At 47.7% G+C, this 111,675-nt stretch overlaps 1 protein-coding gene across 2 annotated transcripts; it reads right to left on the reverse strand.

The window, feature by feature from the left end:
- Positions 1-19,462: 19,462 nt before the first annotated feature.
- On the reverse strand, positions 19,463-100,207 carry pcgf3 (polycomb group ring finger 3). 2 transcript variants are annotated; one of them, XR_013547814.1, is made up of 10 exons: positions 100,124-100,207; positions 97,737-97,854; positions 84,135-84,231; positions 69,580-69,635; positions 59,839-59,949; positions 50,588-50,676; positions 37,546-37,683; positions 29,300-29,380; positions 26,587-26,764; positions 19,463-21,379 (listed from the first exon to the last, which is right to left on the reverse strand). XR_013547814.1 is itself a non-coding variant. In XM_078407890.1 (9 exons), exons 2-9 carry the CDS (start codon positions 97,843-97,845, stop codon positions 26,717-26,719), a joined length of 729 nt encoding a protein of 242 aa, XP_078264016.1. In that variant the 5' UTR covers positions 97,846-97,854; positions 100,124-100,207; the 3' UTR covers positions 24,673-26,716. The 2 variants fall into 2 exon arrangements, 1 of the variants encoding a protein (XP_078264016.1); XM_078407890.1 differs by lacking the exon at positions 19,463-21,379 and having other exon boundaries at positions 24,673-26,764.
- Positions 100,208-111,675: the final 11,468 nt, after the last annotated feature.

The following is a 111,675-nucleotide window of genomic DNA, read 5'->3' on the forward strand; positions in this document are numbered from 1 at the left end:
TGTGTGGCCATTCTCTACAGCAGTCAGACATTCCTGCTTTAGCCCAGGCAATGAATTATGGCCAAACAAAAGACTCTACTAAGAGCCTGGGCTAAAGCAGGAATGTGTGACTGCTGTAGTGAGGACTGGCAGAAATGTCCTGTCCCAGACTTTACTGAATGCACATGAACAAGAAACCAGACGCAATGCACTCAAATATCAGCTTGTGATTCCCCCACAGGCAAAATAAAATCACCTCAACACCAACTGAATGTTCCTGTTACTTGTCCTTCTGTGGTTGTACCTGGCACCTCATGGGTAACAACCTGGAGCCACCGGTATTGGTAACGTGTTACTGAACAGAGGGCTGGGTGAGCAGCAGTGGGCAACATGTGTACAGAGGTCAGAGCCAGAGGGGCAGTGCAGGCAGGGCCACAGTAGTGACATCCCCACACTCACCCAGAGCACAGAGCACAGAGCACACACAGTGCAGGCAGGCAGGGCCACAGTGGTGACATCCCCACACTCACCCAGAGCACAGAGCACACACAGTGCAGGCAGGCAGGGCCAGTGGTGACATCTCCACACTCACCCAGAGCACAGAGCACAGAGCACACACAGTGCAGGCAGGCAGGGCCAGTGGTGACATCCCCACACTCACCCAGAGCACAGAGCACAGAGCACACACAGTGCAGGCAGGCAGGGCCACAGTGGTGACATCCCCACACTCACCCAGAGCACAGAGCACACACAGTGCAGGCAGGCAGGGCCAGTGGTGACATCCCCACACTCACCCAGAGCACAGAGCACAGAGCACACACAGTGCAGGCAGGCAGGGCCACAGTGGTGACATCTCCACACTCACCCAGAGCACAGAGCACAGAGCACACACAGTGCAGGCAGGCAGGGCCACAGTGGTGACATCTCCACACTCACCCAGAGCACACACACACAGTGCAGGCAGGCAGGGTGACATCCCCACACTCACCCAGAGCACAGAGCACACACAGTGCAGGCAGGCAGGGCCACAGTGGTGACATCTCCACACTCACCCAGAGCACACACACACAGTGCAGGCAGGCAGGGTGACATCCCCACACTCACCCAGAGCACAGAGCACACACAGTGCAGGCAGGCAGGGCCACAGTGGTGACATCCCCACACACACCCAGAGCACACACAGTGCAGGCAGGCAGGGCCACAGTGGTGACATCCCCACACACACCCAGAGCACAGAGCACAGAGCACACACAGTGCAGGCAGGCAGGGCCACAGTGGTGACACCCCCACACACACACCCAGAGCACAGAGCACACACAGTGCAGGCAGGCAGGGCCACAGTGGTGACATCCCCACACACACCCAGAGCACAGAGCACACACAGTGCAGGCAGGCAGGGTGACACCCCCACACACACCCAGAGCACAGAGCACACACAGTGCAGGCAGGCAGGGCCACAGTGGTGACACCCCCACACACACACCCAGAGCACAGAGCACACACAGTGCAGGCAGGCAGGGCCACAGTGGTGACACCCCCACACACACCCAGAGCACAGAGCACACACAGTGCAGGCAGGCAGGGCCACAGTGGTCACACACCCAGAGCACACATTCACCGCCCCACTTCATTACATTGAACTGCTTGCAGATTGGAATTGATTCAGTTGAGCTGTTGTGAAAATCGAACAACTGTAGATGCTGGAAAGTTAAACTAAAAGCAGAAAATGTTGTAAACACTCAGCAAATCAGGCAGCATCTGAGGGGGAAGGTGGTTAACTTTAGAGCTCCAACGTGCAGATTCAGGCAGTGCCTTGACCAGCGATCACCGCGTGCACTAGCACTATCCCACACACTCGGGACAATTTTACTGAAGCCAATTAACCTGCAAACCTGTGCATCTATGCAGCATGGGACAGAACCCACGCAGGTCACGGGAAGAACGTGCAAACTCCACACAGACAGCACCCGTAGTCAGGATGGAACCCGGGTCTCTGGTGCTGGAAGGCAGCAACTCTCCCGCTGCGCCACCGTGCTGCCCTAACGTTTTAGATTAAACTCAGTGCATCAGCAGAATGAGAGAATGGACCTGGGGCTGAGATGTGAACCCTGCTTGTTGTTCTGCAGGTGCTGCCTGACCTGCTGTTTCCAGCACCTGGTTTATTTGGGTAAAGCTGAAGCAACATGTCTGCAGGTCAGGGCCACAGTTAAAGCAGCTCACAATGCCCGGCAAACACAATAAACAGCATTTTCACCGGCACTTTGGGCCAGTGCTCTGTTAGGATGTTCTGTCTTAGTCCTGGGAAATCATTCCAGTGAAGTTGGTGAAGCGAAGGGTTACTCACAGGGTGCACTTTGACTAGGGTTGCCAAATGTCCCGTATTAGCTGAGACATCCCGTATTTTGGGCTAAATTGGTTTGTCCCATATGGGACCGCCCTTGTCCCGTATTAGGCCCGGGGAGCGCTGTAGGCCCGGGCGCTGTAGGCCCGGACGCTGTAGGGCCGGACGCTGTAGGTCCGGACAGTGTAGGCCCGGACGCTGTAGGCCTGGACGCTGTAGGCCCGGATGCTGTAGGTCCTGACAGTGTAGGCCCGGACACTGTAAGCTCGGACAGTATAGGTCCGGACAGTGTAGGCCCGGACAGCGTAGGCCCGGACGCTGTAGGCCTGGACACTGTAGGTCCGGACAGTGTAGGCCCGGACAGTGCAGGCCCGGACAGTGTAGGCCCGGTGGCCCGGGCGCCGCCTAACGGAGGTTGCGTTGCAACCCGCCTCCCTGCCCGGGCGGCCGCCATTGGTGGAGCGGGAGCACGTGGCAGCTGGCCGGGTGAGGTCACATGGGGCGCGGGGCACCTTGTCCCGTATTTGGTTGTGAGATAGTTAGCATCCCTAGCTGTGAATCAGGGAAGTCCCACAAGGCAGGGTTGAGAACCGAGGGCCACGTTCCCACCAGGCTATTGAACACTGCACAACACTAACCTCAGCAACTGTGATTCCCCCACGGACCGAGCCTTTGCTTGCACTTATGGGCGGCACTAGAGTTGTTGATTTACAGCGAATGCAGCGCCGGAGACCCGGGATCGATCCCCACTGCGGGTGTTGTCTGTACAGAGTTTGTACGTTCTCCCCGTGACCTGCATGGGTTTTCTCCGAGATCTTCAGTTTCTTCCCACACCCCAAAGACGTGTAAATTGTCCCTAGTGTGTGTAGGATAGGGTTAGTTAGGACAGCGCGGACCTGGTGGGCCGAAAAGCCTGTTTCCACGCTGTATCTGTAAATTAAAAATAAACTAAACTACGGACTTTAGGTTTGAACTATTCTCATCGTCATAGAGTGATACAGTGTGGAAACAGGCCCTTCGGCCCAACCTGCCCACACCAACCAACATGTCCCAGCTACACTAGAGTCATAGAGTGATACAGTGTGGAAACAGGCCCTTCAGTCCAACTTGCCCACACTGGCCAACATGTCCTAGCTACACTAGTCCCATCTGCCTACGTTTGGTTCATATCCGTCCAAACCAATCCTGTCCATGTACCTGTCTAACTGTTTCTTAAATGTTGGGATAGTACCTGCCTCAACTACCTCCTCTGGCAGCTTGTTCCATACACCCACCACCCTTTGTGTGAAAAAGTTACCCCTCAGATTCCTATTAAATCTTTTCCCCTACCTTGAACCTATGTCATCTGGTCCTCGATTCCCCTACTCTGGGCAAAAGACTGTGCATCTACCCGATCTATTCCTCTCATGATTTTGTACACCTATATCAGATCACCCCTCATCCTCCTGCGCTCCATGGAATAGAGACCCAGCCTACTCAACCTCACCCTATAGCTCACACCCTCTAGTCTTGGCAACATCCTCATAAATCTTCCCTGTACTCTTTCCAGCTTGACAACATCTTTCCTTTTACATGGTGCCCAGAACTGAACACAATATTCTAAATGCGGTCTCACCAACATCTTATACAACTGCAACATGACCTCCCAACTTCAATACAATACTCTGACTGATGAAGGCCAAAGTGCCAAAAGCCTTTTTGACCACCTTATCTACCAGCGACCCGACCTTCAAGGAACCATGCACCTGCACTCCTAGATCCCTCTGCTCTACAACACTCCCATTTACTACCACATTTGCAATTTACAACACTACCATTTACTGTGTAGGTCCTGCCCTTGTTCGACATCCCAAAATGCAACATCTCACATGTCTCTGCATTAAATTCCATCAACCATTCCTCCGCCCACCTGGCCAATTGATCCAGATCCTGCTGCAATCGTTCACAACTATTTTCACTGTCTGCTAAACCACTCACTTGTGTAACATCAGCAAACTTGCTTATCTTGCTCTGTATGTTCTCATCCAAATCATTGATAAAGATACCAGGTTACCTGGTATTACAGTCCAGTACAGAAATGGGCCATTCGGCCCACAATGTGTTGATTAAGTTCATCAATTTATTGTATTACTGATTTTTATATATTTATCTGTGTGTTATTGTTTTTATGTGCCTGTTAAACTGCCACAGTTAAGAATTTCATTGTTCCGTTCCATTGGATTAGATGGAGCTCTAGGGGCTAGCGGAATCAAGGGATATGGGGAGAAGGCAGGCACGGGTTACTGATTGTGGATGATCAGCGGGCTCGATGGGCCGAATGACCTCCTCCTGCACCTATTTACTATGTTTTTGTGTTTCATTGTCGCCGGTACTTTTGACAATCAAACACTCTTCACTCTTTTTTTTTTTAAATCAAAAATATTTATTCAAATATTAAAATAATATATACAATTCAATAAAACCAAAACAGAACCCACCACCAGAATACTATACAAACAAATATACCAATTGAAACTATTATACAATTATATTACAATCCCCATCCAGGATACATCCAATCCCCCGCGGTGCCCAGCGGTCCTGGAAATCCTCCAGGGTGCCCGTGGACAGCACGTAATCCCTCCCCAACACCACACGGGCGCGGATGTAACCCCGGAAAAGGGGCAGGCAGCCGGCTCGGGCAGAGCCCTCTTCCGCCTGGCGCCGTGAGTCGCGGATGGCCAGTTTAGCCACACTCTTCACTCTTGGCATGTCAAGGAAGTGTCAGAGATAAAGATTAAAAACATTAGGCTTTAGAGATACAGCGTGGAAACAGGCCCTTCAGCCCACCGAGTCCACGCCAACCAGCAGTCACCCCGTATACCAGCCCTATCCTACACATTGGGGACAATTTACAATCTACTGGAGCCAATTAACCTACAACCCGCACGTCTTTGGAGTGTGGAAAGAAACTGGAGCACCCGGAGGAAACCTACATGGTCACAGGGAGAACGTACAAACTCCGCGAGACAACACCCGTAGTCAGGATGGAACCCGGGTCTCTGGCGCTGTGAGGCAGCAACTCTACCGCTGCCCCACCGGCCTGTTCAGCTGCACCACCAGCAGCACACATGATTTATTTTCATAAGCTAATTATCAGAGACAGGCTCTATGAGTGCTACAGGGCACGTGGCAGCTGGAGCAGACCTCCGCTTGACACCATAGGCGTACGGAATGCTTGCCTTCATGGGTCGGGACATTGAATGTCTCCAGAGATGCTGCCTGAGCCGCTGAGTTACTCCAGCACTCTGTGTCCATGTTCTCCAGAGATGCTGCCTGACCCGCTGAGTTACTCCAGCACTCTGTGTCCATGTTCTCCAGAGATGCTGCCTGACCCGCTGAGTTACTCCAGCACTCTGTCCATGTTCTCCAGAGGACACAGAGTTCTCCACTTTGGTCAGGCTGCATCTGGAGTATTGTGTGTGGTTCTGGTGACCCATCATGGGAAGGACGTGGAGGCTTTGGGGAGGGTGGGGGTTTACCAGAATGCTGCAGGGATTAGGGGGCATCAACTACAGGGAGAGGTTGGACAGTCTTGATTAGTTTTCTGTGGAATGTCGGAGGTTGAGGGGAGATCTGTTTGAAATTATGAGAGGCACAGATACAGACAGTACCTTTTTCTCAGAATGGAAACATCAAATACGAGAGGGAACAGCTTTAAGGTGAGGGGGCAGAGTTTGAGGGAGATGTGCATGTATTTTGTGCACAGGGTGGTGTGGGCCTGGAACTCGCTGCCAGGTGTGGTGGTGGAGGCAGACGAGAGTGGCATTTATGAGACGTTTGGATCGTCACATGGATGTGGGGGAATGGAGGGATGTGGATCATGTGCGGGGAGATACGTGGTGGTCTTGGCATCATGTGTAGCACAGACATTATGGGCTGAAGGTCCTGTTCTTGTGCCGGACCACATTCATCCTCTAAATACCTCAGCGGCAGAGATCTGTTGCCTCAAGGTCAGACTGGTGCATGAAACCTAAACCAGTGGTGGCTCAGCGGTAGAGTTGCCGCCTTACAGCAAATGCAGTGCCGGAGACTCACTCGGGTTCCATCCCGACTACGGGTGCTGTCTGTACGGGAGTTTGTACGTGGGTTTTCACCGAGATCTTCGGTTTCCTACCGCAGTCCAAAGACGTGCAGGTTTGTAGGTTTATTGGCTTGGTAAATGTAAAAATTGTCCCTAATGGGTGTACGATGGTGTTAATGTGCGGGGATCGCTGGTCGACGCGGACCCGGTGGGCCGAAGGGCCTGTTTCCGCGCTGTATCTCTAAACTGAACCTCTCTCAGTGACCCTGTATCACTGACCCTCACACACACACACACACAGTGACCCTCACACACACACACACACAGTGACCCTCACACACACACACAGTGACCCTCACACACACACACACACAGTGACCCTCACACACACACACAGTGACCCTCACACACACACACACACACAGTGACCCTCACACACACACACAGTGACCCTCACACACACACACACACACACAGTGACCCTCACACACACACACAGTGACCCTCACTCACACACACACACACAGTGACCCTGTATCACAGACCCTCACACACACACACAGTGACCCTGTATCACAGACCATCACACACACACAGTGACCCTCACACTCAGTGACCCTCACACACACACACACACAGTGACCCTGTATCACAGACCCTCACACACACACACACACACAGTGACCCTGTATCACAGACCCTCACACACACAGTGACCCTGTATCACAGACCATCACACACACACACACACTCACACACAGTGACCCTGTATCACAGACCCTCACACACACACAGTGACCCTGTAACACTGACCCTCACACACAGTGACCCTGTAACACTGACCCTCACACACACACACACAGTGACCCTGTATCACAGACCCTCACACACACACACACACAGTGACCCTGTAACACTGACACTCACGCACACACAGTGACCCTGTATCACAGACCCTCACACACACAGTAACCCTGTATCACAGACCCTCACACACACACAGTGACCCTGTAACACTGACCCTCACACACACACAGTGACCCTGTAACACTGACCCTCACACACACACACACACACACAGTGACCCTGTAACACTGACCCTCACACACACACACACACACAGTGACCCTGTATCACTGACCACGTCTGGCTACTGGTGAGCCAGGAGTGTAGGGCTTGTCTGAGACAACAATCTCAACAGCCACACTGTCCGCTGCAGGGGGTACGGTTGTTTGCTGTATGTTGAAACAGTCTATCATCGCGGTTGACAAGGTATTCTATGGCAGTCTAATGTCAGCCACATTGCGGTCCAAAACACTGGCAACTTGCAGCCAAGGCACTAGATTTACCATTGGTGGTGAGAGGACAGATAACGTTTCAGGCCGATCACTTGATTAGTTTTTAGTTCAGAGATACAGCGCGGAAACAGGCCCTTCGGCCCACCGGGTCCGCGCCGACCAGTGATCCCCGCACATTAACATTATCCCACATCCACTAGGGACATTTACCAAACCAATTCACCTACAAACCTGCACGTCTTTGGAGTGTGGGAGGAAACCGAAGATCTCGGAGAAAACCCACGCAGGTCACGGGGAGAACGTACAAACTCCGTACAGACAGCACCCGTAGTCGGGATGGAACCCGGGTCTCCGGCGCTGCATTCGCTGTAAAGGCAATAATTCTACCGCTGCGCCACCTTGACCGCCCTTTAAGAAGGAATGTTGAAATAATTTTTATAATGTACAGCAGTGGATGTAGTGCCAATGCCTGTGGTACAGCACGTTACAGACCCCGTATGAAAAACACTCTCTACCACACCCTCTGTCTTCAAACTTACAGCCAAGGGTTTCAAGAAGACCCTGTCTGAAGAAGGGTCTCAACCCGAAATGTCACCAATCCATGTTCTCCAGAGTTGCTGCCTGACCATGGACACAGTTCAGTTACTGTGTCCATGTTCTCCACAGATGCCGCCTGACCCGCTGAGTTACTCCAGCACTCTGTGTATTAACCAACACCTGCACTACCTTGTTTCTACTCTTTGTCCAGATGGCTACATAACCCGGATCCCATGCGATCTAACCTTCCCGGGCAGCCTAGCAGAGGGGGAAGGGGGGGTTGTCCAAGGAAGGTTCCCTGATCATGCATGTGCAGGGAAGAAGAATTTAGCAGGTCAAAGGAAATGTAAGTGGATGCGAGAGCATTGAACTACCATACAAATATATTTTCAAACTTAATGAATATACTGTGATTCCAAATAATAGATGTTTCAGTTGTTACAAAGAATGAATCATCATGCCAGTAGCCAGGGGATGGAACTGCTGGGGGTTCCCTTGCCAGTCAACGCATCACGGCCCAAGTGCCACCTTGTGCTGACCTTTTATCACCCACGGTGGCGCAGCTGTAGAGTTGCTGCCTCGCAGCGCCAGAGACCCGGGTTCCATCCCCACTACAGGCGCTGTCTGTACGGAGTTTGTACGTTCTCCGCGTGGGTTTTCTCTGAGATCTCCAGTTTCCTCTCACACTCCAAAGAAGTGCAGGTTTGTAGGTCAATTAGCATGGTTTAATTGTAAATTGTCCCCAGTATATGTAGGATACTTGTTAATGTACAGGGATCGCTGGTCGGCGTGGACTCGGTGGGCTGAAGGGCATCTTAACTCTAAGCAAAACTAAAGTTCCCTTGTTAATGAAAGTCCGTTATGGGCCGCTGTGTAAATACACTCAGCAACTGAATGCCCATGACCATGGTGGAGAAGGACAAAGGTTAAGCACAGGGTGAGTGAAGACATCCCTTCCCATCTGTTTCACTGGCTGGTTGTGTCTAGGGTTGCCAACTGTCCCGTATTAGCCGGGACATCCCCTATTTTGGGCTAAATTGGTTTGTCCCATACGGGACCGCCCTTGTCCCGTATTAGGCCCGGGGGGGGGGGGGATGCTGTAGGCCCGGACACTGTAGGCCCAGACAGTGTAGGCCCAGACAGTGTAGGCCCAGGCAGTGTAGGTCCGGACAGCGTAGCCCCGGACAGTGTAGGTCCGGACAGCGTAGGCCCTGGACTGTGTAGGCCCGGACAGTGTAGCCCCGGACAGTGTAGTCCCGGACAGTGTAGGCCCGGACAGTGTAGGCCCGGACACTGTAGGTCCGGAGGCCCAGGCGCCGCCTAACGGAGGTTGCATAGCAACCCGCCTCCCGGCTCGGGCAGCCACATTTGGTGGAGCGGGAGCACGTGGCCGCTGGCTGGGCGACGTCACGTGGGGCGCGGGGTGGTGACATCACCTTGTCCCTTATTTGGGAGTGAGATAGTTGGCAACCCTACTCCTGGGATACCATGAGATCACCTCTCGTCCTTCCGAACATAAAGAGCATAGGGTTGATTGAAGAATATACTGCTTTTACCAAAATCAAAACATTAGCAGCCTCACACAGGAGGCTGAAGTGGGACTGAAAGATAAAAAACAGGGGCAGTCATGCTTTTTGGTAAAGTAAGGAAATGGATGTAGTTAAAAAAGATCCCTTAGATGCTGAATTTGTTTTTTTAACGTTGAACAAAGGGGACTATGAAGGCATGAGAGAGGAGCTGGCCAAGGTTGACTGGAAAGGGATCCTAGCAGGATTGACGGTGGAACAGCAATGGCAGGAATTTCTGGGCATAATCCGGAAGACGCAGGATCATTTCATTCCAAAGAGGAAGAAAGATTCTAAGGGGAGTAGGAGGCAACCGTGGCTGACAAGAGAAGTTAGGGATGGAATAAAACTAAAAGAAAAGATGTATAACACAGCAAAGAGTAGCCAGAGGATTGGGAAACGTTCATAGGACAACAGAAGGTATCAAAACGGGCAATACGGGCTGAAAAGATGAAGTACGAGGGGAAGCTGGCCAAGAATATAAAGAAGGACAGTCAAAGCTTCTTTAGATATGTTAAGAAAAAAAGAGTAGCAAAGTCGAATGTGGGTCCCTTGAAGGCACACGGGTGAAATTATTATGGGTAACAAGGAAATGGCAGAAGAGTTCAACAGGTATGTCGGATCTGTCTTCACAAAGGAAGACACAAACAATCTCCCAGATGTACTGGAGGACAGAGGGGTAGCGGAACTGAAAGAAATTTGCATTGGGCGAGAAATAGTATTGGGTAGACTGATGCGACTGAAGGATGATAAATCCCCTGGGCCTGATGGTCTGCATCCCAGGGTCCTCAGGAAGGTGGCTCTAGAAATAGTGGACACATTGGTGATCATTTTCCAATGTTCAATAGATTCAGGATCAGTTCCTGTGGATTGGAGGATAGCTAATGTTATCCCACTTTTCAAGAAAGGAGCGAGAGAGAAAACGGGGAATTACAGACCAGTTAGCCTGACATCGGTGGTGGGGAAGATGCTGGAGTCAATTATTAAAGAGGTAATAACGGTGCATTTAGATAGCAGTAAAAGGATAAGTCCAAGTCAGCATGGATTTATGAAAGGGAAATCATGCTTGAGTAATCTTCTGGAATTTTTTGAGGATGTGACAAGTAAAATGGATGAAGGGGAGCCAGTGGATGTAGTGTATCTAGACTTTCAGAAAGCCTTTGATAAGGTCCCACACAGGGGATTGGTGACTAAAATTAGAGCACATGGTATTGGGGGTAGGGTGTTGACATGGATAGAGAATTGGTTGGCAGACAGGAAGCAAAGAGTAGGAGTAAACGGGTCCTTTTCAGAAAGGCAGGCAGTGGCGAGTGGAGTGCCGCAAGGCTCGGTGTTGGGGCTGCAACTGTTTACCATATATATTAATGATTTGGAAGAGGGAATTAGAAGCAACAATAGCAAGTTTGTGGATGACACAAAGCTGGGTGGCAGTCTGAACTGTGAAGAGGATGTTAGGAGGTTGCAGGGTGACCTGGACAGGTTGAGTGAGTGGCAGATGCATGGCAGTTGCAGTATAATATAGATAAATGTGAGGTTATCCACTTTGGCGGCAAAAACAAGGAGGCAGTTTATTATCTCGATGGTGTTAGGTTAGGTAAGGAGGAAGTGCAGCGAGACCCGGGTGTCCTTGTACATCAGTCACTGAAAGTTGGTGTGCAGGTACAGCAGGCAGTGAAGAAAGCTAACAAGAGGATTTCAGTATAGGAGTAAAGAAGTTCTTTTGCAGTTGTATAGGGCCCTGGTAAGACCACATCTGGAGTATTGTGTACAGTTTTGGTCTCCTAATTTGAGGAAGGACATCCTTGTATCATATCATATCATATCATCATATATATACAGCCGGAAACAGGCCTTTTCGGCCCACCAAGTCCGTGCCGCCCAACGATCCCCGTACATTAACACTATCCTACACCCACTAGGGACAATTTTTAGATTTACCCAGCCAATTAACCTACATACCTGTACGTCTTTGGAGTGTGGGAGGAAACCGAAGATCTCGGAGAAAACCCACGCAGGTCACGGGGAGAACGTACAAACTCCTTACAGTGCAGCACCCGTAGTCAGGATCGAACCTGAGTCTCCGGCGCTGCATTCGCTGTAAAGCAGCAACTCTACCGCTGCGCTACCGTGCCGCCAATTGAGGCAGTGCCCGTGTAATTGAGGCAGTGCTGTGTAGGTTCACGAGATTGATCCCTGGCATGGCGGGACTGTCATATGAGGAAAGATTGAAAAGACTAGGCTTGGATTCACTGGAGTTTAGAAGGATGAGAGGGGATCTTATAGAAACACATAAAATTATAAAAGGACTGGACAAGATAGATGCAGGAAAAATGTTCCCAATGTTGGGCGAGTCCAGAACCAGGGGCCACAGTCTTAGAATAAAGGGGAGGCCATTTAAAACTGATGTGAGAAGGAACTTTTTCACCCAGAGAGTTGTGAATTTGTGGAATTCTCTGCCACAGTAGGCAGTGGAGGCCAATTCACTCGATGGATTTAAGAGAGCGTTAGGTAAAGCTCTAGGGGCTAGTGGAATCAAGGGATATGGGGAGAAAGCAGGCATGGGTTACTGATTGTGGACGATCAGCCATGATCACAATGAATGGCGGTGCTGGCTCGAAGGGCCGAATGGCCTCCTCCTGCACCTATTTTCTATGTTTCTATGTTAATATGTAACGTGTCCCATCTTTTTCTGAACAGTGATGACCGTTCCGTTATTTAGCACCAATACAATCACTGACCACAATAAATAGGGTAACAAGTGAAACACGCTCACAAATATAATAATTTATTTAATTGACAGAACAAAAGAATTCTGCACATTATAGGGCTAAAAAGTGGTTTAATTTACACGAAGCAATACAAAACATTCTCGTTACAGAAGACAGTTTAAGTAGCGGAATAGTAGAAAGTTGAAGCTCATCACAACAGTTTATTATAAACCGACCGGATGGTGCTGTTTGTGGGAATGAAGCGAGCAGTTTGTCCACAAGTCATGGTGGAAACCTGAGTGGCTGTTTTTACCTGTGACGAGAGTTCAGTCCAGGTGACCTTCCCCATTCACAGTAGGTCACAAACCTAGAGTACGCAAGCTGTGTTAATGCACACCTGCATGTCAGCTGGTTATTAATCGGAATAGCAACAGAAAATGGTGAGGAACCAGGTGATCCAGTCTCACCTTGTGTGTTGACCAGTGAGCTGGTGACATCCTGCTGCGACACTGTGCTCTGTTATCCTCTGAGCAGCAGCTCAGGCACGGTGCAGTCTGTCGCTGCTCCTTCCTGATGCACAAGCTGCAGGGACACAGGTGGAGCCATGCAACACCATCAGTGCAGCTCACCACCTGTGCAGCTCACCGCATGTGCAGAGCACCCACCTGTGCAGCCCACCGCATGTGTCGTATTAGACACTCACATAAACACATCCTAACCCAGCACTAACCCAGCTGCAGTCTGTGTATCACCAGACTGCAGTTCCCCCTCTCTGTCTCTCTGTGTGCAGTCTGTGTATCATTAGATGGCACATATCTCTCTCTCTGCACAGTCTACCCATCATTAGTCTGTGCAGATCTCTCTCTCTCTCGATCGATCTACAGTCTGTATGTTTTCCCATCTGTGTAACATCCAAGATGCAAGAATAAGCGGGAATCTAAACTGCCCATTAATGTGAACACTGGGACTTTTCAATTCAGTCCTCAACAAACTCTAATTTGTTTCCCCCTGCACAGGTAAACAAACTTGATGAATTAAATACTCCTTCAATATGACTGTTTTTGGTGCTGGTTGTGTGAGGTTTTTGAAATAAATGCAGACAAGGCAGCAGAGCCAGAGTTCAGAGGCAGCTTGATGGGGAGTTGAGGTAGTGAGAGGGAGCCTCTCACACCCGGGATCTCCAAGCCACGCTGCTCCAATACTGAGGCACGTTCCTCACACCTTCCACGGTGCCTCCTGCCCACTGACATACACACCCTATAAGTAGGGTTGCCAACTGTCCCGTATTAGCCGGGACATCTCCTATTTTGGGCTAAATTGGTTTGTCCCGTACGGTGTAGGTCCGGAGGCCCGGGTGCCGCCTAACGGAGGTTGCGTAGCAACCCGCCTCCCAGCCCGGGTGGCCGCCATTGGTGGAGCGGAAGCACGTGGCCGCTGGCTGGGTGAGGTCACGTGGGGCGCGGGGCGATGACGTCACCTTGTCCCGTATTTGGGAGTGAGATAGTTGGCACCCCTACCTACAAGTCATACCTATTCTTTATCTGAAATAACTCCCCAGCAAGGCTGGGTGGATATGCGAGGGAGGCATGCAGAGAGCCCTGGTTGTGGGAGGCAGTGTGCATGGTACCTGGACCATCTCCACGCGGATCCAGGAGGTTTGTGGGGATAGGAACGGTGCTGCTGCTGGTTACAGGTGTGGCTGGGACTGACAGGGCACGTGAGCTGGCCTGTGCTCTGACCAATTGTGGTCGGCTAATTTGATTCCCAATTTCATCAGGAAAATAGAATACTTGTGGCATTACAACACAACACTAAAATACAAATAAATAAAACACACAAAGCCACAGCTAGTTAGCACCAAACACCCTGTGCTGAATGACAAGGTTTTAAGCAAAGCAGTTATCAAACTGACTGATCTTGGCACAGGTGAATGAAAGGCTGTGGAGCAAACAGCTGAGGTCAGTCATGAAGCAGGTAGTGATGAGAGTAATGTGCAGGGTGAGACTGTTGCCCAACCACAGCGGTGGTGTCAACATTCCCCTCACCCTGCCCTGGTCCTTGCCTCAGTGGGCTTGCTGTGACCCACACACCACAGCATGAGAATGCCTGCCTCTATCTCCACCTACTCAGTGGAAAATAGTTGCAGTTCCCAAAATAGAGTAAAGGCGCCGCTGGTTGAAACCCACATTAACCCAGCTGGCTGGTCAAGCAGAGGCTGTGGGGGCAGGAGAGAGAGAGAGAGAGAGAGAGAGACGGAGCAACCTCTCAGTGGTGGAAACGTGAGGAAAGAAATGAAACGCCCACTCCTCCATTCCCCATTGTCTTGCTCCTGATGAAACTTCTTTCCTCTCCACGGACGCTGCCCGACCTGCTGAGTGTTTCCAGCACGTTCTACTTGTATTATACACAGGAGAATCCGTTCACTGTCTCTGTCCCCCCACATGCTGCCTGGTCTCCTGGATATTTGGCACAGGTTGGGTGTGCTATTTCTAGTTGGCCAGGGAGTGTGTAACGTGTGTGGGGTTTATGTAATCATTTTGATTAAAGCTGGCGAAGGCCCGTTGAACTTCACATTAACGCTCCACACACACAAGCTTCCAGCCACACAACCTGACACCAGGAGGTGAGCACAGAAACGTCAAACTTTGACTTACCCAGAGTAGGGGAACAAGCACCAGAGGACATCTGTTTAAGGTGAGAGGGGAGAGGTTTAATAGAAGCCTGAGGAGCACCTTTTTCACACAGAGGGTGAATGGAATGAGCTGCCCGAGGAGGTCGTTGAGACAGGTACTATAACAACATTTAAAAGACAGCTACATGGATAGGATAGATTTAGAAGGATATGGGGCAAACGTGGGCAGGTGGGACTAGTGTAGATGGGGCATGTTGGCCGAACAGCCTGTTTCCGTATGGCCCTATCATGCCAGATACCTGAAATGTTCCATTTTATAAACTAAACATTTTAACATCATAGGATGCAAAATCATATCCATGTATTTTCCAACTTTTGCCATGATCAACAGCAGCAAACGGTAGATAAACTAAACATATTAATTTCCAGCCACTGCTACAGTGTAGCACAGGATAGTGTACAATGTTCACTTAGGGTTGCCAACTGTCCCGTATTAGCTGGGACATCCCGTATTTTGGGCTAAATTGGCTTGTCCCGTATGGGACCGCACCTGTCCCGTATAATATCATATCATATATATACAGCCGGAAACAGGCCTTTTCGGCCCACCAAGTCCGTGCCGCCCAGCGATCCCCGTACATTAACACTATCCTACACCCACTAGGGACAATTTTTTACATTTACCCAGCCAATTAACCTACATACCTGTACGTCTTTGGAGTGTGGGAGGAAACCGAAGATCTCGGAGAAAACCCACGCAGGTCACGGGGAGAACGTACAAACTCCTTACAGTGCAGCACCCGTAGTCAGGATCGAACCTGAGTCTCCGGCGCTGCATTCGCTGTAAAGCAGCAACTCTACCGCTGCGCTACCCGGGGGGCGCTGTAGATCGCTGTAGGGCACTGTAGGCCCGGACAGTGTAGGCCCGGACAGTGTAGGCCCGGACAGTGTAGGCCCTGACACTGTAGGCCCTGACACTGTAGGCCCGCGTGCCGCCTAACGGAGGATGCGTAGCAACCGCCTCCTGGCCCAGACGGCCGCCATTGGTGGAGCGGGAGCAAGCGGCCGCTGGCTGGGTGAGGTCACGCAGGGCGTGGGGAGGTGACGTCACATTGTCCCTTATTTGGGAGTGAGATAGTTGGCAACCCAACCTATACTTACAGTAAACTCTACACTCATATTTACTTATGGGGTTGCCCCAACAATGTTCAGCACCTGGTGAATCGGTTCCCTGAATTACTTACAAGGGAGGGGTAGGAACAACTGAAGGTAAAAGGCGAGCTTGGCAAAACTACACAGCAAGCAAGCAGCTTAGACTCAAAGGAGGTGCCAGTGGGCTGGGACATGTGGGATGTATTCAAAGGGTCAGGGGGGGTCCTGGGCAGCCTGCTGGACCTGGCGTTACTTCAACTCTGGGAGTGGACAATGTTTTTAAAGAACAATCAAGGATTTAAAAAAAATTGATGGACACAAGGAACTGCAGATGCTGGTTTACAAAAAAAGCATAGTGCTGGAGTAACTCGAGCGGTTTGACAGGCAGATGGTTGGACAAAGGCCAGAGATGAAAAGACGACAAGTGAGAGATGAGAAGAGGTGTGAAATATGAACTCAGGGGAGGGAGGGGGTTGGGAGGTGGGGGAACAAAGGGGAAAGGGGGAGATAGAGAATTTAAACTCAATTGGTATTTGGAGAACTGTGTGTCATGTCACACAGTCAAGAGTGGTATAGCATAGAAGCTGGCCATTCAGCCCACCATGTTCATAGTGGCCACCCACGCATATTAAATCCCATAGAAATGATAAAAGACAGACAGCAGAGATTTGCTAAAGACAAATTGTTCTTAACTGACAGAATTGTTGATGAAGTAATAGAGAAGGATAATCAAAGGATTGTAGTAAATGTCAGCAACAGGGATTTTCAGACAGATATAAAATACCAGTCTTTTAAAAAGGTTTTTAGAGATACCGAGTGGGAACAGACCCATCATCCGAGTCCACGCTGACCAGTACACTGGTTCAATGTTATCCCAATTTTGCATCCAATACATTAGGGCAGGGGTTCCCAACCTTTTTCGTCCCATTTACTCCTGGCAACTTTTTTAAAGTAAATTTACCCCCACCCTGTTTTGTTCAGTAATTTGAGTTTACACTTCTACCATAATAAAGCAACTGACAAAGGGGAAATTTAAAAATACTGTTATTAATATTATTATTTTAAGTTCAAATAACAATAATGGTGTGCGAAATTTACCCCAAGTTGGGAACCCTTGCATTAGGGGCAATTTACAGAAGTCAGTTAACCTAATCTATTACATAGCGCTCCAGGGGCTAGTGGAATCAAGGGATATGGGGAGAAGTTGGGCACAGGTTACTGATTGTGGATGATCAGCCATGATCACAATGAATGGTGGTGCTGGCTTGAAGGGCCAAATGGCTTCCTCCTGCACCTATTTTCTATGTTTACAAACCTGCACGTCTTTGGGATGTGAGAAGAAATCAGAGGACCTGAAGAAAACCCACGTGGTTCACGGGGAGAACGTGCAAACCGCACACAGACAGCACCCGTAGTCGGGTTTGAACCTGGGTCTCTGGCGCTGAAAGGCCGCAGCTCTACCGCTGCACCACTTCTTCTTGCGTTTGAGGCAGCAGAAGTTATGTAACGCCCTCCAGGCGCTGTAGCCAGTGCAATGTGCTGCACCACTGTGGTGTCTGGGTAGGCTGTCACTGGTTTCCCTGTGAGAAAGAAATGTAAAAGTAGTGGGCGTAGGTATCAGAGGGAGGGGAAGGTTTAACGAGGATCTGAGAGGCGGGTTTCCACACAGAGTGGTGGGTATATGGAACGATGACATCCAGGACACTCTTGGGCAGGTATGGGATGTGGACATGGATAGGAAAAGTTTTGAAGGGTATGGGCCAAGCATTGGCAAATGCGACTGGCTCAGGAAGACATGGGCGGGATGGGCCAAAGGGCCTATTTCTTTCCTGTATGACTCTACGGTGTGAGGAGAATGATTGCAAAATGGCATCAGCACTTGAGAGTCATATGAGGAAAGATTGGAAAGACCAGGCTTGTATTCACTGGAGTTTAGAAGGATGAGAGGAGATCTTATAGAAACATAAAATTGTAAAAGGACTGGACAAGCTAGATGCAGGAAAAATGTTCCCAATGTTGGGGGAGTCCAGAACCAGGGACCACAGTCTAAGAATAATGGGGAGACCATTTAAACCTGAGGTGAGAAGGAACTTTTTCACCCAGAGAGTTGTGAATTTGTGGAATTCTCTGCCACAGAGGGCAGTGGAGGCCAATTCACTGGATGGATTTAAAAGAGAGTTAGATAGAGCTCTAAGGGCTAGCGGAATCAAGGGATTTGAGGAGAAGTTGGGCACATGTTACTGATTGTGGATGATCAGCCATGATCACAATGAATGGCAGTGCTGGCAGGAAGGGCCAAATGACCTCCTCCTGCCTCTATTTCCTATGTTTCTATCTGCTGCCAGGAGGTGATTGTGGTCTCGAGGCAATAAGCGAGCTTCCGCCTGAGAGTGAGAGTGTGGATGTGTAAAGGATGGTCACAACTGAGGCACGATCCAATTTATTGCTGACTGATAATGAACGGTAAATATCTACTGATGTGATCAAATCATCATCTAGTTGCTAACAAGTCTCACAGCTAAACGTGAAGCTTTTGGAAACAAAGGCAAAATATTGATCTGGTGGGGAAACTGGAAGGAGTCGGGTAACAGGCAAGTGTTCAGGCTGAAGATAGACACAAAAAGCTAGTCTTAGGTTTAAACCAGCATCTGCAGTTCCTTCCTACCTCTGACAGCTTGAATCAGCAGTGCCCTGTAAAAACAACCTTTCACTGCACTATTAATGGCTTAGGTGGAGGGCAGATAATCTCAGGTGCTGTAAACAGTGTCAATAGAAGCTTCAAGTTACCACGAGATGTTTACAGATGAATGGGTGATTCGGCGGGTCAAGCTCTCTGGACCAATGAACAATCAAACAGAGCAACGTCCAATGGGTACAAGGCCAGAAACAGTGGCTTTATAAAGTCACGTTGGTCAAACAGTGAAATGTCACAGAAAGTACAATAAATCATCAAACGGCTGATGGAAGGTGTTCCTATCCAGTGGAACAAAGTACAGGAAGACAAAGCAATGCCATGGCAGAGCTGGCCAGACCTGAGCAGCAGTGTTGGAGGCAGCTGTGGAGAGCAAATGTCAGTAGGGTTGCCAACTGTCCCGTATTAGCCGGGACATCCTGTATATTGGGTTAAATTGGTTTGTCCCTTACAGGGCCGTATTAGGCCCGGGGGGGGGGGGGGGGGGGGGGGCGCTGTAGGTCCGGACAGCGTAGGTTTGGACACCGTAGGCCCGGACAGCGTAGGTCCGGACAGCGTAGGTCCGGACAGCGTAGGTCCGACAGCGTAGGTCCGGACAGCGTAGGCCCGGACAGCGTAGGTCCGGACAGCGTAGGTCCGGACAGTGTAGGTCCGACAGTGTAAGTCCGACAAGTGTTAGTCCGGATAGTGTAGGTCCAGAGATTGTAGGTCCGGAGACCCGGGCGCCGCCTGACGGAGGTTGCATAGCAACCCGCTCCCGGGCCGGGCAGCTGCCATTGGTGGAACGGGAGCACGTGGCCGCTGGCTGGGTGACGTCACCTTGTCCCATATTTGGGAGTGAGAACGTTGGCAACCCTAAAGGTCAGGGAGGAAAGACACAGTGGAGGGACTGCAGTGTAGATTTGCCAGAATGACAGCTGGATGCCAAAAATTAAATTAAATGACAATTAATCACATTTAGGACAGATTATCTGGAATTTAGAAAATTGCAGGATGATTTGATGATTGAAGAGAATGCGGTGCACGGTTGTCTTAAGGGGGAAGACGCTATTTCTGCAGATTGCCAGTCTGTGACTGAAGAACAGGGTTCAAGACAGGTTTAGATTTAAGGGACAGTAAATGTTTGGAGCTCAACATTGACAATAATAATTGATGTTCGATTGTTAATTTCAGAAGAGACAGACAGATTTTTGTGAACTAAAACTCTGAAGTACTGTAAACAAAGGTTGTATTGTTTGGTCTCACATCGTCCATGACTGTTCAAGCAGATTCTTCTGGTTCACTCACAGCTCAGCTGTCTGCTCCCATGCTCTGTGATTGCCAAGAGTATGTACCATACCAGTATAACAGCAAAACAGGAGGAGACACAAGACACTGCTGATGATGCAATCTGGAGTAAAACACAAACTGCTGGAGGAACTCAGCTAGGGTTGCCAACTGTCCCGTATTAGCCAGGACATCCCGTTTATTGGGCAAAATTGGTTTGTCCCATACAGGACCGCCCTTTTCCCGTATTAGGCCCGAGGGGTGCTGTAGGCCCGGGGGCCGCTGTAGGTCCGGACACTGTAGGCCCGGAGGCCCGGGCACCGCCTAACGATGGTTGCATAGCAACCCGCCTCCCAGCCCGGGCGGCCGCCATTGGTGGAGTGGGAGCATGTAGCTGCTGGCTGGGTGAGGTCACTTGGGGCATGGGCCGTGACATCACCTTTTGTCCCTTATTTGGGAGTGAGAAAGTTGGCAACCCTAAACTCAGCAGATCAGGCAGTATCTGTGGAGGGAATGGACAGACAGTGTTTCAGCTTGGGACCATTCCTTAAGACTGATAAGCCTGACAAAGGGACAATCCCGAAACATTATCTGTCCACCAATCTAACACAGGGTCCAGACCCGAAACGTCACCTGTCCATTCCCTCCACAAGTGCTGCCTGACCCCGTTTGTTTTTGTTACACAAAAACAGAAAATGTTTTGAAAGAATCAAGTTATGAAATCTGGAAAATCCTGCTACGCAGGAGTGAATGACAAATCAACTTGATTCCATATGCACCTTGCCTTGCCTTGCCTTGCCTTGCCTTGCTGCCCAACCTCACAGATATACCTCACTGTACCAGCGTGCAGTGGGAACATGTAACTAGTAGTTCAGATTAAATTAGTAGCCAATGTACAGCAAAGCTTATTGTAACTTAATTTGCTCTGATGTTACTATGATAATGAAGCAGATCATAGCTGCAAAGCTTAATAGAAAATAAAGTTAGACAGTATATAATAATTCTCAGCCCCAGCCAACATTTTTTTATAAAAAGGCCCACTTACAATATTGTCTTCGAAAGGCTCCATTGTTCAATAAACAAGCACTGATTTGGATTTGTGTAAAAGGCTGTGTACATAATAACGAATCTTGTACCACACAGAAGCTGAAACCCACACAAACAGAGACATTAATGCTTTCTGTGTCAAAAATAATGCAAAGTTAAACATATAATCAGGATGAGCAAACAGTTCAGACTACCTTTGTAAGTCTAACATCACATGGTACTTTCATTTCAACCACAGATGAGGTGAAAACATCTTCATTGCAAACAGATCAGACATATCTAAATTGTTCTCTCATCCATTAACATGAACAAAACACAACTCAAAGTCAATACCTACCTTCACAGTTTTAAGGTTTGTAGTTTTGGACTGTTACACCAAACATTTCCCCCAGCAATCGAAAACAAACTGCAGATGCTGGATTCAGACTTCCTTAGCTTTATCAACTTCATCGAACTTTGGCTTTCTTACTTAAAACAGTTTGAAATGACACACTTCACAAAAGTCAAAATCTGCCATTGAAAGTGTTAGCGAGTGAACTGTCCCCACACGAAGCCTGCGCTGTTGTGACCACTGACTGGATGACTGTGTGAAAGCAGCAATAACTGCATGACTAAAGATGGACTGGATCTAGTTAAAGGCACTCATATCTCTTGTTTGAATTGTTCAAGGATTCCAGTTAAATTAATGCTAGAATTCATTAAACAATATGTCCACCTGCAGTTTTTTTTTATTATCTTGCTATTGGGATTTGTTGTTTAAAAAAAAGCTTAAGTCACAGTAGTGGATAAATAATGATGCAAACTCAATGTACTGAAATGCATTCTCTGAATCGTTCTTGCCTGTAGTGGAAGCCAGCATTACACCTTTTAGCACCCAATGGACAAAGTGCAAGTTGTATACATTCTGATGCTCAGAAGCTAAGGGTGGCTTTCAAACGCTGGCCTGCTGTCTCAGCAATTGGCCAGAAGCCATTCCTCCAAATGTCAACATAGATAACGTAAAACACCAAACAGCAAGAGAGCCTCCACAAACCACACTACAATTAGCTCTTACATATCTGGACGTGGAAAAACGATTTCTCTCTTTCAGGGAAGATGGTATAGTGTTTATGGTATTGGACTGACAATGCAGATATTCATCCTCGTTAAAACCTGTCACTCTGGGCTATAAGCTGAAGTTAATACCTCTAGTAAGTTATGGATCTAGTAAGTACATGGCCATCAGTTTGTAGACCACCAACCAACCACAGAATCTCTCCCTAGTTCGCCCTAGTCTGATTCAGTGTCCTCACAGTGGTCTAGCAAGCGGCAGATCAGGAAATAGTTGGCACAATACTGGCACTACCTGTGTAATTAAGATTTATCATTGCATGAAAACAATGTTAACAGGGAGAGGATTTGCCACTTAGTCTAGCTTATATGTGTAGGAAGGAACTGTAGATGCTGGCTTAAACTAAAGATAGACACAAAAAACTGGAGTAACTCAGCGGGATAGGCAGCATCTCTGGAGAGAAGAAATGGGTGACGATTCGGGTCGCGACCTGAAACGTCACCTATTCCTTCTCTCCAGAGATGCTGCCTGTCCCGCTGAGTTACTCCGGCTTTTTGTGTCTATCTTTAGTCTAGCATACTCAGTTGCAATTAACCAGCCTCGCACATTGAGGAAAGCAGTAAAAGAGACATCTGAATAGACATAAAGACAAAGACAAGAGAGGGCGACCATGGGAGTAAAGCCCTCGCGCTGCCACTTCCGATTCACAGTGGAAACTCTTGCTTTGTGGCTCTTGAGACACACTTCAAATAAACTCAAGGCTAGAAGTTGCACAAATTTTGCACAAAGTACAGGATGGACGTAGTTTTAATTAGCTCCAGACTACATTCCATTAGCACCAGGGAGCAACGCTGAACTATATTTAGATGAGGCAAACTTAATTCCATCAAAGCTGTTTCTCCAATGAATTATCTATTTGTTCTACTAATCCCTTTTCAGTTTCCGAATGCAATGTCTGTAAAATTTCCCAAGATATGGGTTGAAATACAAAGTGCTGGAGTAACTCTGTGGATCCAGCAACATCTCTGGAGAACATGGAGAGGTGATGTTTGTCAAGGAACCTTTCTTCAGACTGATTGTGGGGGAGGGGGTATGAGGGGGAAGGGTGGATACAGGTGAGAGGATGAAGAATTTATAGGCAGATGTTTGGACAGGGGGCAGAGATGAAAAGACAGATGTGAGACAAAAGGATTGAAGCTAGCGAAATGTGAAGCTAGAGGAAGGAAAGTAGGTGAAAGGGGATGGGGAGGGGAAGAAAATAGGTGTGAGCCCAGATGGGGCACAGGGGAGAGAGGGGAAGGGAAGGAAAAGGGGTGGGGGAAGAAGGGAGAGGGGGGAGGGTTATGTAGTTACTTAACATTGGAGAATTCAATGTTCATACTATTGAGTTGTAAGCTATGAGGTGTTGTTCCTCCAGTTTGCGCTGGGCCTCACTCTGGCCATGGAGGAGGCCCAGGACAAAAAGGTCAGTGTGGGAATGGGAAGGAGTTAAAATGGTTGGCAACCGGGAGATCCAGCAGGTCTTGGTGGACCGAGCGCAATAACCCAGCTAGGTCACCAGGTCCTGGCATGGTCTCGCCGATGTACAGGATGTACATTGGGCCACACTGGATGCCAGAGATGAGGTTAGAGGAGGTGCACATGAACCTTTCCCTCTCCTACCACAATCAGTTTGAAGAAGGGTCCCGACCAGAACGTCACCTATGCCTGTTCTCCAGAGATGTTGCCTGACCTGCTAAGTTACTCCAGTGCTTTGTGTCTTTTTTTTGTAAAACAGCATCTGTAGTTCCTTGTTTCTACAGCTGAAGGTTAAAGTTGCAGTGATGGCTGAGCAAAATCAGAAGAAAAGGTTAAACTAACTGAAGTTACTAAAAAAATGAACCAAAACTTTTCCAACAACGCAAATTTAAAAGTAAATAGGCAGCTTGTGAATATCCTGCTGTGCCAAAATGAACATCCATACAGCTTCAAAGTTCAACCTTCCACTATGAATACTGGAAACTGTGAAATTTATGAAAAGGAGAGTGATCGAGCATGAATGAATATTCATGCATTCTATTGAAGTGTTCATTGTCCTGCAGGTTCTGCTTTACAGGAATGCTGAAGCACGCAGTAATGGAGGAAGATAACATTGGAACATTTCATCTTCAGCCTCGTAACCAAACTTTTGTTTAGCTCCGACACACAAGGTACAGCTGATGCTGGGATGTCGAGCACAACACAGAGTGCTGGAGGAACTCATCAGCTCAGGCAGCATCTGTGGAGGAAATGGACAGATGACGTTTCAGATCTGAAGAAGGGTCACAACCCGGTACATTGTCTGTCCATTCATTCCCTCCGCAGATGCTGCCTGGCCGTCTCCTGGCCATCTGAGTTCCTCCAGCACTTTGCTTATTACATTTTTATCGATATCAATCAAAACTCGTCAGAAGTTAAGTTGGATACAGCTTTGAAATAATATTTCATTTAACCTGTCATAAAAATCATAGAGACTGTAATTTTGTTAACTTTCTTGCTACCCAGATTAAAAATGTCACTTATCCCTGCCAAAAATAGTATTTTATGAGTCACTTTACAGGCAGTTGCAATGGTCAGACATTCCTTATCAAAATCTTTGAAGACAATTATACACATTAAATTAGTTACAAGAACACCATAGAGGCATAATTCTCTCCTGGTATATTAATACACAACTCTAATGCTACACTATCTTCTGAAAAAGAGATTGTTTATCTTAGAAACCTGGTACCTAGTGCAAAAACACCACCAAATACCAAGAACTAAAACACATAATTTGCAATATATATATATATATATATATATATATATATATATATAGTCCTTCAGAACGTATCATGAACAATATGGATAAATATCAGTCCCCATTACTGCCATCATATATCCCCTCTCTCAGCCCAAGATTTTTATTATTAGGGCAAGGAATAGTGTTCTGATGAAAGTACTGGAAATTCCCAGCCTCATCTTTAACACAGGTTTCTGACAAAATGACGTTGATGTTTCTGTGATGTAACAGACATATACAGTGCCACCTCTCCTGGGTAAGTTGGAGATTTGTAGACATTCCAGTGAATGGTCACTGTAAAAGCAATGGTAATCATAACTAACTCAATCGCACCAAAGACATGAACTGAGAAATCCCACTAATTAGGATCTTGGTTAAACACTTTAAATGGACCACTTGATATTTGTTCAGCTCAGCGGACGTGCAAAAGCAAATTGCCGATGGGACCTGTCACATTGGGACATCACTAACTATACACATCTGCGGAGCTGGCTTGATCCACAAGATGCTGGAGTATGTTTCTAGACAGTGCTCAGACTCAACGATGGCAGGCACGGGTTACGGATTGTGGATGATCAGCCATGATCACAATGAATGGCGGTGCTGGCTCGATGGGCCAAAAGGCCTCCTTCTGCACCTATTTTCTATGTTTCTATGATGCAATTCTGTGGCTTCAAGGGCAGGAAACAGAATGTGAGTAGTGTAGTGTACAACCTTGTAACCCAGTTGTGTATGGAGGAACTGCTGGATGCTGGTTTAAACCAAAGACAGACACAAAAAGCTGGAGTAACTCAGCTGCTGTTGAGTACTAGTTACTGAGTTACTCCAGGCTCTTGTGTATGTCTTTGAAACTCGGTTGCTGAGGGCAGCAACTTTGGGATGTGTTACAGCGGATGCAAAAAGGGTTTCTTTTTGAAAGAAGAGTTAACAGATCAGATTAGAATATGACGAGAAGCTGAAATACCTGGACTATATATTTTATAAAGTCAAAAATTCGAGGGTAAATATCTGTTCAAGCAGCAAACAAAGGAATTTCATTTGATAAGATATTTTTTTAAATCTACCAATTTCTATCCATAATTTTTGATCTGAAACTATAAAAACGATTCCAAAGGTCCTTTAAATAAGAAAGCCAAAGTAACCCGCAGATTAATAAATGGCATCATTAAACATTTCCAAATCACACGCAGGTTCACAGAGCTGCTAAAGCAAAAATGTAAACTATAAAAGATATCTTGGTGCCCACAACAACAAAGCCGCCTAACACATCAAATTCATGACACTGCATTTGTCTTTAGAAACCAGGTATAAAAAGTGTCTTGGTGCAATTTCATTTGATCCTTTCATAATAATATTATGACTGTAAACCCACTTAAACATGAGCGATTCCACACGATGTGGGAGGGAGCACGGAAGCAGGCTTTTGTTGAGTCAGTCCCAGTTGAACAGTACCTCTGATCTGGTATGTGCATTTGCTGGTGTGTGCCACATGCTAGATCCAGGGATGCATTGTTTGAGTGCTAGGTGATCGTCTCTGCAAAAGTTGCACCTTATGAAGTTCTGCTGGCAATAAAACTTGATGTCATAGCAGGTCCATTTTTGGCCTGTAGTGTAGCAGGAGTGGCGATTTCTTCAAAGAGAGAAAGGTAGATAAATTTAGTTTACGTTAGATGCAGCACAGAAACAGGTTCTTCGGCCCACCTAGTCTCCGCCGACCAGCGATCCCCGCACATTAACACTATCCTACTAGGGTTGCCAACTGTCCTGTATTAGCTGAGACATCCCCGTACTTTGGGCTCGATTGGTTTGTCCCGTATTAGGCCGGGGGGGGGGACGACGACACTGTAAGCCCCCCCCCACTACACTGTAGGCCCGGACATTGTAGACCCGGGGGCCGCTGTAGTCCCAGACACTGTACAATCGGACAATGTAGGCCCGGAGGCCCAGGCGCCACCTAACGGAGGTTGCGTAGCAACCCGCCTCCCGGCCCAGGCAGCCGCCATTGGTGGAGCAGGAGCACGTGGCCGCTGGCTGGGTGAAGTCATGTGGGGCACGGGGCGGTGACATCACCTTTTGACCCTTATTTGGAGTGAGAAAGTTGGCAACCCTATATTCTACACACTAGAGACAATTTACAATTACACCAAACCAATTAACCTACAAACCTGAGTGTCTTTGGCATGTGGGTGGGGGGAAACTGGAGAAAACCCACGTGGTCACAGGCAGAAAGTACAAACTCCATGCAGACAAGCACCGTAGTCAGGATTGAACCCGGGTCTCTGGCGCTGTGAGGCAGCAACTCTACCGCTGCACCACCGTGCTATACTATATAGTGTATCGCACCATGTTACTCAATCAAAAGATTTTCTTCAAATAACTTCAAGTTGTCAGTGCCATTGCCCAAAGGAAATGAACAAGCTAATGGACCCATGGGTGATGCAGCTGATATGTCAAACAGAATATGAGGTGTCGAGCATTCAGATCACCCCGGTCCCAGTGGAATCACAATCCAATGTCCTTGCAACACACATCCTCATAAATCTTCTCTGTACCCATTCCAACTTGACAACATCTTTCCTGTAACATGGTGCCGAGTACTGAATACAATATTCTAAATGCGGCCTCACCGACGTCTTATATAACTGCAATATGACCTCCCAACTTTTATATTTAAAACTCTGACGAAGGGCAATGTGCCACCCTATCTACCTGTGACGCCACTTTGAAGGAACTATGTACTGCTAGATCCCTCTGCTCTACAACAGTCCCCAGAGCCACTCTACCATTCACTGTGCAGGTGCTGCCCATGTTAAACTTTCCAAAATGCAACTCCTCTGTATTAAATCGGTAGGAAGAAAGGAGAGAGCAGTATCATCATTAGGGTGAGAAGAAACCTGTGGCGTATCTATGTTTACAACAGGATTGAGATCAGTTGGGAAGGTGTGCCAAGGATTGGGTAGTGGAATTTTACCTGCAAATCCTCATTATTCCCGTAATCCTCTTTGCTTTCCTCATTTCAAATGATTAAAATGGTTAGTTTCAGTGACTCAATTACAATTTGGAGAATACACAATATTGCACAAGCCTTTTACGCGTGGAGTAGTTTGGGGAATACACAATATTGCACAAGCCTTTTACCCGTGGAGCAGGTTAAACACTTCCATATCTTGGGAAGTGGGCTTGCAAGGAGTACTTTTCAAATATCATGTGGACCTGAAGGGGAGGCCACAATGGTTGTTTGGCTTTCCTGTTCTCCCATCTCACTTCCTGCTGCCTTTCTTTAGGCATTGAGAAAAGAGCGGTGTGGACATCCTTCAAGTGTGAGGCAAGCCGTGTTACATACCTGCTCTGTGGTGACCCCACTCCACTGAGCTGTGTCCATAACCTGTTGTATAGTGACCCACTCCACTATGCGCTTGCCCCTAACCTGCTCTGTGGTGACCCCACTCCACTGAGCTGTGTCCATAACCTGCTGTATAGTGACCCCACTCCACTGAGCTGTGTCCATACCCTGCTGTATAGTGACCCCACTCCACTGAGCTGTGTCCATAACCTGCTGTATAGTGACCCCACTCCACTGAGCTGTGTCCATAACCTGCTGTATAGTGACCCATTCCACTGTGCGCTGCCCTAATCTGCTGTATAGTGACCCACTCCACTGTGCGCTGCCCCTAACCTGCTCTGTGGTCACCCCACTCCACTGAGCTGTGTCCATACCCTGCTCTGTGTTGACCCCACTCCTCTGAACTCTGCCCCTAACCTGCTCTGTGGTGACCCCACTCCACTGAGCTGTGCCCCTGAAGTTCCATCGTGGTTGGAAGACACCATCGAGGTCTGATTTGCATCCTCACTAACATTGCACACCCACCCACACAGCAACTGCAGTCCACCTTGCTTCCCTTCTCAATGCCTCCTCACAGTATTGACACTCCTTGAGCCGAGAGTGGTTGACCTGAGGCAGAGCAATGATGTCGAAGCATGCAATGCTCAGTTGAAGGGACGAGGCGTGGGAGCTTCCCCAGGGTAGGGGATTCTACAAGCAATGGGAGAACAGCTATAGTCAGAGTATCACACCCATGTGGAACAAGGAACTGACTGCAAACTTTCTACAATTTAAAATACAGTTGATTGACCGTTATACAAAGACAACGCAGTAACTGTTTACCTTAAATCTCCATCGAGTGACAACAACAAACTTCAAAGTGTGATCCTTTCCAAGTATTTCTTCATTGCATAGAATATCCAGCTGTGGAGAATCAGGAGAGCAAGGGTCACGCCAGCTCGAGACATAAAAAAACGCAACACGTGACATGACACTATACATGTCATGTGAAGGTACACGTGATGTGATGACACGTGATGCCACACGTGACCCTATACATGTATCACTACACTTGACATGATACATGATAAGACGCCACACTTATACATGTGACGTGAAGCTGCCCCTGACGTGAGATATCACGTGACACAGAACATCACGTGACATGATGTGACATCAGGTTACACAGAACACGTTAGGCGACACATGACCCCACGGAAGCTTTCTCTATGTTGGTCTCATCTATGTTGGTCTCATCATCCTGTCGGTCTGAGGAACCCCAGAGGTGGGTTGAGGTGAAGTGGCTCAAGAGGAGCGCATTAATGTGGGCAGCAGAGGGAAGATTTGCTTCCAGTACTTGTCTGTGGTTGAGGGTTCTGTTGTACTTCGTGGTCCGGTACCTGTTGTACCTTTAGTGACTCTGGAAGGACCACAAGTACACGTGTATAAAAGGTTACATTGCTGGAGCTCAACTCCAGGCTGTTTATTCCGTGGCCACCTGCATCCAGAGTGACCGCCTAATCACACCAATCACTTATATACACAGGCATACAAAGTAGTCCTTGCATACACAAAGTAGTCCCAGCAATATCACAACATCCCCCTTGTCTTATATATTACAACATCCCCCTTGTCTTATATAAAATTGTTTTCTTTACCATTCGAGGGCTAAAATATATTTAACAAACAAAACCAAAACACCATTGCTTTTTGCAAACAAAACCAATAACACAACTAAACACAATTGCTTTTTGTCGCCATCATGGTGGTCACTCCTCTGCGGAATTTCACTCATCGCCGGGTGGTCACTCATCGCCGGGTGGTCACTCATCTCCGGGTGGTCACTCATCGCCGGGTGGTCACTCATCTCCGGGTGGTCACTCACTCCATGTGGTCACTCCACAGATATATACATTTATACAAAAGCATCAAATATAATACATTAAGCTTTCATTACACAGATCACTACACAGGTCATTAAACACAAAATATTCATTTTGTTCCATATCTTCCCCTCAAGAAGACGTGCTGTGTAGATCAAACGTAGTGTAGGCTCTAGATGCTCCACCACCATGATTTGCCTGCCATTGCTGGCCTCCCACTGCTGGGCTGGCACTGCTGGGCTCCCACTGCTGGGTTGGCCCTGCTGGGCTCCCACTGCTGGGCTCCCACTGCTGGGTTGGCACTGCTGGGCTCCCACTGGTGGGTTGGCACTGCTGGGCTCTCACTGCTGGGCTCTCACTGCTGGGCTCTCACTGCTGGGCTGGCACTGCTGGGCTCCCACTGCTGGGCTGGCACTGCTGTAATCGCGGTGCGCTGGCCCCGCCCACAAGTGCTCCCCGGCAGCTGCCGTTCAACTTTTCGAACGCGCTGCCGCTGGCCCCGCCCACAGGTACTCCCCGGCCCCGCCCACAGGTACTCCCCGGCCCCGCCCACAGGTGCTCCCAGCAGCTGCCGCTCAAATTCGAACGCGCTGCCGCTGCCTCGGGCCCAGGGCCGTCCCGACTCTACGGTCGACGCGCCTGGGTAAGTACGCAGTGCCTCGGCCTTACCGGCCGCTGCACCTCCACGGGTGGTCGGTCCCTCCGGTCGCCGCACACCTCCGTGGGTGTCGGGTCTCCCGGTCGCCGCACACCTCCGTGGGTGTCAGCCTCCCCCGGGGCTCTCCCGGTCGCCGCACACCTCCATGGGTGTCGGTCTCCTCCGGGGCTCTCCCGGTCGCCGCACACCTCCGTGGGTGTCGGTCTTCCCCGGTCACCGCACATCTCCGTGTGTGTCGGGTCTCCCGGTCTTCCCCTGTTGCCGCACACCTCCATGGGTGTTGGTCTTCCCCGGTCACCGCACACCTCCGTGGGTGTCGGTCTTCCCCGGTCACCGCACATCTCTGTGTGTGTCGGGTCTCCCGGTCTTCCCCTGTTGCCGCACACCTCCATGGGTGTTGGTCTTCCCCGGTCACCGCACACCTCCGTGGGTGTCGGTCTTCCCCGGTCACCGCACATCTCTGTGTGTGTCGGGTCTCCCGGTCTTCCCCTGTTGCCGCACACCTCCATGGGTGTTGGTCTTCCCCGGTCACCGCACATCTCCGTGTGTGTCGGATCTCCCGGTCTTCCCCGGTCACCGCACATCTCCGTGTGTGTCGGCTCTCCCGGTCTTCCCCTGTCACCGCACATCTCCGTGTGTGTCGGATCTCCCGGTCTCTCCCCCGCGAAGCAGTCGCAGGCTTCTAATCTCGAGCCTACACAGGTGCTGGGGCGCGACGTGGGCCTACACGCACCGCCCCCAGCAGCTTGCAGCGTCACGTCGGCAACTCGGGCCGACTACTGAGCAGGTAACTATACCAACTCATACTGGCCCTGTCGGGATGCACTCCAAACGTCCCGTACCGAGCTGGAAACTTTTCTTTTGTTTTGTTTCCCACCAGGGCTTTTTTTTCTTCTTTTTAACCTTTTCTGCTCGGGCATGCTTCATTCCCTCCCTAGGCGAAACACCAAACCGCTGCCACCATGTTGTTCTTCGTGGTCCTTTGTTGTACCTTTGTTGTGACTCTGGACGGACCACGAGTGCACATGTTTAAGATGTTATCATGGTGCAGCTTGTACTCCAGGCTGTTTATTCCAAGGCCGCCTGGATCCAGAGTGACCGCCTAATCACACCAATCACTTATATACACAGGCATACAAAGTAGTCCTTGGATACACAAAGTAGTCCCAGCAATATCACAACAGGTTCGGGCAGTAAACATTTGAAATTTTGGCTGGTGTCTACTGTGCATGTGAACTGATGCAGTGCTCACAGTGCCATGTCCCAGGCCAGGGATAATTCACCTCCTCCAACAGCTGCAACCACTCTGTACAAATCACCCTAAACATTGCAATGCTGTGATTCCCAGTTTCCCTTTGATTCAATGTAACCAGAGCTCTGTGATGGTGCAATGCTTCCTTCATTCTACACGGGAGGTTCGTGGGTTGATATGTCGATAGGGGTGCTAACTATCTCACTCCCAAATAAGGGACAAAGGGTGACGTCACTGCCCCATGCCACCTCACCCAGCCAGCAGCCACGTGCCTACACTGTCCGCGATTACCCCCCCCCCCCACGGGCTACAGTGTCCGGGCCTACAGCGTCGGGGCCTACAGTGCCTGGGCCTACATCGTCGTGACCTACAGTGTCCGGGCCTACATTGTCCGGGCCTAATACGGGACAAGGGCGGTCCCGTAAGGGACAAACCAATTTAGCCCAAAATACAGGATGTCCCGGCTAATACAGGACAGTTGGCAACCCTGGTCATAAGTATGATTGTGCCTAGGCTTACGTGGATTTTTATGAACTGTGTGCAAAAAAAATGAATTTCACTGTACCTGGTTACATGTGACAATAATATCATTGAACCATACTCTTGCCTTTTCCCCATATCCCCTTATACCATTAAAAGCTTTTTTAGCGGACAGGTACTTGGGAAAGAAAAGGGAGTGGGACAAATACAGGCAAATGGGATTAGCATAGATAGGCATGGACACGATGGGCTGAAGGGCCTGTTTCTTCACTGTATAACTTTACGACCATTGTTAATACCGTCGCAGGATTTAAAATGTATAATTACTAGTCCACAAAGTGGTTTCTTGCACAAAAAAGTTAATAAAATCTATGTAGAGTCTGATTGCAATGAGTCATCATCCTTGGATGATTCTGGGAATGAGAATTGATGTTGTAACAGAGTGAAAAATCAATGAGGGAATTGGAAGGCGGAAGATAACATAAGAGATAAATTACTGGTCGACACAAAATGCTGGAGTAATTCAGCGGGTCAGGCAGCATCTCTGGAGAGAAGGAGTGGGTGACGTTTCGGGTCGAGACCCATCTTCAGACTGCAGACTGGTCTCTGGTCTTAACAGACGCTCACTAGACATGGGACTGATAAAATCCCATTCAGAATAATTCCAATGTTCCATGTGTGAAAGTACACTTTACAGTACTTTGAATATTGTTCATGCTAGTCACTTGTCAAATTAAAGGCGATTTTAAGGCGACTGTAGGCGACTAGGCCGTCGCTGCACGTTTGCCGGGGTGTCGCGGGCATGAGTCGTAGCAGATCTCAGCTCATCTCTGAAAAATCAAACTGTTTGAAATGTTTTGGTGACAGCTGGCTTGTTGCCAGGTTTCGTGGCTTATTGCGGGCGCTGTCGCCTGCTGTCCCCTGCTGTCCCCAGGTTTGGTAGGTTGTCTCCGGTACTGTGGACGGATGAATTTCATTGTCGACTACCAACACCAACCGGAGACAGGTACCGGGATCAGGAGAAGACAAGGTCCGACAGGAACTGTCAAAACCCATTTTGACAGCTGACAGAAGTGCAGCTGCAACAGCCGGCTGTGGAATGGGGGCGGAGATCGTAATGCTGTCAAAGGGGGGCGGACACCTGAACAAACCGACAGAAAGCACCGGCCAGTGAACTTTTTAGGTATATTTTGTAATCGTTTGAAGTTTCTGTTTTTAAAGATTTTTGCATGTAGTTATCCATCTTTCATAGGAATATAGTTTGTTTGAATAAGGTTGATTTTGGTTACTTTTTTAAAAATTGCAGTCTGAATGTATTGTATTTGTAAGTAATTTACCCAATGATGTGCAAGCGTGCAGCCTATAAAACCTGGTCCAGAGCCAATGCTCCCACCAGTGATCGGCTGGTGTGTGATCAGAGTGAGCAAGCAAGCGCACATACTCGGTGTGAACAATGCGATGTCGCAACCCTGGGGCTCCCGAGAAGACAACAGTGAGATGTGCTCTGCCCTAGTGTCTGGGGGCAGCGCAGACCAGTGAACCCCCTACACAGCGAGCTGGTTCAATCCCAGCTTCGGACCGACTGTGTGTGTGTGTGTGTGTGTGTGTGTGTGTGTGTGTGTGTGTGTGTGTGTAGGAAGGAACTGCAGATGCTGATAACCAAAGATAGACACAAAAAGCTGGAGCAACTCATCTTTCATTCATGTGTTCCTTACCAACGTCCAGGGATCTCTCATTTCCCCTCTCCCCTGACTCTCAGTCTGAAGAAAGGGTCTCGACCCCAAACGTCACCCATTCCTTCTCTCCAGAGATGCTGCCTGTCTCGCTGAGTTACTCCAGCTTTTTAGTGTCTATTTTCTTCGACCTGACTGCAACAGGTTACAAGGAAGCGCCGGACAGTGGAATAACCTCAAGAGACATTTTGAGACATCCTTTCCTGTCATTTTAAGAACCCAATTCCTCCACCGCTTAAATATCGAAAAGAAAAGGACGTTGCATATAATATCTCTATTCCAATGAATAGAGTGTGTGTGTGTGTGAGAGAGAGAGTATCAGGGCTAAATGGCTCTGTGGTTTAAGATTAACTAACATGGTAGGATAGTGCACTTTGATATTTGTTGCGAGGTTCAATTGCCTGATCAGTATCAGTCCTTGAGGAGGTTCACTGAAAAATCCTTGTCGCAGATGCATTTAGAAGCACATAATACTAAAATTAAGAAAAGGCATTTGAAGATACCAGAAGATAGTTTTGTTTAACCAATTTATTTACCGTCAGGACATTTAACAGGTAGATTGGAGACGACAGTTTGACGGTCAGGTAAGCGTGGGAATTTCGCGATGTTTCCGAAGACGGTGTAATCTCTTAAAAAAGTTACTTGTATCGACCTGACTCGGCATTGTCGTGGTCATTGTCATAGGGTAAAAAAAAATTTGGCAATCTGCTACGACTTTGACAGTCGCCAGCAGTCGCCTTACAAAATCGCATAACTGGGACAGGCCCTTAACTTGTTTACTTAGAGACAGGAGAGACTGGAGATGCTGGAATCTGGGGCAAAAAGCCAAGTGGTGTCGGAATGCAGCATGTAGGAAGCATCGTGGGGAGAGGACGTAGACGTTTCAGGCCGGGATTGAGTCCCAGTGCAGGGCTCAATCCAAAACACCTCCAGGTCCTTTACGCCACAGCCAGCATGGAATCACACAGCACGGAAACAGCCCCATCAGCCCAACTTGTCCATGCTGACCAAGATGCTCCATTTGCCCACGTTTGGCCAATATCTCTAAACTTATCCATGTACCAGTCCAAGTGTCTTTTAAATGCTGTTTTTGTACCTGCCTAAATGACCTTCTCTTGCAACTCATTCCATATACCCATCGCCACAGTTGCCCCACAGGTTCCTGTTAAATCTTTCCCCTCTCACCTTAAACCTATGCCCTCTGGTTCGTGATTTACTCTGAGTAAAAGACTTTGTGCATTCACCCTATTTATTTCCCTTATGATGTTAAACACATCACCCTGTGCTCCTGGAATAAAGCCCCAGCCTGCCCAACCTCTCCCTGTAGCTCAGGCCCTTGAGTCCTAGCAACATCCTCGTAAATCTTCTCTGCACCCTTTCCAGCCGAATAATATCCTTCCTATAAATTTGTGGAAGTCTCTGCCACAGAAGGCAGTGGAGGCCAATTCATTGGATGAATTTAAAAGAGTTAGATAGAGCTCCAGGGGCTAGTGGAATCAAGGGATATGGGGAGAAGGCAGGCACGGGTTACTGATTGTGGATGATCAGCCATGATCACAATGAATGGCGGTGCTGGCTCGAAGGACCAAATGGCCTCCTCCTATTTTCTATGTTTCTATGTTTCTCTGTATATCAGGGTGACTAAAACTGAACATAATACTCCAAGTGTGAGAGAGGGGAAGTGGAGAGGAAGAATATAAGATGAAACACACGGTAACAAGAAAGACGTCAGCAAATGGAAAGAAATGGAAAGAGGGAGGTTGAGAACAGAAACTAATAGAGTCTGGTGCGAAGTAGGTTATGGAAATAGCATAGATTGAAATGTCAGTAACTTGGACAAACACAAGTACTAGACATTCTGGAATTTTAATAAAAGAGGCAAGGATGAATGCTAACTAAAAGGGTGGGTGGAATGTAGCTGATTATATCAGTGGGTATGCTCTTCAGGAAGATAAACAAAATGCTAGTAAAAGGAAAGAAAAGGGTTTCATGCTATTCAGTAACTGTCTCCGTGCTGGCCTGGGGATTAGTTGGGACCAAGGCTGATTAAAGTTAATAAACTAAGCTGCTCTGACAGTGGGGCAGTCCACCTAGCATACGGTAGACACAAAATGGAGTATTGTGTGCAGTTTTGGTCTCCTAATTTGAGGAAGGACATCTTTGCTATTGAGGCGTAGGATCACGAGGTTAATCCCCGGGATGGCGGGACTGTCATATGAGGAAAGATTAGAAAGACTGGGCTTGTACTCACTGGAGTTTAGAAGGATGAGAGGGGATCTTATAGAAACATGTAAAATTATAAAAGCTAGATAATTAGTTCATTATAAAATGATTTTTTAAATTATAAAAGCTAAATACAAGCTAGATGCAGGTAAAATGTTCCCAATGTTGGGGGAGTCCAGAACCAGGGGTCACAGTCTACGAATAAAGGGGAGACCATTTAAAACTGAGGTGAGTGGTTTTATACATTAGGGCAGCGGTTCCCAACCTTTTTCGTCCCGTTTACCCCTTTGCAACTTTTCGAAAATAAATTTACCCCCACCGTTTTGTTCAGTAATTTGAGTTTACACTTCTACCATAATAAAGCAACCGACAAAGGGGAAATTTTAAAATACTGTTTTAAATAAGAATAATAATAGCGCGTAACAATGTTATTTCACTTATTTATGAACAACTAATGATGAACAGATACCGGTATACCAGAACCAAACACAGTCAGTCAATATGTACAAATCCAGATCAACAAATCTACCCCTGGGTAGGCGAACTACCCCCTGGGGGCAGATTAACCCCAGGTTGGGAACCCTCGGTCCAAGTGAATGGTCTCTCATGCATTGCAACTCAAACATTACAGTGAAGGGAAGGGCACAAAGATGTGGGAACTAAAAACAAAGGCAACCTGTGCTGGAAGCACCATGCACATGGAAGCACCATCATCGTGAACACAATGCAACTCACTAACGCTTGCAATTTACTAATTATATAATGGTCCAAAACATTTATTTACAATAGCAATAACTTTATTATATAGCTATTTTATTTCAAATAGAGTTGACAATAAAATATTTACTTTCAGAACTTACCTCATTAAATGATGTTAGGTTAAGTTTTTTGGCAATAAATTTCTTCAGGTGCAGAACGGTGGCCTGAGCAGAACAGCGGATCCACTTCCTCTTCAAGCCTCGCAACTTACTGCTGTTGCACTCCAAACAGATGCTTACCTTCAGGGGACACAGAGGGAACAGCGGTCATTGTAACAGCACTGCCCGCCAGGGCACTGCTTACCTTCAGGGGACACAGAGGGAACAGCGGTCATTGTAACAGCACTGCCCGCCAGGGCACTGCTTACCTTCAGGGGACACAGAGGGAACAGCGGTCATTGTAACAGCACTGCCCGCCAGGGCACTGCTTACCTTCAGCATCAAATAAAACCTACTCTGTGCATGACGTCTCTTTTGGTGGTGTAGTTTAGTTTGGTTTAGTTCATATCGTTACATGTTACGGGGTACAGTGAAAAGCTTTTGTTTGGATGCTTTCCAGTCAAAGAAAATTCGGGTGGTCGCGGTGGCGCAGCGGCAGAGTTGCTGCCTTACAGCGAATGCAGCGCCGGAGACCCGGGTTCCATCCCGACTACGGGTGCTGTCTGTACGGAGTTTGCACATTCTCCCTGTGACTGGGTAAATGTAAAAATTGTCCCTAGTGGGTGTAGGATAGTGTTAATGTGTGGGGATCGCTGGGCGGCGCGGACTTGGTGGGCCGAAAAGGCCTGTTTCCGCGCTGTATATATATGATATGATATGATGATATATCAGCTGGGAAGAAACTACCACTGAATCTGGAGCTGTACGTTTTCACACTCCTGCACCTTGATGGAGCCCTCTCTCGCCTTGCTCAGTTTCTCGCGCCTCTATTCTCACTCCACCTTTCCCCAGACAGGACCGAGCTCAATCCCCTGATCCTCCACCTTTCACGCATTGGCCGCCCCATCCATGCATCATCTACGGTCACATCTGCCTGCAGAGAGTCCACAGGTTCATGACAATGATCCCAGGAATGATTGGCTCAGGCAGCATCTCTGGGGAATATGGATCGGCAATGTTTTGGGTCAGGACCCTGCTTCAAACTGATCGTAGTGGGGGGGAGATGGAAGAGAGGAGGGGCACGACAAAGCCTGTAATCGACAGGGGTAATGGCAACTTTCCAAATTTTCCAGTGACCTCTTTTCCACTTGCCATTACTACACAGGAAGTAGGAGTGATCATACGCAGACCAAATGGAACAGATCTTTCAGCTGTTATTTCCAGTTCAATTGGTTGTTTATTGAAGTAGTTGTACAAACAAGGAGGTGAACATACCAGGCTTTCCTTATTCCTCATGCAAGTTGTAGCGGGCTGCTCTGTCCCTGGTCTGTTGAGAACTGTATGCCCCCCCCCCCTCCCCTGACATCAGTCTGAAGAAGGGTCTCGACCCGAAAAGTCACCCATTCCTTCTCTCCAGAAATGCTGCCTGACCCGCTGAGTTACTCGAGGAATTTTGTGTCTACCTTCGATTTAAACCAGCATTTGCAGGTGAAAGGGGACAGGGGAAAGAGAGATGTTGTTGTGATGACTACAATATCAGGAGCAAGATGCAAAGGGAAGCTACCAAAATTAGATCCAATCTTTAGGAGATGGTGTTCGAGGGATCACTCGACATGTCACTGAAGCACAGAAGTCCCACTACTGGCCACTAATCCAGCTCTAATCCAGGCAAGGAGACTCGACCGGGGAGACCGAAGTCAGGAAGAGCCATAGTAGTGGGTGACTCCATTGTTCGAGGTACAGACAGTAGATTCTGTGGCGGAAGGCGGGACTTGAGGATGGTCTGTTGCCTCTCTGGTGCCAGCGTCCAAGACATCACGGACTGGTTTCAGAACATCCTAGCGAGGGAAGGCGATCAACCGGAAGTAGTTGTGCACGTGGGCACAAACGACGTCGGGAGGAAGAGGAAGGAGATATTGCAATGTGAGTTTAGAGAGTTAGGAAGAAGACTGAGAAGTAGGACGTCGAGGGTGGTTATCTCTGGACTGTTACCTGTACCTCGTGCTGGTGAGGGCAGGAACAGAGAGATTTGGGATATGAATGTATGGCTGAGGGTCTGGTGCAGGGAGCAGGGATTTAGATTTCTAGACCACTGGGATCTCTTCTGGGGTAGGGGTGACCTGTACAAAAGGGACAGGTTGCACCTTAACAGCAGGGGGACCAACATTCTGGCAGGCAGGTTTGCTAGTGCTACAAGTGTGGCTTTAAACTAAGTAGTGGGGGGGAGGGGTTGACAAACTGGGAATATGGAGATGGAGTTAAAGGGGAAGCAAATACAGGAGAAATTGCAAAGGACTCTCGAATAAATGGGAAGTTCTAGATGGGATAAGAGAGTAAGGTCAGGGCCAATTGTGAGTGACCGGTGTGAGAGAGGAGGTGAAAGTGTTGTATTTAAATGCGCGAAGTATGAAAAATAAAGTGGATGAGCTTGAGGCTCAGTATGATGTTGTGGGAATCACTGAGACATGGCTACAAGAGGACCAAGGCTGGGAACTGAATATTCAGGGGTACACAAGGTATAGAAATGACAGACAGGTGGGCAGAGGGGGTGGGGTCACTCTGTTGGTAAGGAATGATATTCACTCCCTTGCAAGGGGTGACATGGAACCAGGAGATGTAGAATCAGTATGGATAGAAATGAGGAATTGTAAGGGTAAAAAGACCCTAATGGGAGTTATCTACAGGTCCCCAAACAGTAGCCTCGACATAAGGTGCAGGTTGAATCAAGAGCTAAAATTGGCATGTCGCAAATGTAATGCTACGGTGGTTATGGGAGATTTCAACATGCAGGTAGACTGGGAAAATCAGGTTGGTAATGGACCCCAGGAAAGGGAGTTTGTGGAGTGCCTTCGAGATGGATTCTTGGAACAGCTGGTACTGGAGCCTACCAGGGAGAAGGCAATTCTGGATTTAGTGTTGTGTAATGAACCTGATCTGATAAGGGGACTCGAGGTAAAAGAGCCATTAGGAGGCAGTGATCACAAATTGATCAATTTGTTTTACTCTACAAATTGAGAGGGAGAAGGGAAATTCGGAAGTGTCAGTATTACAGTATAGCAAAGGGGATTACAGAGGCATGAGGCAGGAGCTGGCCAGATTTGACTGGAAGGAGGCCCTAGCAGGGAAGACGGTGGAACAGCAATGACAGGTATTCCTGGGAATAATGCAGAAGCGGCAGGATCAATTTATCCCAAAGAGGAAGAAAGATTCTAAGGGGAGTAAGAGGCACCCTTGGCTGACAAGGGAAGTCAAGGACAGCATAAAAATAAAAGAGAAGAAGTATATCATGGCAAAGAAAAGTGGGAAGCCAGAGGATTCAGAATCTTTCAAAGAGCAACAGAAGATAACTAAAAAGGCAATACGGGGAGAAAAGATGAGGTACGACAGTAAGCTAGCCAATAATATAAAGGAGGATAGTAAAAGCTTTTTTAGGTATGTGAAGAGGAAAAAAATAGTCAAGGCAAATGTGGGTCCCTTGAAGTCAGAAGCAGGGGAATTTATTATGGAGAACAAGGAAATGGCAGACGAGTTGAACCGGTACTTTGGATCTGTCTTCACTAAGGAAGATACAAACAATCTCCCAGATGTTCTAGTGGCCAGAGATCCTAGGGTGACAGAGGAACTGAAGGAGATTCACATTAGGCAGGAAATGGTGTTGGGTAGACTGATGGGACTGAAGGCTGATAAATCCCCAGGGCCTGATGGTCTGCATCCCAGGGTACTTAAGGAGGGGGCTCTAGAAATTGTGGACGCATTGGTGATCATTTTCCAATGTTCTATAGATTCAGGATCAGTTCCTGTAGATTGGAGGGTAGCTAATGTTATCCCACTTTTTAAGAAAGGAGGGAGAGAGAAAACGGGAAATTATAGACCAGTTAGTCTGACATCAGTGGTGGGGAAGATGCTGGAGTCAATTATAAAAGACGAAATTGCGGAGCATTTGGATAGCAGTAACACGATCGTTCCGAGTCAGCATGGATTTACGAAGGGGAAATCATACTTGACTAATCTTCTGAAATTCTTTGAGGATGTAACTAGGAAAATTGACAGGGGAGAGCCGGTGGATGTGGTGTACCTCGACTTTCAGAAAGCCTTCGACAAGGTCCCCATAGGAGATTAGTGGCCAAAATTAGAGCACATGGTATTGGAGGTAGGGTACTGACATGGATAGAAAATTGATTGACAGACATAAAGCAAAGAGTGGGGATAAATGGGTCCCTTTCAGAATGGCAGGCAGTGACTAGTGGGGTACCGCAAGGCTCGGTGTTGGGGCCGCAGCTATTTACAATATACATTAATGACTTGGATGAAGGGATTAAAAGTACCATTAGCAAATTTGCAGATGATACAAAGCTGGGTGGTAGTGTCAGCTGTGAGGAAGATGCTATGAGGTTGCAGGGTGACTTGGACAGGTTGTGTGAGTGGGCGGATGCATGGCAGATACAGTTTAATGTGGATAAGTGTGAGGTTATCCACTTTGGTGGTAAGAATAAGAAGGCAGATTATTATCTGAATGGTGTCAAGTTAGGAATAGGGGACGTACAACGAGATCTGAGTGTCCTAGTGCATCAGTCACTGAAAGGAAGCATGCAGGTACAGCAGGCAGTGAAGAAAGCCAATGGAATGTTGGCCTTCATAACAAGAAGAGTTGAGTATAGGAGCAAAGAGGTCCTTCTGCAGTTGTACAGGGCCCTAGTGAGACCGCACCTGGAGTACTGTGTGCAGTTTTGGTATCCAAATTTGAGGAAGGATATTCTTGCTATTGAGGGCGTGCAGCGTAGGTTTACTAGGTTAATTCCCGGAATGGCGGGAGTGTCATATGCTGAAAGACTGGAGCGGCTAGGCTTGTATACACTGGAATTTAGAAGGATGAGAGGGGATCTTATCAAAACATATAAGATTATTAAGGGGTTGGACACGTTAGAGACAGGAAACATGTTCCCAATGTGAGGGGAGTCCAGAACCAGGGGCCACAGTTTAAGAATGAGGGATAGGCCATTTAGAACAGAGATGAGGAAAAACTTTTTCAGTCAGAGAGTTGTAAATCTGTGGAATTCATTGCCTCAGAAGGCAGTGGAGGCCAATTCTCTGAATGCATTCAAGAGAGAGCTAGATAGAGCTCTTAAGGATAGCGGAGTCAGGGGGTATGGGGAGAAGGCAGGAACGGGGTACTGATTGAGAATGATCAGCCATGATCACATTGAATGGTGGTGCTGGCTCGAAGGGCCGAATAGCCTACTCCTGCACCTATTGTCTATTGTCCATCTCCTCCCCTTTCTGCATTCCGCAGAGACCGTTCCATCCGTAACTCCCTGGTCCACTCGTCCCTTCCTATCCAAACCACCCCTCCCCAGGCACTTTCCCCTGCAACCGCAGGAGATGCAACACCTGTCCCTTTACCTCCCCCCTCGACTCCATCCAAGGACCCAAACAGTCTTTCCAGGTGAGACAGAGGTTCACCTGCACCTCCTCCAACCTCATCTATTGTATCCACTGTTCCAGATATCAACTTCTCTACATCGGCGAGACCAAACGCAGTTTCTTCGATCGTTTCGCTCAGCACCTTCGCTCAGTCCGCCTTAACCAACCTGATCTCCCGGTGGCTCAGCACTTCAACTCCCCCTCCCATTCCCAGTCTGACCTTTCTGTCATGGGCCTCCTCCAGTGCCATAGTGAGGCACACCGCAAATTGGAGGAACAGCACCTCATAGTTCGCTTGGGCAGCTTACAGCCCAGTGGTATGAACATTGACTTCTCTAACTTTACATAGTTCCTCTGTCCCTCTCTTTCCCTCCCCCTTCCCAGTTCTCCCACTGTCTTCCTGTCTCCACCTATATCCTTTCTTTGTCCTGCCCCCCCGACATCAGTCTGAAGAAGGGTCTCGACCCGAAACGTCACCATTCCTTCTCTCCAAGATGCTGCCTGACCTGCTGAGTTACTCCAGCATTTTGTGATACCTTTGATTTGTACCAGCGTCTGCAATTATTTTCCTGCACAACTTGAAGCTCAGAAGTACCTCAGGTGGATCAAAATAGAACAATGAAGACCATTTCCATAAGCTCATAGGAGCAGAATTAGGTCCATCGAGTCTACTCCGCCATTCGATCATGGCTGATCTATCTTTCCCTCTCAACCCTATTCTCCACCTTCTCCACATCACCTTTGATACCTTTAAGTACCTGTCAATCTCTGCTTAAGTTCCTGTCAATACCAAATGACTGAGCCTCCACTGCCCTCTGTGGCAATGAATTCCACATATTCATCACCCTCTGACTAAAGAAATTCCTCCTTATCTCCTTTCTAAAGCTACGTCCTTTTATTCTGAGGCTGTGCCCTCTGGTCCTAGATTTTCCCACTTGTGGAAACATCCTCTCCTCGTTCACTTAATCCAGGCCTTTCACTAGTTGGTAAGTTTTAATGAGGTTTCCCCTCATCCTTCTAAACTCCAGAGAATAGAAGCCCAGCGTCTTCACACGCTCATCATGTGTTAATCGTACTTGCAAAGGCAGCAGAGCAGCAGAGAGGACTGCAGATCTGAAGATGGGGAGTGTGGAATAAATGTCAGAAGTTTGTTTAGTTTAGTTTAGTTTAGAGATACAGCGCGGAAACAGGCCCTTTGGCCCACAGGGTCCGCGCCAACCAACAATCCCCGCACACTAACACTATCCTACACCCACTAGGGACAATTTTTACATTTACCAAGCCAATTAACCTGCAAACTTGCACGTCTTTGGAGTGTGGAAGGAAACCGAAGATCTTGGAGAAAACCCACGCAGGTCACGGGGAGAAGGTACAAACACCGTATAGACAGCACCCGTAGTCGGGATGGAACCCGGGTCTCCGGCGCTGCAGTCGCTCTAAGGCAGCAACTCTACCGCTGTGCCACCGTGCCGCCTAAGTTTGTCTTTCAACAGAATGACAAGGTCTTTACAATATCGAGACTGGACAGAATTAATCCAGTTCCCCAGGAGAAATTACTCTCAACCCAAAAATAGTACGTAGGAATTACAGCAGTGAGGGGATGATGTGTCCAGCTGCGTTTGGCATTAAGATGCATCTTTAGGGCACTGCTTGAGAGACAACATTAGCATGTACAGTAGTCGTGCCTCATCTCATATCCAATTTACGGTATGAGTGCATTCTGTTACACCGAGCATTAATTTACAAAGGGAACGTACTGAAAGCCACTCAATGGATAAAAATTATGGCCACACAATTAAAAATTGCTAAAGCATAACACAAGCTTGATGATATTCGAAACCAAAGAGGGCAGGGAAATTAAGAATGTGAGCACATTTTCAGCCAGACATTCTCAAAATTATGCTCGAGAATCTCTCCTGCTGCTGCAATGCAGCTTTGGTTACATTGAGCCATCGTGACGCTGAAACAGGTAGCATCCCAAGACTGCAGAATCAGCAATTAGATGCACATCTTCCACTCAACAATTGGATGTATGTCAAAATAAATACCTCAGCTAAGTGAAGAATCATAGCAATGCAAATTTATTAATTATTTAAAAGAGTTAGATAGAGCTCTAGGGGCTAGCGGAATCAAGGGATATGGGGAGAAGGCAGGCACGAGTTACTGATTGTGGTGAAAGGCCGAATGGTCTCCTTCTGCACCTATTTCCTATGTCTCTATGTTTCTATCTTCACAAACACAAGGCGTTCGGCAGTTCAGCGGGAATTTCCTCCAAGATTACTGTGGTCATCAACCATCACTCTCAGGTTCATAAGATCACTAACACACAAACATTAAGGCTCGGTTCTCTGTGATATATATGTATATAAATGACAAGGAAAAAACAGCAGGTGGATTGGTTAGTACGTTTGCAGATGACATAAAGATCTGTGAGGTTGCAGTGGGTGAGGAAGGCTGTCAAAGGGTACAGTGGGATATGGATCATGTACCAGTATGGGCAAAACAGTGCCAGATGGAGTTTAATCTGGGTAAATATGAGGCGTTGCATTGGCAAGTGTGAATACAAGTGCAAGGGGGTGTATATGCAGTTAGTGGCAAGACCCTTAACGGCCTAAAATGAGGCAGGTACGAAAACAACATTCGCTCAGTCCGCCTCAACCATCCTGATCTCCTGGTGGCTCGGCACTTCAACTCCCCCTCCCACTCCCAGTCTGACCTTTCTGTCATGGGCCTCTTCCAGTGCCATAGTGAGGCCCACCGAAAATTGGAGGAACAGCACCTCATATTTCGCTTGGGCAGCTTACAGCCCAGCGGTATGAACATTAACTTCTCTAACTTTAGATAGCTCCTCTGTCCCTCTCTTCCCCTCCCCTTTCCCAGTTCTCCCACTGTCTTCCTGTCTCCAACTACATCCTTTCTTTGTCCCGCCCCCTCCCCTGACATCAGTCTGAAGAAAGGTCTCAACGTGAAACGTCACCCATTCCTTCTCTCCTGAGATGCTGCCTGACCCGCTGAGTTACTCTAGCATTTTGTGATACCTTAAAAGACATTTGGACAGATTCATGGACAAGAAGGATTTGAGAGGTATGAGTCAGGCGAGTAGGCCCGGTTTAGGCATGGACAAGTTGGGCTGAAGTTGCTGTGCTGTGCAACTGTGTGACTCCAAAACCTTTCAGGACATCAGTGCGACCACACGTAGTCTCCGGATACCAGGAAGGTCATACCTAGGGTTGCCAACTTTCTCACTCCCAAATAAGGGACAAAAGGTGACGTCACCGCCCCGCGCCCCACGTGACCACACCCAGCCAGCGGCCACGTGCTCCCGCTCCACCAATGGTGGCCGCCCGGGCCGGGAGGTGGGTTGCTACACAACCTCTGTTAGGCGGCGCCCGGGCCTCCGGGCCTACAGCGCCCCCCGGGCCTACTGGGTCCGGGCCTACAGTGTCCGGGCCTACAGTGTCCGGGTCTACACTGTCTGGGCCTACAGCAGTCCCCGGGCCTAATACAGGACAAGGGTGGTCCCATACAGGACAAACCAACTTAGCCCAATATACGGGATGTCCCGGCTAATATGGGACAGTTGGCAACCCCACTTGCAGTGGAAGCAGCTCACAGAGGTTCATGAGATTGATTCCGCAGATGTTTGAGGAGGGAGTTGGAATGGTAATAGAGGGCTGGGAGGCAGTGCAGTGCCTCGAGGGGAGAGTGGGCCGCTGGAGACCCTGCAACAGCCTGGGGCTCGGGTGGACCGTGGGCCACTCCAAGGGGCCAACCGCGTGGACAGGATTCAGCCTGCAGCTGCACGGAGCAGTGGGGCAACAGTGGAGGACACCAACAGCTATGCTTGGCCTGGCCGACCCTGCAATGCTGCCAGGACAACGGGCCTTCACGGTTTAGTGATACTGCGCGGATACAGGACTTCCGGCCCACCTGGTTCGCACTGACCCGCACATTAACACCATCCTACACTAGGGACAATATTTACATTTATGAAGCCAATTAACCACAAACCTGCACGTCTTTAGAGTGTGGGAGGAGACTGAAGATCTCGGGGAAACCTACACAGTTCACGGGGAGAACGTACAAACTCCGTACAGACAGCACCTGTAGTTGGGATCAAACCCGGGTCTCTGGCGCTGCATTCGCTGTAAGGCAGCAACTCTACCGCTGCGCCACCGTGCCGCCCAGTGCAGTTTCTTAACGATCAGGTTAAGAAACTCCGCACTGACAACTGGGACCTGGAAATGGCGCCAAACCTGGTGACTCTGTACACTGACTCAGTGTACTATTTCTAAACACCTGTACTGAATTTAAGATGTGCTTATGTACAGTGATACTTGTACTGAACTATTTGCAAAAATGAATTTCACTGTAGCTCAGTACATGTGACAATAAGGTACCATTGAACTATTGACCCCTGGTCACACTCTCATCTTGCTACTACCATTGGGAAGAGGATAAAAGGCATCTTAGAACCGTGACCACCAGGTTCAGGAACAGCTTCTGTCCCACAACTATCAGCCCCATGGCCCACCCTACACTACCACAACCACAGCCCTGCCTCAGCACTGAAATGCAGCGGACAGTGTAACATTCACACTACGTACTTCGGTTGCATTATTAAGGTCTGCTTATCTACTGTAACTGATCATTTTAGATTTAGTTTTCATTTTAGAGATACAGCGCAGAAACAGGCCCTTCAGCCCACTGGGCCCGCGCCGACCCGCGATCCCCGCACACTTACACTATCCTACACCCACTAGGGACAATTTTTACATTTACCAAGCTAATTAGCCAACAAACCTGCACGTCTTTGGAGTGTGGGAGGAAACTGAAGATCTCGGAGAAAACCCACGTAGGTCACGGGGAGAACGTACAAACTCGTACAGACAGCGCCCGTAGTCGGGATGGAACCGGGGTCTCCGGCACTGCATTCGCTGTGAGGCAGCAACTCTACCGCTGGGCCCTATTGTTGTTTTTCTATATGTTGTGTTGTTGAGTTAATGTTCCTGGAAAGCTGCAGCAAGAATTTCATTGTACAGGTCCCGCTGCATATGACATTAAACACTCATGACAGCTGCCTCAGGAGGAGAGGATGAAGAGCTTGGGCCTGTATTAGATGGCGTAATAGGAACATAGTGAGGAGTGGTTAGGGGAGCTGCTGAGAGCACGGTGCAGGGTGGAGAATCGATAATAAGAAGGGTCACGATCCCAAACGTCACCCATTCCTTCTCTCCAGGGATGCTGCCTGTCCCGCTGAGTCACTCCAGCTTTTTGTGTTTATCTTGGGGAAATTTTATTCTGAAGAAGGGTCTCGACCTAAAACGTCACCCGTTCTTTTTCTCCAGAGAAGCCGCCTGACCCACTGAGTTACTCCAGCACTTTGTGTCTATCTTTGGTATAATTTTATTGTTAGTACAGAGGAAGAGTTGTGACTCTCTGAGAAAAACATAGAAACAGAAAATAGGTGCAGGAGGAGGCCATTCGGCCCTTCGAGCCAGCACTGCCATTCAACATGATCACGCCTGATCATCCAAAATCAGTATTCCTTCATACACTTCACCTCCAATTTCCATCCTGCCCTTAAATATACCTGGACTATCTCCGACATCTCCCTCCCGTTTCTGGACCTCACCATCTCCATCACAGGAGACAGACTAGTGACGGACATTTACTATAAATCCACTGACTCGCACAGCTATCTGGACTACACTTCATCCCACCCATTCCCAGCAAAAGGTTTATCCCCTACTCCCAATTCCTCCATCTACGCGGCATCTGCGCCCGGGATGAGGTGTTTCACACTAGTGCTTCAGAGATGTCCTCGTTCATCAGGAAACGGGGCTTCCCCTCCTCCATTATAGATGAGGCTCTCACTAGGGTCTCTTCTACATCCCGCAGCTCCGCTCTTGCTCCCCCTCCCCCCTCGCAACAAGGAGAGAATCCCCCTCGTTCTCACCTTCCACCCCACCAGCCAGCGGATCCAACAAATCATCCACCAACATTTCCGTCACCTACAACGGGACCCCACCACTGGCCATATCTTCCCATCCCCTCCCCTCTCTGCGTTCCGCAGAGACCGTCCCTCTGTAACTCCCTGGTCCACTCGTCCCTTCCTACCCAAACCACCCCAACCCCGGGCACTTTCCCCTGCAATCGCATGAGATGCAACACCTGTCCTTTTACCTCCCCCCTCAACTCCATCCAAGGACCCAAACAGTCTTTCCAGGTGAGACAAAGGTTCACCTGCACCTCCTCCAACCTCATCTATTGCATCCGCTGCTCTAGATGTCAACTTATTTACATCGGCGAAACCAAGCGCAGGCTCGGTGATCGCTTCGCTGAACACCTGCGCTCGGTCCGCATTAACGCAACTGATCTCCCGGTGGCCCAGCACTTTAACTCCCCCTCCCATTCCCAGTCTGACCTCTCTGTCATGGGCCTCCTCCAGTGCCATAGTGAGGCCCGCCGGAAATTGGAGGAGCAGCACCTCATATTTCGCCTGGGCAGTTTGCGGCCCGGTGGTATGAACGTCGACTTCTCCAACTTCAGATAGCTCCTCTGTCCCTCCCTTCCCCTCCTCCTTCCCAGATCTCCCTCTATCTTCCTGTCTCCACCTATATCCTTCCTTTGTCCCACCCCCGACATCAGTCTGAAGAAGGGTCTCGACCCGAAACGTCACCCATTCCTTCTCTCCCGAGATGCTGCCTGACCTGCTGAGTTACTCCAGCATTTTGTGAATAAATGCTTGTTTTCAGTGACTGATGTACAAGGACACCTAGGTCTCGTTGCACCTCCCCTTTTTCTAATCTGACACCATTCAGATAATAATCTGCTTTCCTGTTCTTGCCACCAAAGTGGATAACCTCACATTTATCCACATTATACTGCATCTGCCATGCATCTGCCCACTCACCCAACCTGTCCAAGTCACCCTGCAGCCTCATAGCATCCTCATCGCAGCTCACACTGCCACCCAGCTTTGTGTCATCCGCAAACTTGGAGATGTTATATTTAATTCCTTTGTCTAAATCGTCAATATATATTGTAAACAACTGGGGTCCCATCACCGAGCCTTGCGGCACCCCACTAGTCACTGCCTGCCATTCTGAAAAGGACCCGTTGGTTCCTACTCTTTGCTTCCTGTCTGCCAACCAGTTCTCTGTCCATGTCAATACCCTACCCCAATACCATGTGCTCTAATTTTGCACACTAATCTTTTGTGTGGGGCTTTGTTAAAGGCTTTTTGAAAGTCCAGATACACCACATAACACTGGCTCTCCCTTATCCATTCTACTTGTTACATCCTCAAAAAAACCCAGAAGATTAGTCAAGCATGATTTCCCCTTCGTAAATCCATGCTGACTTTGACCGAGAGAACAGTGGAGATCAGAGCAGCGATGATCACATGGAGGGGTGCAGCAGGCTTGAGGAACAATGTGGCCGTATTCCTGTCCTCTGTCTCACATTGCTATGTGCCTGGTTTATTATGAGGGACTGTAGGAGGACTGAAAGTCCAAGTCATAGCTCTTCTAAACTGCATGGTCAACGACCACAAAACTGACAATAGACGCCAGAGCCCTGCATATTTTCAAGACGACTGACAAAAACTGATTAAAACTACCTGTTCATCGTTTCTGTGGTAGTCGTGTTCTTCCTCTGGTTTGTCCTCCATCTTCTGTTTATTTGAATCATCTTCTGGCTTTGTTTCACCTAACAAAAATAAAGTTAACAAGGTCAACCGTGCCGATACTTGTTATAAAGTTAACAAGGTCAACCGTGCCGATACTTGTTTGTATAGTATTCTGGTGGTGGGTTCTGTTTTGGTTTTATTGAATTGTATATATTATTTTAATATTTGAATAAATATTTTTGATTTAAAAAAAAAAAGAGTGAAGAGTGTTTGATTGTCAAAAGTACCGGCGACAATGAAACACAAAAACATAGAAAATAGGTGCAGGAGGAGGTCATTCGGCCTATCGAGCCCGCTGATCATCCACAATCAGTAACCCGTGCCTGCCTTCTCCCCATATCCCTTGATTCCGCTAGCCCCTAGAGCTTTTAAATTCATCCAGTGAATTGGCATCCACTGCCTTCTGTGGCAGAGAATTCCACAAATTCTCAACTCTCTGGGTGAAAAAGTTTTTTCTCTCCTCAGTTTTAAATGGCCTCTCTTTTATTCTTAGACTGTGGCCCCTGTTTCTGGACTCCCCCAACAGTGGGAACATTTTTCCTGCATCCAGCTTGTCCAGTCCTTTTATAATGTTATACGTTTCTATAAGATCTCCTCTCATCTTTCTAAATTCCATTAAATACAAGCCCAGTCTTTCCAATCTTTCCTCATGACAGTCCCGCTATCCCGGGGATTAACCTCGTGAACCTATGCTGCACTGCCTCAATAGCAAGGATGTCCTTCCTCAAATTTCTGTTCAGACGCTGCAAGTTGCCTTCTTCTGACTCCTCCATCCTCTTCCCTGGTTGCGAGGGTTGGGACGGTGGCTTTATCTGTACCTTACTGTAATTGGGACGCTGCTCAGCAATTGAGATGCATAGATTTATGACAACAATGGACAAATGCTAAAACAACAAAATGAAGATGCTCACAGCAATCGCAAGGAAGTGACTAATTACTGGCACAATGGCAGCTCACAGGTATGGTCTCATTCCCATCATGGAGGGATCCCACAAAGGGATTTGGGAGTGCTGGTGCAGGATTCCCAAACGGTTAGTTTGCAGGTTTAGTCAGCAGTAAGCAAGGCAAATGCAATGGTAGCATTCATTTCTGAAGGACTAGAATATACTGGTCAAAACACATTTGTAATGTTGAGAGCAGGTTTGGGCCCTACATCTGAGGAGGGATGTGCAGGTCCAGAGGAGGTTTACAAGAATGATCCCAGTACTGGGTGGGTTAACATATGATGAGTGTTTGACGGCACTGGGACTATACATGCTGGAGTTTAGAAAGATGAGGGGAGAATCTCATTGAAACTTACCAAATAGTGAAAGGCCTGGATTGGGTGGATGTGGAGGATGTTTCCACTAGTAGGAGAGTCTAGAACTAGAGGGCACAGCCTCAGAATAAAAGGATGACTCTATACTTGTCAAAGAGGGCATGTGGTGAAGATTCGCTAAACTGGATTGTGGGTTTACATTGAGTAGGCTGCGATTATTCTCTGGAATTCAGAGGAATGAGAGATTTTATCACAGAAGCAAATCTACAAAGCTGGCAGGCTGGTCACGGGGAGAACTTCCCTTTGCTGAGTCATTGAGAACCATTGGTGACAATCTCAGAACATGGGCAAGGTTGCTCTAGATGAGGACACATTTCTTAAACATATACATAGAATATCACAGGAACAATGTTTGTGCCGACCATCATGGAGTATTGTGTACAGTTTTGGTCTCCTAATCTGAGGAAAGACATTCTTGCCATAGAGGGAGTGCAGAGAAGGTTCACCAGATTGATTCCTGGGATGGCAGGACTTTCATATGAAGAAAGACTGGATAGACTCGGCTTGTACTCGCTGGAATTTAGAAGATTGTGGGGGGATCTTATAGAAACTTACAAAATTCTTAAGGGGTTGGACAGGCTAGATGCAGAAAGATTGTTCCCGATGTTGGGGAAGTCCAGAACAAGGGGTCACAGTTTAAGGATAAGGAGGAAGTCTTTTAGGACCGAGATGAGAAAACATTTCTTCAGAGTAGTGAGTCTGTGGAATTCTCTGCCACAGAAGGTAGTTGAGGCCAGTTCATTGGCTATATTTAAGAGGGAGTTAGATGTGGCCCTTGTGGCTAAAGGGATCAGGGGGTATGGAGAGAAGGCAGGTACAGGATACTGAGTGGATGATCAGCCATGATCATATTGAATGGCGGTGCAGGCTCGAAGGGCCGAATGGCCTACTCCTGCACCTATTTTCTATGTTTCTATGTCTAGGTCATGCAGTTAGTTGGTGGTAAACTTCTGGAAACCTCTGCTGCAGAGGCTCAGATATAGAATTAATTCAAGAAAGAGGTTAATAGATTTTTGTTTATTCAGGTAATCAAGAGGTACAGTACAGGATTGTGGCATTGAATAAGATAAGCCAGGATCTTACATAGAAACATAGAAAATAGGTGCAGGGGAAGGCCATTTGGCCCTTCGAGCCAGCACCGCCATTAATTGTGATCATGGCTGATCATCCACAATCAGTAACCCGTGCCTGCCTTCTCCCCATATCCCTTGAATCCACTAGCTCCTAGAGCTCTATCTAACTCTCTTTTAAATTCATCCAGTGAATTGGCCTCCACTGCCCTCTGTGGCAGAGAATTCCACAAATTCACAACTCTCTGGGTGAAAAAGTTTCTTTTCACCTCAGTTTTAAAAGGCCTCCCCTTTATTCTTAGACTGTGGCCCCTGGTTCTGGACTCCCCCAACATTGGGAACATTTTTCCTGCATCTTGATCAATGGCAGAGTGGGAACAAGGGGCCAAATAGCCTTCTCCAGCCTCAATGATGCTCTTATGTAGTCAGAGGACTGGAGATTGAATAAATCACCTCACCTGTGCCACTGAAGTTGATGTTGCAGTATTAAATACAATAATGCCATTTAGGAGGCATTTAGACAGACACATGGATATGCAGGGAATGGAGAGATATGGGTCACACGCAGACAGAGGAGGCCAGTTTAACTTGGGATCATGTACGACACAAACATTGTGGGCCAAAGGGCCTGTTCCTGTGCTCTACTGTACGATGTTCAAAATATTAACATGTTCAATAAATTTACTTCCAACATTTAAAATCACTTCTTTTGTTCCGGGGAATCAAATTATGATTTTGTTGCAAAGGGAATTGGAATCTCGACAAGCTGGTCAGGAAGGCCAGCTCTGTCCTGGGTTGCCCCCTCGACTCAGTGCAAGTGGTGGGAGAGAGGAGGATGATGGCAAAGCTAACATCGCTGCTGGACAACGACTCCCACCCCATGCAGGACACTGTCACTGCACTGAGTAGCTCCTTCAGTGACAGACTCCTTCACCCCAAGTGCGTGAAGGAGAGATATAGGAGGTCCTTCCTTCCCGCTGCTGTGAGACTGCACAACCAGCTCTGCTCCCAGCAGACGAGTCAACAGTAACAGTTAAGAACACACAGAAAACTGATAACAATTTATCCTTGTCTTTCCTTTTATTTATAATGAATGATCTCTTACTATCCACTTTGCTGCTCTATCACTGTAAATTTCCCCGGTGTGGGACGAATAAAGGAATATTATTATTATTATTTATCCTCAACCCAGATTGTGAAGTTAATAATGTGATAAAATTATTATGTTTCTGAAATATTCTCTTTCTCAGCCATGGAAGATACACAAACAACTCAGAATGGCGTGCGTGAGTGACCGTGAACTGCTTGAGAGCTTGCTCTTTCTAAAACACATTTTTCATTCAGAGCTAACTCATTCAGAGAGGGTAATTGCAAGGCTGATATTGCATTATAATTAATATTCCTATTTGGGGAAGGAATTGCCAAACACCAACAATCAAAGCTCAGTGCCGCTCATTTGATACTGTGCACCCTGGGACATGGGAGGGGAGTCAACCTCCACACTTTACTGGTAATGGCTGTGACGTTTACCACATGCGGTAATTGTGGTGAAACCACTTTTTCTATTTTTTGAATGTTAATATAAAGGTTAATGGCTTTCAGTGGCAGTACTAAATTATGAATATTGTCAACGTCATGTTGTTTATACTTAAGGCATTTTATCCTGATGTAAATTGTCTAATTTAATATCAAAAGCTGAAACCTTTTATTAACGATGTGACATTTTGAGCTTGTCAGATCAGCTGAGTTCAGGATGACGTTGGTATGTGAGCTTGCTGGCCAGATAGTTGAGACAGCGTGATACAGAGAGCAAAGCTGATCTCCTGAGCCTATGTTCGGGGTACGTGCGTGTGGACACTGGTTCTGCGTTGTGGGCTGAATCCCAAGCATGGCTGCTGGAGAATCTACGTTCAAATTAAATTAAAGATTGGTATCTGTAATGGTTTAATAAATGTCATGGAGTCATAAAGAGATGGAGTCATAAAGAATGTCGTCCAGGAGAAACCTGCCATCGTACCTGGTGGAACGAGGTTTTCTTAACTGTGTGACTCCTCTTGAGGCTGGCGTTGCAACAAGTGAAGCACGAGTCTCCATATGGGGTGATACAATATCCACTCTATCTCTCTCAACCACCATGGATTGACGGCGTGAGCAACTCCCCTCTGCTGCAGACGCACGCTGGGCCAGATGGAAATGCCTCAATCGATTGAGAACTGGTGTTGGCAGTAGGGTTGCCAACTGTCCCGTATTAGGCGATACATCCCTTATATTGGGCTAAATTAGTTTGTCCTGTACGGGACCGTCCTTGTCCCGTATTAGGCCCGGGGGGGGGGGGGGGGGGGGGGGGGGGGCTGTACGCCCAGACAGTGTAGACTAACAGAGTGTGTTTGGGGAGCAGGGCCGAGTGTGTTCCCCTAACGGAGGTTGCATAGCAACCCGCCTCCCGGCCCGGGCGGCCACCATTGGTGGAGTGGGAGCACGTGGCCGATGGCTGGGCGAAGTCAAGGTGATGTCACATTGCCCCTATTTGAGAGTTAGAAAGTTGGCAACCCTAGTTGGCACAGCCAAGGTTTATCTAAACAAGTGGGGGTATAATTCCAACGATGTCACCTACGAATGTGGCATTGAAACACAAACAATGGAACACCTGCTGGAATGCCCTCAACCGGAAAACCAATGCACAGCGGCCAATCTCACTGCCTGCAATGAAGATGCCGAGAAGTGTGTTCAGCTCTGGCTGAACAATATCTAATCTTGTGATGTGGACTCGATAAGAAGAACCTATAGGTGACTCCAGCCCTACCAATGCGTTTAACTCTCAGATATGGATCTGGATCGATTGGCCAGGTGGGCGGAGGAATGGTTGATGGAATTTAATACAGAGAAGTGTGAGGTGTTGCATTTTGGGAAATCGAACAAGGGCAGGACCTACTCAGTAAATGGTAGGCCTCTGGGTAGTGTGGTAGAGCAGAGGGATCTAGGAGTGCAGGTGCATGGTTCCTTGAAAGTCGAGTCACAGGTAGATAAGGTGGTCGAAAAGGCCTTTGGCACTTTGCCCTTCATCAGTCAGAGTATTGAGTATAGAAGTTGGGAGGTCATGTTGCAGTTGCATAAGACGTTGGTGACACCGTATTTAGAATATTGGGTTCAGTTCTGGGCACCATATTATATGAAAGATATTGTCAAGTTTGAAAGGGTTCAGAACAGATTTATGAGGATGTTGCCAGGACTAGAGGGTGTGAGCTATAGAGAGAGGTTGAGTAGGCTGGGTCTCTATTCCATGGAGCGCAGGAGGATGAGGGGAGATCTTATAGAGGTGAACAAAATCATGAGAGGGATAGATCGGGTAGATGCACAGAGTCTCTTGCCCCGAGTAGGGGAATCGAGGACCAGAGGACATAGGTTCAAGGTGAAGGGGAAAAGATTTAATAGGAATCCGAGTGGTAACCTTTTCACACAAAGGGTGTTGGGTGCATGGAACAAGCTGCCAGAGGAGCTTTTCATGAAAGGAGCACTTTTCCAGAAAGGAGCGAGAGAGAAAACGGGGAATTACAGACCAGTTAACCTGACATCGGTGGTGGGGAAGATGCTGGAGTCAATTATTGAAGAGGTAATAACGGTGCATTTGGATAGCAGTAAAAGGATAAGTCCAAGTCATCATGGATTTATGAAGGGGAAGTCATGCTTGACTAATCATCTGGAATTTTTTGAGGATGTGACAAGTAAAATGGATGAAGGGGGGACAGTGGATGTAGTGTATCTAGGCTTTCAGAAAGCCTTTGATAATAGACAATAGACAATAGGAGGCCATTCGGCCCTTCGAGCCAGCACCACCATTCAATGTGATCATGGCTGATCATTCTCAATCAGTACCCCGTTCCTGCCTTCTCCCCATACCCCCTGACTCCGCTATCCTTAAGAGCTCTATCTAGCTCTCTCTTGAATGCATTCAGAGAATTTTCCTCTACTGCCTTCTGAGGCAGAGAATTCCACAGATTCACAACTCTCTGACTGAAAAAGTTTTACCTCATATCATATCATATCATATATATACAGCACGGAAACAGGCCTTTTCGGCCCACCAAGTCCGCGCCGCCCAGCGATCCCCGTACATTAACACTATCCTACACCCACTAGGGACAATTTTTACATTTACCCAGCCAATTAACCTACATACCTGTACGTCTTTGGAGTGTGGGAGGAAACCGAAGATCTCGGAGAAAACCCACGCAGGTCACGGGGAGAACGTACAAACTCCTTACAGTGCAGCACCCATAGTCAGGATCGAACCTGAGTCTCCGACGCTGCATTCGCTGTAAAGCAGCAACTCTACCGCTGCGCTACCGTGCCGCCTCATCTCAGTTCTAAATGGCCTACCCCTTATTCTTAAATTGTGGCCCCCTTGTTCTGAACTCCCCCAACATTGGGTACATGTTTCCTGCCTCTAACGTGTCCAACCCTTCAATAATCTTATACGTTTCGATAAGATCTCCTCTCATCCTTCTAAATTCCAATGTATACAAACCTAGTCGCTCCAGTCTTTCAACATATGACAGTCCCGCCATTCCGGTAATTAACCTAGTAAACCTACGCTGCACGCCCTCAATAGCCAGAATATCCTTCCTTAAATTTGGAGACCAAAACTGCACACAGTACTCCAGGTGAGGTCTCACTAGGGCCCTGTACAACTGCAGAAGGCCCTCTTTGCTCCTACACTCAACTCCTCTTGTTATAAAGGCCAACATTCCATTGGCTTTCTTCACTGCCTGCTGTACCTGCATGCTTCCTTTCAGTGACTGATGCACCAGGACACCCAGATATCGTTGTACGTCCCCTATTCCTAACTTAACACCATTCAGATAATACTCTGCCTTCCTATTCTTACCACCAAAGTGGATAACCTCACACTTATCCACATTAAACTGCATCTGCCATGCATCCGCCCACTCACACAACCTGTCCAAGTCACCCTGCAACCTCATAGCATCTTCCTCACAGTTCACACTACCACCCAGCTTTGTATCATCTGCAAATTTGCTAATGGTACTTTTAATCCCTTCATCCAAGTCATTAATGTATATTGTAAATAGCTGCGGTCCCAGCACCGAGCCTTGCGGTACCCCACTGGTCACTGCCTGCCATTCTGAAAGGGACTCATTTATCCCCACTCTTTGCTTTCTGTCTGTCAACCAATTTTCTATCCATGTCAGTGCCCTACCTCCAATACCATGTGCTCTAATTTTGCCCACTAATCTCCTATGTGGAACCTTGTCAGTGTTGACATGGATAGAGAATTGGTTGGCAGACAGGAAGCAAAGGGTAGGAGTAAACGCGTCCTTTTCAGAATGGCAGGCAGTAGTGAGTGGAGTGCCGCAAGGCTCTGTGTTGGGGCCGCAACTACTCACCATATATATTAACGATTTGGAGGAAGGAATTAGAAGTAACACTAGCAAGTTTGCAGATGACACAAAGCTGGGTGGCAGTGTGAACTGCGAAGAGGATGTTCGGAGGTTGCAGGGTGATCTGGACAAGTTGAGTGAATGGGCGGATGCATGGCAGATGCAGTATAATATAGATAAATGTGAGGTTATCCACTTTGGCGGCAAAAACAAGGAGGCAGATTATTATCTCAATGGTGCTAGGTTAGGTAAGGGGGAAGAGCAGTGAGACCTGGGTGTCCTTGTACACCAGTCACTGAAAGTTGGCATGCTGATACAGCAGGCAGTGAAGAAAGCTAATGGCATGTTGGCCTTCATAACGAGAGTATTTCAGTATAGGAGTAAAGAGGTTCTTCTGCAGTCGTATAGGGCCCTGGTAAGACCACATCTGGAGTATTGTGTACAGTTTTGGTCTCCTAATTTGAGGAAGGACATCCTTGTAATTGAGGCAGTGCAGCGTAGGTTCACGAGATTGATCCCTGGGATGGCGGGACTGTCATATGAGGAAAGATTGAAAAGACTAGGCTTGTATTCACTGGAGTTTAGAAGGATGAGAGGGGATCTTATAGAGACATATAAAATTCTAAAAGGACTGGACAAGCTAGATGCAGGAAAAATGTTCCCAATGATGAGGGAGTCCAGAACCAGGGGCCACAGTCTTAGAATAAAAGGGAGGCCATTCAAAACTGAGGTGAGAAAAAAAAATTCACCCAGAGAGTTGTCCATTTGTGGAGTTCTCTGCCACAGAGGGCAGTGGAGGTCAAATCACTGGATGGATTTAAGAGTGTTAGATAGAGCTCTAGGGGCTAGTACAATCAAGGGATATGGGGAAAAGGCAGGTACGGGCTACTGATTGTGGATGATCAGCCATGATCACAATGAATGGCGGTGCTGGCTCAAAGGGCCAAATGGCCTCGTCCTGCACCTATTTTCTGTTTCTATGTTTCTAGGAGGTAGTTGAGGCTTCTTAACCCACATGACACATCTGGAAAATCAACTTCTCCTCACCTGGATCCACCTGGCACTAGCCCCATTGCTTCCCCTCATCTTGTTCTGCCAGCAATCTCACCTCGACTTGAATCTGTCTGAAAAAGAGTCCTGACTTCAAACATCTTCTGCCCATTTCCCCTCACAGATGCTGCCTGACCCACTGAGTTCCGCCAGCACTTTGAGAGATGGGTGGCAGTGTGAACTGCGAAGAGGATGTTCGGAGGTTGTAGGAGGTTACCTGTGTCCCACACTTGCATTAAAGTTCAAGTCCACAACAACAATCAGCACAGACTAAATTACGTTTAAAAGCAAGATAGTATGTTTGAGCACGAATTTCCGTGAGCGCAGAAAAGGAAAGGGACTGACCGTCATGGAGTGAATCGAACAGTTGTTTAGCTGTGCACGTCTCACCTTTCACCTCTCCGGGCATTTCAAGGCCAAGTTTCTGATAAAAGTCTTTTTGTTTTTTTAACTCCGCTGTAAATGACAAATGGTCTCGGTTTAACCAATTGTGGTTACACAATATTACAAGATCAACATTTTGGTTCATCTCTAAGATGTCCGGATTCCTGGAGCTGGACTAATGAAACATATAACTCCCGAGTTTATAATGTCCACAGAACCTATTTCATGACACAAAAACAATTTGGAGATGATTTAAAAAATTGCAACTGATCATGCAAAAGACTTCCAAAACATCAGTTGTCTGGCTGCAGATGAAAGACTGAAGATAAGGTTGGAGTAACTCAACGGGTCAGGCAGCATCTCTGGAGAACATGGACACAGAGTGCTGGAGTAACTCAACGGGTCGGGCAGCATCTCTGGAGAACATGGACACAGAGTGTTGGAACAACTCAGCGGGTCAGGCAGCATCTCTGGAGAACATGGACACAGAGTGCTGGAGTAACTCAGCAGGTCAGGCAGCATCTCTGGAGAACATGGACACAGAGTGCTGGAACAACTCAGCGGGTCAGGCAGCATCTCTGGAGAAAAGGAAGAGGTGATGTTTGGGGTGGAGACAACTTCAACACACTGCCATCAGTTGGATGCCAGGTTCATCAGGTGAAAGACTGATCCCTGCCTGTGACTGACTTCAGGCACTGTTCTCCTGCACATGGAATGCACACTACTGGAGAGGAAGATTCAAGAAACTGCCATCCTTTTCCTTAACATTTCAGCATTCAGTTCTTTTCTGCACTCACACCTGCTTTTAACTGGCTGTTGTTCTAACCATTTGCCTATCACCGCCCCCCCCCCCACCCCCACCCCCCCCCCACCACCCCCCCCCCCTCCACCACCCCCCCCCCCCCAACCCCCCCACCCCATTACCTGCCAGGCTTTGTCCTGCCTCTCTCCTCTCTCCCAGCTCCCTCCCCCCTCTCTACAATCAGTCTAAGGGTCCCAAGCTGAAATGTCACCTATCCATGTTGTTCAGAGGTGTTGCCTGACCCGCTGATTTAGTCCAGTACATTGTGTGGTTTGTGGATTACCACCTGCAGTTTCTTGTTTCTACATAAGGTGTACAGTTAATGGCAGGACCCTTAACCCTTGAGTGTAAGAGTAGGAAGTCACATTGCAGGTTTACAGGACTTTGGTCAGGCTGCCTTTGGAGTATTGCAGTTCTGGTCGACCCACTACAGGAAGGATGTGGAGGCTTTGGAGAGGGTGCAGTGCAGGTTTACCAGAATGATTCTTGGATTGGAGGATATTAGCTATAGGGATAGGTTGGACAGGCTTGGGTTATTTTCTCTAGAATGTCAGAGGCTGAGGAAGGATCGAAGGAAATAAAATGAGAGCATAGATAGGTAGAAAGTCTGGCAATTTTGCCTAGGTTGGAAATGTCCAACATTTTAGGGCATAGTTTAAGGTCAATGCGTTTAGGTACAAGACGTTGGTGAGACCGCATTTAGAGTATTGTGTTCAGTTTTGTTAAGGAAAGACTTTGTTATGATGCAAAGGATGCAGAGATTTACGAGGATGTTGCCAGAATTCGTGGGCCTGAGCTATAGGGAGAGGTTGAGCAGGCTGGGACTTTATTCCATGGAGCGCAGGAGGATGAGGGGTGATCTTAAAGATTTGTGTAAGACAATGAGAGGAATAGATAGGGTAAATAGATACAGTCTTCTACTCATAGTAGGGGAATAAAGAACCAGAGGACATAGGTTTAAGGAGAGGGGAGAAAGATTTAATAGGAACCTGAGGGGCAACTTTGTTTTCACACAAAGAGTGGTAGGTATATGGACAAGCTGCCAGAGAAGGTAGTTTAGGCAGGTGAAAAACATTTGGACAAGTACGTGGATAGGATAGGTTTAGGAGGGATATGGGCCAAACGCAGGCAGGCAGACTATTGTAGATGGAGCATGTTGGTCGGCGTGGGTAAGTTGGCCCAAAGGGCCTGTTTCCACGCTGTATGAATCTATGTCAGAGGGGCACATTTTTCTACACAGAGAGTGGTGAGTGCCTGGAAGGTGGTGGAAACAGATAGGATAGAGGCATTTAAGAGTCTTTAGATAAGCACATGCATATGCAGGGAATGGAGGGGTATGGTGCACATACAGGCAGAAGGGATTCGTATAATTTGGTAATCTTGTTTGGCACAGGCAAGCCCGTTCCTGTCCTATACTGTTCTATGTGCTTCTGACTGCCATCAGTACATCACATTGAGAAGTCGTATTCAGCATTTCACACGGACAATCGAGAAACCACTGCAATTCATTTCTGAGAGTTTAATTCTCAATTCCCTAAGCAATCAATGATAACTGGGGCATGGTTAGCAAGTAGGTAGGGATGAATTGGAGGTGAAATGGGAGTGGTGACTGAATTCAATTTATTTTTCTTTCTCAGAATAACTTTGAAATGACCCTGGTAAGCACAAAATATTTAATGTTTTGATTTGCATTGTAGTGAAATATGTATTTGCATTGTAGTGAAGTATGTATTCTTATAGTTTTTTCCTTATCTCTAGTGTTTTCAGTTTAATACAAAAAGTTGGTTTCCTGAATGTATGATGAATAAAAACACAAGGTTTTATATCTGTATATAATATAGTGATACACTTGGAAAAGGAAAGGAAAAATGTCTCGTAAAACTAGATCAAGCCAATTTTCTGGAAAATAACTATAATTTGCCGGAAGGAACGTATTCTACATCTGTTAAAGCAAATAGTTCCAGTGCAGACTTCAGATCGTGCCATTGTCATTTCATTCTAAGTTCCCGTGACTGACTGCAATGCAGCACTGCTCCTCACTTTACACTGCTGCTCACTTTACAGTGTTACCTCGGGGAAACTAGGCGCTGAAGACAAGCCAGCGGAATGCAAATTGTAAGCCATCAGATTGTACAGCTCAGAAATGGGCCCTTTGGCCCATCACACACAGGCTGATGGTTTTACCCACCTGCTCTAATCCCATTTATCTGAACATTCCTCACATGACCGTGTGTAGCTATGTGCCCCTCAGCAGCATGCTCCAGATATCAACCACTCTCTCTGTCAAATCACCTTTAAAACTCCTTCCTCTCACCTTCCACCCATGCCCTCATGTTTTTCATATCACCAAGTAGGGTTGGCAACTTGCTCACTCCCAAATAGGAGACAAAAGGTGACATCACCGCCCCGCGCCCCTCGTGACCTCGCCCAGCCAGCGGCCACATGCTCCCGCTCCACCAATGGTGGCCGCCCAAGCCAGGAGGCGGGTTGCTATGCAACCTCCGTTAGGCGGCGCCCGGGCCTCTGGGCCTACACTGTCCAGGCCTACAGCGGCCCCCGGGCCTACACTGTCCGGGCCTACAGCATCTGGGCCTACAGCGCCCCCTCCAGGCCTAAAGGGGCGTGGCTGTGTTCTGCAGCTGCGGCTCACCGGCAGTCTCTCTGTTTTTTTGTTGTTGTTTTTTTGTCATTGTCGTCGTTAAATGTACGTTTTGTTTTATTTTTAACTCTGTGTATGTGGGGGGGTGGTGGGGGGGTTGGGGGAAACCTTTTTTCAAATCTCCTCCTCAACGGAGATGCGACCTTTACCGTGTCGTATCTCCGTTCGCGCTACGGCCTAACACCGTGGAGTCGGCGGCCTCCAGCTGGGATCGACCTTGAAGACTCCGGTCGCAGGGCCCGGACTTACCATCTCGGAGGCTTCGGCCGTGGGCCCTGGAGACCGCAACATCGGGAGTTCGCAGGTCCCTGGCTTGCGACCGGTTTTTGGGAGCTCCAGCCGTAGCAGCTTCGACCGCCCCGAAGCGCGAGGTACGATCGACCCGCTCGCAGGCCCTTCATCGCCCTGTGTGGCTCGGCCGCAGCACTTTCCATCGCCCGGTGGGGGCTCAGGACTTTCATCGGCCTGCTTGGCTCGGCCCTGGCACTTTCCTTCGCCCGGTGGGGGCTCAGGACCTTCATCGGCCTGCTTGGCTCGGCCCTGGGACTTTCCATCGCCCGGTGGGGGCTTCAAAAAGTTGGGAGCCTCGATCACCTCGTGGCACCACGGGAGAAGAACGAGGAGGAGATAAGACTTTGCCTTCCATCACAGTGAGGGTATGCCTAGAGCAATCACTGTGATGGCTGTTTGTGTAAAAAATTATATCTGTGTGTCTTGTGCTTTTTAATGTCTACTGCCGGACCCTGACGTGAGAGGACGCTGGCGTTGTGTATTCGCCGCTTTTCCGTCAGGATAGTTTGTCTGTTTGTTTCTATGTTAATTGTTTTTGTAAAGCGCATTGAGCATGCGATAAGGCGCTATATAAAATAAATGAATTATTATTATTATTATTAATGTGGGCAAGGACGGTCCCATACGGGACAAACCAATTTAGCCCAAAATACGGGATGTCCTGGCTAATACGGGACTGTTGGCAACCCTATCACCAAGTGACATTGAACACTTCAGGTTTATCTTTATGGTTTAATTTAATGACAGAACTTTGACAGTGGTCTGACAGAGACCTTTTTCTCAGAATGGAAAAATTAAGTACTAGAGGGCATAGCTTAAGGTGAGAGAAGCAAAATGTAAAGATATGCAGAGCAAGGTTTTTATACAGAGGGTGGTGGGGGCCTGGATTGCACAGCCGGGGATGGTGGTGGCAGATACCATAGTGGCACATACCAAAGAGATAGGCACATAGAAATGCAGGGAATGGAGGGATGTGGATCACTTGCAGGCAGATGTGATGTGGCAGCATGTTCAGTGCAGTCTTTGTGGGCTGAAGGGCCTGTTCCCCTGCAGTGACTTGGATAGATTGGGCGAGTGGGCAAATGCATGGCAGATGCAATATAATGTGGATAAATGTGAGGTTATCCACTTTGGCGGCAAGAACAGGAAAGCAGAGTATTACCTGAATGGTGACCGATTAGGAGAAGGGGAGATGCAATGTGACCTGGGTGTCATGGTGCACCAGTCATTGAAAGCAAGCGTGCAGGTGCAGCAGGCAGTGAAGAAAGCGAATGGTATGTTGGCATTTATCGCAAGAGGATTTGAGTTTAGGAGCAGGGAGGTTCTACTGCAGTTGTACAGGGCCTTGGTGAGACCGCACCTGGAGTATTGTGTGCAGTTTTGGGCTCCTAATCTGAGGAAAGACGTTCTTGCCTTAGAGGGAGTACAGAGAAGGTTCACCAGATTGATCCCTGGGATGGCGGGACTTTCATATGAAGAAAGACTGGATAGACTAGGCTTGTACTCGCTGGAATTTAGAAGACTGAGGAGGGATCTTATAGAAACATATAAAATTCTTAAGGGGTTGGAGAGGCTAGATGCGGGAAGATTGTTCCCGATGTTGGGGGAGTCCAGAACCAGGGGTCACAGCTTAAGGATAAGGGGGAAGTCTTTTAGGACCGAGATGAGAAAACATTTCTTCAGAGTGGTGAGTCTGTGGAATTCTCTGCCACAGAAGGTAGTTGAGGCCAGTTCATTGGCTATATTTAAGAGGGAGTTAGATGTGGCCCTTGTGGCTAAAGGGATCAGGGGGTATGGAGAGAAGGCAGGTACAGGTTACTGAGCTGGATGATCAGCCTTGATCATATTGAATGGCGGTGCAGGCTCGAAGGGCCGAATGGCCTACTCCTGCACCTATTTTCTATGTTTCTATGTTTCTACTGTTCTACCTCCTCTGCTTCAAGGGGAACAGCCCTCTTAGAGTTGGTCCTAGCATCATGTTGGGCACAGGCATTGTGGGCTGAAGGGCCTATTCCTGTGCTGTACTGTTCTGAGTTCCAGGAGGGGGGTGACCGTCTAAAGCAGTCCGTCCCGTAGGTCTGAGCTGAGGAGGAATTTCTTTACCACTGTGGAGAACCTGAGGAATTCTTGACCACAGAAAGCAGCTGGAAGCAAATCATTCAATATGTAAATATGTACAACAGGGAGTGAGTTAAATATCGGGAGAATCTGGAAGAGGGTGCTGATCCTGGATGCTGACAATGAAGGGACCAAATGGCACAGCATGACTGGAAGGCCTCCTCCTGCTCCTGATTTCCTGCCTCCAAATGTAGAGCGTAGGTACGAACTCAGAACCAGCAGAGGTAAAAGCTGGGAGAATGCAACTTACTATCTATGTATAGTTAAAACTGAGTTAACAAGGAGCTTTTTCACCAGAGAGTTGTGAATCTGTAGAATTCTCTGCCACAGAGGGCAGTGGAGGCCAATTCACTGGAAAGATTTAAGAGAGTTAGATAGAGCTCTGGGGACTAGCGGAATCAAGGGATATGGGGAGAAGGCAGGCACTGGTTACTGATTGTGGATGATCAGCCATGATCACAATGAATGGCGGTGCTGGCTCGAGGGGCTGAATGGCCTCCTCCTGCACCTATTTTCTAAGTTTCAGCTACTGAATGGAACATCAGATTTAAGAATAGCTTCATCCCCACTGCTAGCCAACTCCAAGACTATCACCCCTTTCACACCTTCTTCCCCAGATGCTGCCACGTACACAACGGTTACACTGCAATCTTTGCACCGTTCTGCTGTTGTGCCGTGGCATTTATTTGTTGTAACGGTCATTACTGTATTTACTGTTTAAGAGCTTCATGTGAACAATGGATTTCATGGCATCCTGGTGTTGGTTGTATGTTGAAAGACTGGAGCGACCGGGCTTGTATACACTGGAATTTAGAAGGATGAGAGGGGATCTTATTGAAACATATAAGATTATTAAGGGTTTGGGCACGCTAAAGGCAGGAAACGTTCCCGATGTTGGGGGAGTCCAGAACCAAGGGCCACAGTTTAAGAATAAGGAGTAGGACATTTAGAACGGAGATGAGGAAAAACATTTTCACTCAGAGTTGTGAAGCTGTGGAACTCTCTGCCTCAGAAGGCAGTGGAGGCCAATTCCCTGGATGCTTTCCAGAGAGAGTTAGATAGAGCTCTTAAAGATATGGGGAAAAGGCAGGAACGGGGTACTGATTGTGGATGATCAGCCATGATCAGTGAATGGTGGTGCTGGCGTGAGGGGCCGAATGGCCTACTTCTGCACCTATTGTCTAGTAATAAACTGATCTGAGTCTGCAGTGGATTTTCTGTTTTTTAATTTCCCTACCATTCCTCGGCATGTCTGAGATCGATCAATGGTGGAAGTAATGATAAAGACAGTCGTGCAGCACTGAAACAGGTCCTTCGGCCCACCGAGTCTGCATCAACCACCCTGCGTACATTTATTGTAATCCTATTTCATTCCCCCAAATTTCTACAAAATGCCTTCAGATTCCATGACTCTAGTGACAATTTAGTGTCCAATTAACCAACTGACCCACGTATTTTTTGGGATGTGGAGGAATTTGGAGCACCAAGAGGTGACCCATGATATCACAAGGGTGAATATGCAAACTCCACACAGACAGCACCACGGGATTAGGACTGAACTTGATCCATGCAGCTATGAGCAAAACACAAAATGCTGGAGGAACTCAGCAGGTCAGGCAGCATCTGTGGTAGGAATGGAGACATTTTGAGTCAGGACACTTCAGGTAAGGCGAGGAGAAATTAAATGTAAAGCTGGAGGGAGGGGTATGGGTAGAAGGGGACAGGGAGAGTGAAAAAAGGTGGGATAAAAGGGAAATCGGGGAGCTGAGGATATGAGATGGGCATATGGTGGAGGTAGGGTTGCCAACTGTCCCGTATTAGCCGGGACATCCCATATTTTGGGCTAAATTGGTTTGTCCCGTACGGGACCGTCCTTGTCCTGTATTAGGCCCGGGGGGCGCTGTAGGCCCGGGTACTGTAGGCCCGGACGCTGTAGGCTCGGACAGCTTAGGCCCGGAGCTCCAGGCGCCGCCATTGGCGGAGCGGGAGCACGTGGCCGTTGGCTGGGTGAGGTCACATGGCATGGGGCGGTGACATCACCTTGTCCCTTATTTGGGAATTAGATAGTTGGCACCCCTAGGTGCAGGGGAAAGGAGCAGGCAGGGTGGCTGTGAGGTGGTAAGAGCAATGTATGTGCACTGAGGTGGGAGAAGCACAGGAAAGGGAAGGGGGGTATTACTATAAATTGGAAAATTCAATGTTCGTTCCATTAGGTCAGAAGCTAACCAAGTTAGGAGACCAAATTAGGAGACCAAAACTGCACACAATACACCACATCTGGAGTATTGTGTGCAGGTTTGGTCTCCTAATTTGAGGAAGGACGTCCTTGCCTTTGAGGCAGTGCAGCGTAGGTTCACCAGGTTAATCCCCGGGATGGCGGGACTGTCATATGAGGAAAGATTGGAAAGACTGGGCTTGTATTCACTGGAGTTTAGAAGGATGAGAGGGGATCTTATAGAGACATATAAAATTATAAAAGGACTGGACAAGCTAGATGCAGGAAAAATGTTCCCAATGTTGGGGGAGTCCAGAACCAGGGGCCACAGTCTAAGAATAAAGGGGAAGCTATTTAAAAATGAGGTGAGAATGAACTTTTTCACCCAGAGAGTTGTGAATTTGTGGAATTCTCTGCCACAGAAGGCAGTGGAGACCAATTCACTGGATGAATTTAAAAGAGAATTAGATAGAGCTCTCGGGGTTAGTGGAATCAAGGGATATGGGGAGAAGGCAGGCACGGGTTACTGATTGTGGACGATCAGCCATGATCACAATGAATGGTGGTGCTGGCTCGAAGGGCCAAATGGACTCCTCCTGCACCTATTTTCTATGTTTCCATGTTTCTATGAATCTGAGGTACTGTTCCTCCAGTTTGCATGTGGCCATGATGGAGGCCCTGGACAGAAAGGTCAGTGTGGGAATGCGAATGGGAATGAAAATGGTTTGCAGAAGGTGGACACCCCTGATGGACTGGAATGGAAACCTCATCTTGGGAGCAGATGCTGCAGAGATGGAGAAATTGAAAGTAAAGGTTGCAAGAGGCAGAGTGGGAGGAGGTGTAGTCAAGGTGAACGTGTGAGTCAGTGGGTTTGCAGTGGTCCTCAGTCGGTAGTCTGTCCCGTTTTGAAGACAGAGATTGAGAATGGGTGTCAGACCTATTCCCGTCCGTTTCCCTTTTATCCCCCCTTGTCCCCTCCCCCCTCTGTCCCTTACTGCCCCTACCGCTCCAGCTCTGCCCCCCCCCCCCCCCCCCCGTCCATTACTGCCCCTACCCCTCCCTACGGCTCTGCTGGCCCCCCTGTCCCTTACTGCCCTTAGCCCTCCCTCCAGCTCTGCCCCCCCGGCCCTTACTGCCCCACCCCAACCCCTGCCCGCCCCGATCGTCCTGACCCCTGCCCGTCCCGTTCCCCCATCACCACCCAACCCACTGCCCAACCCCCCCCACCCTGACCCCCCAACCACTGCCCAACCATCCCACCTAATTCTCCCTCCCGCCCTGATTCCCCTCGTCCCCCCACCCTCCTCTCACCCCACTCCCCCCATCTCCCCACCCTCCTCACCCCGTCCTCCCACCCTCCTCTCACCCGACTTCCCCCCCCCCCACCCTCCTCTCACCCCACTCCCCCCCCGTCCCTCACCCTCCTCGCACCCCGTCCCTCTCCCTCCTCTCACCATGCTCTCCATCAACCCCCATCCCCCCTCCCTCTGCTCCCCGTCCCCCCACCCTCTTCTCACACCCCGCTCCCCATCATCCCTCCACTGTTTATGTCCTTTGTTCCTTCTTGCCAAAGAGGTACAACCTCATGTGTGAGACAATGGAAAGGTGATCACTGACCTTCTTGGAGCCCGGGCACCAGTTTGTAGACAATATCTTGCATTGTACGGTCGTGCCTAAGAAATCCATGAAAGAGTATCATATAATAGTTGTCTTCACATAAAGTACTAACGTTTCCAAACTGCCCTCCCAGTAACAGGGTGATATTAGAGGTTGACTATTACAGCAAATCATTGACGTCTCCGACAGAGAAGGTTAAGGGGAGAATGTAAAAAATCAAGGAACAGCAGATGCTGGTTTACAAAAAAAGACCCAAAGTACTGGAGTAACTCGGCACCCTACTGTAACCCTACTACAAACCTACAGACTCCCACAGTTATCTGGACTACACCTCATGCCATCTTTGCTATCTCTGGCAAAGACACCATCCTCTTCTCCCAATTTCTCCATCTTTTCCGCAACTGCTCCCAAGAAAAAATCTCCATTCAAGGAGATCCGAGATGTCCTCTTTCGTTAGTAAACACGGTTCCCCCCCCCCCCCCCCCCCCCACTGCTGTCATAGATAGATCCCTCACCTCCATCTCCTCCATGCCCCGTAGTTCTGCTCATGTTTCCCCCCCCCCTCCCTCCAGAAAGAACAGAGATAAGAGTTCTGGATAGACACAAAATGCTGCAGTAACTCAGCAGGTCAGACAGCATCTCTGGAGAAACGGGATAGGTGACGTATCGGGTCAAGACCCTTCTTCAGATGGAGTTCCCCTGGTCTTCACCTTTCACCTAACCAGCCTCCACATCCAACACATCATCCTCTGACATTTCCATCATCTCTAACGTGATCACACAACCAGTGACATCTTCCCATCTCCATTCCTTTCCGCCTTCCGCAGAGACCCGCTCCCTCTGCAACTCCTTGGATCTCTCATCCCTTCCCACATACACCACCCCCTCCCCAGGTACTTTCCCCTGCAACCGCACACCTCCTCCCCGGGGCCCCAGCAGTCCCTCCAGGTGAGGCAGAGGCTCATGTGCACCTCCTCTAACCTCATCTACTGCAGTTGGTGTTCCAGATGAGGCCTCCTTTACATCGGCGACGCCACGAGTAGACTCGCCGACTACTTCACCAAAAGCGCACTCAGTCTAACGAGGCCTGCTGGATCTCCCAGTTGCCAGCCTTTTTAACTCCCCTTCCCATTCCCACGCTGACGGTCCTTTTCTGAGCCTCCTCCATTGACACACTAACAGGAGGAACAGCTGCGCTGCCTCAATAGCAAGGACGTCCTTCCTCAAACTAGGAGACCAAAACTGCACACAGTACTCCAGGTGCGGTCTCACCAGGGCCCTGTACAACTGCAGAAGAACCTCTTTATTCCCATACTCAAATCCTCTCGTTATGAAGGCCAACATGCCATTATTAGCTTTCTTCACTGCCTGCTGTACCTGCATGCTTACTTTCAGTGACTGGTGTACAAGGACACCCAGGACTCCTTGCACTTCCCCCTTACCTAACCTGACACCATTGAGATAATAATCTGCCTCCTTGTTTTTGGATAACCTCACATTTATCTACGTAGGAAGATAACTGCATGTGCTGGTACAAATTGAAGGTATCACAAAATGCTGGAGAAACTCAGCGGGTCAGGTAGTATCTCTGGAGAGAAGGAATGGGTAACGTTTTGGGTCGAGACCCTTCTTCAGACTGATGTCAGGGAGGGGCGGGACAAAGAAAGGATATAGGTGGAGTCAGGAAGTCAGTGGGAGAACTGGGAAGGGGGAGGGGAAGTGGAACTATCTAAAGTTGGAGAAGTCAATGTTCATACCGCTGGGCTGTAAGCTGCCCAAGTGAAATATGAGGTGCTGTTCCTCCAATTTGCGGTGGGCCTCACTATGACAATGGAGGACGCCACTGACAGAAAGGTCAGACTGGGAGTGGGAGTTGAAGTGCTCAGCCACCGGGGGATCAGGCTGGTTAAGGCGGACCGAGCGAAGGTGTTGAGTGAAACGATCGCCGAGCCTGCGTTTGCTCGCCGATGTAGAGAAGTTGACAATTGATGAGGTTGGAGGAGGTACGGGTGAACCTCTGCCTCACCTGGAAAGGCTGTTTGGGTCCTTGGATGGAGTCGAGGGGGGAGGTGTCAGATAGTTCCTCTGTCCCTCTCTTCCCCTCCCCCTTCCCAGTTCTCCCACTGTCTTCCTGTCTCCACCTATATCCTTTGTCCCACCCCCCTGACATCAGTCTGAAGAAGGGTCTCGACCCGAAACGTCACCATTCCTTCTCTCCAGAGATGCTGCCTGACCCGCTAAGTTACTCCAGCATTTTGTGATACGTCACATTTATCTACAGTACATTATACTGCATCTGCCATGCATCTGCCCATTCACTCAACCTGTCCAAGGCACCCTGCAACCTCCTAACATCCTCTTCGCAGTTCACACTGCCACCCAGCTTTGTGTCATCTGCAAATTTGCTAGTGTTACTTTTAATTCTATCATCTAAGTCATTAATATATATTGTAAATAGTTGCGGCCCCAACACCGAACCTTGCGGCACTCCACTCGCCACTGCCTGCCATTCTGAAAAGGACCCTATGACTCTATGACCCGTTTATTCCTACTCTTTGTTTCCTGTCTGCCAACCAATTCTCTATCCATGTCAACACCCTACCCCCAACACCATGTCCTCTAATTTCGCCCACTAATCTCTTGTGTGCGACCTTATCAAAGGCTTTCTGAAAGTCCAGATACACTACATCCACTGGCTCTCCTTCATCCATTTTACTTGTCACATCCTCAAAAAATTCCAGAAAATTAGTCAAACATGATTTCCTCTTCATAAATCCATGCTGACTTGGACCAATCCTTGTACTGCTATCTAAATGCGCCGTTATTACCTCTTTAATAATTGACTCCAGCATCTTCCCCACCACCGATGTCAGGCTAACTGGTCTGTAATTCCCCGTTTTCTCTCTCGCTCCTTTCTTGAAAAGTCAGATAACATTAGCTACCATCCAATCCACAGGAACTGATCCTGAATCTATGGAACATTGGAAAATGATCACCAATGCGTCCACGATTTCTAGAGCCACCTCCTTGAGTACCTTGAGGCCCTGGGGTTTATCAGCCTTCAGTCTACCCAATACTATTTCTCCCCAAATGCAAATTTCTTTCAGTTCCTCTGTCTCCCTAGATCCTCTGTCCTCTAGTACATCTGGGAGATTGTTTGTGTCTTCCTTAGTGAAGACAGAACCAAAGTACCTGTACAACTCTTCTGCCATTTCATTGTTCCCCATAATAATTTCACCTGTTTCTGCCTTCAAGGGACCCACATTTGTCTTTACTAATCTTTTTCTTTTAACATATCTGAAGAAGCTTTTACTATCCCTCTTTATATTCTTGACCAGCGTACCCTCGTACTTCATCTTTTCACCCTGTATTGCCCTTTTTGTTACCTACTGTTGTTCTTTGACAGTTTTCCCCAATCCTCTGGCTTCCCGCTACTCTTTGCTATGTTATACACTTTTTCTTTTAGTTTTATTCCATCCCTAACTTCCCTTGTCAGTCACGATTGCTCTTATATCTTTCTTCCTCTTTGAAATGAAATGATCCTGCATCTTCTGGATTATGCCCAGGAATTCCTGCCATTACTGTTCCACCGTCATTCCTGCTCGGATCCTTTTCCAGTCAACCGTGGCCAGCTCCTCTCTCATGCCTTCATAGTCCCCTTTGTTCAACTGCAACACTGACACTTCTAATTTCACCTTCTCCCTCACAAATTGCAGATTATAACGTATCATATTATGGTCACTAAAGAGGTTCCTTTACCTTAAGTTCCCTTATTAAATCTGGTTCATTAGACAACACTAAATCCAAAATTGCCTTCTCTCTCGTGGGCTCCAGTACTCTAAGACGTAGACTTGAGAAAATTGGTGGAAGACCCAGGGGGGATATCCAGAGGATTGTTTTTATGCTGTGATGGTGACTAAAATACTAAAGGTGACAAAACTGCACAGCTACAGATAAAGAGCAAGAATGGGGCAAACTGGGCAACGGCTTCAAAGAGGCATCAGCAGTCTACGTTGTACTGTTAATTGTACCAATCTAAGCATGTGGTAAATAACAATGAAAGAACAAAAGGTGGTATCGTACTCAGTGAAGATGGTTATCAAAAATTACAATAGGATCAGTTTGGTAAGTAGGCTGAGGAATCGGCCCCTGGGAAGTGTTGCATAGCAAAGGGATCTAGGAGTGCAGGTAAATGGTTCCATGACAGTGGTGTCACAGGTAGATAGGGTGGTCAAGGCTTTTGGTATATTGGCCTTCATCAATCAGGGTATTGAGTATTGAAGTTGGGACATTATAGTTGTACAAAATGTGGTAAGGCTACAAATGGAGGATTGTGTTCAGTTTTGGTCATTCTGCTATAGGAAGGCTATCATTAAACTGGAGAGAGTGCAGAGAAGATTTACGAGTTGAACATTTAAGATGTTGCCAGGACACAAGGGCATGAGCTATAGGGAGAGGTTAGGTCTATAGGCATGGAGTCATAGAGTAATACAGCGTGGAAACACGCCCTTCGGCCCAATTTGCCCACACCGGCCAACATGCCCCAGCTACCCAGCTACACTAGTCCCACCTGCCAGCATTTGGTCCATATCCATATAACCATATAACCATATAACCATATAACAACTACAGCACGGAAACAGGCCCGTTCGGCCCTACCAGTCCACGCCGACCACTCTCTCTGACCTAGTCTCATCTACCTGCTCTCAGACCATAACCCTCTAATCCCCTCTTATCCATATACCTATCCAATTTACTCTTAAATAATAAAATCGAGCCTGCCTCCACCACTTCCACCGGAAGCCCATTCCATACAGCCACCACCCTCTGAGTAAAGAAGTTACCCCTCATGTTACCCCTAAACTTTTGTCCCTCAATTCTGAAGTTATGTCCCCTTGTTGGAATCTTCCCCACTCTCAAAGGGAAAAGCCTACCCACGTCAACTCTGTCCGTCCCTCTTAAAATTTAAAAAACCTCTATCAAGTCCCCCCTCAACCTTCTACGCTCCAAAGAATAAAGTCCCAACCTGTTCAACCTCTCTCTGTAGCTTCAGTGCTGAAACCCAGGCAACATTCTAGTAAATCTCCTCTGTACCCTCTCCATTTTGTCGACATCCTTCCTATAATTTGGCGACCAGAACTGCACACCATACTCCAGATTCGGCCTCACCAATGCCCTGTACAATTTCAACATTACATCCCAACTTCTATATTCGATGCTCTGATTTATAAAGGCAAGCATACCAAACGCCTTCTTCACCACCCTATCCACATGAGATTCCACCTTCAGGGAACAATGCACAGTTATTCCCAGATCCCTCTGTTCCACTGCATTCCTCAATCCCTCCAAATCTGTCCTATTCATGTACTTGCCTAACTGTTTCTTAAATGTTGGGATAGTCCCTGTCTCAACTACCTCCTCGGGCAGCTTGTTCCATACATCCACCACCCTTTGTATGAAATCTTATTCCTATTAAATCTTTTCCCCTTCACCTTAAACCTATGTCCTCTGGTTCTCGATTCCCCTACTCTGGGCAAGAGACTCTGTGCATCTACCCAATCTATTCCTCTCATGATCTTATACACCTCTATAATGCAGTGCTGGACACCCGAGTTCCATCCCGACTTATGGGTGCTGTCTGTACGGAGTTTGTACGTTCTCCCCGTGATCTGTGTGGGTTTTCTCCGAGATCTTCGGTTTCCTCCCACACTCCAAAGACGTACAAGTATGTAGGTTAATTGGCTTGGTAAAAGGTAAAAGTTGTCACTAGTGGGTGTAGGATAGTGTTAATGTGCGGGGATTGCTGGTCGGCGTGGACCCGTGGGCTGAAAGAGCCTGCTTGCGCACTGTGTTTCTAAAAAAAAGCTCAGACCCTCTAGTCCTGGCAACATCCTCGTAAATCGTCTCTCTACCCTTTCCAGCTTGACGACATCTTTCCTATAACATGGTGCCCAGAACAGAACACAATACTCTAAGTGCCGCTTCACCAACATCTATATAACTGCAACATGACCTCCCAACTTCTATATTCAATACTCTGACTGATGAAGGCCAATGTGCCAAAAGTTTTTTTGACCACCCGATCTACCTGCATCTGCACTCTTATGCTGTACAACACTCCCCAGAGCCCTACTTAGGTCCTGCCCATGTTAGACTTCCCAAAATGCAACACCTCACATTCCATCAACCATTCCTCAGCCCACCTGGCCAATCGATCCAGATCCTGTTGCAATTTTTCACAACCATTTTCACTATCTGCAAAACCACCCACTTTTGTATCACAAGCAAACATGCTAATCTTGCCATGCATGTTCTTATCCAAATCATTGATATAGATGATTTGATTAGATACCTATTATCACAGTACAGCACAGAAACAGCCCACAATGTGTTGATTAAGTTTATCAATTTATTGTATTACTGATTATTATATATTTATCTGTGTGTTATTGTTTTTATGTGCCTGTTAAACTGCTGCAGGTAAGAATTTCATTATTCCGTTGACAATCAAACACTCTTCACACTTGGCATGTGAAGGAAGTGTCAGAGATGAAGATTTCAGAGATACAGTGTGGAAACAGGCCCTTCAGCCCACCAAGTCCGTTCCGACCAGCAGTCCACGAGCACCTCACATTTCTCTGTATTAAATTCCATCAACCAGCGGCACGGTAGCGCAGCGGTAGAGTTGTTGCTTTACAGCGAATGCAGCGCCGGAGACTCAGGTTCGATCCTGACTACGGGTGCTGCACTGTAAGGAGTTTGTACGTTCTCCCCGTGACCTGCGTGGGTTTACTCCGAGATCTTCGGTTTCCTCCCACACTCCAAAGACGTACAGGTATGTAGGTTAATTGGCTGGGTAAATGTAAAAATTGTCCCTAGTGGGTGTAGGATAGTGTTAATGTGCGGGGATCACTGGGCGGCACGGACTTGGAGGGCCGAAAAGGCCTGTTTCCGGCTGTATGTATATGATATGATATGATATTCCTCAGCCCACTTGGCCAATTGATCAAGATCCTGCTGCAATTTTTCACAACCATCTTCACTATCTGCAAAACCACCCAGTTTTGAGCAGGGTCGGACTGTGAGTAGGGCTAGGTCCATGGAGCACAGGAGCATGATGTATAAAATCATCAGGGAGTAAACACACAGTCTTTTACCAGTGGGGTGCAACTAAGAACCAGAGGACACAGGTTTAAGGTGAAGGGAGAAATATTTAATAGGAAACTGAGGGGCAACTTTATTTTTTACACAAAGGGTGTGGAGTGATATGCCAGAGGAGGTAGTTGAGGCAGGTACTATCACAATGATTAAAAAAACATTTAGACAGATACATGGATAGGAAAGGTTTAGAGGGATATGGGCCAAATGTAGGCCGATGGGACTAGTGTTGATGGGGGATGCTCGTTGGTGTGGGCAAGTTAGGCCGCAGGGCCTGTTCCCGCACTGTATGACCAAACGTAACAGTTTAAGTTTGTGCAAAGATTCAATGATTAATGAGTGATCCATATATCGCTAGTTAATAATTGCAGTGTGAAGCTCTACTTTCAGTCATTTACTCTTGCAGCAGTTACGGAATGTAAAGTTTTATGCACTGGTATTTTGAGTGACTTGGGTGTGTTGCACAGTGGTGCAGCTAGTGATGCAGCTGCCTCACAGCTCCAGCCACCCGGCTCCAGTCCTGTGATACCTGTGTGGATTTGCACGTTCTTTCTGTGACCTTGTAGGTTTCTTCTGTGTGCTCTGGTTTCCAAGCACATCCTGACGTTCGGCAGTCAGTAGGTTAACGGGATGGTTTAGTTTAGTTTAAAGATACAGTGCGGAAACAGGCCCTTTCGGCCCACCGGGTTCGCGCCGACCAGCGATCCCCGCACATTAACACTATCCTACACCCACTAGGGACAATTTTTGCATTTACCAAGCCAATTAACCTACAAACCTGCACGTCTTTGGAGTGTGGGGGGAAACCGAAGATCTCAGAGAAAACCCACGCAGGTTACGGGGAGAACGTACAAACTCCGTACAGACAGCACCCGTAGTCGGGATGGAAACCGGGTCTCCGGAGCTGCATTCGCTGTAATGCAGCAACTCTACCGCTGCGCCACCGTGAGTCGGTAGGTTAACAGGATGGTGTGAGTCGGTAGGTTAACAGGCGGGTGTGAGTCGGTAGGTTAACAGACGGGTGAGTCGGTAGGTTAACAGGCGGGTGTGAGTCGGTAGGTTAACAGGATGGTGTGAGTCGGTAGGTTAACAGATGGGTGAGTCGGAAGGTTAATAGGCGGGTGAGTCGGTAGGTTAACAGGATGGTGTGATTCGGGAGCTTAACAGGATGGTGTGAGTCGGTAGGCTAACAGACGGGTGAGTCGGTAGGTTAACAGATGGGTGAGTCGGTAGGTTAACAGACGGGTGAGTCGGTAGGTTAACAGGATGGTGTGAGTCGGGAGCTTAACAGGATGGTGTGAGTCGGTAGGTTAACAGACGGTGAGTCGGTAGGTTAACAGGCGGGTGAGTCGGTAGGTTAACAGGCGGGTCGGTAGGTTAACAGGATGGTGTGAGTCGGTAGGTTAACAGGCGGGTGAGTCGGTAGGTTAACAGGCGGTGTAAGTTGGTAGTTTAATGGGCAGGTGTAAGTTCCACTAGTGTGTAAATTAATACTCTAATTTGGAATGGGTGAGGGGGGCTGATTGGGATGTGTGGAGAATAAGGTGGTTTGGGTTTGGGTTGAATACGTGTAAAAAATGAAAGCTTGATGAGGTGGGTGGAGGGCCTGTTCTGTGCCATCTCTGCCTCGTCCCAGAGAATGGTCACCACAAATGTTCTCAACATCTTCACAGAACAGTGCAGCACAGGAACACCCTCACAGTGCATCCATGCAGTGCACGATAACATGGGGAATTTATAAAATAAAAACAGAAAATGCTGGAAACACTCAGCACGTCGGGCAGCTTCTGCGGAAAGACAATGGCTGACGGAGAGCCGATGAAATGTTACCGCTGTTTGGTTCTGCACAGAAGCTGCTGACTTGGTCACTGCTCCCAGCATTCCCTGCTTTTAGCTCAGGCTTCCAGCATCTGCAATCTTTTTTAAACTTTAATATATTATGAGCTTTTGCCTCTTTATATCCACTTCCAGGAAATAAATGCTTCTGTGAAGTCCACAACGTGACCAATATTGTCCTCATTTGTATGGACATTGGGGAAGTCAAAGTCACCCACTATGGTAACCCTGTTGCTTTTACATCTTTCGATAATCCACCTGCACATCTGTTCCTTGATCTCCTGTTTGCAGTAGTACAATCACAGAGTGATGCCACCTTTTTTATTTTTGAGCTCACCTCAGCGGACGAGCCCTCCAGTGTGTCCTGTCGGAAAATAACTGCAGATGCTGGTACAAATCAAAGGTATCACAAAATGCTGGAGTAACTCAGCAGGTCAGGCAGCATCTCTGGAGAGAAGGAATGGGTGACGTTTCAGGTCGAGACCCTTCTTCAGACTGATGACAGGGGACGGGGCTGGACAAAGATAGAATGTAGGTGGAGACAGGAAGACAGTGGGGGAACTGGGAAGGGGGAGGGGAAAGAGAGGGACAGAGGAGCTATCTGAAGTGACAGAGGAACTATCTTTCCCTTCCCCCTTCCCAGTTCTCCCACTGTCTTCCTGTCTCCAACTACATCCTATCTTTGTCCCGCCCCCTACATCACCCATTCCTACTCTCCTGAGATGCTGCCTGACCCGCTGAGTTACTCCAGCATTTTGTGATACCTCCAGTATGTCCTCTCTGCGTGCCGCTGTGACAGTCTCCCTGATCACTAGCGCACTCCTCCACCTCTCTCTCTCTCTCTCTCTCTCTCTCTAGGACAGTCTCCCTGATCACTAGCGCACTCCTCCATCCCTCTCTATCTCTCTCAGTGGTGCAGCAGTAGAGTTGCTGCCTTACAGCGCCAGAGACCCCTCCCTCCTTTCACAATACTGGTGCCAATGTCCCAATGTTATAGGAAAGATGTTGTCAAGCTGGAAAAGGTGAAGAGATTTACAAGAATGTTGCCAAGACTCAAGGGCCTGAGCAACAGGGAGAGGCTGAGCAGGTTAAGACTCTATTCCATGAAGCGCAGGAGGATGAGGGATGACCTTAGAGGTGTACAAAAACATGAGAGAAATAGATCGGGTTGATGCACAGAGTCTCTCTCTCAGAGTAGGGGAACCAGAGGATGTAAGTTTAAGATGGGGGGGGGGGGGGAGATCTAATAGGAATCTGATGGGTAACTCTCTCACACAAAGGTAAGTGGATGTATGGAACGAGCTTCCGGAGGAGGTAGTTGAGGCATGTACTATCAAAATGTTTAAGAAGCATTTAGACAGCTACATGGATAGGACACGTTTAGAGGATATAGACCAAGTGGACCCATTGGGCCTAAATTGCTCCTGCATTGGTGCAGCACCCTCTCCCCCCTCACTTCCCCCCTCCCCTCTCCCCCTCCCTCCATCCCCTTCCCTCTCCCCTGCCCCTCCTAATCCCTCCCCTTCACCCCCTCCCCCCTTCCCCTCCATCACCCTCAATCCCCCTTATCCTCCCTCCCACCACCCCCCTCCCTCCCACCACCCCCCTCCCTCCCACCACCCCCCTCCCTCCCACCACCCCCCTCCCTCCCACCACCCCCCTCCCTCCCTCCCTAGGAGATAGATTTAAACTTTTAAATGTGAATAACTTAAAAAATATAACACCGATTTCAATGAAATTTCTTCCATTAGCACTAAAGGGACAACGGCGAGTAAGGTGGGCCTAACATTGTCGTGCTATCGTGTACCGTTTCGGCTGTAGTTCAGGAACAAACAAAGAAACAAAAGTTTTAGTATATAGATGGAGGATATGGATACTTGTTGGTCGGAATGGGCAAGTTGGGCCGAAAGGCTTGTTTACCTGCTGTGTAGTTCAGAGTTCATCACGTTGTGTGACTATATGAGGTCATCTCTGCCCAGGAAGAGAGCCCAATAATCCATGTATCTGAACCCTCCTCCTCAACCAGCTTCTTTGCCACATATTGAAACGGACCATCTTTAGCCAGAGGAAGTAGTTGGGGCAGGTACAACAACATGTAAAAGTCTGCTCATTTCCTCTGCAGATACTGCCTGAACCACTGACAGCTGGCTCAACCCAGCCCACCCATTTAGTTTAGTTTAGAGATACAGCGCGGAAACAGGCCCTTTCAGCCCACTGGGTCCGCGCCGACCAGCGATCCCTGCACTTTAACACTATCCTACACCCACTAGGGACAATGTTTACATTTACCAAGCAAATTAGCCCACATACCTGCACGTCTTTGGAGTGTGGGAGGAAACCGAAGATCTCAGAGAAAACCCACGCAGGTCACGGGGAGAAGGTACAAACTCCGTACAGACAGCACCCGTAGTCGGGATGGAACCCGGGTCTCCGGCGCTGCATTCGCTGTAAGGCAGCAACTCTACCGCTGCGCTACTGCTGCGCCACCGTGCCGCCCTTACTTAAAGGGTGCTTGTCACCAGGTGAGTGGCGAGTAAACCTGCTTTGTGAATCTCTCGGCTAATAACGTTCATTCATTAGGCAGGGCTGAGCAGGTGGCTGAGTGAAGCTATCCCCCCTGCTCAGATGTACTTACACAGTACGCTGATGTAAGGAGCAGGTCACCACAATATGGCACACTGTGCAAAACCTTAGCTGCCAGTTATATCATTAAAGACCAAAGAATACATTTACATCTTGCCTTTCAAAACTTTTAGAAAGGACTCATGGCCAATAAAATACTTGGAGTTATACTCCGATGAGCCAAAACATTATGACCACTGACAGGTGAAGTGAATAACATTGATTATCTTGTTACAATGGCAGCTGTCAAGGGGTGGGATATATTAGGCAGCAAGTGAACAGTCAGTTCTTGAAGTTGATGTGTTGGATGCAGGAGAAATGGGCAGGAGCAAAGACTTGAGCGACTTTGACAAGGGCCAAATTGTTATGGCCAGACGACTGGGTCAGAGCATCTCTGAAACGGCAAGGCTTGTGAGGTGCTGCTAAAGGATCTGCTGCTAATGTTTTGGTGCCAGATACCACAGGACACCTTCAGGGGTCTTGTAGAGTCCATGTCTCGGCGGGTCGGCGCTGTTTTGGCAGCACATAGAGGACCAACAAGCTTATTAGGCAGGTGGTCATAATGTTTTGGCTCATCAGTGTAGATTCATACAGAACAGGCCCTTCGGCCCAACCCGCCCATGCCGACGAAGATGCCCTGTCTACAGCAGTCCCACCTGTCGCATTAGGCCCATATCCCTCTGAACTTTTCCTATCCTTGTAAATTCTGTTAAATGTTAAATTCTTTTTGCAGGGTAGACAACCACAACAGCAGCGGTAACTGGCCGTGGAACAGATGTGAGTGACAGAGGTGGTGGATTAAATGGGAACTCCCCAAGCCTTCATCCAAAGAATGGGAGCATTAATGTCCAACACACAGGGCCTCAGCTGGACACGCTTTCCACATCAGCTTGGACGCCAAACCTCCTTTCATAGATGTGACATTGTAGAATGAATGGTCTCGTTGACTTCCAGCCTAGCTCATGATGCAGAATGTAGAGGGATTCATAGCACCACTCTCATAGATAGAGTCATAGAGTGATACAGTGTGGAAACAGGCCCTTCGGCCCAACTTGCCCACACCGGCCAACAATGTCCCAGCTACCCCAGTCCCACCTGCCTGCGCTTGGTCCATACCCCTCCAAACCTGTCCTATCCATGGACCTGTCCAACTGTTTCTTAAATGATGGGATAGTCCCAGCCTCAACTACCTCCTCTGGCAGCTTGTTCCATACACCCACCACCCTCTGTGTAAAAACATTACCCCTCGGATTCCTATTAAATCTTTTCCCTTTCACCTTGAACCTATGTCCACTGGTCCTCGATTCCCCTGCTCTGGGTAAAAGACTGCATCTACCCGATCTATTCCTCTCATGATTTTGTACACCTCTATAAGATCTCCCCTCATCCTCCTGTGCTCCATGGAATAGAGTCCCAGCCTACTCAACCTCTCCCTGTAGCACACACCCTCTAGTCCTGGCAACATCCTCGTAAATCTTTTCTGAACCCTTTCAAGCTTGACAATATCTTTCCGATAACACGGTGCCCAGACTGAACACAATGTTCTAAATGCAGTCTCACCCACTCTCAGGTGGCCACTAGGTCACAGAGCTCCTGAAATTGGACAATGAAACAGCAGCTTTCGACAAGGGGGAAAAGACTCATTAAACCATAATTTGGACTGAACCAGATCTTAAAAGTTTCACTTAAACTAGGGATATCCCAGGGAATAAAAATCTTAGCCCAACTATTCAATTAGAAAAGAGCCAATGATACAAAATTAATCAAATGTCATAGAAGTAGACATCAGAGGGTCAGAATAAGAGTAATTAACAAATGAGAAGTATTTAAAAGCTGAAAGCATTCACCTATGCATTCTGACTTGGTTTCGGGAGTGAGTTAACGCAGGGTTATTGTACAAATATAATTGTTTGGAAGCACCAACATTTATTCAACCTGTGGCAGCTCTGTCCATTTCAGAGTCCTGGAACATGGAGGGAGTGGCTTTGCCAAGTGCAGATACTCCAGCTTGTGTTCATGATACAGATTCACAGATACACAGCACCATTTCTATACTCAATAAACAATAGACAATAGGTGCAGGAGGAGGCCATTCGGCCCTTCGAGCCAGCACAACCATTCAATGTGATCATGGCTGATCATTCTCAATCAGTACCCCGTTCCTGCCTTCTCCCCATACCCCCTGACTCCGCTATCCTCTATCCTCTACTTTAACTGATTGATAATCCTAACTTAAAGTGTAATGATCATAAAGGAAAAAGGCCATTGTTAAATGTGGCCTATGTGAGGACGAGTATCGACAATGAGGCTTAACAAGACGACTTTTTTGCATATCTTTCATTCATTCGTTCTATATCTCTCTGCATCACCGTCTATATCTCTCCTCTCCCCTGACTCTCAGTCTGAAGAAGGGTCTCGACCCAAAACACCACCTATTCCCTTTCTCCAGAGATGTTGCCTGACCCGCTGAGTTACTCCAGCTTTTTGTGTATCTTTTAGTTTAGAGATACAGCGCGGAAACAGGCCTTTCGGCCCACCTTCGGATCGCCGACCAGCGATCCCCACACATCAACCCTGTCCTACACACACTAGGGACAATTTATACATACACCAAGCCAATTAACCTACAAACCTGTACGTCTTTGGAGTGTGGGAGGAAACCAAAGATCTCGGAAAAAACACACGCTAGTCACGGGGAAAACGTACAAACTCCGTACAGACAGCACCCTTAGTCAGGATGGAACCCGGGTCTCTGGTGCTGCAAGCGCTGTAAGGCAGCAACTCTACCGCTGCGCCACCGTGACCGCCCATCTTTGGTAAACCAACATCTGCAGTTCCTACCTACACAGTGGGTAACCCTGTTACATGTGTGCATGTGTAATACTCACACCGTGTACTACTGTAGATAACCCTGCAGAGTGTGTGCGTGTGATACTCACCCTATGTACTGCAGTGGGTGACTCTGGTGAATGACGATCCTGCAGGTTGGACATGTGTTGTTCTCCTCCAGATATTTCACAAGGCAGCTCCTACAAACTGAAAGCAGATGGAGAATACATCAACACATTGCCTACATTCACTCCCAGTGCCAACATTGGCAAAAATACTCGAATGCAACAGAGTTCCCGTTTAAGATGCAGTGACTTTTGCAGGGAGATGTTTGCCAATGAACAATCCAAACCGATCAGTGGGAGATATACACAGGTATATGGGCAGAAACGATAGTGGCATTTACGAGGCTTTTAGATAAGGCATATGGGAGAATCGAGGATATGGATGATGACATCAGTTTGACTTGGCATTATGTTCAACACAAACATTGTTGTTGGAAGGGCCCACTCCTGCAGTGCTGTGCTCCATGACGCAGGATCTTTTCATCCCAAGGAGGAAGAAACATACTAAGAGGAGAATGAGGAGACTGTGGCTGACAAAGGAAGTCACAGACAACATAAAAGCAAACGAGAAGGCATATAATATGGCAATTAGTGGGAAGCTGGAGGATTAGGAAGCTTTTAAACTAAAAAAGCAATTTGGGGAGAGAAGATGAAAAATAAAGGTAAGCTAGCAAATAATATAGAAAACGGCACCAAATGTTCTTTCAGATATATAAAGATTAAAAAAGAGTCAAGAGTGGGCAAAGAAATATCTAAGAAGTATGTGCTGGTGTTGGAGAGGGTCCAGAGGAGGTGAATGAGAATGATCCCGGGCATGATTGGGTTGATGTATGAGGAGCGACTGGTGGCTCTGGGCCTGTACTCGCTGGAGTTTAGAAGGATGAGTGGGGGGACATCATTGAAACCGAACAATGCAAGGAAGTGGATGTGGAGAGGATGTTTCCACTAGTGAGAGAGTCTAGGACAAGAGGGTACAGCCTCAGAAAAGGACGTACCTTTATAATGGAGATAAGGAGTAATTTCTTTAGCTAGAGGGTGGAATTTGTTGCCACTGATGGCTTTGAAGGCCAGGTCATTGCATATTTTTAAAGCATGTTTTTAAAGATTACGGTCTTGATTAGTAAGGGTGTCAAAGGTTACAGGGAGAAGGCAGGAGAATGGTTGAGAGTGAACGATAGAACTATGATTGAATGTCATAGAAACATAGAAAATAGGTGCAGGAGGAGGTCATTTGGCCCTTCGAGCCAGCACCACCATTCACTGTGATCATGGCTGATCATCCACAATCAGCAACCCGTGCCTGCCTTCTCCCCATATCCCTTGAATCTGCTAGCCTAGAACTCTATCTAACTCTCTTTTAAATTCATCCAGTGAATTGGCCTCCACTGCCTTCTGTGGCAGAGAATTCCACTAATGTCAGTGCAGACTTGTTGGGCCGACTGGTCCAATTCTGCTGCTCTGTCTTATGATCCAGTTGGTCTTGATATCATGTTTAATACAGACATTTTGAGGCTAAAGGCCTGTACGGGGCTGTACTGTTCTATAACTAACGCTATACAGTAATGCTCTAACACTAAAATATGGCGCCCCACTGTGGCGACATTTTGCCAGTTGCACGACAGCACAGATCATACACTGCAGTCCTCAACTACTTTAAGGAAGGACGTCCTTGCTGTTGAGACAGTGCAGGTTAATCCCTGGGATGGCGGGACTCACATATGAGGAAAGATTGGAAAGACTGGGCTTGTATTCACTGGAGTTTAGAAAGATGAGAGGGGATCTTATAGAGACGTATAAAATTATAAAAGGACTGGACAAGCTAGATGCAGGAAAAATGTTCCCTATGTTGGGGGAGTCCAGAACCAGGGGCCACAGTCTAAAAATAATGGGGAGGCCATTTAAAACTGAGGTGAGAAGAAACTTTTTCACCCAGGGAGTTGTAAATTTGTGGAATTCTCTGCCACAGAGGGCAGTGGAGGCCAATTCACTGGATGAATTTAAAAGGGGCTAGGGGAATCAAGGGATATGGGGAGAAGGCAGGCACGGGTTACTGACTGTGGATAATCAGCCATGATCACAATGAATGGCGGTGCTGGCTCGAAGGGCCAAATGGCCTCCTCCTGCACCTAGTTTCTATGTTTCTATGTTTTACTTGGATGAAAGGAACAGCACAGATCAGTGCTGTCACTGACAAGCTGCCAGTCCATTGAAAGGATTGGTTCACTGTGATCTCCCGATGGCAACAGCTGCTGACTGCAGGGGAATCCCTGATGGCTAAACAAGCCAAGCCTCGCAGAAACGGTGGGGACAGTGGATGAGCTGCACGCCGTGGTCAACAAGCACCAGTCAGCTCAACCCCGAAGCCTTTGCCATCATAGCCGGGGACTGCAACAAAGCCAGTCTGAAGACATCACTCCCTAACTCCCATCAGCACGTGTCCTGCAGCACCTGGGGATTACACACCCTTGACCAGGCTGTTCCACCATCAGAGATGTCGATCACTCCGTCCCTCACCCGCACTTTGGGAATTCACACCTGGCTGTGCTGCTTCTTCCTGCTACAGGCAGCAACTGAAGAGCACACCCCCAGCACTGAGAAGTGCACACAGCTGGTATGGGGAGGCAGAGGAACAACTCCGGGACTGCTCGGAGTCCGTAGACTGGGCAATGTTTAAGGACTCAGCAATGGACCTGACTGAATATACCATGATTTTTAATGACTTTACAATGAAATGTGTGGAGGAGTGTGTTCCCATGAAAACCAGTGTTTCCCAACCAGAACCCTTGGATGAACCACAAGATCTGCATTCTAAGAAGAAAGGGGAGGCCATTTAAAACGGGTGAGAATAAACTTTTTTTACCCAGAGAGTTGTAAATTGTAAAAAATTGTAAAAAGAGAGTAAAACATCACCAATCCACATCTTGCAGAGATGATGCCTGACCTACCCACAGAGTTACTCCAGCACTTGGTGCTTTTTTAACCAATCCACATCTTGCAGAGATGATGCCTGACCTACCCACAGAGTTACTCCAGCACTTGGTGTTTTTTTAAACAAATTCTTCTTTGGGCAGTCCCTTGAAATTGAGGAGCATAGAAAAATATCCAGAAAACCAGGAACTACAGATGCTGGTTTACAAACAGCACGTCATTTTCCACTAAGGTACCTTGCAGCCCAACAATAAGAACATTAAATTCTCCCATTTTAGGTAGTAACCCATACCACCCTACCTCACCCACTCCCTTTTTCTCCCTCATTCCTGTGGATGTGCTGGCTCAAAGGGCCAAATGGCCTCCTTCTGCACCTATTTTCTATTTTTCTAATCTTCTGAGGACCAGAGGACACATTCAAGCCTGGCAATGTAGAGTCATATATTAAGTCCAGATACGACCTTGATAAGTCCATCAAACAGGCTAAAAGGGGCATCCGCTCTGGACTGGAGGATGAGTTGGATGTTCGGGAACTGTGGCAGGGCTTATATAACATCACTTCCAACAAGGAGAAACCAGACAGTGAAGCATCACTCCAAGATGAGCTCAATGCGTTCCACGCAGGTTTGATCGGGCGAACGCTGATGTGTCTTCCCGAGGCCTCATGGTATTACAGTCACAGTCACAGAGAACGACGGCAAAAGATCCTTCAGGGGCGTGATCCCTAGGAAAGCACCTGATGGTCTACCTGGTCGTGTTCTTAAAACCTGCACGGACCAACTGGCCAGGTTTTTGCAGACAACTTCAACCTTTCATTACTGAGGTCTGAGCTTCCCACCTGCCTTCAAAGGGCATCAATAATACCGCCGGCAGATACGACCTTGATAAATCCATCAAACAGGCTAAAAGGGACATTCGCTCTCGACTGGAGGATGTTGGATGTTTGGGAACTGTGCCTCAATGACTACTGACTGGTGGCACTAACATCTGTGATGAAGGGCTTGGAGAGGTTGGTTATGGCACAGACCAACTCCACCTCACCAACAACCTGAACCCACTGGAATTTGCCAACCACCACAATAGAGCAGTGGGGGATGTGATCGCACTGACTCTTCACTCTGCACTGGACCACATGGACAATAAAAACACATCCATCCGGCTGTTGTTTGTAGACTACAGTTCAATACCATCATCCCCTCCACGCTAGTTATCAAGCTCACGGAACTGGGTCTCTGCGCATCCCTCTGCAACGCTTCTCAACTTTCTCATCAACAGAACACAATTAGTACAAATTAGCAACAACACTTCCTCCACGATAACCATCAGCACAGGGGCAACGAAAGGCAGTGTGATCAGTCCCCTACTCTACTCACTCTCTGTCCATGACTGTTCCAACTCCATCTTTAAATTCGCCAACGACACCACCGTTGTTGTATAAATTACGGGGAAAGATTGTCTGATTGAATGGTACAACAACAACAACCTTGCTCAATGCCAGTAAAACCACCAAAATAGATTAGTAACTTGAGAAGAGGAAGGCCAAGGATCCACAATCCTGTCTTCATCGATGGATGAGTGGATCAGTGGTAGAGAGAGTCAACAACTTCAAGTTCCTGGGTGCACACGTCTATGGAGATCTGGCCTGGACCCAGCACATTGATGCAATCCTAAAGAAAGCTCATCAACCCCTTGACTTCCTTGGAAGAGTGAGGGGATTTGGTATTTCAGGGAGGACTCTCTTGATCTTCTACAGGTGTACTGTAGAGAGCATATCGACCTGTTGCAACACAGCCTGGTTCGGCAACTCAAACGGCCAGGAGCAAAGACCGGGTCCATCACGGGTTCTGATGTTCCTATTGAGGGGATGTATATGAGTCGCAGCCAGCATCAGTGGAGACCTCTTCTCATATTTTTCTCTTTGCACTACCTGTTGTATGTTTTGATTGTACTCATGTATGGTATGGTTTGACCAGATTGCAAGCAGACAATGTTTCCACTGTGCCTTGGTACAAATCGACCAATTCCAATACCAAAGCAGCCAAGCCTCAGCCCCAGTCAAGGTCAGAAGGAAGAGATTCTATAGCTTCACCACAGATGACATATTAACTCTCAACTCTCAACAATACTTACAAAATATTTTGAGATGGAGCTCTTTTGGGAGCTGCAGTGGGATGAGTGAAAGGAATGATCCATCCATGTATGTAACACAAGGAGGCAAATGTGAGCACTCCTCTTAGCTGAACAAGACCAGTGATCATCTCACAGGTGAATACACCTTCCACAACCACGGGTGATGCAGCCATTAGGTTACCCAAGCCACCGAGAGCTCAGGCAACAACAATTTGCAGATGATCAAAAGCAGGAGGCTGGAGAGGTACTTGGCTGGGTTGGATCAGTCCTAATGTTTGCAGACCATCGACTGTGTTCTGCTCTGCATCGGTTTTTCGGGTATGTACGATTCACAATGATCAGCAAGCAGTCTCCCTGGCCATTTACCACATCATCAGTCTTCAGTCAAATCACCAGGGTGATGTAAGGATGATAGACATTGCTGTGAAAACTGCTGATTATTAACCTGCTCAGCTGTGCTCAGTGCAGGCTCTGCTGGGTCCAGGTCAGAAGCCCAGCAGTCTGCAGCAGGTGACTCTCTATCCAATATCTCAACTGCTCTGGAAGGTTAGATCGCATGGGATCCAAGGAGAGATAGCTGAATGGATAGCACATTGGCTCCATGGAAGGAAGCAGAGGGTGATGGTGGAAGATTGCTTCTGGCCTGTGATCAGTGGTGTGCCTCAGGGTTCGGTGCTGGGTCCGTTACTGTTTGTCATCTACATCAATGATTTGGATGAGAACATACAGGGCAAGGTGAGGAACTATGCTGATGATACAAAAGTGAGTGGTTTAGCAGATAGTGAAGATGGTTGTGAAAGATTGCAGCAGGATCTGGATCGATTGGCCAGGTGGGCGGAGGAATGGTTGATGGAATTTAAAACAGAGTAGTGTAAGGTGTTGCATTTTGGGACGTCGAACAAGGACAGGACCTACACAGTAAATAGTAGGCCTATGGGTAGTGTTGTAGAGCAGAGGGATCTAGGAGTACAGGTGCATGATTCCTTGAAGGTCGAGTCACAGGTAGATAAGGTGATCTAAAAGGCTTTTGGCATTTTGGCCTTCATCAGTCAGAGTATTGAGTATAGAAGATGGGAGGACATGTTGCAGGTGTGTAAAACGTTGGTGAGACCGCATTTAGAATATTGTGTTCTGGGCACCTTGGTGCCGAGATAAACTACACTCAACTACATTGGATAATCCGTATCACTTTGAACCATGAATAACTATGTGCCTATCTCGAGGCCTCTTAGGCACCACTCCATTCACCTCCACCGAGTCCACTCCACGTGCACTAGCACGATCCTACACACCGGGGACAATGTACAGCAACCAATCAACTTACAAACATGTACGTCTTAAGGTCAGAAGTGATAGGAGCAGAATTAGGCCATTTGGCCCATCAAGTCTACTCCGCCATTCAATCATGGCTGATCTATCTTTAGTTTTAGTTTTAGAGTTTTTCGAGTCCATGCCAACCAGTGATCCTCGCACATTAACACTATCCTACACCCACTAGGAACAATTTTTACATTTACCAGGTTGATTAACCTACAAACCAGTACGTCTTTGGAGTGTGGGGGGAAACCGAAGATCTTGGAGAAAACCCACGCAGGTCACGGGGAGAGAGTACAAACTCCGTACAGACAGTGCCTGTAGTCTTGATGGAACCCGGGTCTCTGGCGCTGCATTCACTGTAAGGCAGCAACTCTACTCCTCGGATTCCTATTAACTCTTTTCCCCTTCACCTTGAACCGATGTCTTCTGGTCCTCAATTCCCCAACTCTGGGTAAAAGACTCTGTGCATCTACTGATCTATTCCTCTCATGATTTTGTACACCTCTATAAAATCTCCCCTCATCCTCCTACGCTCCATGGAATAGAGTCCCAGCCTACTCAACCTGTCCCTGTAGCTCACTCCCTCTAGTCCTGGCAACATCCTCGTAAATCTTTTCTGAACCCTTTCAAGCTTGACAATATCTTTCCGATAACATGGTGCCCAGAACTGAACACAATATTCCATATGCGGTCTCACTACTTAACTGAGTTGCAAACCTTTACCCAGCTAAATCCAGCCACGATTTCAGCAAAAACAGAAAGGCAGTCACGATACAGTGCAGGAATACATTCAACCATGTCACAATACAATAGATTACTCTTCCTACAATTACCAATGGTCCTCAAGTTGTTACAAATATTTCACTATTCTTGCCATGCGCCAAGCAAATGGACAAGATGGCAGAGTTTAATATCAATAAGTGGGCATATATCCTTTGTCCAAACCCAGCACCCGTGGTGCCTGGCCTTTGAGGGATTTGCTGTCATGTGCTTGCCAGCATTTCAAACAATCAGTGGAACAGGAAACAATCAAAGTGATCAGCAGTGCTCTGTCTCTTTGTGGAACATCAAAAGTCTGTGCCATTGAAAGCTGAAATAAATCATTACATCTACAAAGGATAGAACGCTGCAAGAAATTCATTCAATGTAGTATCAACAAAAATTACACGAGAAAACAAAGGGACAACATAAAGCATGAACTGCAGCTAATGCTGTGATTTCAGAGTCAGCGTTTGGTAATGTTACTACAAAGCATTCCGACTTCACTGATAGTGAAAACTGTCTCACAACATCAGCAGCTGAGGAAATCAGAGCTCACAGCCAACAACACAGCATGACTCCCTGCCTTCCATGCTTCCATCCCTTTTATTGCTCCCAGGAACATGAGAAATTATGTACAGTGCCCTCCATAATGTTTGGGACAAAGACCCATAATTTATTTATTTGCCTCTACTCCACAATTTGAGATTTGTAATAGAAAAAATCACATTGGTTAAAGTGCACATTGTCAGATTTTAATAAAGGCCATTTTTATACATTTTGGTTTCACCATGTAGAAATTACATAGTCCCCCCCCATTTCAGGGCACCGTAATGTTTGGGACACAGCAATGTCATGTAAATGAAAGTAGTCATGTTTAGTATTTTGTTGCATATCCTTTGCATGCAATGACCGCTTGAAGTCTGTGATTCGTGGACATCACCAGTTGCTGGGTGTCTTCTCTGGTGATGGTATTGATGGTATTGCAGCCATCTTTAGCTTATGCTTGTTTTGGGGGCTAGTCCCCTTCAGTTTTCTCTTCGGCATATAAAAAGCATGCTCAATTGGGTTCAGATCGGGTGATTGACTTGGTCACTCAAGATTTGACCATTTTTTAGCTTTGAAAAACTCCTTTGTTGCTTTAGCAGTATGTTTGGGATCATTGTCTTGCTGTAGAATGAACTGCCGGCCAATGAGTTTTGAGGCATTTGTTTGAACTTGAGCAGATAGGATGTGTCTATACACTTCAGAATTCATTATGCCACTACCATCAGCAGTTGTATCATCAATGAAGATAAGTGAGCCAGTACCTTCAGCAGCCATACATGCCCAGGTCATAACACCCCCACCACCGTGTTTCACAGATGAGGTGGTATGCTTTGGATCTTGGGCAGTTCCTTCTCTCCTCCATACTTTGCTCTTGCCATCACTCTGATATAAGTTAATCTTTGTCTCATCTGTCCACAAGACCTTTTTCCAGAACTGTGATTGCTCTTTTAAGTACTTCTTGGCAAACTGTAACCTGGCCGTCCTATTTTTGCAGCTAATCAGTGGTTTGCATCTTGCAGTGTTGCCTCTGTATTTCTGTTCATGAAGTCTTCTACGGACAGTGGTCATTGAGAAATCCACACCTGACTCCTGAAGAGTGTTTCTGATCTGTCGAACAGGTGGTTGGGCATTTTTCTTTATTATAGAGAGAATTCTTCTGTCATCAGCTGTGGAGGTCTTCCTTGGCCTGCCAGTCCCTTTGCGATTAGTAAGCTCACCAGTGCTCTCTTTCTTCTTAATGATGATCCAAACAATTGATTTTGGTAAGCCTAAGGTTTGGCTGATGTCTCTAACAGTTTTATTCTTGTTTCCCAGTCTCATAATGGCTTCTTTGACTTTCATTGGCATAACTTTGGTCCTCATGTTGATAAACAGCAATAAACGTTTCCAAAGGTGATGGAAAGACTGGAGGAAAGACGGTGCTGAGAGCTCTCTTATACCTGCATTAAAGAGGCATTTAAACACACCTGTGAAGCTGTTTCCCAAACATTATGGTGCCCTGAAATGGGGGGACTATGTATAAACACAGCTGTAATTTCTATATGGTGAAACCAAAATGTGTAAAAATACCCTCTAATAAAATCTGACAATGTGCACTTTAACCAATGTGATTTTCATTACAAATCTCAAATTGTGGAGTACAGAGGCAAATAACTGGGTCTTTGTCCCAAACATTATGGAGGGCACTGTAGTTGGAGTGGGTCATACTGGCCTCACAAATGTCCTGCCAATCAATAAAACCTTGGCTGAATGGAGTCAGTGAACAATTTGTAAATGGCCTCTTCGACCCAGCGTACCAATGATTAAACAGCCATCAACAATGATCACCGTTTCATAGAAGTGTACTGCACAGAAACGGGCCCTTCGACTCAACTCTACATGCTGACCATCACGCCCATCTACGCAAATCCCATTTGCCTGCATTAGGCCCATAATCTCTCCACTCCTTTCCTATCCAAGTACCTGTCCAAATGCAGAAAACAGGAACTGCAGATGCTGCTTTACCAAGAGAACTGTTGCGAGAAGCACTGGATCGACTGTTGGTATCTGAAATGCTCGTTGGGTTTGAACTGGGAGGTCTGGAAACGGAGTTGGAAACCACAAGGCACAATATGGCGACACAGGCAATGGTCATTGGCGAGACTTGGTGACCGTTTCGCCGCCAAGGCCTACTGGATCCTCCGGTTGCTATCTATTTAAATTAACCCTCCCAATCCCACACTGACCTTTCTGTCCTGGGCCTCCTCCGTTGCCAGAGTGATGCCACATTAAACTGGAGGAACTGCACCTCATGTTTTGCTTGGGTAGCTTACAACCCAACAATATGAATGTTGAATTCTACAATTTACGGTAAGTTCTACAAACACCCCTCTCTCCCCTTCTCTTCCTCTTCCCCCCCTTCCTCCACTAAAAGTTCGTTAACCAGTTCCACAGTTCCCACAGAGATATCCCTCTTGGGATCACACCATCCCTAAGTAGGGTTGCCAACTCGGGACATCCCGTATATTGGGCTAAATTGGTTTGTCCCGTACGAGACCGCCCTTGTCCCGTATTAGGCCCGGGCAGTGGTGTAGGCCCGGACACTGTAGCCCGGACACTGTAAGCCCGGACACTGTAGGCCCGGACACTGTAGGCTCGGACACTGTAGGCCCGGACACTGTAGGCCCGGACACTGTAGGCCCGGACACTGTAGGCCCGGACACTGTAGGCCCGGACACTGTAGGCCCGGACACTGTAGGCCCAGGGACCGCTGTAGACCCGTACAGTGTAGCCCCGGGCGCCGCCTATCGGAGGTTGCATAGCAACCCGCCTCCCGGCCCGGGCGGCCGCCATTGGTGGAGCGGGAGCACGTGGCCGCTGGCTGGGTGAGGTCACTTGGGGCGCGGGGCGGTGACGTCACCTTGTCCCGTATTTGTGAGTGAGAAAGCTGGCAACCCTACCCACCATGGAATCGGGAACTCGCCCAGAGAGGGAAGCCGCCGAGCCCGGCCCCTGCTGCTCACCCGTGGACCAGAAAGGAGGGAGTTGGAGTGGGAACAGAGGTCTGGGTGGGAGTGCAGTGCCTCAACGGGGGAGTGCGCCACTGGAGACCCTGCAACAGAAAATACTGGAGTAACTCAGCATCTCTGGAGAAGGAATGAGTGACGTTTTGGGTTGAGATCATTCTTCAGACTGACTTCAGCGGGGAGGGAGGCAGATAGATAGAGATGAAGGTGTGAAAGCACGGCAAAGGGAATGGAGATCAAGGAAAATGGAGAATTGATCATTGTTAGCTGGGAGAAGGTAACAACAAAGCAAACAGAGATAAAATGTAGTCGGAGACAGTAAGACTGGCAGAGAACTGGGAAGGGGGAGGGATGCGGAGAGAGGGAAAGCAAGGGCTACTTGAAGTTAGAGAAGACAATGTTCATACTGCTGGTGTGTAAGTTGCCCGAGCGAAATATGAGGTGCTGTTTCTCCAATTTGCACTGGGTCTCACTGACAATGGAGGCGGCCCAGGACAGAAAGGTCAGTGTGGAAATGGGAAGGGGAGTTAATGTGTCCAGCAACCATGATCAAGTAGGTCTAGGTGGACTGAGCGGAGGTGTTCAGCAAAACGATCGCCAAGCACTGCCCGGGTCTACACTGCCCGGGCCTAAAGCGCTCCCCGGGCCTACAGCACTCCCCGGGCCTAATATGGGACAAGGGCGGTCCCGTGCGGGACAAAGCAATTTAGCCAAATATATGGGATGTCTCGGCTAATACGGAACAGTTGGCAACCTTAGCTGTAACGCCCTGGTCCCATGCGCTGAGTTAATCTGCCTTACCTGTCAGGCCTCTTGCATTAAAATAAGTGCAGTTTAGTCTATCAGACTCCTCGCTCCCTGTCCTGCCCCTGCCTCTCCTGCAACTTGACCTTGGCTGCTTTCATGCTTATCTCTGCCTCTGCTTGCCCATCTGCACAAACCACGCTTGGGGTCACAACCCTTGTCAGACTAGTTTACAAGCCTTGTGTTGACAGGGATCATGCCCAGCTGGGCAGTTTAATGTATAGAGATTCTATTTTGGAAAAAAATTAAGATGGCAGAGAGCATTAAATGTAGAAGCAGTGATTCTTGTCAATTAAACAAAAGCAAAAGTTTCATCTTTGAAAAATCATAAGATCATAGGTATATGTGATAGGGACAGAAACAGGCCATTTGGCACAAGTATACTCCGCCATTCAATCATGGGTGATCTATCTCTCCCTCCTTACTCAATTCTCTTGCCTTCTCCCCCTAACCTCTGACACTCTCCTGCCTTCACCCCACAAGCTCTGACATCAAATGCATCGCACTCAATTTATACCACCTCTTACGTACTAGTCTGCATCCAAAGGACATAATCGTCCGAAAACAAACACGACGGGAACACAAAAGCATCACATTCTCAGCACAGTCTGGTTACTGGAGTCTGAAGAAAGTTCCCGACCCGAAAAAACACCCATCCTTTTTCTCCAGAGATGCTGCGTGGCCCGCTGAGTTACTGCAGCACTCTGTGTCCATGTTCTCCAGAGATGCTGCCTGACCCGCTGAGTTACTCCAGCACTCTGTGTCCATGTTCTCCAGAGATGCTGCCTGACCCGCTGAGTTACTCCAGCACTCTGTGTCCATGTTCTCCAGAGATGCTGCCTGACCCACTGAGTTACTCCAGCAATTTGCATCGTCAGTCTCCACACAGTTAGGTTACTAAGGGCTGAAAACCAGAGCAGGCACCAGCTGCCTGACCTGCTGAGTTATTCCAGTACTATGTGCCCTTTTGCGTATTAACCTGCATCTGCAGTTCCTTGTGTTGGTATCAGTGTTTCTCAACCTTTTTACCCTTGCAGAACCCTTGAAATAATTTTCATGTCTCAGGGAACCCCTACATAAAATTTGTCACGTGCAGCTCCTGTCCACTGACCATTAAAGGCCGTTTCACACTGGCGCCGTATAGACGTCGCTAAATATATTCCTATGATTAATATACTTTTAAATGATATAACAGGTTGAAGACTTTATTATAATACCCAAGAATTTTCCAAGAATATGCGGTACATGTATAATAAAATTACAAATATGAAATTAAACTCAAAAATGACTCACAAATGCATTGACATATGATTAGCAAGGATGTGCATTTCTGCTCTACATTGGTTCTAATCCTGGGGAAAACAAACCCACATATGACCACTAATTGCAGTCATGTAGAGTATAATCTCATCTTGCTTATTGAAGTACATGTAAATCCGCACATAAATTGATAATCAGCCCAAAAAGGTGGCAATTGGCTTTTCTGCTGTGTTTTATATTTTAACCACATCTTAATTAATTAATATGAATTAATTAATTAATATGATCTTGAACTTAAATTTAATATTTGCTCATTACAGTTCCACCACTGATTTTCTGGCACTCTTGGTTCCAGAGTTTTGCTGGTTTATCCAGCTGGCCAAGGAAGTCGGCTGTGGGGATAGATGTGCTGGCTCCAGCTGGGCTGGAGTTCCAGAGCCCCGGCCGCAGGTTGCAAATTCAACCCACCGATCGGCCATGGAAGTCCTGATGAGGTCGAGATTGGCTGCCTCGCCCAGCCTAGGTGACACATTTTCGGGGAGACTTCCAGGGCGGGGGGGATTTCTCGCGGAACCCCTAGTGACCTCTAGCCGAACCCGAGTGTTCCGGGGAACCCCGGTTGAGAAACGCTGGTCTACATGTTCACCACAGCTGGGGTGAACAAAGGGAGCTCGACAGCTCCACCTGCTGGCTTCACTCAGAAATGAAAGCAAACTCAAATGCTTGAAGCATCTTGCTCTACTGATCGGGTGATACCAAGTTAAAGCCAATTGGCAAAAAGTTTAACATTGAATCAGGGATTGTACTGAGAGAGGTTCATTATTTTTCTTGCATTTCATGAAGTAAGCATTATTAGATAATTTGTTACACCTAGAGCAGATATTCAGGTACATACAGGTATGTAGGCACTCTGTGACTGTGGTGGCGTCTATCAAATATCCATTGCAAAGTCGACACGTGATGTGAGCATTAATGTCCCAAAGCTTTATCTTCCTAGTCAACATCTTTGAACCCTGGAAAAAAACAAAAGGTTTTCAAATGAAAGTGGTGTTACATTGATTAGTTTAGTTTAGAGATAAAGCGCAGAAACAGGCCCTTTTTGCCCACCGGGTCCGCGCCGACCAGCGATCCCCGCACATTAACACTAGCCTATACCCATTCGGATTTTTTTTTACGTTTACCTAGCCAATTAACCTACAAACCTGTAAGTCTTGAGTGTGAGAGGAAACCGAAGATCTCGGAGAAAACCCACGCAGGTCACGGGGAGAACGTACAAACTCCCGTACAGACAGCACCCGTAGTCGGGATGGAACCCGGGTCTCCGGCATTGCATTCGCTGTAAGGCAGCAACTCTACCGCTGCGCCACCGTGCCTCCCTTAGGAACAATAGTCACTCCTGATTTTGTATTTTCACAAAAGAGGAAACCTCCTCGACACATCCATCCTATAGTAAGTGCTCGGGATCTTCTGTTCTTTGGCCGTGCCTACCGCTCTTCTACACACCGGTAGATTCAGCACCAGCATATCCAATCCGCCCTCTCTGAATTGCTTCCACGCCTTAACATCTTTCCTTACATTCATAAGATCATAGAAACATAGAAACATAGAAAATAGGTGCAAGAGTAGGCCATTCGGCCCTTCGAGCCTGCACCGCCATTCAATATGATCATGGCTGATCATCCAACTCAGTATCCTGTACCTGCCTTCTCTCCATACCCCCTGATCCCTTTAGCCACGAGGGCCACATCTAACTCCCTCTTAAATATAGCCAATGAACTGGCCTCAACTACCTTCTGTGGCAGAGAATTCCACAGATTCACCACTGTCTGTGTGAAAAAAACCTTTCTCATCTCGGTCCTAAAAGACTTCCCTCTTATCCTTAAACTGTGACCCCTTGTTCTGGACTTCCCCAACATCAGGAACAATCTTCCTGCATCTAGCCTGTCCAACCCCTTAAGAATTTTGTAAGTTTCTATAAGATCCCCCCTCAATCTTCTAAATTCTAGCGAGTACAAGCCGAGTCTATCCAGTCTTTCTTCATATTAAAGTCCTGCCATCCCAGGAATCAATCTGGTGAACCTTCTCTGTACTCCCTCTATGGCAAGAATGTCTTTCCTCAGATTAGGAGACCAAAACTGTACGCAATACTCCAGTTGTGGTCTCACCAATGCCCTGTATAACTGCAGCAGAACCTCCCTGCTCCTATACTCAAATCCCCTCGCTATGAATGCCAACATACCATTCGCTTTCTTCACTGCCTGCTGCACCTGCTTGCCTACTTTCAATAACTGGTGTACCACGACACCCAGGTCTCGTTGCATCTCCCCTTCTCCTAATCGGCCACCATTCATAAGTGATAGGAGTAGAATTAGGCCTTTCGGCCCATCAAGTCTACTCGGCCATTCAATCATGGCTGACCTATCTCTTCCTCCTAACCCCATTCTCCTGCCTTCCCCCATAATCTCTGACGCCTGTACTAATCAAGAATCTATCAATCTCTGCCTTAAATATATCCACTGACTTTGCCTCCACAGCCTTAGCAAATAATTCCACAAATTCACCACCCTCTGACTAAAGAAATTTCTCCTAATCTCCCTCCTAAAAGAATGTCCTTTAATTCTGAGGCTGTGGTCTCTAGTCCTAGACTCTCCCACGAGTGGAAACATCTGCTCCACATCCACTCTCTTCAAGCCTTTCACTATTCTGTAGGTTTCAATGAGGTCCCCCCTCATTCGTCTAAACTGCAGCAAATATAGGCCCAGTGCCATCAAACGCTCATCACAGGTTAACTTACTCATTCCTGGGATCATTCTTGTAAAGAATTAAGAGAGGCTAAACATAGAAACATAGAAAATATGTTTGGCCCTTCGAGCCAGCACCGCCATTCATTGTGATCATGGCTGATCATCCACTATCAGTAACCTGTGCCTGCCTTCTCCCCATATCCCTTGATTCCGCTAGCCCCTAGAGCTCTATCTAACTCTCCAATTCATCCAGTGAATTGGCCTCCACTGCCTTCTGCGCAAGAGAATTCCACAAATTGACAACTCTCTGGGTGAAAAAGTTTTATCTCATCTCAGTTTTAAATGGCCTCCCCTTTATTCTTAGACTGTGGCCCCTGATTCTGGACTCCCCCAACATCGGGAACATTTTTCCTGAGTACTCCAGGAACGGGCTCAACAATGTCACAGAACCAAAGTCAGGAGCCTCTAGCTGCAAGAATGTGTCACGACATGGGATTGTGTGGGAACTGAGGTCAGAGTTTGACTTCGAGGTGCTCACCTGCGCTGCTCTGACGCGAAGCACTGCAGTGTAGTCATGTGATGAGGCCGGGATAGATCTCAATGATTGAGCAGTGGCGTGAAACACCTGGGCAAGGGGAAACAAGCAGGTTGTGTCACATCACGGTACAATATCACCAGTGCACCTCAGTGTGCACTGACCAAAAATTCTGCTGTAGTTAAATTAATACAAAATAAAACATTACAGTCCAAGATTATATGCTATAATGACTGAACATTATAATATGATCCAATGTAGGCAGACTATGGAAAAGGACAATGCATGTATTGTGGACATGTCTCTTGTGGACATGTCTATGTGACACATTGTAGATGGGTTAGTGCCCATTCCAGTAACTGTGATGATTCTAAATTTGATTCATAAATAGAAAGCCCTGGACAAGTTTTGTTCCCAGATTTTTGATTTTGACTTAAAATAGTAAATGTGATTCATAGCTTTATAAGCATAGACATAGAGTATAAAATAGACTCCAAACCTTTGTGATTACCTTAATCTAATTCTGAGGAAATCTTAGGAAGGTTGCTAAGTTCTCAGAAAGAATGGCAAAATTAGATTTGTGAGAATAATAAAAACAGAAAGTGTTGCAAACACTCAGCAGGTCAGGCAGCATCAGTAGGAAGAGAAACAGTGAACATCTCAGGTCAACGGCCCTTCATCGGGAACTGGGAAAGGAAGAAAGTAAATTAGTTTTAAGTTCCAGAGGAGATGGCAGAGGGTTGAACAGGAAAATGGGAATACTTCCGATAAGGTGAGGCCAGGTAATAGGCTCCAGATGGCATCGCATCTGAATAAGAATTGATGATTACTGAGATTTTTCTTCAGTAACGTGGCCTTCAGATTTGTAGAAATTAATAAGATCACATATACTGTGTAGGCTTGGCGAGACTGAGGAAGCAATGTCCAGGACTCATAAGAAAGTGGGTAAAGTTTGTGCAACCTAAGTTCCTTACTGGGAAAAGATGATGGGAAATTAGCCATCTTAGTAAAGGTAACTTGAAGGCGGCGCCTAACGGCAGCGGCTGACTAGCAGTCTGTCCGTCTTTTTTTTGTTGAGTGTCGGTGTTGGGATGATTTTTATATATATTTTTTTGGTTGTGTATGTGTGGGGGGGGGTGGTGGTGTGTGGGGGGTGGGTGTGGGTGTGGGGAACTTTTCTCTTCCTCACGGCGCGGGGTGCGGCTCGGCTGCGGGGCCTAACATCCCCCGGTGCGGCTCGGCCGCTGGACTTTACATCCCGGTGCGGCTTGGCCGCTGGACTTTACATCCCGGTGCGGCTTGGCCGCTGGACTTACATCGCCCGGTGCAGCTCGGCTGCGGGGCTTAACACCGCCCGGTGCAACTCGGCTGCGGGACTTTACATCGCCCGGTGCAGCTCGGCTGCGGGGCTTAACACCGCCCGGTGCAGCTCGGCTGCGGGGCTTAACACCGCCCGGTGCAACTCGGCTGCGGGACTTAACACCGCCCGGTGCGGCTCGGCTGCGGGACTTTTCACCGCTGGTGCGGCTCGGCTGCGGGACTAAACACCGCCCGGTGCGGCTCGGCTGCGGGACTTTTCGCCGCTGGTGCGGCTCGGCTGCGGGACTTAACACCGCCCGGTGCGGCTCGGCTGCGGGACTTTTCACCGCTGGTGCGGCTCGGCTGCGGGACTTAGCTGCGCAAGGCTTGGTCGCGGGCCTTTCATCGCCCGGTTCGGCCGCGAGACGTTTCAGCGCCCGGTGCGGGGACTGTGCGGGTCAGTCGGGGACGAGCTGTCTGTCCGTGGGCGTGGGGAAGAGAGGGGAAGTTTTGTTGCCTCCATCACAGTGAGGGGGTGTTTGGAGTCACTGTGATGGACGTTTGTGTTGGGGTTATGTGTCTTGTGTTCTTTTTTTTTTCTATGACTGCTATGTAGTTTTGTTCGGTACTTCGGTACCGAACGACAAATAAAGCTGTGTTATAGGTTAGAAAAGTCCAGTGCAGGAAATAGAGTAGGGAAGTGTTTAGGGTGCCGTAGAGTTCATTAGAACAAAGATGCCTAAGTATGGGAGTCAGAATGTCAGAGCCACGGGTCGGGGATCTGGGGGGTGGGCCCGGGCCTTGCCGGGAAGGAGGGAGTGCCTGTGCTAGGCCCAGGCCTAGGCCGGAGGGCGCGGCTGGAACCGCCGCCGGGCCCAGAGGAGCAAGTACCCCTCTCCCCTCCCAAAGTACCATTCTACCTTGCCAGAGATGCGATTGTTTTCCGGATCGTATCTCCCGTCGCTCTGCGGCCTAACATCGAGGAGTTGGAGGCCTTGCTCGAGACTGACTTTGAGCCCCCCCACCTTACCATCAGAGCGTGCGATCCCTTGTCTGGGATCGACGCTCCAACTGCGGTCTGCGGATTTTACCATCGAGGAGCACACAGTCTCGGGGAGAGACCGATGTCGAAAAGCTCCAGCCGCAGAAGGTTTGGACCAGCCGCGACCCGGGGTTAGATCCCTCGGCACGGGGAGCTGAGATCCACCCCCCCCCCCCCCACCCACCGATGTGGAAGCTTGATCGCCCCGCCGCTGTCTACGGGAGTCAAGATCGTCCCGTCAACAGAAAGCTCAAGGCCCCTGACCGCGGGAGAACAAAGAAGAACAATCTCTTCCTTGAACTTTTTTCCGCCTTCCATCACTGAGGAATGCGGAGGAGTCACTGTGGTGAATGTATTTGTTAAAATGTATTTTGTGTGTTCAGTTGATTTAAACAAATTCCTTGTATGTTTTACGACATATGTGGAGCTCGCGGTCCCTGGTTAGGGACAGACTTCGGGAGCTCCAGGCCGCAGGAGCTTCAGCTGCCCCGACGCGGGAGCTTCGATCGCCCCGACTGCGGATGGTTCGACTCCCCTGACCGCGGGAGAAAAAGGAGGAAAGAAGATAAGACTTTAGTACCTTCCACCACAGTGAGGAATGTGGCGGAGCTGCTGTGGTGGATGTTTATGTCAAATTATGTAGTTGTGTGTCTTGTTGCTTTTTTGGTATGACTGTATGGCAAATCAAATTCCTCGTATGTTACAAAACATACTTGTCCAATTAATTACGATTATGATTATGATTAAACATAGAAACATAGAAAATAGGTGCAGGAGGAGGCCATTAGGCCTTTCGAACCAGCACCACCATTCATTGTGATCATGGCTGATCTTCCACAATCAGTAACACGTGCCTACCTTCACCCCATATCCCTTGATTCCACTAGCCCCGAGAGCTCTATCTAACTCTCTTTTAAATTCAACCTGTGAATTGGCCTCCACTGCCCTCTGTGGCAGAGAATTCCACAAATTCACAACTCTCTGGGTGAAAAGGTTTTCTCTCATCTCAGTTTTAAATGGCCTCCCCTTTATTCTTAGACTGTGGTCCCTGGTTCTGGACTCCCCCAACATTGGAAACCTTTTTCCTGCATCTAACTTGTCCAGTCCTTTTATAATTTTATGTTTCTATAAGGTCCCCTCTCATCCTTCTAAATTCCAGTGAATACAAGCCCAGTCTTTCCAATCTTTCCTCATATGATAGCCCCACCGTCCCAGGGATTAACCTCGTGAACCTACACTGCACTGCCTCAATAGCAAAGATGTCCTTCCTCAAATTAGGAGACAAAACTGCACACAATACTCCAGATGTGGTCTCACCAGGGCCCTATACAACTGCAGACCTCTTTGCTCTGATACTTAAATCCTCTCGTTATGAAGGCTAACATGCCATTAGCTTTCTTCACTACTGTACCTGCATGTTTACTTTCAGTGACTGGTGTACAAGGACACCCAGGTCTCGTTGCACTTCCTTTTTCCTAATCTAACACCATTAAGATTAAAATCTGCCTCCTTGTTCTTGCCGCCAAAGTGGATAACTTCACATTATCTACATTATACTGCATCTGCCATGCATCTGCTCACTCACCCAACCAGTCCAAGTCACCCTACAACCTCCCAGCATCCTCTTCGCAGTTCACACTGCCACCCAGCTTTGTGTCATCTGTAAATTTGCTAGTGTTACTTTTAATTCCATTATCCAAATCATTAATATATATTGTAAATAGTTGCGGCCCCAGCACCGAGCATTGCGGCACTTTACTTGCCACTGCCTGCCATTCTGACAGGGACCCGTTTATTCCTACTCTTTGTTTCCTGTCTGCCAACCAGTTCTCTATCCATGTCAATACCCTACCCCCAATACTACGTGCTCTAATTTTGCCCACTAATCTCCTGTGTGGGACCTTAATAGGCCATAAATCTCTGCGTGCACAGATGGTCACAGGAGGAGTCCTCATCTACAGAGGTTGGGGCAACTCTGTCAGGCCAGTCCGCATAAATCAATAACTGATGGTCACAATCCCCGATTAAGTAGTGGATCGTGTTGATTTTTTGTGAAATTTAGAATCTTCGCTGAAGCAATTTACATAATTATCACAAAGTACTGGGAAATTTTGGGACAGTGAAGTATCTCAAATTCTCATTCTGTGCTACGTAGTTTCTATGGTAACAAGGCCTGCATAAACCATCTTACTCACAAAACTCAGTGGGAGGAGCAATGAGGGTGCAGGTCAAACACACAAATTGTCCAACAAGACCACACTGAGCACTGTGTTCAATTCTGGTCGAGCAGTTCTGGGGAGTGGTGTAACGATTCACCAGACCAGGCTCTGAGTGGCAGGTCTGGCATCGAAAGAGAGATTTACCTTAGTTTAGTTTAGTTTAGAGATACAGCGAGGAAACAGACCCTTCGGCCCGGGTCCGCGCCAACCAGCGATCCCCGCACATTAACATTAGCTTACACCCAGTAAGGACAATTTTTACATTTACCAAGCCAATTAACCTACAAACCTGTACGTCTTTGGAGTGTGGGAGGAAACCGAAGATCTCGGAGAAAACCCACGCAGGTCACAGAGAGAACGTACAAACTCCGTACAGACAGCACCCGTAGTCGGGATGAAACCCGGGTCTCCGGTGCTATATTCTCTGTAAGGCAGCAACTCTACCGCTGCGCCACCGTGACCGCCCACAGTGGAGCACATTAGCTTTAGAGTTTCGCAGAATGAGAGTTAGAGAGTGCAACAAGGCACATATGAGGAGCACACATCCCCCAGAACAAGGGTCATCATCTCCAAATAAGAGCTTGGTCAAGGTTCTGAAATGAGAGGTTTGTTTTCACTCATTGGGGTGGTAACCCTTTAGAATTGTCTACCCTCGAAGGCCATTTATTCCATTCAAACAGAGATGCCTAGATTTCTGTATGTTAGAACCAAGAGATAAAGGGATTGTGCGAGAAAATAGAGCTGAAGAGGATCATCCAGGGTCTTCCCGAACGTTCTCAGCAAGCTTGGGGCAATGGCTTCTTCCTGCTCCAATTACTGCTGTTTATGTTCTTGGCAAGCAATTGGATTTGGTGTATAAGTGAAAAGTCTGACAACACAGCCAAATGGTTTATTCACAGGTAAACCAGAATTCTACCTGTGTAAAAAACCCTGGTCCTGAGCTGGTGATTCATGACAGCATTCCCTCTAACTGCCAGGCCCTCTACATGAAGAGTTGAACACAGCACTCCAGTGTGGGGGCTAAAATAGTTAGAAAGCCGCAGATCCCGTTGGCATTGGCGGACCAAGTGCAAGTATTCTACGAAAAGGTTGCCAAATCTAAACTGGGTCTTCCCAAAGTATGGCTTTCCTGATCAGATAAGAAAGGGCAGTCACGGTGGTGCAGCGGTAGAGTTGCTGCCTTACAGCGAATGCAGCGGCGGAGACCCGGGTTCCATCCCGACTACGGGTGCTGTCTGTACGGAGTTTGTACGTTCTCTCTGTGACCTGCGTGAGTTTTCTCCGAGATCCTCGGTTTCCTTCCACATTCCAAAGACGTACAGGTTTGTAGGTTAATTGGCTTGCTAAATGTAAAAATAGTCCCTAGTGGGTGTAGGATAGTGTTAATGTGCGGGGATCGCTGGTCGGCATGGACCCGGTGGGCCGAAAGGGCCTGTTTGCGCACTGTATCTCTAAAATAAAATAAACTAAATATATCCGAGGACACTGTGGGAAGTTGGAGGAAAGTGCAGGTACCCTGGCTGAGATTTACGAGTCAGATGAGCACTTTGTCTATCCCAGATCAGTTTCACTTGGCACCGAGCTGGCCACAAACAATGTACAGTTCCTGCACTGTACTGTTCTGTTTAAATGCAGTTGATGAATTTAGAAGGTCTGAAGGAGGGTCTTGACCCGAAACATCACCTATTCCTTTTGCCAGAGATGCTGCCTGACCCGCTGAGATACTCCAGCACTCTGTGTCCATGTTCTCCAGAGATGCTGCCTGACCCGCTGAGTTACTCCAGCACTCTGTGTCCATGTTCTCCAGAGATGCTGCCTGAGCCGCTGAGTTACTCCAGCTTCTTGTGCCTATCTAAGATATAGCCTCTCTTAGACTCTAAATTTAAGAAATTTGTCAGACTTTTCACTTACTTGTTATTCAAAATTAAGAAATCTAAAGTTTTAGTTTATCTAAAATTAGGACTCTAATTTGGAAGTGGGTTAACCAATTTCACAGTTCGCAACATGTATCCCTCTTGGAATCAAAACATCCCGAGCCAACAACTGGCTTATCAGGGAACCACCCTGCCTGAGGTCATCTGTTGGCGGTTCTAATTTGTCCTGGTCCTTTCTTGCTTCCAATTCCCCCTGCCCCCCACAATGAGTCTGAAGAAGGATCCCGATCCAAAACATCACCTGTCCATTTTCTCCAGAGATGCTGCCTGACCTGTCTGTCAGATCATGGGATAATTTCCCACGTACAAAGCCATACTGACCTTCTCTAATCAGTCTGAAGGATCAGTCTGAAGAAGGGTCTTGACCCAAAACTTCACCCATTCCTGTTCTCCAGAGATGCTGTCTGTCCCGCTGAGTTACGCCAGCATTTCACGTCTACCTTCGATTTAATCCAGCATCTGCAGTTCTTTCTTACACATCTCTAATCAGATCCTGCCCACCAAAATGCCAGTAGATCCTGTCCCTCAGTATCCCCTCCAACAACTTTCCCACCACTGATATCAGGCTCACTAGCCTGTAGTTTGCTGGCTGGTCCTTAGAGTCATAGAGTCATACAGTGTGGAATCAGGCCCTTCAGCCCAACTCACCCACACCGGCCAACATGTCCCAGCTACACTAGAGTCATAGAGTGATACAGTGTGGAATCAGGCCCTTCAGCCCAACTCACCCACACCGGCCAACATGTCCCAGCTACACTAGAGTCATAGAGTGATAACAGTGTGGAATCAGGCCCTTCAGCCCAACTCACCCACACCGGCCAACATGTCCCAGCTACACTAGTCCCACCTGCCCTCGTTTGGTTCATATCCCTCCAAACCTGTCCTATCCATGTACCTAATTGTTTCTTAAATGTTGGGATAGTTCCTGCCTCAACTACCTCCTCTGGCAGCTTGTTCCATACACCCACCACCCTTTGTTACCCCTCAGATTCCTATTAAATCTGTTCACCTTCACCTTAAATATGTCCTCTGGTCCTTGATTCACCTACTCTGGGCAAGAGACTCTGTGAATCGACCCGATCCATACCTCTCATGATTTTAGACACCTCAATAAGATCACCCGTCATCCTCCTATGCTCCATGAAATAGAGTCCCAGCCGACTCAACCTCTCCCTATAGCTCACACCTGGCAACATTCTTGTAAATCTTTTCTGAACCGTTTCAAGCTTGACAATATCTTTCCGATCAAATGGTGCCCAGAACTGAACACAATACTCTAAATGCGGCCTCACCAATGTCTTAAACAACTGCAAAACAACCTCCCAACTTCTATACTCAATACTCTGACTGATGACGGTCAATGTGCCAAACACGTTTTTGACCATCCTTCGACTCCACCTTCAAAGAACCATACTCCTAGATCCCTCTGCTCTACAACACTCCCCAGAGCCCTGCCATTTACTGTGTCAGCGCTGCCCACGTTAGACTTCCCAAAATGCAACACCTCACATTTCTCTGTGTTAAATTCCATCAACCATTAGGGTGATAGGGTGCAGTCATAACTTTTTTCCAGGATGGAAAAGTCAGATACTAGCGGGCATAGCTTTAAGGTAAAGGTGGCTCTGTTGGTAAGGAATTAAAACCAATCCTTTGCACAAGAATACAAGAAAATAGGAGCAGGAGTAGGCCAACCGGCCCCTCGAGCCCGCTCCGCCATTCAATACGATCATGGCTGATCCTACCCCAACCCCCTTCCCACTATCGCCCTTCTTCCCACCCAAAAGAACCGTGTGATCTCCTGGGAGAGGCGAAAAACCGGATAAAAACCCAGGCCAATTTGGGGAAAAAATCCGGGAAATTCCTCTCCCAAGCTAGTCGATCGAAACTTGTCCAGGAGATTACTCAGGTCTTACTATACTAACAATAGCTCATGTCCACTTCCCTGCCCGCTCCCCGTAACCCCTAATTCCCTTGTCTATTAAAAAACAATCTATTTCTGTTTTAAATTTATTTAACGTTCCTGCTTCCACAGCTCCCTGAGGCAGCGAATTCCACAGACTAACCACCCTCTGAGTGAAGAAGTTACTCCTCATCTCAGTTTTAAAAGAGCCCCCTCTTATTCTAAGACTATGCCCCCTGGTTCTGGTCTTCCCGATCATCGGAAACATCTTTAGCGCATCCACCCGATCAAGGCCCCTCACGATCTTATACGTTTCAATAAGATCGCCTCTCATTCTTCTGAACTCCAATGAGAAAAGTCCCAACCTACTTAACCTTTCCTCATATGTCAACCCCCTCATCCCTGGAATTAACCGTGTAAACCTTCTCTGCACTGCCTCCAGAGCAAGTACATCCTTTCTTAAATATGGACACCAAAACTGCACACAGTATTCCAAATGCGGTCTTACCAATACTGTATACAGCTGCAGTAAAACCTCCCTACTTTTATACTCTATCCCCCTGGCAATAAAGGCTAAGACTCAATTGGCCTTCCTAATCACTTGCTGCACCTGCATACTAACTTTTTGTGATTCCTGTACTAGTACCCCCAGGTCCCTTTGCGTTGTATTACCACGCAGCTCCTCCCCATTTAGAAAATAACTTTCTTTATGATTTCTTTTTCCAAAATGCATAACTTCACATTTATCAGTATTAAATTTCATCTGCCAAGTCGCTGCCCACTCTCCTAGCTTATCTATATCCTTTTGCAGGCTTTTTCTATCCTCCTCACTCCCTGCTTTACCTCCCATTTTTGTGTCATCTGCGAACTTGGATATATTACACTTGGTCCCCTCCTCTAAGTCATTTATATAAATTGTAAACAGCTGAGGTCCTAGCACCGACCCCTGCGGAACCCCACTAGTCACCGATTGCCATCCTGAGTATGATCCATTTATCCCAACTCTCTGCTTCCTGTTTGAAAGCCAATCTTCTACCCATTCTAATATATTACCCCCAATCCCATGATTTTTTATCTTAAGTAATAGTCTTTTATGTGGCACCTTATCAAAAGCCTTTTGGAAGTCCAAGTATACCACATCCACCAGTTCCCCTTTATCCACCCGAGATGTTACTTCCTCAAAGAATTCAAGCAAGTTAATCAAACATGACTTCCCCTTCGTAAAACCATGCTGACTCTGTCCAATTAAGTTATGTTTATCCAAATACCCCGTCAGTATTTCTTTAATAATGGTCTCCAACATTTTACCCACCACAGATGTTAGACTAACCGGTCTATAATTACCAGCCTTCTGTCTACTTCCCTTTTTAAATATAGGTGTTACATTAGCCATTTTCCAATCCACCGGGACCCTTCCTGACTCGAGGGAGCTTTGGAAAATTATCACCAATGCATCCACGATCCCCACCGCTATTTCTCTCAAGACCCTAGGATGTAATCCATCAGGCCCAGGGGATTTATCCGCCTTAAGCCCCATTAATTTACCTAATACCATCTCCTTAGTGATCTTAATAGTGCTTAACTCCTCCATTCCTATAGCCTAGCCCCCTGTTTATCCAGCGTTGGAATATTTTTAATGTCTTCTATAGTAAAGACTGTTACAAAATATTCGTTTAATGCTTTTGCCATTTCCATGTTCCCCACCAACAAATTCCCCGTCTTATCCTCCAATGGACCAACATTTACCTAACATTGCACGAGCATGTTAGGATCAGAAGGTGTAGCATCCTTGTGGGTAGAGTTATGATACTGCAAGGGTAAAAAGACGCTGATGGGAGTTATCATAAGGTCATAAGGAATAAGAGTAGAATGAGGCTATTCGGCTCATCGAGTCTGCTTCACCATTCAATCATGGCTGATCTAGCTCTCCCTCCTAACCCCATTCTCCTTCCTTCTACCCATAACCTCCGACACCTATACTGATCATAAATCTATCTACCTCTGCCTTAAAAATATCCAGACTCAGCCTCCACAGCCTTCTGTGGCAAAGAATTCCACAGATTCACAACCCAATGACTAAAGAAATTCCTCCTAATTTCCTTCCTAAAAGAACGTCCTTTAATTCTGAGGCTATGACCTCTAGTTCTGGACTCTCCCACCAATGGAAACATCCTCTCCACATCCACTCTATTCAAGCCTTTCACTATTCTATTTGTTTTAATGAGGCCCCCCCTCCTTTTTCTGAACTCCAGGGAGTACAGGCCCAGTACCGTCAAACGCTCATCATAGGTTAACCTACTCATTCCTGGGATCATTCTTGTAAACCTCAACACTATCTTGTAAATCTTGTAGTTATGTACAGGCCTCCGAATAGTAGCCAGGATGTAGGGCACAAATTACATCAGGAGATAAAAAAAGCATGGAAGAAAGGCAATGTTAGAGTTGTCACGGGGAATTTCAATATGTCGGCAGACTGGGAAAATCAGATTGGTACTGGATCCCAAGAGAAGGAATTTGTAGAGTGCCTATGAAATAGCATTTTAGAGCAGCTCGTGGTCGGGCCCACTAGGGAAAAGGCAATTCTGCAGTTGGTGTTGTGTAATGAACCAGATTTGATTGGGGAACTCAAGGTGAACGATCCCCGCACATTAACACTATCCTGACAAAGTTACAAAGCACACCGACAAAGTTACAAAGCACACCGGCTCCTCCTTTTGTCCCCCCCCCCTCACGGCGGTCCCCCCACGCTGGATCCCCATTGTCTTTTGTGTCCCCCCCCCCCTCACGGCGGTCCCCCCACGCTGGATCCCCATTGTCCTTTGTGTGTCGTCCCCCCCTCACGGCGGTTCCCCCACGCTGGATCCCCATTGTCCTTTGTGTCCCCCCCCCTCACGGCACTCCCCCCACGCCGGGTCCTCCACACTTATAATGTGAAAGTGGCAAAGTTTAAATGAGATATGTGAAGAGGTTTTTTATACAGAGTATGGCGAGTACCTGGTACTGCTGTGGAAGGGGGGGGGGGGGTAGAGGCAGATATGGTTGTGATATTTGGATAGGCACATGGATGTGTAGGGAATGGACAGATATGGGCTATGCGCAGGAAGATAGGAGTAGGCACTATGCTTGTTGCAAACATTGTGGGCTAAAGGGCCTGTTCTGGT

Source organism: Rhinoraja longicauda, chromosome 1 (genome assembly GCF_053455715.1).
Source record: "Rhinoraja longicauda isolate Sanriku21f chromosome 1, sRhiLon1.1, whole genome shotgun sequence".
NCBI classification, from domain to species: domain Eukaryota; kingdom Metazoa; phylum Chordata; class Chondrichthyes; order Rajiformes; family Arhynchobatidae; genus Rhinoraja; species Rhinoraja longicauda.

What these genes read in the sequence shown, in the direction of transcription:
- pcgf3 (XM_078407890.1), bottom strand. Translation starts at nt 97,845, where the DNA reads ATGTTGACTAGGAAGATAAAGCTTTGGGACATTAATGCTCACATCACG. An exon ending in GTTCGATTCACTCCATGACG is followed by an intron (nt 50,677 to 59,838) that starts GTCAGTCCCTTT and finishes TATTTTTGTTAG; the next exon opens with GTGAAACAAAGCCAGAAGAT. An exon ending in ACCACAGAAACGATGAACAG is followed by an intron (nt 37,684 to 50,587) that starts GTAGTTTTAATC and finishes TGTCCCCTGAAG; the next exon opens with GTAAGCATCTGTTTGGAGTG.